A 144,179-nucleotide genomic window follows, 5' to 3' on the forward strand; every position below is an offset into this window, starting at 1 on the left:
TATTCTTTATGTGTGTATGTGTTCGTTTTTGCTTATATATCGTGTACGTACATGTATATGTGAATGTGTTGACTGCGTGTATCTACATTGTTCTTCTTATCGTTAACGACCGTAGAATACGTTTCTACAACATAATGCAATTAGTGTGTGTTATTAAATACATTTTAGAATTTGATACTCTCGTCAAGACAGTCCGTCGCGCGATACCTCGTCGTACTTTCGTTCTTCTTCCTTCGGTCGTCCATGAGCACGATCACTGTATCCGATCTTCGGCCGTTGAATTCCGCATCTTTTACATTCGCGGTCGTTCGCCATCCGATCGAAGACGTTCCGCACGGCTCCGGTTTGGTATACTCTTGGAACAACTCGTTTATTTTTCTTCGCTGTATGTAACGCGGGTTGGAGAGCTCCGATTCGAAGGGGTTTCGAAGTTTTCAAGCGGTTTACGAACGTAGAAACGTGCCAAATCTCGGAAGATTCTGGCAGCTACGCGAACGAAATTGCAAACTTGCGTAATACGAAGCGGGACATGCTTTCTCGTTGATCAAACCCGAGAACAGAAATACACCGTTCTCGCCGAATACGCTCGCGTATATTTACGCCCGACGCCTGCTAATATTGTTCGAGGTTTCAAAGTGTGAATCGTTTCCTCTTGGAAAATAGTGCGAGAAGTTTCGTTGGTGTTTCGTGCAACTTGTACCGAAATACTGGAATCCATTGTATATACAACTTTCTCAATATCATCCTCGACTTTTCCATTTATATTTTTCTCAATGAAAAATATAGTATACCATGTTAAGTGTATCAAATTGGCTGGACCTTTCGTTTTATTATTTAATCAATAGATCAACAATTTTTCGTTTGAAAAACGTTTATCGACTCGACGTATGGTTCGACCGTCACGCCATACGTGACGCTGGATCATAAAAAGTTAATTTGCTTAAAGAATGCAAGCTGTCCTGGAGAATAAACTCGGTCGTACTCGCGACGGCGTTAAAGCAGATCCATTAAGATCGTAAAAATGATTTACACCCGCTGGAACCTCGAACGATATAAACTGCAAAAAAGCGAGGTCATGAAAGTCTCAAGAATCTCGTTCGCTAATAAACACACACAGCATGGTATGAAAGCAACGGGAGGCTAAATTAAATTATAAATATTCGATAGTTGTTCGAGTCCAACGTAAACCATCTTATTAATATCCATCGATCCAAGTTCACATGTTTGTTATTTTATTTTTCTTTTTTTTTTTTCCATCTGTTTTAATATGCTACGAGCAACGTTAAAACGAAATGTTCACATTAACATCGGTGTTTCGCTTAAAAACCGAGATTTGAGCAACGAGTTACTCCGAACGTATGTATCTCTTTCGATTCAATTCTTCTCCGTCACTTTCTTTCTTTTTCTCTACTTTGTAATTTTCCTAAATCAAAAAGGTTGGCTGCCAAATCAATTCGTATGTTTGTACGTGTAGTCAGACACGCCCAATCGTATATATTCGTAACGCGGCGGTGTTAATTTTATTTTGAGCAGGATGATACAAATTGTTTTGTTCTTTTGTTCGGCTACGAAACCTAAGGGAACGGATACAGGTTACAAAACACGTTGAACACGGTTTATCCGTTCGAAGATACATCGCTATATTCGAGTTGATCGAAATGTTCGTCGTGTTTCGCGAGATCGTTGAGCTTGCGCGCGTTTCGTCCCGTGCGTCGACGCGAACAGCAAAGCGGCGGTGCAACGAACCGCGGATCGTTCGTCGTGAAATCGAACTGGGTGCAACGAAAATACAACGGGAGAAACGTTGCTCCGAGTATTCTCCTGCTATCGATCGATCGTCGAACCGAAAATAGGTCTCGAGGAGTTTAACACCCGTTCAGACAGATTTTCCAATTCCTTAGTCGCTTAGTGCTTGTTTTTCTCTAATTCCTTTGTTTCGTCGACTGGTTTATTATTTTTATTTTCCCCCCCCCATTCATCGCCACGATTGACTAAAACGTATATTGCAATATGAAGTTGGCAGTTTTCGTTACAATGCGATTTGAACTCACATGGTCTTGTCGTGTGCACGCCCGTGGCTTGATTTCTTCTTCATTTACGATATCGGTGCATCGACGAGGACGACCATCGACCACGATATCGAATCGTGCCGACGAAAAAAACCTTCGTTCCACTTGGTCGATCTATCGTAGAAAATACTTTACGCTCTCGATAGGAACATTTTCTTCTTTCTGTGTGCATATTCCGTAGAGTATCCTCGAACAATGAGAAACAAGATGAAGAGCGAGATTCTTTGCGTTCTGCCGTTACACGCGAATAAACAACGTTGATTCAAAAAGAAAATCTCTGCACACCGAAGCGTACGCCGATCGAGGAGTTTCGTTTTGAGCAATTATGCGTTTCCCGAACTTCGTGATAGGGCTCAAGGATGCTCGAACGATCGTAGAAAATCGAGTAATTGATTTGGTTCTATTTTGGAATCGTTAGCGGTAGAATCGTTTCGATCCTGCACGTTCGTTCGATATCTCAACGAATTTCTCTGGGGTAGACGTGAAAAATCGCGAAAATCGTAAACTAATTCGAACATCGTGGTCGTACGGTCGTCTACGTTGTTTGGTGCACGATTCTCGATCGATTCGTCGATTTTGGAAAATACTCTCGCTCGCCGCGTATCAATCATTCGCTACGTTTTCTTTTTTCTTTTTTTATTTGAAATACTTAAATACTCTCTCTCTCTCTCTCTTTCTCTCTCTCTTTCTCTTTGTCTTCCTTCCTCTCACACTAATTTAACAACATTTTTTCCAGTTAATCACTCACTACCGAACGAACGAACGAATGTACGTACTCACTTCGGTCCCCCGACGTGCCTCCAGTCTACTTCTTCTGCTTTTTTTTTTCTCCCTATACTTTAAAAGTGATTTACCTAAATATGTGCGAACAGTCACATTCTCGTGTGCACTACATTTGCGTATATATATTTATATATATATAATATGTATATATATATGTATATATATATAATATGTATATATTATTCCGCAGTAGGTACTCTTTGTTTTTTTTTCTTTAACGAATACAATCGCTCTGTATAAAACTCGTATTTACAAGATGATCGATTTGTATAGTATTAATAGGTTTCTTCTCTTTCTCCCTATTTTCATTATTTTTCTCTTTTTTTTTTTTTAACGTTTTGGTTTCATCCTTTCTTTTTCATTTGTTTCGTCTCGTTTAAATGCCGAGATGCCTGCGCGCGCGTCGATGCTGCTCACCGGTAATTAAACGATATCGTTTCATTTCGGCAATATAATTACGTGGTAATATTTATATCTATATATATACGTAGGTGACCGTCGGTAACGCGAGTCTTCACCTTTTCTCTTATTCATTTTCTTTTCTTCATTTTTTTTTTTTGTTCTTTTGTCTTTTATCCTGCCAGAGGACAGAGATCGTCGTAAATTTCTTATTTTTCATCCTTAAAACGTTTATGTATATAATATATATATATTAGTATAATAGTATCAATAATAATAATAATAATAATAATAACAATAATAATAATAATAATAATAATAATAATAATAATAATAGTAATAATAATAATCATAGCAATAATAATAATTGACCGTGGTCGGTTCGGAGGAACTGGCGCGCGATTTTCAAGGCACGTTTTAACACGTGCGTCAGCTTGTTCGTAATGACGTTATATCGCGGATTAAGAATTTCTTTCTCCTTTTTTCAACTGTTTTTCTCTGTTTTCTCACGCGTGGCGTCGTCGGGGAAGAGAAACGTTAAGAAAGTTCCAAGCGTTATCGTTTCGACACTTTGTCGCGAATCGACGTTTGTTCGCTTGCCAATCGTTATCCAATCGTGTTTTCGACGTAACCTGGTGTTTCGAGGGTGCTCGAGATCTAAACGGTGAGAGAAACATTCCTCGAATGAACTTTCGAAAATATAGATTATATATATATTTATATATGTTTGTGTACGTAGATGTGTGTGCGTGTGTCTAGGTGTGTGAATATATACGTACGAGGTATGAGTTACATCTTATATGAGATTTCTCTATCTTTTTCCGCTTGGAACGTATCTATTGCGTTTCCGCCTTCGCGCGCGTTTACTTTCCGCCGAAACGTATCGAATAAGCTTATATATATATATATATATGTATATATATATACACGCACACGTAATCATTTCGCGCAGAAATGGACAGGAAATGTTCGAGTGTACACGATTGCGATCTGTCCGTGATTCATCGAATCGGTCTACCGACTTTTCTGTATCATTACAGTTTCGTTTCCTCGGTGTTCTGTTCGTGCACTTGGATTATTATCTAATTTGTAGTTCATGGCGGCAGAAATAAAATGGAGAAAAAGATGAGAAAAACGAAACGATTTATCGAGAATGGTCTTTTCCTTCGTTCTATCGGTATAATTCGCTTGTAGCTTAGCCTAACTACCTATTACAGTTCGCTCGCTACGGAAGAGCTCCTTACCCTCGTCACCTTCGTGGACGTGCCAGTTCCTCGTGTACACGCGCACACACGGCTTCATAGATTCAACGTAAACAATAGGCACACGTATATAACGTACATACGTACAAACACGTGGGTATGCATGAATGCATACGTGATATACGTATGAATAAATGCATATAGACACTGTAGAATATATCACAACGATAAAACGCTAGTTCCTTTTCCCTTTCTTTTTCGCTATAATAGAGACTCCAAGTAGATAACAGATGTACAATTATATATAAATTGCGTAATAATGCTTCCGTTGGGGCGGACGTGGAAGTATCGTCGATATTACTTACAATTATCATCATAATACGTGCAGAACGAAGAGACGAACGAGGGTTAAGAATGTTAATTTACGTCCCGTCCCACCTCGCTGCCAGAATCGATTGACCCTTTTGCCTTCATCTTCTTTGGGTGCGTATCACCGCTTCGACTATCGTTTTCTCGCCCGATCGACACAGATCGAAAGAGCGTCGCCCCTTCAACGGTGTATCGTTCGATCATTCGACGTAATAACAAGCAAACGCGTGATGCAACGCGCCGATAACAACGACGGTGGTGGCGAGGTTAATCAAGGGGCATTCGTTCTCTCGTAAGTTGCACGGGTTTTTGGAGGGTGGTGGAACGGGACGGCCAAACACGAACTTCCCTCGGCCACTTCTTCCGTATATTCGAGGGGGATGGCGACCAAGGAGATCCTCGAGCAAGATTACCTACTTTTATAAAGAATTCTCGCAGAGTACCAAGGCAAGAAGCTCCTTATTAAATGCACAATGAGCAAGAGCGTCTGGCAAACGGACTGTTTGGCGATTGTAGAGAAGAGCGGCGGAGAGCGCTCGGGAAAAAGAAGGAAACGGAGAGATCGAGAGACAGACGCGAAAGACAGGAAAAGAATTTGAGCGAAAGAGAGGCAGGCATGGACAGTGAGAAGGAGAGAGAAGAATAGAGGGTGGTGGGCGGGTTGGGCGTGTCAGCTGGTCGATATCCTGAATGGCAAGCTTCCACGACCCAGTCTGCAGCCAGCAAACCACGTTGGAAGAGACAGAAGAGACAGAGAGAAAGAGGGACGAGGGATGAAATGAAAAGGAGAGACAGGAAAGCAGAAGTGTGTTACATGTACGTACGTACGTATGCGTATATGCACTTGGGGAATCAAGATGATTCTCGTTCGTGTGTGCGACTCTGGCGTTCGTGGATGTGGTAAGGTCCGTGTCCGTGAACGCGCGCGGTCGCACACAGTGAGTAGGAGAGATGGTGGATGGAAAAATGCGAGCATACAGCATGGAGTATCCAAAAGACGGAAGTAGAACGGCATACAATTGGCGTTAATTAACTCGGCAAAAACGTACCGACGGAACAGCTACCGGGGAAGACCAAGGGCCTCTCCACGGAAGGACCGCGCCGCGGTGTACATGTGTTCGACGGTAAAACTAATCCACGCGCGAGGATAAATGCGATCGCTGCTCGTTTTCTCGGATGTGCTTTATGCACGGCGTCGCACGAACCATCGCGACACCGTTCTTCGCTTACAATTTCGTTTGTCGTTTTGCTCGATAGAACGTCACAAGTATTTCGAATGGGAAACAAGAGCGTTTACGTTGCGTTTACGGTTACGGTTGGGAATAACTCGTTGCAGAGTGACGCGCGACTAAGAAGAACCATTAAAAGAAGGACGATTCAAAGGAGATCTTTTTTACTCTTTTCTCTTTTCTGTTTCCTCGAGATTCTCGCGTCGCTCTCTCGCTTCTCTTCCCTTCTGTCCTCTCTACCGTATTCTTCAGCGAGGACGTATTTTAAATCGTTTTCGCGAAAGCGTTTCTCTACGCCTGCGTGCCACTAAACAGAAAAAAGCTGTTTGATTTCGTTTGATCGCGGTGCGCTTCTCTTTTTCTTTTCGTGTTCCGTTTCAACGCTAAAACGACGGGAGGAAAAAAGCTTACTCCGCAGCCTGGAGCGGCTCGCGTTCAATTTGCGGACTCCTCCTTGGCTGGCCTCTCCCAACCTCGTGTTTTGCAATTTCGCGAAAAATTGGAATAACTCTTACGTCCGACCTAATCGTACGTTCTGGGAGTAGATCTCTACGTATAACAGTTTTTTTTTCGCGGCTACGTAGTAGTACGAGCTAAAAAGTTACTCCCCGTTGAGCCACGTACACGAACACGTACAGGGTTGCGCGCCGCGACGATTCCACGGAAGTTACACGATTCCGAGGGAGGATCGCGATCATAGAAGTGACGGAAATATAAAAGTCGCTTCGTCCGACGAGTTCTATAAATGGTAAAAAAGTGGTATAAAATGAAACGGACACACATAACGTTCGTGGCAATAAAAAAGACATTCGAGAAAACAGCTCTACCTCGAAATGATGCGACTCGCGTTGAAATTGTTGCTCGCTCCGCTCGTCGATCCGGCCGCGTCCATCGGGATGCTTTGCGATTCGTCGCGATCGATCTTTCTTCTGACTCGATACAGACGAAGGATCGATCGTATTTCATCGCGAGGACGCTTCTCGAGGATCCGTTACCTCGTGTGTTGTCGACGCGCGGATAGTCGTGTACGTGTGTCTGCACGTAATTACCTAATGTGCATGCGCGTACGTACGTAACGCATTTACGCGGCACATGCACACGTATGTCTCCTTACATACGTAGATACTTAAAACGTACTTACTTAACGGATTAAGTCGCACCAGTCCCCGGTAGTGAACCGTTTTTTGTCTTCGTTCGAAACAAAAACCTTTTCTCCTCCACTCTTTATTCTTTCGTGCACGTGCGCTGGCGCTCGTAGAGTAACACACACGCACGCACGCACGCATGTACGCATGTACGCATGTACGCATGCACGCACGCATGTACGCATGCACGCACGCACGCACGTACACACGCACGCACGTACATACGCACGTTCATATATACACATGTATAGGCACGCATGCAGACACACACGAAGGCACGCACTTGTACACGTAGGACAGTGGCGCGCGCGCACACACACAGTCACGCGGTCTCGCACACGCAGATTCACGCGATTCTTCGTCGTTCTGCTCAATCACATGTACACTCGAGCGCCATTCGAGCGACGATCGTTGAATTCTCGATCGACTCGTTCTTAGAATTTCTCGTTTTCCATCGGCCTCGTCTCGATTTGTCGATCTCGAACTGACGGGCTTTTATTTTGTGTTTTCCCTTACGTTTAGTTAATTTTTTTTTACTATGTATATATATATATATATATTTATTTATATGTATGTATATATGTATGTATATAATGGTGGCTAAATTGACAAGTGTTTATATCGAAGGTATTCTCTTCTTCTTTTTTAAAGACCTAGGTACCTAGACTGGCAATGTTTAAGGTATGCACGCTCGTGGATTCGCAGTTTTAGTTTTTGAATTTGTTTTCTTTACTGTTCTCCGTTTTTCTATTTCGTTCGCATCTTTCTTTTTTTTTTTTTTTTTGGTTTTCGTTCTCTGCCAGCGATGGCAAGTTTTCCACTTTCAATCTTTCGCGTATGGTGGATAATATACGCTCGCGTCGTCGTCGCGATTAAACATGGGAACGAGAGTCAGCGATGGGTCGCGTAAAATCGAAGATCACGTCGCAGGCGCAGGGAGATTTACGATCAGCGCGCTACGATTGGAATGTCACGAAGTAGTCACAGCGCGTTTTAGTCGTCCGACCGGTCTGACCAGCGGCTGTCTCTATCTCTTACTCGATCGAAGCACAGAGGCGCCCGGCTCGTTTGTTACCTCTTCGTCGACGTCTTTGGTCTGGACACTTTCCATTTCACATCGAAACAGTGTTCGCGGTCAAGTTAGCCATTAACAATCGCTAACCTCGATCTCTATACGTTTCCTTAGTCGTTCTCGCATCGAACTTCTTCGTTCTTCTTTTTCTAGTTCTATTCGTCGATCCAGGATGCCAATGCCGATCTAGCTTGTACAGTTTATCTATCTCCCTTCGTATCGAGCTAATCACAACGTTATTTTTAGTCCGTCGCACTCTTTGGACTTTTAGTCCTGGCGGGACATTGATTTTTTTTTTCAATATTTTTAGACCTATTTCGTAGTTCCTTCTGCGAATCGACTTTATCCCCTGTTGCCAATACTTTCGTATCTGTCTTTGACCGCACGTTTCGTCCATCGTACACGCGCGATCGTCGCGTTCTCTTCGTTTATTTCGCCTCCTCGAGAAGCACCAGATCGTCCGCCACGACGTCGCTGATGTGCAGGTAGATGATCCAGTACATCAGGTTGAAACAGACGAAACATACAGGAAACACGATGCGGGAATATTTATCGATATCCGATGGCGTCATACCTGACAAGAAAAATTCGTCTATGCGTTAAATTGTTTTAACGGACAAATCATATACATGTATGTTCGTATTATGTATATTTTTTTTCTTAAAGAAAGCGATTATCGTGGTGTACAGATGTAAATATATTTTTCTATTAATACATTGGTGTCTTACTTCTTGCCGGAGAATAATTTTACCATTGACTGTCGGTGGGAAAAGGCTTGAATAGAGTTAATTTACAACTATGAAACATTCTTCTATGTAATTCGCTATGCAATTGTTCAAATCTGGTTTTAAGGATTTTCTATTAAGGATTATCGATTATTACTGCCAATTCAGCTTAAAAATAGAAAAAAATTTAAGAATAGGTAACCTAACCCCAACCCAGGGAATCAGATATTTTAACTTCGCTTCCTTTTTAATGCCTTTTTAATGCCTCGTAAAAGGAGTACGAAAGGAAAATCTCGATATAAGCCGATAATTTGAGAGATAGAGAATATTTGGTCGTACCGTAGAGCTTGCTGATATCCTTGCCAGGATGAATAAGATGTTGCGGCGCCGGCGCTACCTCCTCATCGGCTCGTCCGTTTATGGTATTTTCGAGCGTTCCGCCTTTGCTGTGTGCCTTCGGGTCGTGCACCTTGAACCGCACCTCCTGGACAACACGGGACCACTTACAAGAGACACGGCAGTTCGGCGTGGGGTGTCCTTTTTCGAGGAGAACCCCTTACTTTGGTAGATTGGCATGCGACATCGAGGATGGACAAACGCGAGTTCTACTATATTTTATTCTTTCTCTCCCGTAATTTCACATTCTACAGTGACTCATAAAATTATTTGCATACTTGTAGAAATCTTTTGCGAATACATTACGTGTATTCATAATACGAAACATTCTTAGATTTCATTAGCATTGTAACGAGACCCGACTATCATGATTATATTGACAATGTTTGAAACAAATCTGAAAATATATATAGAAATTGCAAAATATTCGGTACAACTATGTATTGAGTACATTTACACATTTGCACGATTACAAATATATAGTATATGTATATTTCGCAGAGATTATAGAAGTATTTAAACAGACAATTATCCATTATATTAATAAATCGTAATATTCAATCGGATCACATTTAACACTTAATATACGATTAAAATGGCTATTTACGTAGTGGATTAATTTTTGTTTAGATATATGTGTACGACTAAATATCTTATAATTCTTACGTATATTTTCAGTTTGGTTTTACATTCTGACAGTATAATCATGACAGTCGAGTCTTATTATACAGCTAAGTTTTAAGATACTTTATATACTATATATATATGTCGGAGATGAAAGGAAAACCGAAGCCTTTCCTTGGAAATTTTGGGAACATCCTCTAGTACTCTAGCCTAGATTTTATCATAGCTGTAATTGTGCGAGATTTGAGATAGCGAGATTGGGCTCGAGGTGACAATTGGTCGCCGAACGTAGTCACGGTCACGGGATGGACGTTTTGCCTAACGGAGGTCTGGGGTGGTTGTATGGTTTTTCCGAGAAATGTGGTTGTGGCGGCATGCGGTCTCGGGAGCGGGTCTAGCCTCGTGTGATGTTGCCTCGGAGGTGCCGATATAATGGGACGTACATCGTATTAATAATCAAACTCCAGGCAGAAACTGCCTAGCAACGGCGTTTGGAACTTTCTCGATGCTTCCAACGAGTATATATCAAAGTTCAGGCAGAAACTGCCTAGCAACGGCGTTTGGAACCTTCTCGATGCTTCCAAGCGAGTATAGAAAACAAATGCAATCGTAGCGAGAAAAATCTCCACGAGGCTGGCATTCGTGCGATTGCCATGGAGAGTGACACATCGAGCATTTCAACGATCGTATTTTGAGCCTAGAATTAGTCTACGCTTAGTGAAGAGCTATCTCGTTGACCGTGGATTCGTTCGAACCCAAGAACATTGTTAATAGCGTTCATTAAACTTATTATTCGTAAAACATACTATTCATCAAACTTATTATTCGTTAAATTTTGTAGTAGTCTTGTATATACGTGTAAATATAATCTCGGCTTTGTAAAACAATGGCTAATTCACGTGAAGAGTTGTTACGCGCCCAAAATTCTAACCATAACCCGACATATATATATATATATTATATAGTGTTCACATAACACATACAGTCTACATATACGCAAAAGTTTTTCATGGCAAATATCGAAATACTTTCACGAGTCACTGTAGATCGCAAATCTATCAAGCGACTCACCTGACTTTAAGATCTACGCGACTTCTTTATTTCCCACCGTTCATTTACGTTCAATCTGTGGCTCGAAGTGTAATGGAATTCTAGCGGACGTACGAAGCGGTTTCTGCGTTAATGCAAGCTTCGTGTCCGCGTTTAATCACGTTTGAAAGTAGAAAACAGAGAGAAAGACATCGGGGCAACGTCGTTGTGCTTTTATCTATGTGTCATTTTCATTAACGCCCCTCGCTCCTTTTCTCTTGGCCGCGTGCTATTTTTTTTTTCTTTTCCGAAGCTGCAAAACCGGCCGATGAAATGAGCCGTGCGACACGAAGCGTTCTTGTTTATATCGCGCGCGGTGCGGTCCGCACGGCGTGTCAAAGAGCGAGTAATTAATCCAGTTCAAAATTAATTAAACTGCCTTATCCTGGCGACATTTTACGCGCGATACCGCAATGCAATCCATCCGACGGCACCGCCTTCTTTCCAGTCTTCTTTCTGTCTGTCGTTTCTCCCCTGGCCTTTCCCTCCTCCCGCGTTCCCTTTAATATTTTTCGTTCTCGTTTCACAATCCCCGAGATTAAAAGAAAATTTATAGTGCATCGCATGTCCGAACACGAACCGCCACCATCGACCGGCGTAACACGACCGAATGGGAATTCTTTTCACAGAACCTTTTAGCTTTTGACCTTTCGCGGTTCACTCGTTTTTCGAACGACAAAAAAATATTTCGTTTTTTCGTCCCTCTGTTTTTCATGTTGGTGCGCGGCGAGGATCGAACCTCTGGTTATCGCGAACAAACTATACGGTTGATCCTCGTGGTCGAAAGTGTCGTGTCATGACGTTAAAACTTGAAACTTGCGAAAAAGTAGCGAAAATAATTGATGGTATACGATGATAAAAAGGCAATGCTGGACTAGGAAAAGTAACGTGGCAGCACTAACATGATCGCTAGCAATAATAACGCTATTCTACTGCGCAGCTAGAAATTGCTTCTTTTTTCAATTCGATCAATTCGATCGAACTATTTACATGGCTAAAGGTATGGAATGTCGACAGCAACAGAAACATTCTAATCGGAAAGAAAGATGAATGGGGCGCGACAGATTGGTCGATGTTACACTCACAGTTTGCTTAGGCGCGTGATCTCCGTGATCACCAGGTACTCCAGGTGGTCCTGGATTCTCCCTCGCTGTCTTCATACTTTCTGCGATTTTTTGGAACCGATTCTTTCTCATTTGAATCCTCTTTGCCATATAACCCACTGTCGCGTATTCTGCAAAGACAGAGATCCCATACAAATAATAAAACAAGATACATATATATATATATACAACTGCTGAGAGAACTTGTACGCTAGAGAATTTCCCTTTGTTACGGAGAAATCGTGACGCGGTATAAAATTTCCCAGATACGAAGATTAAGATAAACGATATAGAACGGACAATATTTGTACATACGTATTATAGAAGAGCACGTAAGAAGAGTACTCACCGAGCAACGAGGCAAACACCATGACGAAACACGTTCCTAGGTAAACGTCGATGGACTTGACATAGGAGATTTTCGGTAACGCCGCGTTCGTCGATGACATAAGGGTGGTCATGGTGAGCACAGTGGTTACTCCGAGGGCCACCCGAGCGGGGGTCGCATTACGGTTCAGCCAAAAGCTCACCCACGAGATAATGACGATCAAGCCCGAAGGAATGTAGATTTGAATCAGGTAGTAGCCCATCGACCGTACGAACTGGATCTCGCAGGCCAGCCGCGAATAATTTCCTACGATGAAAAGATCGACAGTTAGGATAGGGGGACGGAGAGGCGCCATGAAATGTCTCTTTCTATTCTTTAGTTGTCGTTACTTTTTTCATGTCTCTCTTTCACTCTGGCCCCTTTTCATTTTTATACTTCCCTTCTCTATTTAGAATCGATATCTCTCTCTTTCTCTTTTCGTTTTCCCCTTTGCCCTCTTTACGATGCATATCGACTACGAAAGGCAAGGAGAGACGTTCTTCCCTTCCCTCTTGTCTTTCTTTCTCTTCTTTTTCTCTCCATCTCGTCGTTCCCCTTCGTTACGTCAGACAGATACGCGTCGCAAGATGTTAAGCAAAGTTTTCGCGGTGTTGATAGATCTGTTGCGTGTGCTCGAGAATACAAGAGGATGTCGCGTGTGCTCGAGGAAAAGAGGTTTATGCGGGGTCGGCAGCGAGGCGGAAAAGACGGAACGAGGAATCGGCGTGGATAGAAAATCGAGTTGTTGCCTCGCTGCTTCTTTTCACCCAGCGAATTCCCGTCGGTTTATAGCCCTTCTCGCTTTACGTCTTCTCCGTTACGAATCGCAAGAAGAATCAACGACGTTCACTGGAGGAAAATGGGATTTGCTCGGAAGGTCTGATTGCTGCTCGGATCCCACGGTTATGAGCTCAGTCGTTAGCTCCGAGCAGATGGAACTTCAAAGAAGGGATACTACGCGAAAGAGAGTAACGATGACGTGTCTTGCGGTGAGATTACTCGCGTGATGCGTCGGTACCGACGCGAACGACGATTGCACCGCTTGTCTTCCGACCAAAGGATATTAACTCGAGACTTAATGAAGAAGCACAGTTTCGACACGAGACTCATCGGAAGATCGTTACTGACGTAAAAAACTTTATCGAGGTATCTTCTCGTTGATACTTTCGACATGTGATTGTTACATTACACCGTATCAGAAACATATTCTATACTTCTGTACGTGATGCAAATGTAACGATCGAACCGTACGTTCAGATACTGGCAATTATTAGGAATAATTGAAATCACTGGAAATTTACCGGAAATAATCGAAATCGTTAGGCATCATGAGGAATAATAAAATTTACTGACATTCACTGGCAATCGTTAGGAATAAATCATCGGGGATCGTTAGAAATAATCGGGACCGTTTGGATTTGTTAAGAATACACGATAGAAATCTCTAGGAATGATTTGTAACAGTAGAAATCACTAGAAATCGCTGTACGTAAAATACGTAAAATCTCTAGGAATCGCAACGACGATGAAAAGCAACGACGAAACGAGCCTAAGGATTTCACACCCAGCTACGTGGCGTATCTGCATAGAGGGCCGTAGATCGCGAGAAAGAGAGAGATATCGGTCGATCGATCGACGATTGATCAACGTCGAGTAACGTTGCTGCGAGCGACATCGTGGTTGCGGACATCGGATAGCGCAAACGTGTCTCTCCACCTTACCCATACCGTTAAAAGCGAGGGTTGAATTATTAATTTTTTTTTTTTTTTGGTTGTTGGTGGGGGTGGGGTTCTATTCATACGTTACCGGTAGTTAGACTAATCTCCATGGCTCGTTGACGATGACCAAGGACCTTGAACTGAGGCAGGGAGACCTCGTTGCTGACACCGACGCTGTTCGGGCCCTCGTTCCACTTGTACCGGATGTCCCTCATCGTGTATCCGACTGAAAAAATAGAGAGACCCCCCGCGGTTGGTACGTACCTTCGCGGAAGCCCTCAAACGCGTTTCAGCTCCGAGGGGGCCTCCACTTACCTCGCACCCCCGTCAAAACCCCAACAAGTCCGCTCTCTTTATTTCCCTCTCTTTCTTATTACACACACGTGTTTGATTAACGTTTAATTTTTCTCTATTTGTTTCTCTTTCAATCTGTGCGTGTTTCGCTTTATTCGTTCCATTCTTTTCTCTTTGTTCTATTCTCCGTTCTTTCCTCTATCTATCTGTCCCATCCATTCGTTCTTATTCTTTGCCTTTCTCACGAGAGAACCATTTAACGGGGGGACAATAAAGATCGAACACGAGCGCAGGAGGACGTGCAAGCGGAATTTATTAGCTGTTCGTTTGTTTGTTCATTTTCTTTGGTGTAGTGGTCTCGTAGTTGATTCGTGCGATCTTTTCGATCGACGGAGACGATCGAGAAAAAAAGATGACGGTAATGTCGTACGGTTCTTTTTTTCTTTGGATTTCGCTGAGAGCCCGTCGTGTCGGTTTGATTTGATGTTGTGGATGATTGTCGGAAGTTGACTCGGTATTATTTTCTTCTTTCGAATCACGGTATCGAGATAGTTACCATACGGTATAGTTACCATAGAAAAACTGACGATAAGATCGTACGATCGATCGTAAGTGAAATAAGTACGTCGTCCACTTCCGACCCGTGATAGAGGATTAAGTCGGAAACGATGGATTCGTATGAACTGGGAGAGTTCGTCTTCGTCCTTTGTTCCGTGGATTTAAAGATCGATGAAGTCGATTGATTAGTCGATCGGTCGGTTGGTCGAATGAGTTAGCCCCGGGGACGGTTTCGTCCTAACGGGTAAGCTCTTCCTTGATCGGAACGATCGATTGTGTTCGCGATAGAAGGCGAAACGGTGATCGGTGCATATCGGTGCGAGTCAATAAACAGGAAAAGAAAAGAAAAGAAAAGAAATTATACATTGAAAACAAAGAAAAGAAAATGTTAAAATATATACATGTACAAGAAAACTAAGAATTATAAAAAGGAAAGAAAAGAACGCTTCACACATATCGTACTGTATATAACGGTGTGTACACGCGTGTGACAATTATGTTACAATAAGTCAATAATTATTTAATCATCTGCGCGAGCCTTTTGGACGAAGTTCAGAAGGAAGAACTAATAAGAGGGGGATATCTACCTGTAGATAGGTGTATGGTTGAATGTCGTTGCCTGTGACCGAGCACGCGAAACTGCGGTAGTTCCACCTCGTTCGAGATGCCGACCGACTGTAGGCCGGCGTTCCATTTGTACCGAATATCGCGCATTGTGTATCCAACTGCCGGGAGAACAAGAACACAAATATCTTCGCTCTAACATACAATAATTAGACACTCAAGTTTTGTGTAGTAGGTATTAAGAGGACTTTTCAGGAGAGCAGAGGTGTCACAAGGTTAAACTGGGCAAGTTGGGTGATAGAGGGTAAGGACGTAGATAGAAGCAAAACATTGTATCTAGCACCCTAAACCGCTTCTACACGGCGTCTATCGCTATATTTACATTATCCATTATCCAACGATTTTGTACAATTTTATCTCTCTCGTTCTATTCTATTCTACGTAGGTATAGATCGGCTTAAGGTGCGTTTCAGCGCTGCAAAAATCGTTGGCATAATCGAGCTAGGCGTTGAAATAATCGTCGGCCGGAGTGACTGAGTCAATTCGGCCGATTATCAAACGCGATCGAAAACGACAATACTTTGAACCGTAGCGCGTGTGCAGCGTTTATAATCGTCTCTTATGGACGTAGAAAAAGTCCTCCGTATGCAGCATCGTCCGCTTTTTAATCGTCGTCGAGTTCTCGTAAACTCTTGCGTTTATCCGTCGATGCTATCGTTTCGGCGATTTACTTTCCATACGTCCATAATCCTTCTCGCAAAAATCCTTTCGAGTATGGTACGAGCTATCGAGGCCACGAGGAACGAGTTGTATCTCTCGAAAATAATAACCGAACTATAGACGAATGTCTATGTTGGAATAATTTATCGAACGCGGGGACAGATTGTGCGTTTTAATCACGCTGACACAAAACGTATCCGTTCGCGATCGACGGCGAATTTTCCGCGATCGATCGGAATTCGCACCTATTTATGTTCCTCTAATTCCTCGGCGCGGCCTCGAGCGTGCACATACCGGCCCGAGAAACATTCCTCCGTAACTGAATCTTAGGTGATTACGATCGTTACACCGCATTCCAGGCACCAAAGTGGCATTCCATCGCGGCGTCGGCCACATTGCGCGAACATCGGCGAAACGTGGATTAAGCGATCTACGACCGAGTATTCGAGATTAACTGCTTTTGTTTTTGGAACACGGAAATACTATCGCCGTTCTCCGTTCCGTTTGCTCATTTTCGGCCGGTAAATGCCTCTCTGTAATTCCGCCTGGCGAATGCTTTGCCGCTCGGCAGATTTATCTGTACAATGTTCGCGACTCTGGCGTGTGTCGATTGCCAGCCTGATTCCGATGTTTTCCGATGCACGAGCTAGCCTCGTTAACATTCGACCGGCTGCCCTCAGCAAGAAACCGTGTAATTTAATTGTCGCAAGAGTTTCGCTAATTTTAAACTATCGATCTTTTATTCGCGTCTTCCTTCTCCCCCCTTTTTCCTCTACCTGGTTAAAACGATTTACTGGTTTCTCCTATTTACGTCGTCTTTTCATCTCGTTTCCGCTTTATGAAAACGAAATTCCCATTCGTCGTTTTTATTTTTTCAAACATTTCTCCTCCGCACTTTTGCTCTAATTTTCTCATATTTCACGTACCCGTCAACGCGTCCGATAAAAAGCGTAAAATATACATCATATACTACAAAATATATCGTATTTTACAAAACGTAAAACGTTTACATTATTTCTCTACATTTTAACGAGACGTTAATCGGTATAAAATATAGTTACTACTCTCTATGTCCATCCATATCCGGAAAAAATGTTTTTCATAAACGTTAAAAGAATATTCTGTTCGCCGATGTTCGCCGCATATAGCAATATAGCGTACATTATAAATGTAGCAATACGCGTAAACCGATTACAAATGGACAGGTTACGTCTTTTTTCTTTTTCTTCTCTAAAAAAAAAAAAAAATTTTCCTGGATTGGGGCAACGTTAAGCATTACTGGGTTGAAGGGGTGCGGAGGGGAAGAAGGGGAGGTCAGAGTGACTGGCGAAATACCGTAAGAAAAGGAGGGTTGCGGCAACATTAGCAAAGAGAACCGTATAGGATCGTAGTGGTGGTACCAAGTTTAGGTTATATAAGACGATAAGTGGAAAGTGTATAAAGTAGATATGGAGAAGCGAAGAAAAAAAGTTTCGTGCCTCGGCATGCGGTGGTTGTGCGGGATTTGGAAAATACGTGGGTGGACTTGGCGGATAGGCGCGCGCGCGCGCGCGTTCCCTTCGCGCATATACACACACAAAATATACATACACGCACACACATGTATACATGCATCAGCATATACAATCGCATGCTTCGTGCCACGTAATTTTGTACGTCATGCCCGATGCCGCATGCTTTGTGCTTTACCAGTGACACGAATTCTGAACACGGAATTTAACTTCTTTTTACTCCCGTTGGAATGGTCGTTTGCAATATTCGCGTTCGCAAAGTATGCTATTATCGGATCCCATTTAGCCTGGATCGAATTCGGTCGATCAATTTTTTTACTTTAACGATCGCCCGTACCCGCCGCGGTAACTATTTCTTTTGAAACGAGACGAGCGAATTATTCAAATCGCGATAGCCATACTAGCGAAATGTATCGTTCAAAGTAAAAGATTTAAATCGAATTTTTATCTGTTTGAACTTTTTCAGGAACTTTGACCAAGTTTTATATTTCATTGTGGATAATTCGTAGAATTAAAAAGAGATAGATCAAGATCCGTTGCAACGATATTCAATTGAATTTCAGGGAGATAGTCGTTTTACTACGATCTCGTGGAAAAAAATATTTACATTCTAAATGCTTCGCTTAAGCAACGAGAACCGATCGTTCTCTGGTGAATACGCGTTAGATTATCCACCAAAACCCAAAGCGGCACATTCAACGGATCGTTAAAGGCACGCACAAGTATAAATAACAGGAAGCAAAAACTCGATGCCGACTAAAGTTGCGCAGTCGAAAATTCGGTCCTGGGTTAAGAGAGCGGAACAAAATATTTTCGTGCCAAAGGCATGCCGACTTTCATCTAGGACGAAGTATCATCAAACTACGGTTCTATAAGTATGATTAATAGCATACGCAAAAGTGGCCGGGGGAATTGGGTACCAGTTTTTGGAATATTAACAAAATAAGAGAAAATCGGTTTTCCAAGGTCGATATATCGTAACTAGATATTCGAAAAAATGAATATGTATAGGCATACCGAGAACGGGGCCACGGCACGTCACGTCGTGGCTAAAATGCTGCAGTCGTTTCGTTCTTACATGCGCTGGGCTAGATGCACAATGCGTTTTAATTCGGTCGCACCGTAGTCGACACGTCGTTTTCTGTGTTTAGCCTCCTTCGGGGCTGGCCGTCGTCGGCCCTTTACTACGTCCCCGGACACGAGGCTCAGTGCTATATGTCGGAGGCTTTTTAGAGGGGGCCGGGGGCTTGGTTTTGTGATAGTGATGGTCAAGTGGTGGTGGTGGTTTTGTGACAGTGGCAAAGTGGTGACTTTTAGTGTGTATTCATGTAGCACACGTTCGTAAAGACATTTCGTCGTCGGAGCCAAAGTTATAATATGTTTTGATCGTTTTGTTCGAAAAATTGTCTGATATATACAGCTGTGCGTGTGCTCTATGGTTTTCTCAATTTTTGTGCGATTTCTCCGTCGTTTGATATCATTTTTTTTTCTATTTACTTTTTCGCATCTTTTTTTTTTTGTTTTCGACTTTTTACATCGATATCTTTGAATACCTCCGTTCTGAGTCGATATTCTCTGCGCGTATTCCCGATCGAGCAGAAACTCGACACGGCAGCGAGACATTCGCTGTATGCGGTTGCGGAGAAATTACACTAAAGTTTGCTAAGACCGACGTGATAGTTCACAATTGTGGTAAATTGGTACAGTGGAGACCCTTCGGAGGATGCTCGTAAATACGTTTTACGGTTATGTACGGTTATGTCACGCAGATTGCGATCGAAGATGCGGAAACTCGTACTCGTCCTCGAATTATTCTCGACGAGGATAATCTCTTTACATTTTCAACTTTTTTTTCTCTTTTCGATATGTACTTTTTACTCTTTAAATGTTTACCCTTTTTTTTTTTTACGTCTACAAACCACCACGAAATGCGTCTGCCCTTGCTGCGTAAACGTCGGTCAGCTCGATATCCACCAACGGTGGATCAACGGTTGACCGTACTTCTGCGTGATCGAGCTCACTACCTGTCGTTTGGAGTTACTGCAAATTGCACGTCCGCTTTCGTCGACGATGGCAACATCGTGTAACGCCGAAACGCGATTATATTGGAAAACGCGGTAGTACAATAACGTTAATGCGCCACGTAGCAGGCCAAACATCACAAACTGGTTCGATAACAAAGGCCGTCGTTTATTTTTTCACTCGGGCTCGCAAATGAATTCTCGGGCTTGACCAAGTTTGTCGTTGATGACCTATGCCGGCTCGATAAATCGCGACAATAACGAGTGGGCGTGTTACATCGACCGATAACGGGATTAAAAATAACGATGCCAATGAATCGCGTTTGAAAAAATTTAATTAATATCCTTCCTCCGTGTCCATTCAGCGTAGGGCTACGATGGATTCGTTATTTTCCACGAATCAAAATAGTTACGGTGAAAATATTACGTAACTCGTTAAATACGAGTAACGACGATCCTGAATTTTCGGGGTAACGGAGAGTACATTTCGATCGATAATTAAGCGAGCATTGTTTTAATTAGACCGAATTAAAACGTGGATTTGGTCGGACGAATAAAGTTGTATTAATTAAAATAAATTACGCGAGAACATTAGCGACCGATGGAAATACTCTGGAAACGAGTAGCGTTGAAAGTCATCGAACAATTTTCTGTAATTACTCGTCGTTTATAGTTAGATTGGAATCTATTCGCGTTGCGTTTGCACGCATTTCCTCCATTACGGTATTACTAAGAGCGCGCTTTTATATCGTTTTCCAGGAAGTGGAATGTTTGCCGAATGTTCCGAGCTGGCTGGGATCGACGATTGATGCTTCGTCCATTTACGTAAGTAGTATCAGCCTTGATATTAATCGTTATTAATTACCATTTCGTGAGGAAGCGGAATGAGCGGTAGGTGGGAATGGCGCATGGGCCGCGACAGATCGGAACAGAAATACTTTTAACGACAGTAATAATTTCGCCGGGGACGAAGCTGCAGCAATTAAGGACGACGGCACGATCCGGCTTTCTACTCCGCGAAACTAATCAACGAACTTGGTCAAGTTACTTTGATATCTCGAGCGTCCGACTTCCGGCGGCCTTTCGTCGTATCCTGCAAACGACTGAGTTTTAATATAGATCTCTTAGCCGGAACGAGTTAGGCCGAAACTTTTTCCATTGTCCCCGTATAGATTACCAATCTCCGCTAGACTTCTGGTATAATCAAAGGCACCGGATGCGTTTCACGACTCCTTTTTGTTTCTTTTTTTTCTTTTTTTTTTTCCTTGTTTCTCCTCGTTTCAACCCTTATACAATCGTCGGCCAGAATCGTTACGCGAAACGATCGTTGTAATTTAGCTGGTTGGTTACCAGGTGCGTTCGTTTTATCATTTATTTGCTTATCCGACCATCGATAATACATATTGTATCGTTATCGAGAACCGAGGCGAATAGCTGGCTACTGGATTATACAGTACAATTACCGAACTTATTGATACAGGGGCAATGATTTAATGGCTGCTAAATGATCAGACTGCTGGGCCGATTATCGTTAACGAGTTAATAACTTGTTTACGATAAATATTTCTAACGAGGCGGCGGTTTGCCCACTTTTCGACCATCACCGATTTTCGAAGGCTAATTAATCGTTTTTCACCGCGAGCTAGCCCTCTCTCTAACGAGATACGATGCTTCGATCGAAGTGGAACGAGAAAAATTCGTTCGTTCGAATTGATTCGCTGTTAGAATGATTGAAAGAAACCCTTCGATCGAATAGAGGAAAGAGAGAGAGAGAGAGAGAGAGAGAGAGAGAGAGAGGGTGAGCATCCGGGCATCCTCTTTCGGTTTTCACACACCCAATAATCGCGTGCAATTTGCAGCAGTGATAATCGGCGCGAGCTCGTGATAATACGCACACGCTCACAGGCCATTCGCGCGTTTATACATACACACAAAGAGGAATTCGCAGCCGCACATCTACACCCACGCAAGGTGGTTGGGTTAGCTCTCCCGTACGTGCCACCGTACACTGGTGTGTTACCAGGGGCGTTAGCTTGTTTCTCGCTTTGCGAGACCTTTCGTTCTCTATGCGTTCTCGTAACACTATTAGCAGCCTAAACGTAGCGGCACGTCTAATCGAGCCGTGTGTCGTCGACTCGTTTTCGTGCTGAAGTCAACGTCAGGGTTGATTGCGTATACAGCGGGCGACCCGATCGAGACGGCCGTCTCGGCTATTGCGGACACGCTTCTCGTCAAGGTGCTCTTGTTGTTCGCACACTGTGCCTCGTTGCCGAGCCACACGCGTGATTCGACTCGAAACGATCGAAATAGGCGAACCTTGCAACTATTCCAGAATCCTGATCTGTTCAAAAGGCAGTTAATTACGTCCAATCCTGTGTAACGCATTCAACGTGCAAGACGCGAACGTACGTACGATCATCGGAATTCTATAGTTTCTTGCGAACGATGCTTGGATAAATGGATACGCGTTATAGAAAAATTGATTTTCACCAGGGACTCCTTTCGATTTTATGTGCCCCGTTGAACGCGTTAAGACAAATTTTCGGATAAAAGTTTTCTCGAGGATATCCATCGAGCGATTCGATCGACTATTAAACTCTGAAACATCATCCCCTTCGGTGTAAAGTTTCTTTACGTTGTTTTTTTCTTTTTCCTCTTCTTTTCTTGTCTCTTTTGTTCGATTCGCCCATCATTGGAATTTTCCAACGAAAGCACGCGTCTGCCTCGGCAAGTTCACGATGTCACGTAGGTAAAACAGTCATCGTGAATGGTATAGAAAACCCAATAAGAGTGAGCGAGAGCGGGTGAGTGAGCGAGTGAGTGAGTGGACCGAGTGAATGAAAGTGATCCACGACGATGCCGCGGATCGTGTGACTGATTCGTGTTAGTGAGCGTGTAAAGTGGCGAGTGATGGACAGACAGACAGACAGATAGATAGATAGCTAGAGAGGAGAAGACAGAGTAGAAAAAGGAATAGAAGAGATTATCATGGATTCGGGGAAAGGGTGGGAGGAGGAAAGAGAAAGAGAGAGAGAGAGAGAGCGGGGGAGGTCGCGTTGAAGGGGGTGGGCTGTAAGGTGTCGGGTAACGAGATTTCGTATGAGCGTGTAAAAGTAGAACATACGAGATTCCCTTAGGTTTCGTTTTTTTCATAATCTGTTCTTTTTCCTGTTACGTTTGACGCAAATGTACACGACAGAAGCGTCTTTCTGAGCTTATCTGAAAAAGGGTTTGAAAGCGATGTACAGTTGAGTCGCGTTTAATCAACGGCAATCGACTCCCTTGATCCGATTCAAAACGTCTTTTAACTTCAACTTCATCGCGATAAAATGTTTTTAACTTTCATCGAAACCGAGTATATAACGAGTGGAAATTAGCAAGCGGAATTTAGATATTAAGCGTTCAGAACGATTTTTTAAATAAACAGGTAACGTCGATTGCCGTTCGCAAGATCGACACTGTTAATGCTCCGATGATAAATTCGAATCGTATGTTTCCATGTAACGTATGTAGCGTGTCTGTGTGACAGTGGACAGAGGCGAGGGTGTCGAACTTTTCTGAGATCGTCACTTCGGTTCAGTTATGTATGCATTTATACACGCGCACGTGCGTACTTACAGCTCTCGATCTCGATATGGCAGAGTTGCCGGTCCATCGGAAAGTATTGCAGATTCATTGGACACGATGCCGTGATCGTTAAACTGTAACAAACGCAAACATTACTTTCAATCTATGGAACGTGATAAACGAAAATTACGATCAAACGTTTGCTCGACATTAAAAATTCATACATCGATATCGTTGCTAGAGGACCAACTTCAAAGAAGCTAGAAGAAATTTGTACAAATCTCTCGTACTATTGCCAATTTCAAGCAACGGTTATCGTTATAATATTCGTTCAACCATAGAGAATCTATGCCCAAATATACACATCGATATCCATTCCGATCAATTTCTCCTGGTGTTTTTCGCTTTTCCGCCTACGTTCAGTCGGCCTTGTGTTTCTAGATCCGGAAGGCAATGTAATATAAAGCAACGAAAGGGTGCGCACGGGAAAGTTAGGTATGCATGGATCGCGTGAATATAGCAGCGCCGTTAATACCAGAACACTTGACGTTGTTTTAGAGGGGAATGGATATGGGGGATAATACGACGTAGTGTCGAAGGAAGAAGGGGATGGAAACGATGACGACCGATCCTCGGAAGAAAATTTGTCGTCGTTGGTACGACTGCTTTCTCCAATGTTTAGACGGTTCTTGAATGGAACGGGATATCGAAACGGGGTTAAAATCGCGTCTGAACGTGGCAGTTTTATCGCGGGCTCCTCCTCACGCTAGAAAATATATTCCATTACTCGAAAAGTCTTCTTCGTTTAGGGGTTCGCCGACTTTTGCCGACGTCGTGCTACGAAATACTGCTGCGTCTTGTGTTCAGAGAGATTGCAGGATACTTTGTCGAGGATACTTTTCAACGATTTTAATTACAAATTAAAGCTGGTATTAACATCGAAATCGTCTTTTTATCAGACTTGATCCTCTGCACACTGAGAATTTTACACGCGATATAGCAATTTGAACATACTTTTGGAGTGAAGTTTTTCAGACTAAAAATTTCGTTTTGAGAAAGGCAAAGTTGCAGGTGAACTCTCTTCCAATTTTTGTTTATATGTCAAAACAAATTTTCACGTCGTTAATCCTTTTAGGACAGAATTCTTTTGCAGCCTGTGGAAAAAATTGCATTCTCTTAATTGATTCTCTTAGAAGCCAAATCGATCCACTTCTTGTTAATTAATTAATTTCGTTACAAAAGCACGCGATTAATATTCAATTCTCAAGAAACAAATAATTTCCTACCTTCGTTACAAACAGGTGACACGAATAATTCTAAGATACATTTAAGCAACAGCGTTTGTAAAATCATTGTATTCTTTTATTTCTGATTTTATGGAGTCGGTCGATGTGGCTTCAATTATTAATAGCAGAATCAGGTCTTTTCAAAGAAAAAATGAAGAAGACATAACAACCTAAAACTTGTGATTAGTTTTGTCGAAAATAAATACATCTATCGTTTATTTAACCGATAGCTTATTAAGATACAATGTACAATTAATCGTGAACGGATTAACGTTTCACTACAGACACCAAATAATTGCAAAGGATAAAATATTTATCCTTGCTTCTTTTCTATAACTTCTAATAGTATAATAGTTCTAATAGTAACTTATAGATGAGAATATTCTTATTTTCTAATTAGAAATGAAATAATCGTTGTCACTCACCGTATACTACGTGTAATGCTTCCCGAATGATGAATACGAATGAACTCGTTGCTGGTGGTAGCGATGTGAAAGTACGACTGCTTCTCGTTGACGAAGAACGTGTCGGGTACCCAAATGTTCTTGATGAACTCCGAGCCGACGCTGAGCGTCTCGACGCCCGCTCGTTTCTTGAACGCCAGCCGCGGGTCCGTCCAGAATTGCCGGAAGTAAAAATCCAGCGTGAAGTCCTGGCATGAGACACACATACACACGCGAGTGCTTTCATTAGAGTCGTAAATAATCGTGGTGCGATACGACACGCGAGAACGAGCGTGGAAGAACGTAAAAGTAAGTAATTCCGTGGTCGAATTTCGGATCGTAAAACGCCGCGAGAATCGTATTTTCGATCGACACGATCGTCTGGGAACTACAATGGACGCCAAAGAATCGGGTCCGAACAATGCAACGTGACACGTTCGTACAGACTAACAGCATTTACGCGACAATGCCTTCGTTAAAAATAACATAGTTTCGCCGGATACGTGAGGAAGAGAGCGAATGCAAACCGATATCGCGACGGGATAACGCGGAGCCTTCTATCTGACGCGTCTCTCATCCCACTTTATACGAATAAATAGATTTGCATCGATTAAATTCTCTGATTTATTTGATACGTTGCACGTTCGAAACATGCGGTTTATCTGTCGACGAATACGAGAACCCTGTTCGTATTGTCATTAAAACGCATCTACGCGAATATCTATGAACGTATCGCGAAAAGAAATATTCGTCATTCTATTTGACGAGAGAACGCGATTATCTTACACGTTATTCCTCGTTTTTCTCGCGTGTATCGTATTCTCTTTGTTTGTTTGCGAGGCGGGGCAGTTTGTGACGGAAGGAAGATTCAGCGTCTTTCCACGGGGATGGAGACATCGCGAGAAAGACAAACGGAAAGTAAGAGAGATACGGTTGTACGCGAAATTGACGGAGGGTTCAAACGGTTAGGGGAAACAGCGAGACGTAACACGGAGAAACGAAAACGTGAAGCGGCGCGATCGTAGGAGACAGGGGTTCGAGCGATCGATCGATGGGAGAGGAAACGCAGAACTGAGATCGGGAACGTCGACAGGTAGCTGGAAACTCTCGTCGATTGTTGCTGACGACTTCTCTGTACCGGGTACCACGTGTCGTGGTTATCGTAACGCGCTAAATCGCCTACTTGAACACTCGCGTAACCTTATCGAGACTCTCCTTCAGTGTTTTGTTCTGATCTCAGGTTGCTAGCTAAGGCAAGCCAAGACACCAGTCTTTCGTGAAACTTGTCGCAAGTTGTCCCACGAAAATTTTTAATGTCATACGTTTTAAGTTTGCAATCGAGATTAAATTATTTTTATTTTCTCTCTATCACGAAGCTATAGTTTCGTATTCGATAGTTGATGTTATATTTGTCGATGGTATTAACCAACGTATATTTATGTACAACTTCTGCACAAATGCATCGAATCCAGAGAGCGGTTAAAACATCGCATAAAATTGAACGATTTTCACTCGCAACAAATGATTTCACGGCTTGGTTATTCGAGTTCAAGTGAACGGAAGATCGTGAAACGCTCAATCAAAAATTTTACGCATGACGAAGAAATCGGGACGCGATTGAATGGGCGCGATTTTATGTGAAGCGGTTCGCAGAGTGAATAGATTTAATATTTAAAGGTACGGCCGTTTTAATAGACGGCCGTCGAACGTAAATACCGTAATTTAAGGGCACCAGGAATAGATTCTCACGGAAAGGAGTTACGCGTCTTGAAATATTCAAGGTTCTTCCGTTAAACTTTGATTACTTGGTTCGATTCATCGGGCGAAAAGAAGAGAAAAAAAGAAGTGATTTCGCGCGAGTCCATCGTGAATTCATCAAACGTTGTAGCGTGCTATTCCTCGTATATTTCCACTTACGAGGCGAGTAATTTGTTCCAAGAAGAAAGTTTAAGTGCGAATAGTTGGAGCGTAATCAACCGATTCCGATGGCTAGATTTATTATTCGAGATCAAAGTTTCTCGATTAGTCTATTATTATTGAGATGTAATTACAAGGGAACACATTTAAACACGGTTAAAGTTTCACCATTTAACGAAGACGCTATTAAAAGTTCACTTATTAAAGACAAGTAAGGCGTATATCGATCGTGCTATAAATCACATTTGCATCCCGTTTAGTAAGTTAAAAGTCTTCCAGTGATTTTAGAATTTTGAAGGAATAAAGATTGTTGAAAATCAAATATTCCGAGATTCTTAAAACACAAGAAACGCGAATCTGCTGAAACAAAAAGCTTCTGTTTTTAATTTTAACGATTTAAATACAATGGCGGACAAAAGGGAAGTTTAACATTAGTGCACTATGAATTTTAATAAACCTTATGCTAAACGTCTTTCACCACATATTATATTTATTCGTTGCTCTCATTAATACGAACTCATTTTGTATACACGCACAAATTACGGTGCCTTTTTATATTTCTTATTTTGTAAACTTTCTTTTGTCCGCCACTGTATAGCAGGTCTTTTTTAATAATTTGAGATCTTTGAGCGTGAACAGTCAATTACTGGTTACATGTCGTACTCTGTTCCTGAAATTTCGACACTTATTTCGAAGTTTCGACGATAAGATAATTCTATAGAAATGGAAATTATACAGGTTGAAGCCGAGCTGTATCGCTCGGTATACGGTTCACTCGCATCCGATCTCTGTCGACGTGGTCGATCTCAGTTGGGGAGTTCCACGACGCGAGGGTAATTCGTGTGTACACGCGAAAGCGGTAAGGTGCATGGACCGTGTATATGGTGATTATATGTATTCCATATATAGACTATTATTACTTGGGCAACACTACTAGTACGTGCAAGCATGCTACGAAACGCTATCGAAGCAACATGCATTGCCTATTCCGTACTTGCGAAGAGAGAATCTTAAGTCTAATTATAAATACTTATGTCTAATCGAACTTCGAACTTGATAACAGTAGCAACGATATGCAGCAGGATCTGAAAGTTGTTGGAACTTTAGTGTGAAATTTGATTAATTCTATCATTTTGTTTCAACACTCGGTCCAATATAACGATCATCTTCGAAATATGATATATCCTTGAGATCGATTAGATTCTTACTCGTAACGGATACAACGAAATTCTGATCAACTTCTGGATCAGTATATCAATACTTATGTTGAATTATTTTCGTGTCGAAAATTTTCCTTCGTTAAATCGTCAGTTGCCGAAGCGCACCAAAAATGCCGTACACAATTGAGCGTGGAATGAAACATCTTTCACGTGCGTTTGCGCCATACACTTTGCACGTGAGATCATAATCGCATGTTGCATAAACACGGTGTTCCGATTATGTAGTCCAGTTTGTTCGAGGCGATGTTTCCGTTATTTCGCTCGACGCGTTTATACGCGTGCAATGCACGCGTGTAGACACCATTCTACTTTATTTCGTAATTGGTTCGTTTGTGAGGATGTGAAAACGACTTTTATGCGTGCACGAAAAAATTGTCGGGAAAGTTTTGATTTAGGATACGAGTTCAGTGACAGAGGAAGAGGAAAAAAATTGCGGGATCGTGCAACCGATAAAATAACAATTGTCGCCATAAATTCGTAGGTTCGCGTTCTCTTGTCCCGTTGTACACTTTATCGAGAAGTTTACGACTATTACAAACGTTGCACTGAAATTTTCGCAACCGTTATAGGTGTGAAATTTTGTTGGAAGAGAGGAGAGAATGAGAAAGAGAGAGATAGAGGATAGATAGATAGGTAGATAGGCAGATAGGTAGATAGATAGAAAGATAGAGAGATATATAGATAGATAGATAGATAGAGGAAGAGAGAGGAAGAGAGAGAGAGAGAGAGAGAGAGAAATTCAGGAAACTTTAGGAACGAACTTGGACATTTTACAGCTCCAATAACGGCTGACGTTCACTCTAGCTATGTTGGAAAGATTTCAACCCGAGGCGACGCTTACCGCCGTCATCGACGCTGTATACGTTGCCGCGATATTTTTGTGACGTTTTCAAGCGCGGAAAGTTTTATGCCGGATAAATGTGCGGATTTATGCTATTGCGATGCTTGGATACCGCTTCAAGGATGGAGTTGGGAGACGAAAATAATAAAAATGGAATAAATAGAGAAGTCCATTCCACCGTACTGTTTCGTTTGATGTTAGTCGAACGACCCTGTCTATCGAGCATGGAAGCTTTACTTTTTCCTACTTATTTACTTACTTACCAAGTCAACGAACTAAATCACCTTTTTCACTTTCTAAACTAATACTATGCACGCATACAATATAAAATTAAAACTTAGTACATAGTCATCGTCATCATTTATAACGTATTAAATATAAATCGTAACTTTCCAAACGATAGAACAACGTATCGATATTAGATTATCTTACGGAACAGCGAACCGTGATGTAAATACGAGAAAATTTTCAATGAACAATATGTATGCAATGTTTAACATGTAAACAACTTTTTGCAATTGTATACACGAGGTTTTTCTCATTTCCGTGGAAATTGGCTCCTTGAAGTGGTGCTCGATGGCAACAACGTATTCTACGTTTCGATATCTGACATCGTCTACTTTTCAACGAGTCTTCAGTTTCAGATGATATTGCGTCTTTCGCGATTGAACGCGCGCAAAGTTGCTGGTTGTTATATTAATTGGGTATTGTCTACCTAGTGGTCATAAGTAGTTTCTGATGCGAACGCGAATCCGTGAATGCAAGTTTAATTAAAGTGGGCTCGAAAGTAACTCCGTTGTAATGTGGTGTTGATGTCACTTCGGGCGGAAGTTGTCATGGCAGCGAGCTTTGCTTCGTTTGGCGTTCCTCCAGGCGCAGTGCAGTCGTGTCGTGATGCGCACTGGACGTCTAATTTGTCGTATTATGCATTTTGACGCTCGTTACCCATCGATTTTACGAATCTTCGAACCGTTTAACTGTTCCTCCTAAAGTTATCGAACGACGTGTGCGGGAAATGTATCTTCCGCGTATTCTTCAAGACCTCGTTGATCCTGTCCGACCGCGATACGTCTACAAGAAATATTTCCTTCTCGACTGGCACAGTGGTATATAATTCGGAATCACGTTCTTCGAGTAGCATCGTAACGATGCAAAGAACGTCGGTCGCGCTTTGTCGAGTGTTTCTAAGGACACTTCGCAACTTTTCCTTGGCAAGAGAAGAGAGTTCGCGGGCAGGCAAGTAGCGCAGGTAAGCGTTTGCCTACGAACATCGAGATAGAAAAGAAGGACAAGAACGAGGAGTACGAAACAACTAGCGGCTATGTAACGATGCTGTTACATACATAGAAAGAAGCAGTTTCAAAAGCAGAAGCTTGCAAGCGAATCGAAATTGAAGAAAAAAGAAAAGAGACGAAGAAAAGAACGGAAAAAAGAAGAGAACGAAGGAAAAACGCAACAGCAGAGTGTGTGCGACGAATGATGGAAGGCAAGAGAGGCTCGTACGAGAACACTGGTTGGCTCAACGTGTATTTCACATTGTGCTTTCTGCGCCTCGACGAGTGGCCAGTCTGTGTGTACGCGTGCACATAATCTCGATGCGATACACCTGCGTGGATATTAACATGTGCACGTGTATGATTGTACAAGCGCACGCACACACATACTTGAATATTAATAATAATTAGAATGTGTACGGCATCATAGTGATTCATAGCTACCAGAAGCGTACTGCACACACTGACAATGATACAGCTCAATATAGGTGTCGTATTATATCCATAATATAATATAAATATATATATGTGAAATATATATATATGTATAGATATCTATAGACACATTATTTCGTATAGTCTCGATTCGTAGTCGCAACGTTGCACAAGCTATATACTCTTTTCTTATTTTTTTTTTTTTGATATTCTATGCGTTCGTCGGCTGGCCAGAAGGAAGCAGGAATTCAGGAACATGGTGTTTCTCGTTCGATTGTTTCACGGACTCTCTCTTTTGCCACTATTTCCGCTCCTCTTTGCGTGTCTCCGTCGTGGTACCCGAGACGTCCGTCTGACAAACGCTATGTCCAGAATCTACGAGAGTAAAGGGCGAGGAAAGAAGGAGCCTTCGTGCAGCATCGTTCGGCGCGAAATTTCTCACTGATGCGCCTACAACGGGTGAGAAATGTAAAGGAGGGAAAATTGATAGGAAAATTGGCTACTTTGGTAGTTCTTCGACGAGTTTCCGAAGAGGGGATAAGTTTCCGATTAGACGATCACCGACGATGGACTGCACTCCTTGCTTAAATTGGTACGAAGGAAGACTCGAGAACGGAAGAACCGACGGATAAGGGGAAAGAGGGTCGGGCAAAGAGGAATATACAGTGAAGGCTCGCCAACGGGTATAAAAATCGCGAGTCACGTCCCAGGTGACAGTGTCGACTTGATTTGGTTTCCGCACAGGGCTCAACACCTGGGGTCCAGTCTCGTACATTCAGCTCCAAACTCGCATTCTGGATCACGATCGAGCGTCGATGATCTCTTTTTGATGATTTATGAGTTCGTTGGACAAACCGGGAGATTATATGGTCCGCAACTTGCAAAACTTTGTTCTTCGCTTTTCCGTAGTATTTGTCATTTGTCCATAAGTCACGACTAAACAAAACTGCCAAAAAATATAATCCACAAATTGAAGCTTCGATATCGATCGATAAAGATGGAAAAAAGTATGGAGCCTGAAACTGTGGCGGACGCAAATGGATCCAGTTTCGTGCCAGTTTGAAACTGATTGCAGACACCGGAACAGATACCTTTTGAATACTACAGGAGTATACGCAATACACAATACGTTATATGATTACGCTATGTACGTATCTTAAATATTGAGAAAGAAAATATATATATAGATATATATACCATACGTAACGCTGTATACACGCTTATATACGTATACATCTAGAAATTGCAAAAATACGTGTAAGTCTACGCGTATATATGCGTGCCTCAACGTATGTGCGGCCTGCAGCGCTCGAATCGCGATTCGTTCGCTTTTCAACCTCGCTCAGAGCAATCGTACTTAAACTCTCGGCTTAGAGACGAGGAAAAATTCGCGAAAATTTTGATAACGTCGCGGATGTTTATTGGACGCGACGTTTTTTGCCACTCGAACGGATAACCTGCAGTATATCGTTCGTTTGCTTTTACCCTTCGATTCGTAAATCCTTTCTAAGCGATAAAACGAATTGGTAGAAAACGATATTGCGCGAGAGAACCGTAAAAAGCGTTAGAGCAGATTGGCGTGTATAGTGGAACGTATTTTTCTGACTTTTTTGTCCGAGGGTGCTATATGTTTCCCATTGTTCGCGGCTGGTTTTCGTTGCTGATCGAGCTCTCGTCGCTGATTCGAGCACTGCGGGTAGGGCCATGCAACAAGAACATCGCAAATCGAATTAAACGAGTCAACCATAAACCATAAACGAAGTAGACAAGAATATATCTTGCGAAGACTGTGGAACGTAGCAAGGTTCCCTTGTAACAGTTCAGCCAACCAAACAGCTGTGACGAGCTATAAAAACGTAGGTTAGTAGGCCATCCGTGTAGGGTGTGTGAGTGTGTGTACGTATGTTTTTATACGTATGTATGTATGGTATGTATCTCTCCTTTTCTCTATGTGTGTCTCTGTTTCGTGTGAGTGGTAGACAGTATATGCATCTGTATGCAAATGTGTACGTGTACGTGCCAATATGCCCCTTGCTGCCAACATAAATATCGCGAGCCGCGATGTCTATGTGTCTCTTGGTGCACGTTTCTCCAGTCACCCGTCGAGAATTCCTCGAGATTTCGATGCGTGTATGAAATACTTCGGTTTACGCTTCTGTGTACGCGAACAGAGACGTATAGATACACGTGTATATGCGCCGCGACCGATCTCATTCTATACGACGAACTTTACGCGACATCGGTCCCAATCGGTGAACACTTAGATTTCGCGACCGGATTCGAACAATGCTAACGAACGATGAATATTCACGGACGAATATTTATTAATCCGTCTCGCGTTGTCCCGTGTTGTTCTTTCGTTGAATTTCACGTGGAACGCGAGCGTATTGATATTTGCGCGAGAACGTTTGTACACACGTACACACACGCGGATCGGATAATCGTGAAACAAACAATCGGAAACAAGCGGCATAGTTGGATGAACGACGCGCTCGAAAAGCCGGTTCGTTCGGACGACGCGTTTGGTATCGCGTGGTTCGATACGATCGATCGACCCCGATTGATCGTTTGCGTGGACGAACGATCGATGGATCGTATCGTATGTGCGACGATTCAATTCGCCGCGATCGCTCTCACGGTGAATAGTCGAGTTTTCCATGAACAGTGTGAAAGAAAAGGGGGTACACGCGTCGGTACACGCACGAACGAAGAGGAAGGGTCAGAAAGAAATGAACGAACGGTTGTCGATGTGAGTTCTGTATGAGTTTGAGAATGCAAACTGTACCATCAACACTTCGGACACGGAGCTGATGCTGAGGACATACATGGTGACGCCAACCTCCACTGGTGGACCTGCAATCAACAAAACCATCCGGCCTTGGTCGCTCTGATTATCCGCTAGTTTCTAAGTTACCGTACATGTGACAGGTACATTGTACGTAGATAACGGTTAAGTTCGTGTGTTACCCCTGATTCACGGAAGATGAAAAAAGCGAATAGAACAGATTCGTTTGATGCTCAAAGTAGAGACATTCCCTTTAGAACAGAATAGAATAATCGTTGAATATTATTTACAAAGATTCGAACGATATTTGACTATAGATACGATAATATTAAATGCTCTAGGACAAACGTTAGCGCGAAAAAATCGCGAATTAGGGGTACAATGCAAGCGTACAAGTCGAAGAGAGCTCGCACCCTGCACGGAACCAAATCAACAGCACTCGTCGGCCACGTTGTTTTCCAAGCTAGAAGAATTATTCACACACACTTGACTCGTTATATATATATAATCCTTATTATATATATATATACACACCCATCACAGTCACGTGTTTAAGCAAGGTGACTTTACCCTTGCTCGACTATCGTCTTTTGTTTCTTTCATTTCCTTTTATACTCTTTTGTCACTTCTCTTTTCTTTTTTTGTTTTTGTTTTATTCTCGTTACTCTTTCCTTTTATACATTTTCCGTTTCTTGTTTTGCGGTGTTGTTAACCGAGTCACTCTAATTATATCGCGCCAGCTATACGCGTGTCTCTACTTCGTATATCTTGAACGTATCCGGTACTGTTTTTATCTCCGGTTGTTTTCTTTCTTTCTCTTTTTGTCTCCATCGTTTTAATCCTGTCGTTTACCTGTCCATCCCCCCGAGCGATATGTCGATTCCTTCTCATTATAGACCTTCAAAGTTCGTTATTTAACTGTTTTCCAGTTATAACTCTATCGTTCGTCTCTTTCCTTTCGCTTCCTGTCTCTTTTACTCGTCTTTCACCCTCGAGTTAAGAAACGAACGATACTCGTAAACATTCGCTGTCATTGTCACTGCGATCGTTGATCCCGGACGAATCTTAGTCGCGTGTAATTGTAATAGCTATATATTATCTCTTTGCATCTCTTTCCTCTTATTCTTTTTGTCTTTTCTCTTAACTTATTTTTTGCTTTGACAAATCAGCTATCGGACGGACGTGTGGACGTCGTTCGAGACGTGGAAAAATCGGGGTCTTTCGTGTTTGAGAACGAACGTGTGATACGTGCGGTGTCAGACACAGGGGGTGAAGGTAGAAAGTGTGATAGTGAACGGTGGTGATGGGCGGGGTTTTCGGGGGGTGGGCGGGCGGGCGGCGGCGGCGGCGGCTGGGGGCAAAAGGGGGCAACAGGGGTTTAATCGGGTGGAATAAAATATAGAATAATAATAATTGTAAGTGGTGGCAGGCGGGCAGCCCATCTTAGCAACCGCGGCATAGCAGCTAGCGTCTAAAAAATGGTCTAAACGGGACGGTTCGTGCGTATGTAATATATTTATATATATATAATATATATATATCCAAAATTGAACAAGATACTATTCTTCTACATAGAGAGGAAACAAAAGTGTTCGTTCGTATTTTTTTTTTGTCATTTCCTTACAAGAGCAGACCACGCTTCAGATAGCTTAAAGGCTAAAAAAGTAACAAGCAGGAGACAGTGAGTAATAACTTGGTCTACACTCGGAAAAACGTAAGATCAGAACGATTCAGGCCGTTTAGAATGTGTATATATGTATGCAAAAAACAGTATAGTATTGATAAATTGGTCACCAGAGATTCGACGAGAAGGAGAAGAGTGAAAAAAAAAGATAGAACGTTCTGTGCCTTCTAGAAACTATGCGTGTAATACAGATACAAACCATCCAACCGGACTACGATTCACGGTCCCAGACTACTAGGTATCACGAGCCGACTTCTATCTACGATTACGAATTCGATCCTTTTATTTTTTTCTGAGTGTAGCCTACTTGGTGATTGCGAGCACTTTCATCGTTTCACACACGCGAAATAGTACTTTGTCCATTTTTGGTTCGGTGTTTCTGTCGTGTTTCTATTCGTGACTTCTTGCCACGAGAGTGTTTCGTGTATTTCGTGTGTCGGCGTGTTCCATGCACGCGCACAATTATTCTAACATTAACACGAGTCGCTACTATGGTAACCAGGCTGACTTAATGCATAGTATCAAGCTGATCACACCTCTTGACCATAAAGAAAGGTTAGGTTCGCCTCGTCATTAACGAAGTTGCGGTGGTAAGCCATGGCCGTAGCTCGAATCGTTTACCTGTACTACTTGATTCTATTTATCGCCTACATTATTCTGCTTGGGTTGTACTTGTTTGCATTAATCGTAAAAATCAGAATATGGCTGGATTGTTTAAACATGAAAAGCTAGTTAAATTTGTATCGTACCTTGTTTACTTTGGTACTGCAATTCGAACCGGACGAACGAGAATGATACTCGATTGTTTGCAAACTGGGGAAAACGCAACAATTCTGCCGTTATGTATTTTAGTTTCTCCGTATGATAAAATCAACACGCGTCTCGGTGTATGGAACAAATGAATTAAAAAAAAAAAAATAGAAAAAATTCGGGAAAGTAAATAACGGTTAAAAAAAAGGACGAACGTAAGCTTAACAACTATCTGCCAGGTTCTGCTTGGCAAACTTAATAAAAAGAATATGCAAGAAAAAATCCTATTTGGAAGCAGAAATATTTATTTCGATAAAAGAAGCGGAAAGTTAATTTTAATTTTTTCGTAGAAATCGATTCACCTATCGTTCTATATATCGTACAAAGGAGAACTTTCGTGCCGATGCAAATTAAACAAAACGACCTCGACGTTTGTAATTAGAATTTCTTAGCGTCGATTGGCGTTTCGGTGCATCGTGTCAAGGAATTGGACATCGAGCCGGTTGGAAGACGCGCTTGAACAGCGATCGTCTGATCGTAATCGTGTTACACGATTGTCGCGGCGGTTCCAGGCGTTCTCACGAAACGTAGAGTAGATCAAAGGAGCACACAGCTCGAGGCGATGCGGTTCTGTGCACGGCAACCGAACTAATTTCATCGACAGAGCGCCAATCGGCCTTCGACACGTACGAACGAGCGAGCGGTTGAGCGAACGAATGGGCGACGGATGGTTCGCCCTATTCGAGACCTCGGGGACTCGACTCCTCCTTTTCTCTCTGCGATAGAACCAGATTAAACCTACGAATTTCCTCTGGTCGGACTGCAATTAATCGATTATCTCTTGCACGTCTCGCAGCTTGATCGATCACGGCTACGACGTTATTGCACGATAGGGCGATTTCCAATCGGAGAACCAATCCGGAAAATTGTATTTAAAACTTCGAAGCGCGGCTCGATCTTCGTCTTTCGATATTCGCAGGAATATTCCGGGCCGTTTCGAATCATCGAGGTATTTCCAGGTTGCACGAACACGTAAAAGAAAGATGTGAGCAGAGAGTATGGTCGAACCTTTTGGTGAACGTTATGCCAGCGACAAGGAAACGAAAGACGGAGAGTTTCAGGGAGAATCTATGCATTCCTGTGCGCGTGCATGCATCCAATGTAAGTGTTTGCGAGTGTGCATTCGTATGTCCGTTGTTTCGTGTTACGTTTCAAAGAGCAATTCCTTTTATTCTGTGGCGGTGTGTTCGTATTCATATACGTGGCTGTTTATTCGTTTCGTGTATCTGTGCATCGTGTGTCGGTATATGTACATGAAAGATCGTGGCTGTAACGATTGACGGCAATCGTCGTTTCAAATACACGGGCACTAAAAAGAGAAGTGGTTGCTCGGGCAAATGGGGTGGGGGATGTTTTAATCGAACGATCGAAATGATTAGTAATCGATTTTCAGCGTTAATGACTGAGTAAGACCTAGAGGTATAGTACCATTTTCACTTCGGATAGCGAGCTGATACTCAAGACGTACATGGTGACGCCCACCTCGACAGGAGGACCTGAAATCGAAGGTTAGTCAGACTGAGTCGGCCGTTTCCGGCCGCGGACAAGTTACACGATGGGGTGACTATGGCTTTTTTTTTTGTTCACTGATCGTTAAGTTATTATTCTTATCATTCTCGTTACAGTATCTAAATACGTATGTATGTATGGTATACTTTTTTTTGGCTTTTTCTTTTTTTTTTTCGTTTCATTTCGTGAATAATTTTTTTTACTGTGAGTGTGGAATGTCATGGGTATTGAGTGGTATCGCTACGTCGGATGGATCGCTGAAAGTGGTAATTACTCTCGATTAGAGGACCACCAGGATCATCGTTTCTCGATACGTGTGCTTGGTTATCTCTTTAGAGCTTCGTTGATACTCTGGACGCGATGCTGAAACGTTGATCGAATTTCCATGTCTTTTATGGCCGGAATAGTAGCTTTCAAAGAGAAAGAACCTATTGATTGAACGGCTCGATTGTTAGCCCTGTCCTCTTACAAACATAAGATCTAACCGATTCTTTCTCTTTTTACGCCTAAAAATTGCCCCAGCTAAAACTTTCCGGAAACATCAAATATTCTTTCTACGCGTTTCTCGATATCATTCTCGTTCCACGTTACGGTTTACGGGGTAAACTTCGCGGAGAAATTCGCGAGATTCGATTCAAACTTTGACAGTTTAACGCGGAGGTAATAATTTAATATATACGTATATTTAGTATCCAAATATCGAAATGAACGAAATTGTTCGAGTATTATCGCAGATGTGTAAGTTGAAGTCTGAGCATCGAGTGATTTTACGAAGAGGACGTAAGAATTTCATTAGAATTGTGGAAGACGGTGGTTGTTGGAAAAGTTTGAGGGAACGAAGTGAAAAATAAGAGTCGGGAAGGTTGGCCAAGGGAGAGAAACACGAGGGCAGGCATTTTCGCGATAAAGTTGACTCGTAAACAACGGCTCTGCCAGCGGCATCGTGCGCTGCTTCGATATATCTTCATTTCCATTTCTGGGATGTTTTTAAAACCCTATAGCCAGTGAACGTCCCATATGGGACACATATTTCACAATGACGGGTCGGCGTACACGTTGCAAAACGCAACGAACGTACGTGGTATCAGGTTAATTGAAATGCGTTGGTATGGCTTACCCTTCCAAGCCAATCGCCCATGAGAACGTGTTTAAAAAAAGAAAAAAAAAAAAAACAAGAGACAGATGGAAAAAATGCAAACACGACAGACATCGGTGGAAACGAATTTTCAACGAAAAATATCAACCTCGCCGTTCTACACGCTTTGCTTTATTTTATTATCTGGAACCCTTTTACAATTATATTTGAATACGCGACGTTTTCTTCATAGGAAGGATAATTTCTTTGCATTTCTTCAAATAATTTTACTCTAACAACAACAAATGATATCTACCAGGATAGCGTAAAAATTAATTCTTCCATTCTCTGGATAAATTTTTTACTTTAATTTTATTCTAACAAGAAACAAATTTATCTAGCAAATATCAATAAAAGATCTTGTCTTAGCGTAAAAATGTATTTCTTCCTTTTTTACGCGAGTCTCAAGATTTATTTTCGAAATTGTTTTCACTCGACAATGAGATCTAGTTTTCTCTACGTCTTTAAGAGTTTCTCCATTGTCGGTCCTCTTTCAAACAATAGAGAATTTACTTTAGAGTATGATATTGCTATCCTTGACAGTATATATCCTATCGTAGCCTATCTTATTGCCTATCTGTATTCGTTATCGCCCCTAAATCGTCAGTATTCGGTATCAGCCTCTCCACGTCTCAATATCCTGCCCTTATTAAGTCTCTTTGAAACCGAGTATTCCCGTAGCCGATACACAGTTTCGTCGAAGATGCTCGCGTCGCAACATTGTTACAGCTAACAACGAATCTTTACGTCCTCCATCGATCAGTGGTTTAACGAACACCCAAGGGCGCATCGTTGCACCAGAGTCCTTGAACTATATTGAATTACGTAGCCACCCATCGATCGAATTGTTTGCTCGCTAATATACGCGAGCCTCGTAGCGACGTTCGAGAAAGCCAAGCAAGAATGACGAAAAAAGAAAAAGACGCAGACATATATCCACACATCGTGTTTCCTCGTCACGTGCTTTGTCATTTTTACGTAAACTTTGACCGGAATGAAAGAGAATCGTATGCTGGAAATTTAACCGTGCTACGGAGAATATCGAATGAAGACCGGTTACTCGAAAACAGCCACGGGGATGTCTATTTATTCCATGTTGGATGCAAGATATCCCGTTTGCCTGTCCGTAATGTCCGAGAAAAAGCTGTAGCCATTTAAATTTTAAATGTTAAAACCTCGTATTCCATGGACCCAGTAAATCCAGACTGTCTGGAAGGCTCGAGCCGCTTCCATCCAGCCGCGCAGAGATCGACGATTCGGCTCGGCTCGGCCGCGGGAAACCGATACGATTCGAGACGTCCACGGGAAACCGATACGGTTCGAGACGACCACGGGCTTTGGCGAACGCGCTAAAAATAAGGGGGGCTATTGAAAATTCTCTTCGGGATTTATAGGCATTTTTGCCAGAGCAGCGATAAATTCGAAACGCGTGAATGTAATGCATTCTATCGGACGCGAAATATCGAAGCGACCCACGACGAGAAAAAGCGAACGAGACGAGCCTCGAATGAAATTCCGCGATCGGTCTCTTATTTACGACGCGTGTTTGCCATTTGGCTCCGCGCACAGATCAATCTGCGACGTTTGTCGCATTTTTATATTTCTTTCTCTTCTTCCTGTTCCCTTGGGTAATTTACTGGGAATACATTCGTCGAATATTCAACGGGAGAATCGGGGATCTCGAAGGGGGCCTGTGCGCGGTTCTAAAAGTAGCCCAAGAAAATCGATCGTCTCGAGGCAAAACAAGAGAACCGATAGGGAGCTGTTTCACGGAGTAATTCGCGCGGTCGGCACACTTTTCGGAGTCTGCAATTCTCCGGCATTGTCTCCCGCGGGAAAAGAGCAAGAAACCGCAATTGTGGCATACCTCCGTGGGTCACCGTGGCTCGCGGCCAGCGTCAGGAGTCGCTCCTGGAACTGTCCCAGCACAGGATCAGCCCAGGAATGAAAATGAATGCACACGTTCCGAAGCAGTGGCGAATAAATAAAGCGTGTTGCTGTTTACTGTTTTCTCCTGCTCTGGACACGTTCGCGGGTTAAAACGTACCGAAATTTTCCGCCAGAATTCCCTCCGACTATCTCGTTAGTCGCGATTTCGCCGCCAAGACCTTTTTTCTTTCTCGTACGACGACGCGGACCCTAAATTCAATTCTCAGCTTCCAAATACTTTGCGATATTCTCGAAAAATCATGGACGTGATTTGCGTGACTCGCCTCTATTTTATTAGTCTGTTTGACGAGGTATCTGTGAAGTTTTTAAATCCGATTCTCAAGTTTGAAATACCTTACGTTACTATCGAAATATGACAAAAGTAACTCGAATGGACACAGCTATATTTTACTGGCTTGTTTAGCAAACAACGTCTAAACCAACCGAGATAACCGTGAATAATTACTAGAGGCCTTAATTCTACGTGGGAACTAATTGCTTCTCGGTCGAAGCGATTTCGGTTGACCAGCGATTGCCTAACTAACTCGAGTGTTAATTGTTCGGCTGATCCGAATACCGATCGAATCACGATTCTCTTCAATATCTAACAAGAAGTTCTCTTATTTTCGATCTAATCGATCCAAGATCGATCAGCTATTTTTGAGTGACTGTCTCGAACGCTGATTAATGTCTCATTCCGAATTCTAATAGAATGAATCTCAACTTGCCTAATCTAAGATTCGGGTTTAACGAATTATCTATAGAATCGCGCGATAAATCATCTTCGTTTACATATCTATGGAAACTTTTCATATATTTCTCGAGTGTGACACGTGGTGACGGGATTACCACGAGGAGGATCGCGAGACCGAAGCGGAAATTCGAGAACGGACCGCAGCGGTATATAGTGACAGAGAGATGACGGCCGACTGACGGAATGAATGTTGAAATTGTAATCGAAGGTGAAGAACTGTGTGGCGGAACGTGGCTGGAGTAGAGAGATGCCGTTAACGGTAACCCGTGGCAACCCGTGCCGCGTCCCAGCATCGATCCAAGTTTTATCGAAGCGCTCCAGCCCCGCCCTGCCTCTATGGAGCTGGCCGAAAATTCGACTTTATCGCGGGAATTGAAAACGGCGGATTCGGTTTATGGGGCTCGAACGCCACCGATTCCATTCACTTCCAACGTAAACAAATTTCACCTATCGGTTTCTTGGACGCCAGCTGGCATCCCCTGTCTCGGCGATGGGTTTACCAAACCGAGTAACTTTCTTTTAGAACGATTTACATTCACGGCAAGTCGATAGAGACGTATTTTTCTTCGCTTGTTAATCTTTTCGTTACTTAATTAATTTGATCCTGTTCTTTTCGAATTTTCTATCGCAATTTCGCTCTTTTTTTAACAAACGGAAAGACATCTAATGTTTGCGAAGAAGCTTTAACATAAAACTGAAACGATAAAGTTAGTAGCAGTTCGTTCTCATTTTTTCATCTCTTGAAAGATGTTTAAACGATAAGAAACTACGATCGAGTTAAAAATAATCCCGATGTAGCTACCATGAATGTTAGTGTGTAATTTTTAAAGCGAGATTTTCCAACGATAGTCTTCGTACGATCATTTCGATATTTAGAAAGGCGAAAGCATTGTTCACGGATGGAATGAAACTAATCTATAACCGCATGATTAATTCCTGATACTGTTCCTGATAATATTCCATTTTATAATTCTAAATACGTAGCCATAAAAATTCCGTGGAAACGAGATGATTCGATCGAATTCTAATTCACCGATACATAAAATACACCTACGATTCTTTTTGAATAAAATGTATCATTAATCTCTCTGAGAAATATCACGCTTATCAAAAGTAGCTTGCTCGAAATTGTTTATCAACGGGTCAATAAATGACTGACGTAGAGAAAGCGAACCGCGAATGGCGAATTTTTCATCCTTCCGTATTCGTATCTAGCTGAGATTTTTCATCACACGGCCAAAGTACACGCCCACCAGAGGTTTCTCCCCATTGTCCGGAATATTCTTTTCTGTATCGTCCGCGACGAAAGAGTAAACGGCGTCAAAAATATTTCCCCAAGCGTTTCTCTATCCCTTCCGTGTTGTCGTCGTGCTTTTATCCCTTTGTCACGTACCGATCAACGTCTCCGGACGGTGTTCGTTCGTTATCACGGCGTTTTCACGGAGTTGGTTGGTTCGCGCGCGCTCGCGTTTCAATCGTTAAAATCGTGCCTCTCTTATTTCGAGGGCCGATTCTCGATCTTGGTCGATTTTAACTTTATTCCTTCGCCGCTCGTTTTTCCCCTCTCCCTTCGCGACATCTGCGTGTTCGTGTGGTTCGTTATGAAAGCCACGTTTCAGCATCGCTATCTAGCCACTTTCATCGCGAATTTCATTCCATTTGGATCCAAGCACACGTTGCAATCTTCGTTCGATGTTCGCAGCGAACCAAGCGCAAGTTTCGTAATTCGTCGCGTCTTGAAAGCATCGAGCTTCTCGTTCGAACTTTCGAACATTCTTTTTATATAGTAAGAGAGACGCGTAATATATTAATTTTCAATGGCGATACTTTGTTCGCTGCGGAACAAACTCTCGGTACGCCCAGTCCGTGCAACGACTATCAGAAATGCGACGATTAAGCAGGTATATGCGAAAGTAATCGAACATCGTAGGCAAAACCTGATTTCTCTATGGATGGTTGTTAGGTTCGTTAGTCGGGGCAACGATAATTAGTCTGGCGGCAGCGTTAGTCGCGTCGGTTGTCGTTCCAGTGATTGCGGTTTTGCGCACGATATATCGACGCTACCACAGAGAGTGGTCGAATGATCAGACTATCGATAGGCAGGAGAGAAAAAAAAAAGACGTCGTATCCTCTACTCACCTCCGTAGTTCGGCCTTACTCTTTTATCGTAACTGACGGAGAACGAGTCCAATATCGCGGAGATGTTGACGTCATTCAGCATACTGCCACCGCCGGTTCTGCAATATAAAGAGGATAACGATTTTGAGAAAACTTGCGCCACCGGCACACCGGTAAAGTAGTTCTAGAGCGGTATGAAACTGGTGGCACGAGACCAGCGTATACAACACAGGCCGGCGAATACTTTTAATATGACTGACGTGCCGCGAGTTACGATACAGAAGGGGAATGGGTACAAAGTCTGATGTTTAAGCCACGTTGAGGATATTAAAGTTTCATCCGCTATGGTGAAGTTTAAAAAAGAATTTTAGAGCCCTCTGTACGCGTACTTTCCGCGCGTACTGCGTTTTAATTATGAAAGAGCGATGCGACTATAAATTTAGGACAGCAACTTCTTTTTTTCTTTCGTATTTCTTTCTTCCTCGTACACGGTGAAACGAGCGTCCCGAGTAGCTCGAGTTGTTTATTTTTTGTTACCTTCCCCCTGCTCCTACTTTCTTTTCTTTTTTTTTTTTTTGCTCCTTTTCTCTTATAAACGCTCGAATTTTTATGCATCAACGAGCAACTGTTTAGTCCGCCAACCGCATCTGTATATAACGTTAAACAGAATTGTGTGTCAAAGAAACGAGCGTGCGGTGGCTGATTCTCGTGGATCAACCGCGCTTGCCCGGTTAAACGAAAAATATGCTTTTGACGCTTACAAGCGGCTAACGCGTTTAAATGGCCAATGACGCGAAACGGCAAGAGATAATTATATTTCAGAGTCGATGCGCAAAACGGAGTTTGTCAATGAAATATTCTCTCTGCTCTATATTTTGTTCGATCACATGATCCATACGCGTACTCGTACATTGTCCTATTTTTCTTTCCTACTTTTATAATATTGAAAGAAGAAGGTTAAAGGACATTGGTATTCTTAATCCCTTTAAAATTCACGATATCCATTAAATGTTACATTACGCTCTTACATACTAACCTAATTAATACGAGAAAGAAATTCAATTCAATTTTAATTCCGGCGATTAAATTTCTGCCGTACGGTACTTCCATTTTCTTCCAATAATTATTTTCAAAGGCATACAAAAAAGAAAGACAGAAAACAGATACCTCTTTAATATCCAACGCTTAATAGCTTTTTAATATCCGAGGTTTCTCCAATAGCGGGTAATTTATCGTTCCCCTCTTATCTTACGTTTCCCAGAGATTTCCTCCGAGTGGAGAGACATTGTAACGGTTTGTGTAACGTAGTCGTGCACGATGGAACTTATACGTTAGCTTAGACACGTAAAATGCAGAACGTCTGGGTTTGACTTAACGGGTCAGCAGATATGGGCTCGATGAGCCAATCAATCGGTTTCGAATCAACGAATTCCATCGAAGATACTCCGCTTTAACGAAAGAAAAAGGAAAAAAAGAAAAAACAAAAGAAAGGAAAATAAAGGGAAACTTACGCTATTCTTACAAAAAATGTTTTAGTACCGTTGGAGATCGAAATCCGTAATTAGACGTTTGGTTTGATCATTCGATAGAGATCGTTCAACGGCCACTGAAACGATATCGTTTTAGCCGTTTCGCTATGTGGTTGTGATCTTTGCCGAGGTGTGGAAGGTAGCTCGATCGAGATACGCGCTGGAATAAATGACCGTACGCGTGATAAAGTTAACTTACTGATGCGACAATAGTGGGCGGTACCGAGGCTTTGCGCGGGCTTCAATTATCACAGATCAGTTCGGTGGTATCGTGGAAATTCGAGCGACCTTCCTTTCACTGTTAATCGATGCCTTGCTCCCGATTGCAGTTTGCGTAGTTACCGTATTTGTAGATCGAATGCCTCTAGAATTCGACATTCTACGTCTATGTCTATCTTATTAGGTCGTTCGAAAAGCGTCTTTCTTTTACAGACACGTCTTTTACAACGACGCATCTTTATACAAACGTGAAATCTAATCTGTCGAACGTTGCGATCTTTATTTTGATAGAACAAAATGGATCATACGTAATTGGATAAAATAATATAAAATGTGCACCCACTATTTCCTTATAAAACGAAAGAAGCTTTCCGGACGACCCAATATATCGTCTTATATTCTTTTATCTGTTAATCTACTAAGGACCAACGTTGCGTCAACGCGACATTTCAGTTTCAATTCTTGTTCCACTGAAACCATTGTTCTTGACTTTATCGTTATGGGAACGTAGATTATGGATTCTGAATGATAAACTGTTCTTTTTTAGATCATCGAAACTTCTTCTTGTATTATTTATTTCCTCTTGGATCTGTAACTTATGTGTCAGAATTCTGCAAGGTATTTATTATCCTATATATATCTACGTTTTTTAATAATATTTCTCCAATGCAATTTTTACATATTACTCCACCGTTTGATCTTTAACGTTAGAACTATCAGAGTAGTCAAAATCACTGATCGGTAATCTTTCATAGAAATTTTATAGACGTGTCACGGTAGTAACGAGCATTGATTATTATTGAATGAACTTTTGTAAAGTACGTACATGGACAAAGATTTGTTCTCTGATTTGTATTATGTATCCGTCCATGTACTTTTCATATTGTTTTCTTTAATATCAAAATTACAGTTTAATCACGTATAGTTCTAATGTTAGTAGCGAATTAATCTCGCGAATTTTGTATAGTTAGTTTTGATTCGTTTCATCGCATAAGCGATTTTATATATCGATAAGTATCGGTGACATATCGACTGTAAGTGTAGAAAGTTTAAAGGAGCGGCTGAGAATGAAAGTCGAAGGACTCTGATTGATTCGACGATTGCGGGAATTTTGGAAGTTTCGAGAGTTCTGGCGATTCCGGAAGTTTCACGAGGCATTCTAGCGTTTTAGAGATCCTCGATGTCTCTAAGGAACACAGGAGTTCCAACGGTTATAAACGCGTCACTGAGTTCCACTGCTTTTAACAGTTTAGGAAATAGTACTTCGATTACACTTGCGGTTTTCGAGATAGCCAAGTCCTAGGGATTCGAGAAGATTTAGAAGATTTTACATATCTCTGGAATTTCTCGTTCGGAGGTTTCTCGAATTTTACAATTTTTCAACGCTTGACACACGACGAATCTTTGAAATCCCTGGACTTTAGCATATTCGTAAGATCTTTCTATCTTTTGGAAACTACAGAACACCGAAAGTTCATGAACCAGAATTATCGAAATTCTGTGAAATTCTCCGAACTTAATGTTTTCGGTATTTCCAAAATCTCTCGATAGTTCTGAATTCGTCAATGCTTGTAATATCCTCTGAAACCTTTGGGATCAACTTGTCAGGATGGCCAGAGTTATGGTAATCTCTTGAAATCTTTAAAACCCTCGAATTCTCTCAGACTTTCGAACCTGCTAAAACTTCAAAAAAACTCCGTAGGTTCTTTCCAAATTTCTGAATCTCCCTTCCCACATTTTTATCTACATTTCACATTCGTACGCACTATTCACGCTAGGTCCTCTAAAATTATATTTCAACGTTCCATGAAATATTTCCATCGTCATGCAAACTCGTCAACTCCAATAACGTTTCTTTGATCGTACGCGTTGAGTAAATTTCATGAAAATCGTTCCAGGGTATTAGGATGTTCTTTTCATGTTCTGGCTTAGCCCGTGCGTGACAACGCTGACGATCCATCGACGGAATATCCGACTATCGTATAAAAGTGTCCTCGATGCATCATTTCCCCTGACATTCTATATGCGAGATTTTTCGATCAAACAACAGAACGGTAACCATTTTCTACATCATGGCGCGAGAGAGAAAGAGGGAAAAGAGGGGAGAGAGAGAGAGAGAGAGAGAGAGAGAGAGAGAGAGAGAGAGAAATCAGGGTGGAACGCCGCGTGCCGGTTGGCGTTCTACTATTTTTAAAAGAGCTGGCTGACGAGTGCACCGAGCGGAAGTGCCTTTGACCGTACGTATGTACCTAGAGGAAGGGGAGCTGGACGATTTATCGAACAACTCCCAGAAGCCGCTGTGAACTAAATCTTGCGCAACGATATCTACGAAGAACTTACTAGCGGTCTGCGATAATAGGTCAGAGGTTAGGCGTATCGATTAGACGCAGATACCCGCTCTTAGAACAAGGGTGCGAATATCGCCGACGCTGTTACGAACGTGTAGATACACATTCTGCGTCAGAGTGCTGGTAGCCTCTTGTTTCGCTGGATAACACACGGGTAAAGCCTCGATTCATTTATATTAAATTACCGGGAGATGGTATAATTTCGGTACTCTCGTCAGAGCGTTGTTGCGTCCCTACTAATGAACACCTCGCGCGCAGAGAATACAAATACGTGATAATCGTTTGGCGATCGTATCCGGCGAAAGGATCGTGGATTCTCATAATGCACGTATATAATCGTTGTTCATCGTCGCCAGACGTTTAAAAGGATCGAAATTACGCGTAATTTCCTCCCGTTAGTATCGGCATTATAGAGAAAAGAAGGAAAAGAAATGGAAATAAAAAAAAGAAAAGGGAAGAAATATCGCCGGTGGAGAAACAGTACGCTGGAGGCGACGTTAATTGCACAGAAAGTGCCAAAGTGCCGTAAACTTCGAAGCACGGTAAATTCCGGCGGATTAAATGCGCTACGGAGTTCGCGGCGCGGAGTCACGTGTGATTAATTCGCCTGCGCGCCGCCGGGAAGTTTCTCTTTATATAAAACGTGGTCGTGGCACAAGTATTTCACTGATGCGCATGGCGAAGGAGCGGTACGAATTTATTTAAATTTTAGCCGGCGAGTCTTTGACGGATGGTTTTCAGCTTAGGCAGCCTCTTTTTTCCTACGGCGTTCTCGCTTCAGAGGAGACACCGCCTACAGGTCCCTTTAATCAACTTCGACTCGAGCGATCCATAGTCTCTCGTTGTTAGCGGAGACAGGAAAAGGGCAGAGTGTCCTCGGCGGATGACATTTTCGATCGCTTGAAATATTCGGGAAGACCTCCGTCGGGATGAGCGACTGGTCTCATCCGGGGAGACCAAAGCGTGTTCCTTGCCGCGCATGAAACGCGTACAGGCCTGGCAAGCAGCCTTTTGCGAACTCCCTTCAGAAATGTCACTCGGTCGGCCATCTTTTCCTTGCCGCCAACGTCCCTCGCTTTTTTGAACAATTATTCGCGCTCGTTTATCGCGAGCGTCTTAGCGTTTACTTCAGCTGTTTCGCGCGTTCGTGCCATCGATGCATCCTGAATCGTTTGAAGATATTTTTGTCGTATCGTTGAGACGAAGAGTTTCTAAGACCAAAGGTTTGTTATACAAATGACATTATATGGTAAAAAAGAAGTCGAAAATATAGAATAAAAATTTAAAAAATTAAAAAAATAACGTCAATCGAGACAACGATCTACAGTGAGATCCGTTATAACGAGACGCGATAAAGTGCACGCGTACCGAGCGGAAATTCAAAGTGGATTTTCTCGAAAACAAAGCCTCGAACGAAAAATTTTTATTCTATATTTTCGACTTCTTTTTTCGCGTAGAATCACCCCCTTTCCGTTTGCACCACCAGTTACCGATCACCCTGTATAAATAACGCAATGAGTGACGCAAATTTGAAAAAAATACAAATTAATGGTAATTTCTTAAATGTCGTGTGTACCTTCATTTGTAACGAAATTCTATGTTGTAGTAGATCTCAATGATGTCGGAAATGATATAAAGATCCTGTCATTTTTGAGATGTATTGCACCAAGTCGGTGTTATAATTAAACTTTCGCAAGAATTTCAGTGATGTATACGTAGACATTACAATTTCAATAGACACTGTAGGTTTAAAAAGTTATCACGCTTTAAAATATATTCCAAATTACAATTTTGGAAATTTTCTTTACTGCACGATACTAATTTATTAATTTCCAATTTTAAAAACGACGTGTCTGTATCCATTTAATATACTACATACGGCACTTATTCGAGTATTTCGTTCACCGCGTTAATAATTTTTCTTGTAAAAGAAGGAGAAAGAAGTTCAAATAAGAAAGTTACCCGTGTCAATGTCAATCTAGGAGGCGTCGGACCGTGAACGGCGAGGTTAGTCGATGATCTGACATTTTGCAAGGTATGATACTGTCGGCGGGTGTCAGAGCATCTGCGCGTGGATAGCGCCTGTGTACACGTCGTGGGTTCCAAATGCGTCGTAGCCACATAACAGAAATGCCACGGGAAACAGATAGAGAAGTTATAAGAACGAAATCGCTATATGTCTTAGATGAAAGCAGGAGAAGTTATGATCGAATATCATTCGTTTCCGTTTTCGATGAAATGGAGTAACAAAGCTACCAACGAATGTCTTCATATCGCCCATTTTTATCATCTTGGCTCACCTCAAAGCGAGGTCTGAAATCTTATAGAAATAGAAATCAAAATTCATGTGACTTTTGGACACTAGCAGTTAGTCACTTCGTTGTTAGTATCAATAAAATAATAGTGTTTCATAATTATTATTGGTAACAAGCTCGGTAAGAAAACGAGTAAATCGACGAATTAGAAATCGACGTAAGATTGTTAGACTAACTATGAAATGTATTCGTCCACGGTGCCTATTAATACATTGTATTAGTATCGTTACACGATAAGAACTTAAATTTGTTGAGCTCGTGATTTTATAATTCGATCCAACGTAATTAGAATCTGAGAATCATGACGATTCAAATTCAACTAACTCGGACGCGTAGGATCTATCCAAAATCACCAGAATCCAAAGATCGCGATTTAATGAACCTAACAGTATGTTAGCCCGATCCGTGATGAATCTAACCACGTAACGACAGGTAACGAATCCAGAATCATCTCAATCTAGACTAGTATGGTATCAATTGTATATGTTGTATTTAGGATGATCTCAGCTAGATCCGCCATCTCGAGAGTGATTTGAACTCTATCTGTTTGATTTGATTCAATAGCAATTCAATCGAACGCGATCCGATGCGAGATTTTCAAGGGCCGTGGTAATTCTAATCAGGTTCTATGAATTCAGTATGATCCTAGGTGGGTCTGGCAAGTTGAAGCTAACGCAGATCCTATCCCGATCTATTAGGTTGGAAATAACTTCAGCTGCAATAATTCCAGTAATTCCGGAGGAATTCTCGAGTTCCGGGTAGCGTTATTCGAGTTTCATGATTTCGTGGTTGTACCAGTCATGCCCTATCAGCTTAAAATGGTATCTACCGGATATCGCGGTTTCACAATTATGTTCCTTCAAAGTGCGTAGGTCGTTTCAATTGGAAGTAAAGGTATGCATCGAATTGTGGTTTTCTAAGTATCGAAAAAATGTCGGGCTTTCAGTTTCAATGTTTTTCTCTTCTCAAACGCAGTGCTTTTTTTCTCTTTCCGTGTACTTTCGACTAGTCGCGCTATTTCTTATTTCGTTTTCCGTCTGGTTGCAGTCGTTCTCATTTTGCTTTCTTTTTCTTTGGTTTCGAATCCCTTGCGTTAACTTACGTTTTTCTTTTATTCGTGGAATACTTTTCCAGAACTTGCACGTTGCGACAGCTTTATCTTCCATTCGTTGTTCCTTCCGGGTTTCCCTTTGCTTGCCAAGAAACAGGATGAAAAAGGAAGGAGATCAAGAGCGGCCGCAAAACATATAGCATACGTGGCTAGCAGTGTATCCAACAGTTTCTTTCTACTCGATCGTTCTACGAAATCCCCCCATACCTCTTCTCGATTTGATTTGTGCTCGGCCTGGTACAACCAGCTTTATCGTCCAAGACAGTAAAATGCACAGCCTCTCGTGGCCGATTTCTTTCGTACGTTCGCCCCGCGATACCCTCCTTTAACTTCTGTTTAATACCATAATTTTTGAGGGGGAAATTTCTGCGCAATCCATTTTCCCGACCACGCCGCGCGTATCTCGATAAAACGACTCCGCTTTAACGACCCATGCGTCTTACAGGCGACATATACCATGCTTTTTTATTTTCTTATTACTTAAATACAACTACCTTTTTTATTCTCTTGAAATACTCTGCTTGCCGATGGAAGACAAGTGTTTCCCATTTTCACTTTGTCGACGTACAATAAGGTAGGGTTATTTGAGTCGGAAGGACATTTGAACGAAGCCAAGTCCTTACCTTGTAATTTATTAAATTCGATTGCGAACGAGTTTTAGGCGACTTATATTTGAAAACAGATTATTCGACCTGTTGTTAGTGGCGCGATAAACAGTGAGATATATCGTGTACTTACTTTGGACAGTTCTTCTTCTACGAGAATATGACTTTTACTCGTCAAAAGGAAATTGTTCGTTGAATGTTAATATTCTCATTGTCAGTTAATATCGTCATCGTGTAATTGTCATACTTCGGTACCGCGTATATATTACTTTATTTCAAAATCTTCTTTTCTTGTTTGTTTCGTTAGATTTTATATATCGTCTTATTGATATTGTCTTTCGTTGTACCTACAATACGCGATATTTTCTCGTTCTTTCTTTATTACGTTACCTTTCGGAAACCAACTCCACTTACTGTTAATTCCCTAATTTCATTAGAAAAGTACACGATTAACTTTCATTTCTCAAGAACAAAAAAATGGTACGCTCGTATAAGTTGATTTATTTCAAGAAGTACACATAAGTACCAGCGAATGGCAAGATAAATGTAAAAAGCAATGTTCGTAACATCATCGCGTTCCCGTACTTTTCGATCCTGGCTTCTGAACTTTCCTCATATACAACAAATTTGATTACTCTGTGGAAAGTTCAAGATTGAATTTTAAGTTGTTGAAGTTCCTGCGACTCGAATAATCCTCGCTGTATTTTAATCAATGGTCTTTGTTTATCCGCCTGTTCAATTACATCACCGTGGTAGAACGCCGAACAATCGTCGTTGCAAGTTTCGGCAACACCTACAAGTTGCGCAAGTGTTGCTGCACGGCCGAAGCCCCGCGGCCTTTGTCAAGATCTCTTCTCGCAATTAACAAGTTATCGGCGGCTACAAGACGTCGTCTGTTGGTCCTTCCAGCTATCGATCATCGTCTCGCCTAGGATTCTCCGGTTCTCCGTTCTTCTCGTCTTCGCCAATTCTTTCCACTCTCCCCTTTTCCCATCCTCTCCGACCATCGTCGTCCCTTCTCTTTATTCCTTTGCCAAACAGCCAACGTCACCGCGTATCGGTTATGAATTATTCATGATAAGCGAGCCGACGTGGGCACGAACGAAAAACCGGGTTATATTCTGGTCACCGGACGCTGTACATAACCGAGAGAAGAGGCGTGTGTGCGCGAACGAAAACGCTTTGCAGTGTGATTTACGCTAATTTCGGCACCGATTTACACGCTCGACCACAGCCAGGAAGCCGGTAAGTGCGCGGACGCATCCTTCCGGCCAGTGTCGCGTGTGCGCTTTTTATCGCCGCTCCGCCAACAAATTTCCCACCGTCGCCCTTCTCTCTCAGTTTGCCCCCCATATTTCTCTGTCCGGTTGTACGAGTCAGAATTAGTTCGCCGTTACCTCATGCTAATGAACGCGAGTGCTGATTAAATTTCTATCTTTTGCCCGTCGGTTAATATTCCTGGCAGCGAGCATGGCGCAAAAAGGGACGAGGGTGTAGCGCGCGGTAGAAGCATTGGCTGAGCGCGTGTTTTATTTACAAGCTCTTAGCGAATTCATTGCTGCGGCTGTTTGCTAGGTTTTACGAGAACCGACGGAAATGTTCTGTATTTTTAGCGGGACTCGAGAAATTGTTGAAACGACGTATCTCGAATGTCGGTCCTTTCTCTAGTGTCTTGCGTCATGTTTATTCTACCATTGCAACTAACAACGATTATAGTCTGGTTCTTTTTATGGATAATTTCTTATGCAAAGTTGATAGGATTGTTGTGTATAAAAATGTTTTAGAAGCGAAGTACGTTCGGAAGTGTCTGTTTTGCAGGAAAAATTTTCTAAACGACGCTGCACATTTTTCCGTTCACACGTTCGAATTGTACGACGAAACCGATTCGATCGCAGTTTAAGAATACACAAAGATATACAATGTCGTGTAAAGATTGGAAGATGGGTGTTATTTAGGAGAGAAGATATTTGCAAAGATTCTCTTTACGCGAAAGATGCTTCACCTCACCCACTGTGCGATGAATATTCGTTTGAAACATTTTCTTGTTCAATCGCTGCAACCAAATCGGACATCGTGGCAACAAATTCATACCGCGCCCTATATATAAATTCAGTATACTTTTACCTGAAAATGTCATCTAATCCACTGTTTTATCAACAACATCGAGAACTCTGTTTACCACGGCTGCACAGATAATCATTTTTAAATCTAGACTGTTTCTGGCAAACTGTTTTTTACGCAACATCCTCGTAGATATTCACGATTTTCCAGCGATGGAATAAATCGAAATATTCCCCGGCTGTTATGCGTATACACACGTTGGTCGTTTCTCAACGTCCGCGGCTGGTCTCCCCATCAACCCCCTGTTCTGTCCCTCTGCCTCTGCCTCTCCCCGTTGCCACATAATTATCAGACGACGCTTTCATTGACGTCGTGCGGTGCTATTTTCACGCGGCGACCGGTAATAAATAACGCGCGTAATGGGATCGGAAAAACGTGTTCACGGATGGTCGTGCAGATAGCGAAGAGAGAGAGAGAGAGAGAGAGAGAGAGAGAGAAACAGCCTGTGAAAAAATTCGAAATGGAGCCGGTTGCCGATACAAGCAGTTGGATTTGAACACGTCCGGATACATTTAACGTTGGAACGCGTCATCCATCGTTAAATCCATTTGTCACTGTCCAAATGAGCACGGTGTCCTCCTACCTCTTTTCGTGCTCGCGAATCCTTTCATCCTTCGTCGCTTTCGACGGCATCGGTGCGCGAAAATCTCACATAACGTTCACGAGGGATCGATCATGTACGAGGGATTAACCGCGTGCGCCAAAGGAAAACGTTTTTTGTGCGTTAAAAAATGTGTAAACGATGGTTCCAGAGTTTTAAGAATTCCTCTTTTTTCCTTAGCTTTCCGCTTATCCTTAGTTTGTTTGCAAAAGGCCTTTTCTCGTTTAGTTACAGACGACGAGTTTAATTTTTGGTAAGTTTAGAGGCTTGCAAAATTCGTAATTTTAATTTCCAAGTAATTTTTTATCATGACACGGACGGCGGGAAGTTTTGTATTTGATAAACAGAAGAAGATAGTTTGGAAGTTTTGAGAATGTTCTTATTTTTTACTTGTTATTAATTTACTCTTCGTAAAGCGAGTAGATATTTTCCTGTTCAGTTATGACTGGCGAGTTTAAGGTTTAACGTTCGGCGAATTTAAGAGTCTCTAAAGTTCATCGTATCGAAGGATATTTGACATTAACGCTGTCTTTATGGATTTAAGCGTTCGCGATGGAAAATTTTGTTTTTCCATAGAAACGTAGGATGTCGGTATTAAGGCACTAAAGTGGCTTAAAAAAGTGACTGAAGCGAGCGATGGTTGAAACAAAGATATATTTTTCACCGGTTACCTGGTAATGAAACTATATTTAATACGCTGTTACCTCGTTTACCACGTATTTATGGGCCCCGGTATAAAAAAAGGTAATCCTCCAATGGTTTTGAAGTAGCGTAAAAAGCATCGTGACTAATTTTGAGGAACAAAAGTATGTACGACAGCTTCATACATAAATGCTCGCGATGTATTAAACCTCGTAACAAACGAATATTTGAATTTTCGAAACTTTTGTTAAAATCATCGAGCCCGTTTTAACAAGAGTTCGCTGATCGTAAGATTTCAAGAGCCACAGATTTCCTCGAGATTTGCTCGAAACGACTCGAAATCTTCGTCTACATTTCGTTGTACGTAAAATCTTCGCGTTCGATGACGCGACCATTTTTAACGTTTCCAAAGATTCCATAAGAGAGTGGAGCATTGTTTCCTGTTAAACGATGCGTTCAACAATACTCTCGGCTATTTCCGTTGATTTTTAATCGAACGGAAGACAATTGGCCGAAAGTCGGAGATGTAGAAAGCTGTTTGGAATATCGCCAAAGCGGTTCCGTGGCCGTTTTAAAATTCAATTAAAACGGTTACTGTTCCCCTGGAACGCATCACTTCCTGTACACATTCGGCGTTATTCGTTTTAATAAAGGCGCCCGGTGAATTACTCGCGTTGTCGGCCAACCAAGATTGGATCCCGCGGTAATTAAACGCCGAATGTGAACCGGTCCCGCGTAAGGTGTATAATACACCTCTCTCGCTGAACGTCGCGCGGAAGTATAATTAATGCACGTAGTAATACGTTTATTCCGACCATTTTCAACTGCCTTTCCGTCGGTACCCGTCATTTGTGCTTCCCGTTTGAATACATTAGGATAATCCTGAATTGCAGATGAACGGTTGAGAGGGTTAATCCAGAGTTATACGAATATGATACGCTCTGTGCTCCGTAAATCGTAACCAACTAAAATCGAGTTAGGGATACCGTGTTCTAGGAACGATTTATCTTCACATCGGTGAGCTACGTGTATATATTTCAATTTGTTACAACAAATTTTCACGCTACGTCACGTTTTCAACGAATAAATCTCTCTATCCCCACCTATTCAACTACGAAACAACGGTGTGCGATTACGAATTCAAGCCCCGTATCTCGGCTCCGTCGAATTAACGATACAACGAAACAGATGCTCGAACCTGGTTCGAAAATCCGGCCGCGTTTTCAGCGCGAATCCAACGTCGAGTTGACACTTTGACGCAGAAATGTATTACACCCAAGGGGTGGGGGGAGGAGGAGGAAGACGAGGGAATGTTACGGTGCGGGGGGGTTGCAGCCCGAGTTCGGGGCCGAGCGCGGCTTTCGATTTTTCCGGAGGAAATTAAGAGAGCGAAGATAAATGGAAAACCGTTCGCAAAACGGTTTACGTCATAGTTCGGTAGTTAGGATAGAAAAAGGGGGGAGAGGGTGAGAAGAGGCAAGGGGAATGCAGCATCCAGCAAAGCTTATCGACGCATCTGTGTGAGACTGTGTGCGCGAATTTGACGTCACCGGCCGCCCCTCTCGCCCTCGCTCCCTTTTCTCTACCCCGTCGGTGTGACGCCCTCTATGTGGGTTATGACGATAGCAGGGGATACGCGCTCGGTTAACCCCTTGGCTGTGTACGTATTTGGTTCAAGCTTGCGAAAACAGCCGCGTGCACGATGCGAAGGCATCCCCTGGCCAACTTTGCACGCGCATAAATACAGGCACACCGTTACAAGGATAGACACACGCGCTGCCTTCAACGCCCGTGTGCGTTAATTTCCCGCGCTCCTCCCTCGGCTATTTCTTTTTTCTTTTTTCGTGTCCGTTCTCTTTCCATTCGTCCCTCTTGCAGCCTATTCTCTTTTCGCCCAGCCAGAGATCACTGATTCTCCGCGAATCGTGATTTCACCGTGAAACAACGTGAAACTTTGGAAAAGCGGGCGCGAACGACGGTGGAAAGTTTCCCAACCCATAGGCTGTGTTCGCGCGTTTCGACAAAAGCCAGACGGCTGCCTCTCGACATAACGAATTAGAGAAATTTTAACATGGCTCGACGAGCAAGCTCGTTTTTTAAACGAGTTCACGCGGATCGTGAAATTTTTCACCCATTCTTTGCCCTTTCTTCTTATCTCGTTTCGAAGCGATGTTGTCAAGGTGGTCTGTAATTAAAGAACGTTGATTCGAGTAATTTAAATGCAACCGGAGGTGCGAGCTTCCGTTACTTTGAAAGACGTAGCGAAATGCGACACAGAAAACGGATCAAGGAAAATTCCTTGATCCACTCGACGTTTATCGTTTGTGAGCGAAGAAATCGTGGCATTGGCGCGTGGGCGTTCACGACAGAAGAGAAATCGGACGACAGCGAGAGAGGCTGGATTCAGTTCTGGATCAATGAAAAACTTAATCTATTTGTTTCGCATGCGTCTAAATTTGTCTGTGTTCCTTTGTGTGATTGTTTGTGGGCTGAAGCGAACGGTAGGTAGCGCTCGGTTAATCTTCCTTTCATCCGTGTTTCTTGTTTCAGGTCGGCTTAAGGAGAGGACCATCGCAGTGTGAGAGCGTCGTCGCTTTCCAGGCAACCACGTCCGGTATTTAGGTAAGCGACACTGTTGCGGGCGTCGACGGACGATAAGAAAGACGGAGAAGCCCTATTAGACGAGCGACCCTGGCGGCGCTTAAGTCGCTATCAGTCTTGTCTGTGTTCTCGTTTCATCCCCTCTTTTTGTCCTCGGCCATTATCGTTTGACTTCAAATTAACCCGAAAAAATAACATTTTCCAGTGGCGTCCCGTTGTGCGCCATCGTTTTCACTGAAAGACGGAACGTTTCAACGGAGGAAAACATTCGAAACGTGCTTTCCGCGCGAAAGTTCGCGTGTTTGGTTTGTAAATATGGGCGGAACGTCGACAGAGAAAAGGCGAGAAAGAGCTTTCGAAACGGATTTTGCCGTCGTGGCGTTTCTTTAACTCGTTCGACGATACTTTCAGAATGTTCAGCTGGTGCTGTGCTTGACGTTATAGTTCATGGAATCGAACATCTGCCTCGAGTTACGTGTTGCAGTGTTAATGAACGCTTGAAACGACACTTCGAGCGCTTTATAGGTTTTTACCGACTCTCTTATTTGAAATTTTGATATTCTATAGATATAGATTTGAGACAAATGTTCTAGAGAGATCTGTTAAAATGTAGCGGTATTGGATATATTTTCCGAACTTTTAGTTTCGCGTATATTACGATTAATATTACGTTTAGTTGAATCGAACGTTTGTTCCGACTTACGCATTGAAATGTTAACGAACGCTTGTTCGATCAACATTTCAAGCATTTTCGGAATATAAAAGAAGTAAAAATTCATTCGTTTTACAATTTGTATATTTGTAAATAATTGAAGAAATCTAAAGAAGCATTCTACGAGGATTTCTAAAAAATTCACGAGCGAATACGTTGGTACTGCAGATGTTTTCTGTATTCTTAATTTCCGTTATAGATCATCGAATCCAACGTTCGAGTTTAAATGTCAATAACCACTTGAGCTCGAATTTCCAGCACTTTAAGAACTAATTCCTTAAAATTCTTTCATTTCAAAATTGATAATTTATTAAATACGAGAATCGGAGAGAAAAGATCGTAAGAAGAATTTGGGAAAAATTTGCAAACGAAATTACCACAGGTTTCTAAGTTGTTTCTTCTCAGAATATCCGCGAATCTTAAGATCTCTGATAAAGCCAGCCGCAACGGAGCCTCGGGATTATTTCCCTAAAGGGCACGGTTTAGATCCGGAAGCTTCTAATAGATTCAATTGCAAACACCTGGCCCGTGAAAGTCTCAAGAATCTCATTTAGGTATTGGGTTTGCCGCAGGGATATTCTTGGGTTTCTTATTAGGAAAGTGGAAGCATCGCTCTAACAACACCAAACAAGTTTTTTAATTATTGAAATACATATAGCGAGTCGTACTTCAGCAATTTTTTTCATCGTGAAACGCTGTTTTTAACGAAGAATCCGCAAGAATTATCTAACAACCCTACTATCATTTCCAAAGAATCTTCGCTCATTAAGCCATTGAAATCTCTGCCGTGCCACTCCTTTCTCGAAATCTTCTTCTACATTTAAACCAGAAACCACTTCTACCAAACTAACTCGTATGTCAGCGAAATTAGGAACGTTCTTTGCTACAAGAATCCCGTTTTATACTGCGTAAAACCACGAGGATAGCATCCGTTAGAGAAATCCAGGGCGAAAAAAATCCCGGAGCATCCCCTTGAACGAATCTCTCGACGTTGGACGATCGCTCGATCTCAATTTTGTTTCGCGTGAATTCGTCGGTTGTGTCCAGCCATACTAACGGTCCTGCTCGTCCGCATAGAAGGACGAACGACGGGGTTGTATACGTCAAACGATTGCCGCGATGTAACGAAGACGAGGACCAGAATGAGAACGAGGGCGAGGGTGAGGGCGAGGGTGAGACACGGCTCATTAAACGTCGACCTCCTCCCTCGGCAAACGGACCGACGGTACAAGAGCTACACGCTGGAAATTGTTGTGCAAATACGACTACATTTATCCTGCAGCCTCTTGGCAAGCGCATATATTATTCAACGAGGAATACTGCGCCTTTCTCGTTCTCCCCGTTCAATCTTATCCCCGCGCGCGCTTCGTTTATTTTATTCTCCTTGTTTTGCATGGGCGTTTTAGACGACGAGCAGAGAGTCGAAAATCTCGACTCGAAGTCTCGAGAGTCTCTGGCCTGCTTACACCGTAGCAGCGACGTTGGCAACGTCTTTCACGTTGGATCGTTTCAGGATCATGGTTCCAGATACGATCACGCGCATACGGGTCGACCGACTTACGTGTTTTACGATGGAATCCACAGGACGCTGGTTTGGCGCGTGATAAACGCGCGCGCATGCTATCAAACATAAAATTAAGATCGCGGAAAACGGGACGCGTTTGAGTACTCGCATGTACTCGCTTTGTCCCCCTCTTGCACGATGCGTCGTTCTTTTTCTACGGGATTTGCGTTAATCCTGCACTCTCAGACTTGGTTGCGCCATTCTATCTTACACACGTTAGATCTTCTTTTAACTTGCTATTTTCCCGAAACTCCTCTTTGTTTCTTTCTATTCGAAATACGATTGTAAATTGCGAAGTTTCTCGATTTATTATCGATTCTCTTTGTTGTTGACGAAACGAACGAAACGGATCGCAAGTTTTACACCTGAGCGAACGAGTTGGCTCGAAATCGAAATCGTACGCGATTACAAGCTCGTCAATGGGGATGACAGCCGGCTCTTTATCGCCATTCGTCGCACTCTTGACCGTGGCCGTGTTCGCAGTGATGGACGTAAATAACGAGACTGCGCCAGTCCACATGAATAAGAGAGATCGCAGATACGCAACGAGACAACAAAGACACTGTTCTTGTTGTCCTTATTGCTACTCGTTGGCCTTTTTAGCCGTCACGCGTTTCACGATCACGAACGCGAACGATTAACCAAGATCGAAGATACAACGGTCGTCGACAATGACTACAACAACAAGAACGACTGCCACGACGACAACGACACGCGGAGCCGAGCCGGTTCGTCGGGAACTAACTTCTCATTGTCTTTATTGCAACTCCATGGTCGGCTTATCTGCGGAACACGCGATGTTCCCAAGAACTCTCGTAGATAAGAAGTTTTTCGTTCAAAACAGCAAAGAACATCTTCGTCGTGTTATTGCTATGATCATCGTTACGGCTGCTGCTTAAAAAAACTCGCATTGTCCGCGGAATACGGCAAAGAAAAAAAAGTCTCCCTTATGGTTGAACCATTTTCGGTAGACACGTAATTGTCATAGTTTGCCCTCAGCACGTTCCTTCGTCCTTCTCTTCGTTCTATGCGCAAAGTTTTCTTTTATTAATCTCTCTTGTCTCTTTATGCCCTCCGAATCCTGTACTCCCGTTGATTTTCGATTCAATGGCGTGTCGATACTTTTATCATCGTACAAAAGCTTTCTCCGTTTCGATATTTATCGGAATATCCCTTGAAATTAAATTTCTCTTGGAACATCGTGAAAGTGGTGGAAATTCCGTTACGTCGAAGCTAGAGGCCAACGAGAAAGGATCTGCGGGGATCGAGAACGCGCGAAGAAAGTCGCCGGACGAATTTCAAGGAATAACTCTTCTATATCGTGGTGGTGGCGGTGGCGGGGGCGTAGGAACCATCGGGGGTAGGTTTTCTCATAAAAGTTTCTCGGCCGAGTCGACGGCGCCGTCTCGTATTTCGCTGCAAGTAAATTCTCGTTGTCCTTATTACGATTCGTGGTCGGCTTATCCAAGGAGCACGCGATGTGCCTGGGAATTTAGATAAGCATCCCTTGGCCTAGACCGTACGAACGTCGGAATCGGAACTTGTACACGACTTCCACCTCTCTTCTGAAACCTTCTCCGCATCGTTTCTCAGCCAGGTCGACTCGTTTAAAGACGGCTATTAGACGGTGGGCCAAGGAACGGCTACCATGTATTTCTCGGGGTAGCTTTAAAAATGCATAGCTACCACCTGCGGGGACGGCGTACGTGTCGTTCGACGATGAACTTAGTCGTTTTTCTGCGTTAAACGCGAATTACTATGTTGGAGACTTACGTTGGTCGTAGGATGTAGCCCGCCGTGCGAATCGGTTTATAAACACGTCTGTTACTGATCCAATTTTCGTTATCTAAGTAACGTTATATAAGTAGCAATGCAACGAAATTCAATATTTACTTATAAATTCGAACGAAAATGAAGTATCCAAAATTCACTTCATAGAAAGATTCATTTCGTAGAATAGTACTCTTAAGATGTAAATGATCCATTCTTATCATACTTATGCATTCGATGTTCATCAGCTGGTTTTGAAGCTCAGTATCAAAACTTTGATATTTCAATGAATCGAACTGCTTCCAATTGGTAATCGAATGGCGACAGTCAGAAACTTTTATCGAATTCTTGCAAGAAATTTGAGAAAATTACACCGAGTTACGGATAACGAACAGAATTCCCATAAATGTTAATCTCAGTTTAAAAATAATAGAGAGAAGCGATTCTAAATAAATGGTATATTTCTGGCAAGTGCTTCTAAACCGGTGTTCGATTTTGCCTGAAGGTATTTATCGGCGGCTTGAATTTGTTGTGCTTCGATTCCGATGTTTCTAAAACTACTGCTCCTCTTTTGGAAACGTTTGAAATATCTTGCGCCTTGTTAGCTTTTAAGCAAACTTATACAACTGAACAAGTTGTTGGAAAGTGTTGAGAACTGTGAATCTTAATCGCCGAAATAAATGTATAGGAACACTTGGATTACACTTAGAATTGATATCAAAATAGTTTCAGATTTATTTGATATGTGATTTACAAGATATTCGTCGATACACATTTGCACGCGTCTCAGAACTCTCTTTGTCTCAGTATCTTCTTTATCACACTACCAACCGAACAGTTGCATTCTTCTGTTTTACGAGACGCACATACCCCCCACACACTCATACTCATATATGTGTGTCACTACTACGCGGCTAATCTAGTGTAGTCATATCTCAATAGAAAGCAATGGCTAAATATCGCTATTGAGATATGTATAATTTTGCGTGCTAGACTAGATTGGCCGCGTAGTAGTGACACACGTATGTGAATATGAGTGTGTGGAAGTATGTGTGCGTCTCAAAAGTAGATGAATGTAACTGTTCCGTTGGCAGTGTGGTATGGAAGATGGTGAGACAAAGAAAGTGCTGAGAGTGCAAATGTATATCGACGAAGATCCTAGAAATCGTTTATTAAATAAATCTAAAACTATTTTAATATGAATTCTAAGCGTAACGTTCGTGTTCCTTTACTTTTATTTCGGCAATTAAGATTCACAATTCTCAGCAATCGCGAACAAAAAAAAAATGAAGATGGCACATAGAAAATAACAAAACTTCTGTTTCGTTCAATTTCGAAATGGAAATGGTAAATTTGTATATTTTAACTATAAGAGAAGAGTACAAATAACAGAAAAGTACTCGGATCTGTGTCACATGCAGTGTACGTGTTGAAGCTACTAAAGGTCGCTTCTATGGCTCGTATAATTAACCAAGATCGATGATACCGAAGACGCGAGGCGACCAGCAATATCGGTTCGATGAAACAATCTTTGATGATCGACGCTCCGATGTGGCGGGAACAGTGGGCCAGTTTGCTTTTCCGCCTTTGCTCGCCGCAAAGTTTGTTTGCTTTACGTAGGATGGAAAGAGTAATTATCGTTCTCGCGAAGATTCAACAATCTGTTCCGTTCCTTTTCTCTGGAGCTGTTTGGAAATGACACCTGGCGAACGCTTCTGTTACCAATCATGCAAATATCTTGAATTCAATGGTCCTCCCTTAGATTCTCTTAATTCAATATTTTTCACGCGTATAGCGGGAAAAATCTTTCTATATAGTTCAGTTCACGCTTCTGATCAATTGACGGTGATTTAAATATAAAAATGCGATAGTGTCTTGCAATTTCATATTTTTATAAACGTAACTAATGAAATGAAGTCTAAATAGAGATATGTTTCGTCTAGCAAATACCAGGTACTTTATTTCCAAAACATATTCCTGTTCGCGAAACAGCAACGAATCGTTTTCGTCGCGACAATTGGCATTAACATCGCCAGTAGCAGGACATACGTTGCAGCCATAAAGAAATGTAGCGATGCAGAACGAAAGCGTCTTCCTTATCGCTCGACATTTTAACGATAACACAAAATGTATCTTGCTTTACTGTACGTTTCATAGACTGAACACCGGCATAGACGTATCGCCCCGTCTAATAGACTACGCTTACGCTTCTATGAAGCGACGACTCGTAAATAGTGGGCCATAACTTCGTTGATTCCTATAAAACTACCTGTCTAAATCGAAGTCAATTTCACCTGTGTGAAACGAACGCGAAAGAGGTACATTCCGGGCGTTCACAGCGATAACAACGCGGACAAGAAAGATCGTTAGAGTGTCGACTAACCAACGTCGGGTCGCGACTCGACGCAACAACGATGACGGGTGCAACGAGCACGCTGCAGGGCGTTTACCATTATCTAATGGACATGCCAGTCGAATGCAACGAGCCGTTATTCTTACGTCTTACGCTGGTTCCTCGTAGCCAGCAGGGCGTAGCTCCGTTATTAAAGTCCAACCTCGTTCACAGCTTGGAGACTATAACCGGCTAGATTAGCCGGCCGCCCGTTTCTTACGTTAGAAATGCCGGTCGACCGGGTTTATACAGTCGTTTACGCGTTTCACGCTGCTCCAAGGAAGCTAGATGAAACGCTATAAATCCAGGTTGTATCGTTTCACGCTTGGAAAGCTTAAAATGCTTTTTCCTTTTTACGATGACAGGCATCGTTGCATGCCTCGATGCTTCTTGATCATTTTCGCCGTTGAAGTTATGTTTCCAGTCTGTAATTTACAGACATAACGGGCTTGATGTAGTCAACAAGGGTGGAGAACGTTAGGTTCGTTTTGTAATTGTGTTGCGACGTGGATTTATGAGTAGTTCAGACGATGTATGGTTGAGTGAAACATCGCGCAACTTGTGTCACGTTTTTGATGGCTTCGTTTGTAGCATTCGTCTTCGAGTTCTTTGAGTCATCGTCTGACGTCTGGATCAGTTCCCTCTGATTTCCTTATTCCACGAACGATAGGAAAGAGACGAAGAAAAATTGCATTTTATTTAGATACGGCAGTCGGTATTTGTCGGTATTTTTAATTACCACATCCTGTGTCTTAAAAATAACGATCAGCGAATTGTGTGTTTGGAAACACGAAGGAAGGAATAATCTTATTATCAGCGACTGACTGTTTGTAAATCTTTCGTGATAATAATTCGTAACGCTCAATATACCGAGGAGTTTAGTTTATCTCGAGGGGAATACCCGACTTTGAAAGAACTGGCCGTATTTTTGAAATATCCTCGCCTTGAAATATCACGAATCGCAGTTGTTTAAAAGTTTGTTCGACAGGCATTAATCAGTTATCTGGCGGAGCATCTGCAAACAAAGCTGTAAATACTAAACGCACGGCAAGCAGAATTTTATCAACGGCCGTGAGAACCAGGGTGCCGACTAACGATAAGTCTGGTCGATCGGTCCGTAGTTGTAATTATAGCGTGATTTAATGGTGTTGGAGATGCGCGGCCGAGCTTAGAAGAAGCGGGATAAAGGCGGACAACTGTTATCGACGATAATGACGTATGGGTCTTCGTAAAATAGAGCGTGCACGCGAAATCACGATGATTTTGACGGGAATTGGTAAAGCGTGAGCTCGCGATCGATAAGCAATAAGCAGTAAATCGGGACTGCGCCTCTCTTGCAGCATGCAAATCATCCGAGGGCCTCTAATAAGTGGCTGCATAGCTAGAAAGGAGAAATTGCGCGATTTCGACCCGACGCGGGATTATGCATCGTATATACGTGCTACTGTAATCTTGGCAAATAACATTTTTCATTTCGGCTTCGGTTTTTGCCCGAAGAAATGCAGCTGTGGCACGCTATCATTTTTTCCCCTTCGCTCCGTTTTCTCCGATTCTCTCTGTCGATAATATCGTTTCCAAGTTTTTCATTTCCTACGATCGTTCTTTAATGGCAACTTTACCAGTTCTTGTTGCTACGTTGTTACGGTGGTAATTGGACTGTGAATTTTTATGCAAATTCGTATTTTTCTGTGTACGGTCGAACAAACTAAAGCCGAAGATTTGTACCGTTAAGTACCATAAACACCCCATTGGCGTATTACAGTCAAAGGTTTTCTCGCATAGCAATTTACCAGCTAAAAATATCAGTGAATTAGAAAGAATTGAATTAGAACAAGTTCTTTTCTAAAAGAGAATGATCAATTCTCTTTTAGATTTACGTATGTCATTAATAATATTAGATTGTATAAGAGACCACAGCGTTCTATCTTAAATATTTCATACATTTTTGTATGTCACGTGTATATTTTTAAAATCTGCGATCTAACGATAAATCATACGTCGATTACGAAGGTAATAAAATAATTACGAACAATATCGTATTGTCAGGAAACGATTCGATTTTTCAGCGTAGTTCACGCAGTTTTAAAAATATTTCATACAACGATGTAGTATATAATACTAAAGATTGCGTATAATGACCTGTTAGAGAATTTCCAAGTTTCTGTTATATCGCAGCTAGCCGCGTGTTTCCACGAACAGAACACGGTCGTTCCGTGTAATACTTAATTAACTAATACACACGTTGTTTCTTCGCCCGCGTGAATGAATATTAATTAACGAACGTTCCTCGGTTATTTGTGGAACACGGCTACACAACCACAGCCGCCGATGCATCGATGCACAGTGTTCGTTCGCAGCGTCGCGTCGTCGAAACCCGTCTTACAAAGTTCGAACGATTTGCGAACTGCAGTTCCACGCGAATGGCGTACCAAGACCTTGTCATAAAGTTACGCTTTATCGTGTTTCCCCTGACATGAACGCGGCTTACTTCGATCTGCCAATCACGAGTTCGGCTCCTGGAAACGCGAAGCTACCCGCGTTCGTGCCAGGATGTACAAAATGAAATCGACTCGAACGATCGTTCAGCCTTGCCTTCGTTTTCAAGCGCTGGACGAACAGCCAAACTTCCATCGTTTCTTCTCAAATTAGTTCCATTCTTTTTGATACGATATCAGACTAGAAAGAACGCCATCGTTCTTATTACGTTTTGCTAAAATATTCAAATGTCGTTAATTCGTTCGTACTCGATACTGTGCGCTATTTAATTCAGACAAATTATCAATTAAATACAGTTTAATAATACACGAGATAGGTAAGCGATCGTCAATTAAATCGATTGCATAAATGACGAATACGTTACAACTTTGATTATCCGAACCAATCGTGACACAATTGCGTTTTCATACGAGGAAAGACCATTTGCTTCGAACTATTTTATAAATATCGTTTCGCGAAGAGAAACAAAAACTGTTGGATAAAAATTGTGATAATTTATTTCGCTTTCTATGCTCGTTTTCTAATTTTTCTTATAGAGGACCATTTGCAAATTTCTCGCTAATCGATGTTCCGATAATCGACCGTTCTGACTCTGATAATCGACGTATTACCGTATATTTGCTTTCTTTAAAACTATTTTTAATTTTAGTGCGTTATGATTTTCGTGCAAAAGAAATCCTTGAAAATCGACAAAAGAGGATAATTTTCCCATGGTCTAAAAAAAAAATTTCAATTTCGAAGGAGTTAACGCAAGAAAATACTCGAAGAAGTAACAAAAGAGAATTATAAAACGACTTGATCGCGAAGTAGCGCGAAAGCTTCGTTCTATAGTGACATGGAAACGTTTGTAATTTATTTCTGTCGTTCCCGATAGGGCAGGTCAAGTGTAGAGAAGAAAAGGCAAAGCGGTGTGTATCAGGCCACTTCCGATAAGCATAGCCCTGCAATTGCCAGCAGCTTACCTATATGGTTGTTCTAACACGCAATGAAGATCTGCGTTCACGATAACGGCCACTTTAGATTCGCTTTTGCCTATTCCTTCTCTATTCAGCTATCCTCCATTCGTTATATTACACATCGACAGTGCCATCATGCGGTCTTAATTTCGCCATAGGAACATTGTCAGTCTATGTCCATTCGGTCCTTAACGTTGATCTCTTTAGGTTATAGCGTATAACACTAACGGCCGTGTATAATTCGTGTGTATCACGTTACATTTCCATAGTGGCACATAAATTTTTTTTATTTCTGGAATACGTGCCACTAGAATTCCAACACGTTCTAGAAACTTGTAGAAGGTTATTTTACACCCTGAAATACTTTTTCCACACCTTTTTCCTGTAAAACCTTTACTTTCCCGCGTGTTCTGATTTTTTCTACTTTTTTCTTTTTTACGGTGTCGCTTATTATTTTCATTGCCAGTATTTTTTCCCCTTTATTTTCCTTTTCTAATGTTTCTTCGTCGCTATAAAAACAGCATAGTGAAACATAATTTCAGCAGTAAAAATTGTTGAAATTTTTTTCCCGATGCCCTTGTCATGTCCGCTTTATCGTCGGAATTCTTCTTTCTTCAGAGGGTTGGTGTTCCATCTTGTTAGAACTCCTACTATCCCTTCTGCGGTAAGATTGCTTCCCTGTTTTTATACAAGTCCCAATTTCATCATGGTAGAGTGTACCATAAGAAGCTATTGCCGACGTGAAACCCCCAGAGTGATAGATTATTTCCTACCACTAATTCGGGATAGCTGTTGTTCGCGGAAGTAGTTAGAGCTGGAAGGGAATCCCCAAAAACGTCGACAGTAGTTAGGTAGTCGTATAGGCCGACTTGGAACGGAATTCGAGAGAACGACCACTGATGACAGTGTGGGCGAACACTGTCTGTCGTAGGTATTCGATCAAGAGGCGTTTTTTATTTTTGGAGTCGTTTCAAATATTCTAGCATTTGTAAGGATTGAAAGAAGATTTATTAGATTTATTAAGGTTAATTAGAATCGTGAGAAATATGCAGTTTTATCCATTATTTCGTACAGTCTGACGATCGATGCTTCTCTTCTCATCTCTCCTGACAAGTCGATTAATTTTCAATAACGCACACATGAAAGAACGCTTTTTATGAACACTTTAATGAACGCGTACATCAATTGACGTTCTATGCGAAACAATCGCATTGGAATGTGTAAATACGATACAGAGGCATTTCAAATGTTCGATATGTAAATCGGATAATATTAAGTAAACGATGTAAAAATAACATCGTGATTAATTTTCATCAAACATCGTTGTAATGCAACGGTAAAGAATTAATTGCAAATCCTAGTTCACGATCGATCATCGTACGTATGTAAACGATGTTTATGTAAATTGTCTCATTTTTTAACGATACAACAAACGCTGGTAGGTAGAAAAAATATAGCGAAATCATAAAATCATCTAGCAGTATGTACGTTGTGCATATGTTTAATCGTTTCAGTGAGTAAATTGACAGATGATTGATTGATCGCGAAGATTATAGCCGAAAATTTCAGCGAGGGATGCAGGAAGTACATTTAGCCTAAGCTCGTTTATATCGAAAGGGACGGAATACCGTAATCGGCTCTGCGTTACTGCATTAATCAGTATCACTAGTTGATACTTTAATTTACAATTCCATTATGTCAAGGTGATTCAATTTTGGATGATTTCTGTCCACTGTAGAATGGCGATTCTTGTCTGAATATTGTCTTGCGCGGATATATCTAGAATGAAATTAATTCTTTTTCATCAGATACGCGGACATACTCATTCTTCTTCCTTGCATATTAAAGTACCGTGTTTCATTCTGTCGCTATGAATATTACAATACCATAACTCTTTCCCACCATCTGTTCGCTATTATCCTTTTATTATTTCATACATCAACTAAATTCACGCACGCACGCATAATCATGATTCTAAGATAGAATTCTAAATTATTTCTCGTAATATATACTTGTTCCTTATCTTTCGTTCGCGTTTATAACAATCTTCTAGCTCGTAAGGCACGTATGCTCAAGTTATCAAGTTATCTTTCAATTTATCTTGTTCCAAAGTCATAATTTAGACCGGAGAAGAATCTTTTTCTTATTCATTGTACCGGATAATTTCGCTTTAACCAGGATCTTCCTTTTCTCGAAATTAAGGTCCACATTAATAAACAATACGCTCGCTACTTTCTATCCTCGAAGATTACCTTCTCCTGCACAGTGACGTATTTTTCGTGTCATATACCTTAAAATGGGCATACTGTACGAATCTCTTCCGGTCTATTCACTCGCTTTGATAATTACACCTTGATTAAAATTTCCCTCCTCTTCCAACGAATATATCACGTATCTACTATATCACAGTATGTATTCGTGTAAATATGAGAAATTTCTATCTCTAAGATACTAATATTATTCGTGACAAAAGTTAATAGATTCTATACCGTGGCTACAAAAGCTATGCGCACATGCCCTTATTTCTCTATTCCCTATTTTAATGAAGAGCTTCTTTATCAGATTCTACGTTTCAATTCCACAGCGTCGAATCTGTACATTCGTATGAAAGCACTGTTAAATGATACGAAATTTAATTTACTATAATATAAGATTTGATTAATTACCGCGTAAATATTATAACAAACGCAATGATGTGCACACGCTTTTCGTAGTCGCTCTATGTAACCGCGATATTTTCCCGATAGAAAGTAAACGTTAATATTACAAAAAAAAAATACCAGAACTATATAATTTTTAGTAAGATAATCCCATTCGTTTTTTTGGACTGACTCGACGGTATTAGTGTTAAATGGTTAATGCCGAAATTCTAGAACAGCGGCAAATTAACCCTATCGTCGTCACCGATCGAAAACGTTGCTTAAAATTCGGTCTCGTTTTACCGGTGGGCAAAATCGGCTGGGTACGAGTAATTACAGGCGAAATCCTGAGTTTTGCCTTTATAATCGGCAGCTTGGTAATCCTCGTCCAATCGTTGAGCATCGATCAAGGAGCGTCGGCCGAACTGGTGGCCGCTGGAAATCGCGCATAGGAATTGCGATCGACGCGGCTGGTAATGCACTTTCCGATAATGCTGCCGCCGATGTAATCGCGCACCTCGTGCTTCCGTCTACTACGGCTACCAACACGGACCACTGTGTGCACCGGTTGTTGTTCGTCGATGTGTCGGGATAGAGCAGGAGAGAAACAGAAAGAGAGAGAGAGAGAGGGAGTGAGAAATGAGAAAGAGACAGAATGGATCCTCTCCAACGTGCAGAAGCGACCGGCTGCCGGATTACTTTGATTTCACTGTTCCTAGCTGCCGTCCGTGCGAACTCGTTCTCCGGTTAGCTGACGTGGATGAGGAATTAACCGCGTTACACAAGCCTCGGACAGTCGATGAAAATGGCTTTTAGTTACCGGCCCGGATTTTACTTCTCTCTTACCCTGGCCGTTGCTCGTTAGTGTTTAGCAATTTTCCAACGATATTTGATGGATTTTTTTTTATGGACGACATTTATTTTGTGATGGTTGTATGACCGAGAACGATTTGGATTTGTTCTTGTACCCTGGAGAATTTGTATTCGTTTTTGTTAGGATTTTTGTTTATTTTCAGCGGAGTTTTTGATGCAGGTTTAAATGAAACAGATGCGAATTTTTGTTTCGACTGATTAGCAAAAGAACATAGTTATTTTTATATTTTGGAAAGATTTAGTTTTGTTTTGTCTTTTTTTTTTTGGAGAAGCGTTCGTTTAGTTGTCGGGAACTTTTTCATAGAAGTTTATTTAAGGATAGATTTACCGTTTGGTTTAGAATTATTTTCGTATCTTGCAGGTATTTGGGTCCATTTTTACTGAAAGGATGTTTCCCCAATTTTAGGGGATGTTTTGGTAGACATTTGACAGTTTCGATTCGAATAGACTCGATATTTCGGTTTAACCAATTAGACAACTTGTCTTACCTAAATTTTCAAGTACTTAAATTCTACTTAGTAATTGTATTAGTGAATCTAAAGGTCGTGAAAAAGACTTTGTGATACTAAGATCAATTCTGCGATCTTTCGCTCTTGGTGACATATTTCTTATTGATTATTCTTGAATTGGTGACAATTATTGGTGACATATTTCTTATTGATTATTCTTAAACTTCGCTTAAGATTCAAGAAAAGTAAATTACGTTTTGTACAATGATTTCATACTTCATACGTTTGTAAATTATAACAAATTAATTGCATGCAATTTTAGTCAAGAATTAGCACATAAACGTATAACTGTTCTCTACCTTTAACCTCATATTTCTTCAAATTGTTTGAACCATTTAATCCATGAGTTTGAATAACTTGCACGTTAGAGTTAGTTATATAAATAGGTATCTTTCATTGGTCGTAATTGATTACTCGGGAAGATTAGGCATAGGAGGGAACGTTAGGGACATTAAATATTTAGATCGATGAACAGCAACACAGAAGTGCAAAGTATGTTGACACAGCATGATCGCATCGACTTGCTGCTTGTAGTTATTCGCGTAATGTATGAAGCGTTATCGTGCAAATTTAAGTGCAGATATAGTATGACAGTTGCGCAGGATCATAAGTTCCGTCTCACATACAGAAACGAATTTCAACATTGTTCGTGCGGATTTTCGTTCGAATTATCGCTCTCAATTAGTACGAATTAACGACAATTTTCTCCGTTATTACTTCCATATACTTCCATATTATTTTCAACGATCGCATCGTTCTATCCCAAGTCGAAACGTCAAGGATTGTCGATTCTCTTAATTAACTCGAACGAACGAAATTTCATCGTGAAAATTATTGTATATTTATATGTAATTTAATGCGGAACTGGAAACATGCAAAAACCTGTTTAAATGTTATTTATTATTTTTGCCATATAAGGCATACACTGTTTAAATAACCAGCTAAATTGTTATGAAAACTTTGTATTTCGCTCGATTGCAAGAAGTAAGCTAAAACAATTAGTATTATATTTACTATCTTTAGACGAAATGTAGAGAGCGTAGCTGTAAAATTTTATGACAAATTTCCAGAAGTTAATTGACTAACAACGATTATCTTCCTTGGCTAGCCGTAATTGGCTAGAATAGGACTTCGCATACGCGTTAAAATCAGTTTCCTTAACCCGTGAATAGAAAATTCAACAAAGTACTCTCGAAAAATTGGATGTTTTTTTACCATTTTAACGAACGGTTTATATCGTAATGAGCGTCTGAATTGCTTGTGATTACATCCCTTAATTCTTGCGTTATTTCTTCACAATTCTTAGAAAGAGATTAAAAACGTATTCGGATCACCAGCATGTCTTTTAAGCACCTCATTAGGGTAGACGTATGTGGCAAAGAAAAGCAATTCGTACGAAGGTAAATACGCTAGACAAAAGATAAAAATACGATATCAAATCGTAGAGAAAACCAGAAAATTGTTCCACGATTTGATATCGTATTCTTATCTTTTGTTTAGCGTAGTCATCTTACGAATTGTTTTCCATTGCCACATATGTCGACCCTAATGGGGTGTTAAAAGACATAATAATAATAATGATGATATATATATATCTTCAAGAACAAAATCTACGGTGAATGGTTAATTCGCGACGCACACGAATACAGGATTTCGCGAATACTCTCGGGGCCATCTCAGCGGCAACGTGCAAAAACTACCGATTCCCGGATTAATCCAGGACGTGTCCGACACGAAGCTCGGCTATCCAACGAGACTAGACGAGGAATTAACAACGTTACGCAAAACTCGAGGAGAACGAGCTTCGGCCGGACACAGATTTCATCCGAGTTTCATGAAGTTGGTAATTTAATGGCCGAAACTTTCGAATTATCCGACGCATCTAAATCTCCGCGTTTCGTCATATACATATCTGCTTCCATACCTCCTTCATCGAGAATCGTCGGAAACGTTTATCCGATTTTTATAACGCTTTTTTATGGTATTAAATGCTTTCGTTTATCGCTGGAATCTGAAGATATTTCGAGTGCTTGGATATCCACTCCATTGAGATTCGAGTATTCGATAAGTTCTTACTATTTGGATACAGTAGAGAACTCCGTCTATCTAAACTCTATTTATTGGAGCGAAATTTTCGTTAATGCTCGATTAGCAGAACTCTTGCTGTTTGGATTCACTTATCTGCACGCGACCTCTTATTACATGTACGGAAGAAAAATAATAGGTAATGAGGAAAATTGATGAGCTATTATGTACGTACTATATTATGAACTCTAATTATACATATAAGCTGCTTATCCTTCGACAAGTTTCGGCAAATAGTTTTACTATATTCGAGATTTTATACAGTGGCCCCAAAAGTATTTATACATAGCCTTGTTTTCCAACGAAGCGTTTTTACGAAGTTCTACTTTGATTTTGCTTCCACGTCAAATTTTTCTAAGATTTAATGCGATTGGATGCAAATAATTAATACATAGATGCTATAATGAATACAATGGTGCGCAAATACTTTCTGTAGCGACTGTATATGTGTATACCGATCTTCAATTTGAAGCTGATTTAACAGGACCAAAAAACAAACGAGTTAGAGTACAAGTGAGCCCCGTACAACGCTAAATTCGTAAAAGGTGAAACGTATAGCGGCTGCAAAAAGTATTGGCACCAACGTTGTATCTATTGCAGCGTTTACAGAATAATTAATCAAGTTCAAGTATATGAAGCTTCGTATCATTTGGTAGTACTTCCACGTGGTTACAAGATTTAATATTATGAAAATGGAATGCGAAGTCCGATGAAAGAACGTTTCAATGGAAAATGAGAATATTTACAAATACTTTTATCGATCACCGTATCTGCCGCTTTATAGGTGATTCTACTGGTTGAGGTTATTAGATGTATGGACAGGGGAACGGGAGTCGTAAATTCCCGTTACGATTATAATAATCGACACCACGAGTTGATCGATCCCCTGATTTTCGTTAAGATAATAGGGGTGGTTAAGATAGTATAACGCTGCGATTAACAGGGTTATAAGCTTTATTTTTCCAACACTTATGAGGTACACTGTTGAGTATGTATACGTTAAGTAAATGATTGATTTAAGGAGAGTAACCCGTTAATGAGTTGTTGACTATTCTAACGTTGTAGAATAAGTAATGTACAGTGACGATGCTGTGTCGGAGGAAAGCTAGCGATGGGTGTGTCTAGCGCACGAGACCATCGGATTTGTTCATGACATTTTTGGTCAGGAAAGTGAGGGCAGTATACATTGCTTCTGATTGGATAAACGAAGGTTGGTGGACTAAGAAGGGGACCTTAGCTAGCAAGTTACTGGGACTTATGATGGGTCCTTAAGACTATCGAGGGTACGCAGTAAGGATGAGAGGACATCTGGTTCCCGTCTGGCCCCCGGTGTATGGCCTTGTCTAGGTAGAGTGTCGCCCCACGTAACAGCGCGGATAAATTGTAAAGTAGAAAATATATTTTAATACAGAAGTGTAAGTACAAGTAGGAATATAATTTGAGCTGGTCCCGATCCGCACGCTATAGCAGTGTTACCTTATAACTGAAAACCCCGAAGCCATCGTCGCCTGTCTACTGTCTATGGTCTGCCTTCGTCCCAGTCTATTGTCTATACGCTGTCGATAGCTTCGGTGCTTGAGAAAACTAAAAAGACCAGATGTAGAGTTTTCTTAGAAGTGGAGTGTAGAGTTTTCTTAGGAGACCACTTCGACACTACTGTATTTGGATATCCAGGAAGTAAGAGGCGTATTTGGAATCGCTATGTCGTTAGAATGGACTGCCGATGTTGCGTGTTAATTAAAGCACAGTTCGCGGGTCGAAAGGAAAATTTACAATGAAAGGTTCACGTGCGCGCGATAACGCGGCCACAATAGCAGATAAGAAGAGTAAGGTCTGCGTGCCGGTGCCTTGCCATTTCTATTCAAGGTGCACCAGTCGATTCGATGGTATACGCAATCTCGTGGCGAAATGTAACGCGGTCAATCGAAGGAAAGCATCGGGTCGAAGGGCAACCGATCAGGCGAACGCTGTGTAAGCAAGCACGTTACAATGCACGCGGATTCGCTTAATTTCCACCTGAAGTCGATGAGATGAGATATATCTGATTCGTACGATGATTGAACAAGTGGGTTAAATACGCGTTTACTTTATTTTAAATCTATTGAAAGCATTTTTTTATTGTTTCAAAAGGGGACAGGGTTTTTATATAATCGAGGAAATTAAATATTCAAAGATTATTTAATTATAACAAAATAGAGATGAAAGAATTTAATATTATCTCAGATATACTAGAAATATAGTGATTGCTCGTGCAGACGATGGTGGAATTTTTTTGTAGAGCAAGTGTACAATCTCGATTTGTTTTTTTTTCAATTCGGTGGAAACTGTTTGCAGTCGTCCACATACTCGATTTTGCTTTTTTGTAGTGTAGCTTTAAAAATTCGTATTGAAAGGTTAGCGACAAACAATATGCAATTTCTTATCGAAAACTGTAAAATCTATATTTTTAGAGCTTCGTTATCGAAAATAACTTGAGATTAGAAAAATTTCTCTTTTCATAATTTCCTATCATTTATTGCCCGATTGATTTGCAGTTCTGGAACCCTGTATATACTGCAAATTTGTAACAAGAAGTGGTCAACGAATTATTTCCAAGTTCTTAGTAAATTTCACCATTGGCACAATTTCGACGGGTTTGTATCGAAATTATAGAAGGCTCGCGCTACGTATTATCGCACGATATTTCGATGCAATAATGCGGTTAGTTTTGATTATATCGCGCCAATCATGGGTTAATTTGTGCGTGAAAACACGCGAAAATACTCGCATAGAATCGCAGCAAAAGTATATGTAAACTTGGAAACGCGTACTCGGCAACACGGTATTTTAATTAACGGTTAATTCGCCAAGTTTAGCGATTGCCCGATCGTTAAACGCAATTGATGTCTTCGGTCACATTGCTCATTATAATGAACATCAATTTTGACGGCTGTTTATTCGTGTAATTTGCAAGACACGATATACCACCCTCCTCTTTTCACCCTCAACCCCACTGGTTGTTAACGGGTCGTTCTCGTGTTCGTTTATAATGAACATTGCTTCCCAGTCGGCCGAAAACAGTGCGCTCCAATTAAACGGGGACATTTTCGAAGTAGCTGCCAGTGTACAGCTGAAAATTAGCCGCAACCAAACGGCCCACGCGACAGTCAATGGATTAAATAACGTGACATTAAATTTCATTTGCGATTGAATTTTATGGATGGTCTATTTCGGGATGTCGATCTTCCTTTTTGGCTAAAATTCGTCGTTTCGATCGCGTAAACACGATCATTCGGCATTTCACAATTTTTCATACGTTTCAGTCGCACAATAGATCGGAAAGCTTCTAAAACGAGCACGACGGTATTCTTAAATGAGGTTCCGCGGACAAGTGGGTCATCGAGTCTAAAATCCATTTTGCGTTTCATAATGAGGTCTCAAAGGTCTGGGCCAAAGGCTCGGTTTATCTTTAAGGTTACAGGTTTCTCTCTCGAGGGCTGTACGGATTTAAGTTCCACCGTTAAGCCCGTAATCACTCCGACCACGCTCTGAATTCTTTCAATTCGCTGTCGTCGAGCATCACGCCTCTGGGACTCTCGTCGTCCCTGGTCTTATTCGAAATTCTATATCTTTCGAATCTTCGCGAATGTACCTGTAACATTTTGTATTCGCGTTCGATCTACGCGTATCCATATCTACACGTATCTACACGTGTATATAAAAATCAATCCCTTTAACGTGTTGCAATGTCGTTTCAGTCGCGTTCGCGTGCTTTCATCGGACCGTTCCATTCCGCGTGTTTCAAGGTTTCGCTCGTGCGTCCTCTGGTCGTCCGATTGGCGGAACGCGACGCCAAAACAAATCGTTTCCCTCGTTTTTCCCTTTCGCCATGACCGTTCGATCCCGACGCGGGAAACGCGTTGCTCGAAAGAGAAGGAAGGCGAAACGGAAAAGCACAGGTTGCGCATTGACGCAAGACGTTGGAGAAGGGAAGTCGAAGAAAATGACGTGGTCGCGTGTGTGTAAGTTGCACGGTCTTAAAGGTAGGGAGAAGGGGCAAGAGGGGGTGCACCGATATCAAAGCGTTACCCGTTATATATCGGATTAGTGCTATTTTTATTCAAGGTATGCAGCGGCGGTGGCGACGGCAGCAACGTTGCTAGGGCTCGATAAGAGCGTAGGTATAGCAGTTAATTATATCAGTGCCCCATTAGCGTGCCACTATACCACGAGATTGCGATGGCTTTTTATACACTCTGTGCAAGGGTTTGCCGTTGCCGCGCGCGCGTCCTCCCTCTTTCTCTTTCTCTCTTTCTTGCTCTCCTCCCTCTTTCTCTTTCCGTATGTGTTCTTGCCTTTTTTTTCCACCTGGCTATACAGCAGAGAAGCGGCGAGCGCGAGCGCAGCCGCCGCCACCGCCGCGCCGCCTTGGTCCGCGCGCAGCCCTCTGCGTAAATACGGGCCAGTAATTACGTTGCTGCAGGGAAATTACCAGTTACCGGGTTGCCGTTGAGTTTTATCCAATTAGGGGATTGCTTCGACCACCGTCAGACCAACCGTCTCGGTAATGCTCGGCCGAAAAGGAGGGCCTCTCGTGCTCTCCCCTTTCCCCCTTTCTTCTTCTGTCTCCAATTTATTCGACAGGATGTTCTTTAGCTCGCAGCAGGCTGGCGCTTTTTTCGGTCAGACGGCGACAAAAAATTACTCGAAACGCGGACGGTTTTTTCACCGGCGCTTAATTATCGCGCTGGAACCGGCGGTTTTTCGGGAAAATTTCGACTTTTTTTTTGCTTTTTACAAAAGAAGATCATCACTGTAAAGATCGAGCTCGTTCTTTGTAAAACGAAAGGTTGGCGTAGTTAGAATCAAGATATGAACGGCGTGAATGAAATTTCATAGGACGGCGAGGTCTCGTTGAATGGAAACTCGTGGAACACGAGCGCGTCGTGTCGATCGAGCCACGAGGGACGAAGAACGAGAAACGTCAGGTGTAGAATACATTGTCATTTCGTTAACAGCGACGGTTTCGTAGCTGGAAAAAAGTCGTAGAGCGCGTTCCATAGGCAAGGGAACGAGTGACCCTGACATAGACGTAATCGATTTCGCGAAGTTAGCCGTGTCGCTGCCGAGTATCGTGTGTCTAGTCAATGACGCTTCCAGTTGCACCGTTCGATTCATTATTATATTTATAGCGTGTTCCAGTGATCAGTGTCTCAGGGTTGAATGCAGTCCGTCCAGGAAACGGTAAAGAAAAACCAAGTGGAAAAAAGCAAGAGACAATACCGGCTGCGCTGGAGGACGATCGATCGATAAGCAGATCATAATTTATCAGCCGCGTCATCGGCTTCCGATTAATTAACGGGTCAGTTTGAGAAATTCTTTTTCGCTAAACGTATCCATCTTTTCAGAGACGGATTCCATCTATTTTCAAATACAAACGATTACACGAAGAGAACCATCAACCTCGATCTTTCAAACAGTCATCAGGACAAACATTATCGGCGAGGAATTTATGGGACTATTCCTGCATTTCTCTATTTCGTACAGTCTGTACATAGAATTTGTATATATATATAAGCTCGCAAAAACGCTTATTTTACGAATATATATTATCTGCGATGTATGAAACATTTTGAAATTTTATTAACGCTGTCGCGAAACTCGAATGTCAGGATCGTGTCGGTAAAATTTGCGATAAATCCGGAAATGTATATAGAAATTACAACATTTAATACAAGTATATACGTCACAACGATGACAAAAGTATTTAAACAATCAATCATTCGTTACATTAACGAATCTTGATATTCAGTAGGGCCGTGTTTAACATTTACAATGCGCTTAAAATGGCTATTCATGCTGCTTACTAATTCTTTTTTACTAAATATATGTTTACGATTAATATCTTGCAATCTCTATATACATTTTTAAAATGAATTTCCAATTTTATCAATATAACGACACACCTGTCACGTTACAGTGCTGATGAAATTTTAGTTTGAAAATTTAGTTTTATATAATATGTACGACATGAACATACGAGTATTTTATGATAAGTATTCAAATACTCGTGCACGTACGAAGAGTTCGTAGTCTTGTTTCTTCGTTGCTTGGAGTATTTTCAGACGAAGTAAATGGAAAGGTGGCGCCAAGGAGACACAAATCGCGCGACTTGCCCTTTTGATACCGCCAAAAAGTACGACGGCTCTCGTTGTTCCACCATTTCGCCTAACTTTCAAGCTGGGCCTCGCTCGCGCCTAGCCGCGCCATGGAAGCATTACCTTAATGCGACCCAGAAAGCTCTTTTATTACACTCGTACTCAGGCGCACACATTACGTTGGCCGAATGCTCGGGTACACGCACACGCTCAATCGCGTACATATGCCCTGCTGCTTCTGATCCTATTGCTATGCTGAATCGAAAAAAAAGAAAAAAAAAAAGAAAAAGAAGAAGCATAGTTCTGCCACTTTTTAGTCGGTGAACGCCGTTTTTTTTTTTTTTGGAACTCTAATGTTTTTCATCGTGATTAATCCTTTTCTGCTCCCGATCCCTTAGTACGTTTCACGAAAATAATTAGTCTTTTTTCTTTTTGGAAGGATTATCGCGATCGGGATGTGTAGACGATGGTTGATAATCGTTAACGATGTTTTTAGGAGTCTTTAATATTTTCCAAAATTTGGTCACGGACCATTTTATAACTGGGAAGCGCGGTAGTGGCTCGCTTAAATTCCAACAGAGTGGTTTCATATAAATTCAAATGGCTCGACGCGAAATGTAACGCTCGGTGTAACTTTAATCTATTGACAAAAACGGTGAATGACTACAGCCAGAGCCAGCGAGAAGCACTGGCTTTCTCATTCGTTCTTGTTACATCTATTCTTTTTCTTATCAAGGAACTCGAGTATATTTTTAGAACAAAGTAGCTATGTTATAGATAAAAATCGTTCCACGATTTACACGATGCTAACATTTACAGTGTAGTATCCTGATTTAGTGAACTCAATTAAGGTCAATTAAATGAACATTGTAGTAAAATTAGCTGTGCGAAAATGGAAGTACAGTTTGACTTATGAATAATAAATTTTCATATAAAAAGCAATTTTGATGTAAGATTGACAAAGCTAAGTGATATTTCGTTAAACGTGGAAATGTATAAAATGTAATGGAACGCGAAGTGTACGATAAATAAGGTTTAAAAGTTGCTTGTCCTCGGTGTTGCAATTATTTAGAAGAATAGCCATTTTAGCAGTGGCGGCGAACGGACGATCAAGGACGTAGATGTTAGTCGCCGAGGGTGATGTCCTCGCCATTGATTGGCAGCCCTGGCCGCGCTCTCGTCAAGGTTCTTCTACTCGGATATATGTATAGCTTTGGTTGCGGATTACGTTGAAAACCGACTTCGATTACCTTTTATTTTCTGTGAAATGGTTCGCGATGCGATTTAGGCAGTTCTTCGTCAAATCTATGATTAATAAAATATCCTATCTATGTAGTAAATTAGCATACTAATCGAATAATACACGTAAGCCATGATCGACTCGAGTAAGCCTTGATTGACTACACGGAACAATTGTAACGTAGATTACCAAGAAGAGTAAGCCATTCTACGCAATAATTTTATTCTTTATATAGCCCGTGAAAATAATTATTCTATGTGCATGAAGATATTCCGGATAATGTTTGAAGAAATTAAAAAAATGATCGGTAGATAAGGAGTTTATGTGTTTAATTTAAGAATAAACTCACAATCGGATATGTATAGAAGCAGAAAAATAGTTTCGTAAGAGAATAACGAATAAAAATTGTCGAAGCTTGTTGTATACGTCTATTACACCGTGTTTATGGAATAATATCTTTGATGAATGAAAATATAGAGATTACGCGAAGTCAGAAGGTCGATAATAGATTTCGAAAGTCTGAAGAAAGTTGCCGCTGTTTCCATCTCTGATCGGTGTGTCCTTATTCAACCGTTTGACGTTTCCTTCGAAACGTCGCGTCGTTTCATTTCCCAGCTATCGGTATCGCTGTCGTCATCGGGACAGACGTTGCAATGGACATTGTATCGAGATCTCGACCGCGAGGTGTGCTCGCGAATCGATCTATTACAGCTTACCTTTCTACGATAACTGCGTTAACCAGTTTTTTCTCCCTCCTGCCCTTTCACAACAAGAAATTCAATCTTCAGGCTGGTCGATAGAATCAAATTACAAACACTACATCTAGCGTCATTCTTTAAACTGTATCCACCTTATACGTCCACTCTGAACGTTCCAAACGATGGTCAAGTTTCATTCAATTCAATTTGTAATATCATTTTTCAAACAGCTATCGTTCATACACCCTACTACCTCTTTTTTTTTTTAACTATTCGTTCCTAACGTTCGATATTTCCCCTCCGTCGATCTTTCTTCGTTCCATCATCGTCGCTTTTTCATTTTCTCCCCAACCAGCCTAATCATATTCATCATCAACGCTGATCACCGCGATCGAAAAACCCGCGTCCTCACTCGACATCGAGTGAGACAACGACTCGCCCTATCCCTCGCTAGGTTCGCCCAGCAAAGAAACGGCGCGCATCCGGCGTTCTCGATAATCGACTGGCGTGTACCGAATAATGAACGTTTCATCGAGGTCACGATCTTCGGGAGCGACGTTAGAAGCAGTGTCGGCACTTCGCATCGCCTTCCATACTCTCTCTCTCTCTCTCTCTCTCTCTCTTCCTGTTCTCCTCTTTCCCTTCCTATGCTTTTTACCCCTCTACCTCTCTAGGTTTCTAATCGGGAAATAAAAGCGGGGAAAACGGACCGTACGAAAAGAGGCGTTTCTCGATTGGATCCGACGATCGATCGTTCGTCGACGATACCGAACATTCCCGCGTGCGACTGCGAATTATAGGCATGGGCCGTGTGCACGGCTCGACTGACCGAGTTTGCGTTGGTGTTGGAGGTCCCATTGATTTCCTGGCCCATGTCAAGGCTGCACGCGAGGAACCCCCGTTCGCCTCCGACCACCCACAACCTCCGTCAACCCCCTTCGACCTCCTGCGACCGCCAACCCCACCCTCGTCGCGGCCAGCAGCCCGCGACCAACGTTTCACTTCATGCCGACTCTCTGTTCCTTTCTTCCCCTCTTCTTTCCTCTTCCTCGACCCCGTGTCGTCTCTCTGCGTCCGCCAGGAACGAATGCACCGTATGCACTCGTTCCGTCTGCGACGAACGTACTTATCTGCAGCCAGACGTCGTTGTTTCCGAGCGATTTTCGCTGCCGTGAACATCGCGTCATAAGAAGTTCGTTTTCAGGGGTTGATAATATTACCGGCTTTGATTTAGAGTATAGTTAGTCGACGATGAAGTTTTAAATAGCCGAGGTGATTATCGTAGAGTGGCTTTGGTTTAACGCGTTTACTACATACGTCAGGGATACTGGTTGACGCATAATTTCGCGTTTGATACCGATTCGTATGCGGAATGCAAATGAAAAATTATGAAAGTTGGAGAAAAAAGTTTGTAGAATAATTCGCTCGAAGGACGTATGTTAAGTTTTTCGATGGAGAAACAGATTTTGTATGAAAATTATTAGTTAATGTACGAGGCGTGCGGAGAAAGGTGGCACAAGTTATTTTAATTTGAGAAAAGATCGTGGCTGAAGTTTCGTACGTATCGAAATATTAAAACACTTTGTTACACGCGTTAAAACCTTGAAAATTCATAGCAAAATTCTGTAGACAAACTTTGCATGCGATTATTTTATCCCCTGCTTATCTCGTTTTTTGCAAAAAAAAAAAGAAGAAATCCATTTCCAGTGAGTTTCTCGTATGAAGTAGATAATGAAAATGCGACCGACAATGGACGCGTTAAAAGAGCATAAATAGTTTGGGATAAACGAAGAGAACAATTTTGTTATTAACGGTTAAACTTAGAAGCTTACTTTAACTTCATATCCTTACACTTTGCTCTCTACCGACGACTGAGATTAAACGTATTAAAATATATGCATTATTCTCTCGACTCAAGGAAACGATTCCAATTAACATAAAAGGGAAACGTAGAATTCTGCGTTATAATATTTTCATCGAGCATAGCTATAACACCGTGTCTCGACATTGCGTTGCAATTACTTAGAAACTGTAACAAACTGCGTGTCGTTTCCAGTTCACGACTGAATCGCGAGTAAGCAGAGATCGAGACTCGCAGGGTGACTGTTAAACAGTTCGGCTAATTTCTCGACCTGTAAATGCCGCAGAACCACCGCATTAACTTGAAAATAATACGAAAAGTATGGACATCGTCACGACATGGTTGCTGGTTTGCTTGCGGGAGAGAACGACCGCATATTAATCGTGACACCCGGCGTTGTGCACGAATTTACGAGCTCGAGGGTCGCGAAACGAAAATTCAGAAGCGGTCGGGAAAGTCTTTGAATCGCGTGACCACTCGACCCTCCATTGTACCTTGTACTTAACTCGGCTGTTAACAACTCTGACCGATACGTTTCGCGGTTTTTATATAATTCGCGCTGCGGTAAAGTCGATCGTGTCGACTTCTCGTGGCGAGAGAGAGTTTTTCAAGAACGAGCGGGCGGTCTCGTGTTTCGAAAGTTAAGGTTTCGAGAGCGTGTTCTCGTGTATTAGAGACACAACATGCAGCCGGTACACCGAGTGTATACGCTTTGCTGTAGACGCGAGAGAGTTCCTAAGGGAGATCAGTGTACGATGGCCGGAAGTTTTAGAAAGAACAGAGTGCGAGGCGAAAGTTTTAGAAGCGAAGTGGGAGTACTTGCGAAGATTAGGGCGGGAGATTTTGTTATTGGTGCATCAAGAGGATAGTTTTCGTTTGAGCTTTCGTTTGCCGATAATTAGACCACGGATGTTCATACGTTTATAAAACTTACGGAATATGAAGATCACAGGGAAATGTCAAACGCGATAATTCTCATCTTTTATCTTTTACGATATTTTGTTTTTTGATAGTAATTTTTAATCCAACCGTGTATTACCAGATAATACCAATTCTATTCGATTTGTTTATGCAATTCGTTTGGAAAATCATACGCAAGAAATATCGGTTTTTTAAAGTATTTATTATTTCATCTTGGATATTATTAGGTTTCCTTTGGTTTTACAAGGAAATAATAGACGCACAATGTTTTTTGTTTTATATTACTTTATTGAATTATGCACGAACGTAATAATAGAAATATCACGAAATAGATCATACCTAATTCAATAAAATAATGTAAAATAGAAATTGTTCATCTATTATCACCCATTATGGTATTTTGTTTGATTTTTTGCAAAACTTTATGATTTTATCTATCGCCAAAACGATATCTTTAGGTCCAATAGATTGTTCTCATTTTCTATTGTATTATATTAAAATATATCCTTTTAACTACTAGATAACACGAAGCTCAGGAAATCAACAGAATTATACTTATCAAATATTTTCCCTGTAATCATCGTATGTAAAGATATACAAAATATCTAAAATAACTTGTAGCAGGTCTTCGCGTATATGAACTATATCTACGTGAACGAAATTTTAGTAAATGTCTGATTAAACGAACTCCTCCTGCTGGTCGAAGCTACCAATCTGAACGTGAATTTTTATCGTAATATCTACATAAACAAGAAATCATAGATAAAAATCAGAATAAGCGAGCTGCCATTACACGAACAATACAAATTATTTATATACAAATTACTTGTTCCTCGACAATTTTATATAAACGGAGCTCTATCGTATTTTATAATATTTAGCGAAACAAATTTCCATTTAAATTGCATTTCTTTAGACGTGTTCATAAAAACACGAATTTGCAAAAAATCTGTAGTCCACTGACTATAGGATTCAGGTTAAAAGTTATTGAAAAATTCCTTATAATTTTGCCAATTGATCACTCGAGGCGACAACTTGGTAACTGACAGTGAGAAAGTTTTGTTTTTGTCTAGGTACTTCGCATATTGATACTTCGTCGATGGTAGTTCAGAAAGATAAAGTGGAACGACAAACTTTGTTCAAAGGTTCGCGGTAATAACATATAACGTATTAATAACAATATATTGAACGAAAAGGTGATTGCAAATTGGACGAATGTACGGAGAAATGAAATTCACTTGATTATCCTTAATTTCCACGATTGCCACAAGTACCAACGATCCTGTTGAGAGCTAGTAGAATGATAGGCTCGCTGGAAATGAATACGAAACCTCATTACGTTAGAAGGATGAGGACTAGGAACTATTGAATAATTAAGTAAAGCTGGAAAGACGTTATGTTCGAATCGGATGGCGGATGGAATGATTAGCATCGATCTCTAGCGATGATTTCCTGGAGATCCTCGCCTCGTGGAATATGTAATTTGCGGCGGCAGTGGTATAGGCCAACGCGTAGTCAGACCTAGGTCGGATTCGATTGAACCGCAGTACGCCGGATATTGCAGTCACTGAAGAATATTTGATTTCCACGTAACTAGGAAGGTTCGTTCATTGATCTGGATCCTGAATTCTCATGTTTTTTCCACGTCGGTTAAATCTCGAACGGTGTTACCTCTCTCCCTGGTGTTCTAACCGTGAATTTTTATCTCCAGTCGTATTTGCATTATAATCTTTTGGTTCGTATACGAATAAAGGGAATATCCAGGTTAAGAATCGTCTACCTCGACAAACCTTATGTATTAATTCGAAGCCGAGAAACGTTGGTTATCGATAAAAAGTAGCAGCTATTCAGTCAGCAAAATGTAACGGATACCTGTGAGCATAATCCGTAAGCGGGGTAATAATAAGCGAGTTGCGCGTTACCCTCGCGTTCACCGCTATTGTTTTATAACCATAATTAACAGAGTCTAAATAAATGAAGTCGGAGGGTTAATAACGCGCATTGTAAACGGCGCATTCAGCAACTCGGCTTTTCACCGACGTACACGAGTGTCGTTTGGTCGCTTCTAATTAATTCTTCAAACGGTTCTTGCACAATACGAAGGTCGGTCGCAATATTTGCAAGTGTTTCCATTGTTTTCGCCCCATCCCATTCCATCTCTATCGTTCTCGTTCGCATGTTTCGTCCATTTTTTTTTTTTGTAGCGATTCTTCCGAGTTCCTTTCCCCCGCCCCTTCCATGAAAAGCATTATCGCATCAAGCCAAACGGAAATTTCACGATAATCGCGGCTCGTGTATGACGGCCGGAAATCATTAAAAGCCCAACCCCAGGCGGCTCTGTGTATAGTTTCATCAATCATCTCTCGTAAGCGCGCATTAATAATCGTTTACTATTAAATATGCATTCGTTTGTCGTCCGGTCAGTTCTTCTCACCCCCCACAATGTTCCCTCTTCGCGCCAACTTTCTCTCCCGTGTGTTTCAATTCTCATTCGATATTAATCGTCGCGTTACTAGAAACTTTGTTTCTTCGGTGCTTTGATTTGTTTCTCTTTTTCAAGCTCGGTTCTTATCGAGATGGTCGATATTTTGCGTTCGATAGCGTCGATAGAACACCGTGAAGTTATTACGGTTCATTAATTTGGTCCTAGGTCTCGCGCTCCATATATATACACTGGGCCGCGTTTCAGTTATTTCAAACAGAACGATTAACAGGTAATCGTCTAGTCAATTAGTCGGCGAGATTTAAACGCGTTTGCACACCGCGTTTTAAATGTTTTAAAAGCGACAGCTATTGGTCGATCTACATGACGCGGCCGTGTTATCCCACGTGAATTATCAAATTTGCGCGGATTTCCCGAGAGTTGCAATATCGCAATCGAATCGTATCCATTAGTGTCGTTGATAATTAACAACAGCCCACTGATTTTCAGTTGTTGGCTAGAGACTGTATACGCTCGAAAATACCCTGCGTACTGCTTCGATTTCTGTTTGCCATTGTTTTATTGCCACGCGTAATTATGCGAATTTTTAATCAACGGTTTGACAATGCCTGCTCTCTTTATTTTTCATCTTTATTTTTACTGCGTCGTGTACGTTTCGAGAGCTTTAAAAACACAACTCGCTACTTTTCCTCGTCTTTGTTTAAGCGAAGATACCTTACGCTCGCTAAACATTTTCTTTGTGAATGTCGACTAGTAAATTTACTCCTCGTAAATTGCTACGTATAATTGTTTGAACTCGCGAATAATTATCCGTACTTCTAATTACATCTTGATGTGCATAGCTAAGCAGCTGCTCAAAAGGCGTGAGAGAGAACTCGAACCGTTAAACTTACCTATACTGTTTCTCAACATTCTTAACACCGTGCTAATTGTCGTTATTTTATGATGAAAAGATACCATTAATTCAAAGAATATCGTAGAATATAATTGACAACAAGAACAATAATGCAATACCTGAACGATATCATTAAGCTGTACATATGATATATCCGATATTCTTAAACAAATTTTGTACAGTTTTTCTTTTTTCAATGAATATTTTCATTTATGTATACGTTTTGTATATTATTATGAAGTTTGCCATTGTCTTTTCTTTTCTACGATTCTTATAAACGTTACGTATATCGTCTAGAGCTTAGTGAAAAATAAATTCCCGTATTTCATACGTTGCAACTTAATACATTTATCTCACAGCTGAATAAATGACAAACTCCGCAATTACTGCATTCGAGCGTAAAAATACTCGACAAAACAAAATGCCATAGATAATCCAAAATTTCGAGGAAAATCTTAATAAATGATATTTCTAACGCTATTACTCTTTTACGACTTGAATTTGTAGGGCTGATTAGTGTGGCTTCTGAACAGTTTAAAGTTAGAAAAGAAATAAGAGAAATGTCTATATCTACTATCTAACGAAACGGTAAAAAAAGTATTTCAAAGAATGTCTCTAGCAAATAGCTTAAGCAATTTACAAGTACGTGGTTCGCCGAGTCCAGGAAGTATCGCAGAATTACAAAGTCGAGGCTTGCGAGGCTTCGCGCAGAGGCCAGGCTTGGGAACCCGCGCCACGAAATTGGGATTTCTTTTCAGGAGTTATGCTCTTCAACCGTCATTCATTGTGTCTACCAAAAAAAAAAAAAGGGAAGAAAAAAAAGAGGGGAACAGAGATAAAAAAGGAGGGAAAAAGGGAGGAAAAGTGGAAGGAGAGAAAAAAAAACGCGAGGCAGCTGTGTAACTATATAGAAGCACAGGGGGAGAAAGGAGAATCAGTTTCGTCGGATCGTCGTCGCAAAGTGCGCGCGTTTTACGCTTCCGCGAAAAGTGGGTCAGACCAAGCCGAATGACTTGGCACGTTTTCTCTCGTTTCCGTGGTAGACGATTCTGCCGGCTTTCACGGCAAAAACACGACCATTCGCGACCGCACGAGTATCCGTAGCGTTTTCAATTCCTGTTAGTCCTGCAGCACGCGCCCTTCCGCCCACGAGATTCGCTTTCACGGAACCGTCCAGGGGAAAGATGACGCGCCGCGGTTAACGACATCGTCATTATACGTCGCGAGCGGTGCTCCAAGATCACAGACCTTCTGATCTTTCTTCGACACTTCTCTTCTCTGGAGTCCCGCTTTGTCGCGACCATTCGGAGCAACCGCGGTCTTTACGGATGCTAGCTCGTTTCACGAGAATCTTTCGTTTTTTCGAGCGTTCAATTTAACCATCGTTTATATTCTTCCTCTCACTGTTCCATCGATTTTTACACAATTTTTTAAATTAAAGCAACGTTACAGGATTTATATACGTCTAGACGTATGTATATTTCATGATCATAAATTTTTGACACGAGTATAATACAGTAGATTTCGTTCAGATGAAAAGAAGACGCGAAGGAAAACGCTGAAAACAGCGACCTCAAATGTCAAAGAGGAAAAGGAGCGAAAGATAGAGATAGATAGATAGATAGATAGATAGAGGAAGAGAGAGAAAGAGACTGAGAAAGGGAGGGAGAAAACGAACGTCCGCTTAGCCCGAAGCCCCGTGCCGCTCGAAGAAACGTTGTTTCATATTCCTTGTGTACGTGGAACCCATTTCAGACCCGTTTCAATCATGAAATCGGGGACGTACTACTCGACTGTGGAAGAACGGTGGCTGTCCGCCCTTATAGATCTACGACCGGCATACTCACGAAGCCGGGCTTGGACCATGAAAGAGAAGAAGAAAACGTCAATGAAGATGGTGGCAAGAGTACGATTCCGGGTCGAGCTTGGTCCGGGTGACCGAAAAAAGGGAGAATAAGACACGGGGGCGTGAGCTGTAGCCGGATAAAAATAGAATCATCGATGTGGAGGAAACGATGCAAGGAAGATAGAAAGAAAAGAAACGTTCTCCTCGATAAGAAAAAGAGGGTTGATATGTGTCGGTGGACCAGGAATCGGTTGGCGGTGGGTCGAAGAGAGTGGTGGTAACGACAGCGGTGCGAGAGGGTGGCAACGTAGGAGGATTTGGAGCTCTGCCACGTCGGGAGCACCCTCTTGCTCGAGAGCTCTACTGCGATCACCGATACCACACTACAGAACGTCCGCGGTTGGTACTCTTAGGGGTTTGGAGGAGGCTACAGAGAGGCACGGCCCTCGAGGAGAAAACAGGTGGAACGACCCGAGCTGTGAGCTTGCTGGAAGAGCGTAAATATTGATAATCCCTTCGACTATACCTAACTACCCTCTTCCCATCCTCTTCCTGGATTAGATCGTAGTCTCGGCCAAAATTGTTGCGAGCGGCCCACGGACCGCCTTCCTCGCTAAGGTTAATATCGTTGCGGATTGAACGAGGATTTTGTTGATACGATTTTCTGTAAACAGTTCGATGCGCTACGTATACACGATGGAAATAGGATTGCAACGTAATTAGATGAGCGCCGTTTCGTTGGATAAAGCCATGTCTTTCCCTTCGAGGCTTTAGTTTTCTTCCTGAGAAATTTCGACGTTTCTTTAAAGGGTATCGTTTCCTATCTGTCCGACCTTTTTCCGTTCTGTAATTTTTCTCTCTGACGTAATGTTTGTATTACGGATCCTTTGGATTCAATTCCGGAATCGGATAAAGCCTCGTAAATCAAAAATTATACTAAGTATTAGATAACGTTTGCGCTTGAACGTTAACTCGCTCCTTTGTAATGCGTATTATATAACTAGAATCCTTGATTCAGTGTTACTGTTCATAGCAGCGTTCGTTCTTTATCGGTAGTGTTACTGTTATTCTACGGTAAAATTAATTTGCCTCTTCCATCAAACGACATCGAGTCGATTAATCACATCTTTTTTATTCTCTTTTATCTCTTGAGATTTCAGACTTATAACCTACATTCTCTATTCGTAACAACAATTTATGAACAATACCTCTCACCGAGGAAAATTGAGAAAAAAGTGACCTCGCTGTAAAACCGCGTCACTATCGATGATGGTGCATTTTGAAAACTATCTCTATTATTGTAATCGATTAAACTGTCACTGGAGCGGCGGTTGATAAGTAAACGTGTTAAACATTGTCGGAAAATAGCGCTCGATATCAGGCGCTCGGGTTACAGAAACGTTTGCGGATTACACATATACGAGGCAACTGGATCGCGCGTTAATGCGAGAAGGGATGAGCCGGTACAACTAATTTCAGCTTCGCCATTGTTCTCACGGTGCTGCTGTCACTCTCGAGACACTGGCTGTGTACCGACTAAACCTTCCTGCGTCGCACACACACGATCGTGTATTTATTAACCAAATGTATATTCCATTCGGTTATTAAACGTTATAAAGCCAGCATGTTTGCCTTTACGAGACCTTTGATCCTATACAATCCCCTCTCTCGTTCCCTTTCTAGCGTTACACCGTACAAATTTAGCAATTTTGTTTCCGATATTATCAGTTTCTGATAATTATCAAGTAACAAATTCTTTAGTCGTGTGTTTGTGATTTGTAAAATTACTTTGTTTGGCTTTTTATGAATTGAGAGTCGTGGTAGAATCGTTCAAGTAGTATAGGCAAATAAATGTCGAGTCAGAGAGAGGCACAGAAAGTCGAAAGATGAACTTTAGGAAAGATACATAGGAGATAAACGATCGGGAGAAATTTTTCGCGTTGAAACAGAGGAGGCACGTTTAAGACGGAGAACTAAACGTAGCCTAATTAGAGAGCAGCTGCTACGATCGGACGACGCAATAATTGCTCGACGAATGAATTTTTGAACGTAACAGCGAACGCGTCGCGACTATTAAAGCGCGAGACGACGACAAGGCGTCTTGAAGTCACGAGGGGTGGCGTCATTGTGATCATTGAAAGAGCGTGTGCGCCCGGCTGGTGTGTCGTATGTCTGGGCATGCAACGTAGCCTGCATGTTTCCGCTCATTTACATGCAATCACGAACGTACATCCAGACACCGGAGAAGGCTGTACACTGTACAATCTCGCAGCTCCGTATTGTCGACGGTACCGTGTCAAAGATAGATGTTTCGCGTATACACGCTTGCACGTGGACTTGAAATCGTATGTAGAATCAGATGGTCGAAAATGCGATCGCAACGTAACGCGCGCGTAACTCAAACGAGGTGATTGTTTTTCTCGCCCTTCTATCGTGCCCATTATAGCCGTTTATCGACCAATTTCGCGTGCCTCGATGGGTGTGCATGCACGGCTCACCGCAGGCGAAACACGTAATCGAGATATAGGATTATGGATCATTAATTAAATCCTTGCACCTAGCTCGCGCCGTAGAATCAGCTGCAAGTCTATCGATTGCCAGCGTGTGGTATTCTAGGCACATTAGGCTTCGTCGATTAACTTCGACTCGGCGTCCGTTCGAGGTCACGACAAGAGAGAGAATTATTCTCGGAGAGTTTGTCGGAGACTCGAGTTCGTGAGTTCGCCTAATGTGAGCGCGTGACTGTCTCACCGCGGAGGTGGGTGTACATCAACTTCGAGCGGAACACAGCGTAAAGTTCAAAGAGACCTTCGCATACACGCGGCAAGTCCGCCAACAGTTTCAGCGTCTATCGATTTAGACGTGCTCGGCTACGTTTCTACCCTCGCAAATTACGCGTCTTTACTTTTGGTGGCCTGACATCACGTCCGGGTTTTCAGATTACGCACGGATACCGGTGCATTTACCGATCTTACGCGATTACACGTTCTATTTGGCTGCCTCGTTCGAGCAGCGAGACGCGTCGCTGTTAGAAATAGAATCACGTTGGATGGTAAGACCATCTGATCGACTAGAACCTTTCTTTCTTAGGCGATTCGACGATTACTTACTTCGCGATCGCGTCGTTTGCGATAACATCGGATTAACCTCGAAGGAAACGGAAACATCGAGCGAGGAGTAAAAAGACAGGGAAGAAACTGTACTTACGCGGCTTGCGCGAACGGAGCACGATGCGTGGCGGGCAGCAACGCGACCGTGGCCGCGAGGAGGGCGAAGCTCCAGGAGGCGGCGTGGAAGGACATCGTATTATCCGTGGAACAAGACGGGATGTCCACGTTCCAGGAGAAGCACGGCGCGTTGCCGTTCACGATGACGACGAGGACAACGACAAGGACGTCGACGAGGACGTCAGCGGATGTCCTGAGGCGTTGTTACCTGGCGCGTTGACCCGGCGCCTCTCTGCGTGCCGTCCGCGTCTCACCCTCCCTCCTTCCTCCTCCTCCCACCCTACCTCCCACCCACCCGCCCCGCCCTCCTACCTCCGTCTTGCTCTCTCCGTCCGCTTTTCGCTCTCTCCGTTTTCCTCGTACTTTTTCCTCTTTATTCACGGTTCAGCCTGGTCTGCTTAGTAAAGTCAGCTACTACTTGAATTTCACCCAGATGTCTTGGCTTCACTGACACTCGCGTTAGACGTTTCCTCGGAAACACTGTGTATCGCAGCTCGAAATCCAATCACCTCACACGATCTCTTGCTCGCGACCGAGCCTCGAGAGACCGGTGCTCCTCGAGCTCTCGCGCGGAGAGTAGTAGTCTCTCTCCTCTTTGTCACTCGCCACTAGATCACAACGAGATCTTTCCTTTCCTACTTTCTCCAACGTATATAACAACTTTCCTCTCTCTTTTTCTTTCCCTCGATCTGTATCGTTCTCTTTTCGTTTCGAAGCTTCGCAGACTACGTGCGATTATCGTGTACCCGTGTCACACCAGCGTTCGTTATCTTTGTGGCTCACTGATTTAACGCATACATAGTCCCCGGGTCGATTTCCACGATATTATTAACACGCCTTCTATTTCCAACCCTGCGACGCAGGTTTCACGAGCACGATGCTTTCCTCTGTTCACTAAATCGCGCGATGCTCCGGCGCGAGCTTTCCTTCCAAACGCACTGCTTTTTACTTCCGCGAGCGTTCTCTCCTTTGACGGCTGACACCTTCTGGTTCAATTTTGTCGGCGAGACGAGACGAGCCTCTCGTTCCTCCGTTTTCGTTCACCTGGGGAAGAAGGACGAGGACCAACGTTATCTGGGGAACAGGGAACGATCAAGGGGCTTGTGTGGTGGAGGAGGGAGATAGCGGCGAGATCCTCTTCGAAGAGAACCCTCTCTTCCGTTCTTTTCGTCCTACAAGCACGGAGCCGCCTGATCGTAGAAGATGTCCTGCCGCAGGCTCCGCTTCCTAGGGATCCTTCCTTCCACGATGGACATTCTTCTCTCTTCTCCACTCTCCTCGCTCTCGTTCGCTCTCGCACTCTCGCTCGCTCGCTCGCTCTCGCACTCTCTCTCGCTCTTCTCACGGGGACACTCGGTCAGCACCCGCGCTACACCGCTACGCGCTCGGGAGTGGCGGCTCTCGCGTCTAGCCCGGCCGTACCAGCGCGCAAGCGCTCTTCCTTCCTCTCTTCCTGCCTGCTTCCCTGCCTATCTCTGCCTGACTGCCTGTTTCGCCTGCCTGCTTGCTTTGCCTACCTGCTTTGCCTGTCAGCCTGCCTTACCTGCCTGCCTGCTTGTTCCCCTGCTTACCTTGCCTTGCTCTTTCGTCCCTGATTAGTCCTCCCGTATCTGGCTGCTTCGAAACCACCAAGGATGCTTTTCACCTCCGTCGACTACTTTCCTGACTGTCTATTTCACTTCAAGCTTCTTTCCTGCGAGCGTATTTTCCTCTCGTTGGAATTTACCCGTGGTTTTCTTTGATTCGCTGTTTCAAGGCTTCGTAATGGACGACAACGAGAATAATTCTTTATTTCCTTTCGTTTCCTTTCGTCCCCCTCGATTCGTGTTCTTTCTTTCCTCGGTTGTCGAGAATCGGACGTTTAGCCCGCGGTCTTGAACTACTGACTCCATTCTATACAGTTTCGCTCGCTTTCGAGATTCGTGGAATGTTTTAGTTATACCGGTTCCTACGCGATAAATGTTTACTTTGTCGTTCTTTTTCCAGGGCATGGAAAATTTTGATTCTTTCGGTACAAACCGAAATTATCCGCTCTCATAAATTAGTCGTCCCTTTTGCGCCTGGCCAGATCAAGACACTTACCGATTATTCTTTCTTGTAATTTCCTATTTCACCTGAATTTATGGATTCTTAACCACTTGTGTCAACGATATGGAAAGATAAGAAACATTCTTCTTCCAATTGTATCTAAAATTTACGTCTATTATATATACCAGCATTTGAGAATCTTTCGTTCCAACAAAGGAAGTTGTTCCGTGTTTAATTTTGAACTTTGCATATCTGCCGGTTGCCTGTACAGAGAACGTGGCTGGCCGAGGTTCATTCAGCGCGTGTATCGCTAAACACCGGTTTACGTCACAAAGACGAAATACACAGGCCGACAAAAGGGAAAGAACGTATGTACATATGCACGTGCACACGTTCGCGTAAGAAAATCCGCGCCTCTCTTGCGTGCTGGCTAGTGAAGCAGAGTAATTGGAATCGTCGCAGGCCGACCAGATGCACATTCTTTCCGACCGCGTGATTCTGAATCGAAAGCACTCTTTTTCCTTCTTTCTATGCTTGCGGGACAAACATTGAATACGCAGTGCAAACGCGCGTCTGCGCGTGCACACCTGCGTACTCAAACCGACCACGCAAATCGTCAGGTATCCCGTTCGAAACCTTTCGATGCAATTGCTCGTGAAAGCCCGTCTTTGTGGATGCCCGATTCGTCGAAAGCTTTTTCCTCTTTTTCAATTTTTCTTCCTCTATATTTTTCCCCATTTTTTATTTTATTTCCTATATCGAGATATACGCACAATGTGCGTTCTTCGTGGCATTTCTTTATCGATGGTGTCTGACCCTGTTTCGATTATCGAATAGCGCCGAGTTGCTAATTTTTGTTTGTTCCCCCAATCGAAGGTTTAAAAGCGCAGCTCTTTTTCGAATATATTTTTCGATTTCAAAAGGATATCGTTGGTGTAGCTCTGGTTTTGTTCCTTGCGTACAATAGAATGGCGAGGATAAAACGAGGGAGTATACGGGGCAAGTTTTATTGGCCTCTTTCTACCGCAGAGCGTGCTACTGCTGAAAACGGGATGCGACACACGATGCTGCCTTAAGATTTCGTATAGGAATGTCTGAATACACCGCGAACGCGTGGCCTGTAACGTAGTCTGAATTTTAGGGTGATGTTAGTACGGCATTGGTTTTCGATGTCTCGTGCCCGGTATACACAGTTCATAAAAATGTAGAAATAAGGGCGCGGAAATCTTGTCGCGACGAAACACGTGACTTTCGAAATCTAAAGAGTTACGATCGATTTCTTCCTACAAGATTAACTCATCGTTTTCGTCGTCTTCCATTTACTTTTTTATTCCCAAGTTATATCAATTTTGTAACCACAATAAACAAAAATTTGAATAAAACGAGAGATTCGTTTTCGACGTTACATGTTCCAAAAAAAAAAGGAAAAAAGTGAAAAAACAAAGATTCTCCGCATATTAAATTATTCGATCCATCAAAATTGTATTTTATTTTCCATTACATCGTGTCACGGAGCGTAAGGTAGCATCAAATGAGTCGTCTACTATGGCCATGAAAGTAAACGAACCACCACCAAGCGTAGTTAGCAATCTATCAGGTTAAGCACATCTATATGTATGTAGGAGCCTCGACAGAGAGCGTTCGAGCTTTGAGGGACACTTTTCCGTGCTTGCCATTGATTACAAAGGAGGATGCCAGCATACACGATAACGACATACACGATGTGGACACCGAAACAAGAATTTCAGTTGCGATTTTAACAGGAAGGGTGCTTGGTATCGGTAGTGTTCGCGAATTAACCGAGCGCAAGGTTTCGCCCGGTGCATTCGCACGGCTGAATGTGCAGGAAGTGAGCCGCGAATGAGAGAGAGGTCAGAGGGCGAGCGTTGGTTGTCCGAACGAGGACAGAGACAGAGGGGAACAGAGTCGATATTACGGTTCTCGAACTATTGCTCGCGCAAAAGTTCGTTCGACGGTTTAACGGTGGCATTTCGCGGTAACTCGAGAACCCATTGTCGAATCTTCGTTGCATATCGACGGGATCGATCCCTGCCGCGATCCTCGAAACTGGAATACCTTTTCAAGGGCTCTTCCTCTATCCTTCTTTGTATTCGTCTCTCTGTTTCCATCGGTCTGGTTACCTCTTTCTGTTACTTTCGCGCGTTTAATGAATTCGGTCAGTGAAACTTTGGCGAACCGTTGGTCAATTTTTACTCGAAAGCCGGTATTGTTACGAACACACAGACAAAACTGACGAAATATCATGCGAAGCACCACACGTGTTGCGTTACAAATATTGCGTTTGACACGCGTGTAATCGAGTTTTCCATTCGATCGAATCACGCCGGGAGCAAGCGGTCATTTCGAAACCGATACCGTGGGATGTTCCGGTGAAACGAATCGGTCAAGAGGTTGATCAACGGGTTGAATAGAGAACGAGAGAATATTCGAAAGTATCTTTGGGTGGTCTCGAACGATCGTCGACCTTCTCCGATGTATATTGGCCACGGCGAGTTATTACGAGTCGGCGGCGATTTTATTTCGCATGGATGCGAGTTCGCGGATCTGAAAAGCTTCTATCACGAGTCGCTTGAACCGCTTAATACGTACAAAGAATATTTTTCCCCTGCATCAGCCGCCTCTCTTGCTCACATTTCTGTACGTCATCGATATGGTCGGTCGTTGTCTGCTCCGAGTCACTCGGTTAGCCACGCTATTTTGATATTTTCTAAGAAGCGCTCGGTCTAATTTCAGCCACCTGATTCAACGTTCTTTCCCACCCCTTTCGCTAGCCGCCGTCTCACTGCCACCGTTCGCCGTTCACTGAAGTCTACTTTAATTTCCTTCAACGTTTTGTTTCTCTTTCATAAACGCGGATTATAGCAGGGGAAACGCTTTTGTATCTCGTCGTGCTCGCGTCTCGGTACATATTTACCCGTGGCGGGTCGACTCGGAATATAATTGCGATCGTCGTGAAGGAGAAGCTTTGGCAGAAACTTGGAGCGTGTAAGGGTAGAGAAGAAAAAGATGAAGGAGGTGGAGGGTACGGATGTTGGGAGGGTAGAGAGGCAAACGACGAGGAAAAGAAGAAGGAAGAAAAGGAGCTTGCAGAGCGGCAGTCGAATTTCCGGGGATGAAAATAATCCTCGAGTGTCCCGGCGGGGTCTCGGTAAATTCCTCGATTCATCGAATTCGTAGGACTCGCCTTCCTCACCCCCGTCCGATCGGATCTTTCTTTCGTGGCAGCTTCGTTTCCGGGTGTACATTTAAAACTCGATAGAATTGAGGAAAAAAGAAAAGAAGGAGGAGGAAAAAGAAGTAGAAGAAAGGGAAGAAGAGAGAGATTTCGTTCGACGTTGGTTAAGATTCTTCCTCTATTTGATCTCACGAGTAGAGAGAAGGGGATGGAAGGAAGCGGAAAAAGGACGAAACGGCGCGGTTCTCTGCACGGAAGGATTCCGACCAGCGTCTGTCGTCGAACGATAGAAAAATATTTGAGGACGGCGTCGAGAGGACGCGGCTCGATAAATTTCTTTATTCCAGCAGTTTGGAAAATTGGATTTTATTCGAAATAAAGATCCGCTCCGGTGCTTATCGGGGCCGGACGGATAGAAACGGTATCGAAATGTAAAGCTCCAGAGACACGCGATCGATCACCCCTCTTCCCCGCGCTCTACATTCTCATTCGGACACGTTTGACAGGAGCGTCTGCTCCTGTCGGCCGACAGGCCACGTCCACCACGTTATTTCCTTCTTAACGCGTCCACGGGGATGCCAGCTAATTAAAAGGTAGAACAGCAGCCTCTATCCGCGTTAATAACCGTATCTAGCGTGTACGTCGCGCAACCTCCAGCGCGTTCCATTTAAAATTGAACCTGTACAGCGAACCTCACGGACCAACTGTGTCGAGGCTTAACACGACGCGTGTTCCTCGCGAACACGTGTATACGAAATATCTCTTCTTTTCCTTTTTTCTTTTCTTTACGATCTTCACGCGCAGCGTGTATACACACGCGTCTATATATGCGTGTCTCTGTTTAAAGGTATAGAAAGCGTGGTCGAGAAGATGCTCGTTAACTGCGGAAAATTGATTTGATGGGAGAAAAGTACCGAAAGAAAGCCAGAATCGAGCGTGGACGCGCGGTTGTTTTAATTAAGGACGCGGCGTTTCGTGGCGAGACGCCTCATTGTGGAGTCATTCGACGCGATCGTACTGCTGTAGGCGGGCCGAGCTGATACTGTCTTCGTCGTTGACCTCGTTGTCTCGGCCGATTACCTTAATCGCAGACAAAAATTATGGACAAAGATTTCTAATTAGCGGTGCGCACTGCGCGACGTCGTTCCTTTTGTCGACCAGTGCTCGTAACAAGCGGGACGGAATGAAACACGGAGTATCAAATATAAAATACCGCCTCTAATTAAGAGACTAACGTTTAATTAAAAGAAGAGAGGCTGCTGCGTCTTAGACGATCGTGCATCTCGAGTAAATTGGAGGTAGTCACGACGAGTCGTGAAACTCGTACACGTTCTTTGTTCGCGTACAACATTGACGTTACCATCGCGATTCTAAAGTTAATCGGCTTTTAAGCCATTCCAGTGGATTTATCTTTTTACATATTTTTCACCAATTTGTTTTCCGACATAACGTTCTATTCGATCATCAGGAGGATTCCGCCGCGATCAAAGGCACCTCTTTAATCAGTCTCCGATTCTCCTTCTGCCAGAAACGCGTAGCTCGTCAAAAGAAATATCTGAAAGGTCCATAAACTTGGCACAGGGCAGTTCTTCCGAGACACTCCCATCGACATTCTGGAAAGGGTTTCAATCGTCGAGTCTGACCAATCGACACGCGGCACCCCAGCTTCGATAGCGTTTCCATGTAGAGTCAGGCTTGGAGCGCGATCCCTTGTTCGTCAGATTTTCGTCAATCGCCAATAGCCGCGCTACCTGACGAATAATCCACCGAGAGCTTCCCATTTGCTCACCTGCCCGCATCCGTAACACGCGTCTCTGTCCACATTCGTGTACGCACACGTGCACGAACGCCAGCGTGCGGATCTGGACCAACGTATATTGTACTTATACTTATTTAAATATATTTCTATTACACGTTCACTCACGCGTTGTTCTAGCGGATAACCTCAACACGGTCCAAGCTGCTTATAGAGCAACTAAAATTTTTTTGTTAGTGTTAGTGTTAGTGCTTAGTGCTTAGTGTTAGTGCTTAGTGCTTAGTGCTTAGTGCTTAGTGCTTAGTGCCTAGTGTTAGTGTTAGTGTTAGTGTTAGTGTTAGTGTTAGTGTTAGTGTTAGTGCTTAGTGTTAGTGTTAGTGTTAGTGTTAGTGTTAGTGTTAGTGTTAGTGTTAGTGTTAGTGTTAGTGCTTAGTGCTTAGTGCTTAGTGCTTAGTGCTTAGTGCTTAGTGCTTAGTGCTTAGTGCTTAGTGCTTAGTGCTTAGTGCTTAGTGTTAGCGTTAGTGCTTAGTGCTTAGTGCTTAGTGTTAGCGTTAGTGTTAGTGTTAGTACTTAGTACCTAGTGCTTTAGTACTTCAGTGCGTTAGTGCTTTAGTGCTATAGTACTTATCACTTTGGTACCTTAGTACTTTAGTACCTTAGTACTTTGGTACTTAGTACTTGGTACTTAGTACTAAGTACTAAGTAGTAAGTAAGTAGTATTACTAAGCACTAAGCACTAAGAAAAGCCTAAAGATCAGGGCAAAATTATTTTCGATCTAGAAACGATCGTCGAGTTGACGTGCTCGTCAATACGGACGTGTATATTGTACGTGTCATTGTACTTGAGGTGGCGGGTGCACGAAAGCGCGGAACATGTTCTTTCCTCGAACCTTCGTCTTACACTCGCACTCGTGAATTCCGCTTCGGCATTCATCACAAAGCGACACGTGCAAGTACTACTTTCACGCCCTTTCTGTCTTTTCCTCTACCGGTTTGTTTGTTTCTCTATTTGCCTGTCTGCTTCTCCGATTTCCACCCCTGTCTTTCGTATCTACGTTGTCGAGCTGAGATTTCCACGCGTCACCAGCAAACGCGTGTAATTTTGCGAGTTATAAACGCGTCGAGTTCGTCCTTCAGTGTTTTACGGTGAATCTACGCGCTTTGCTCCCTTTCGTTTTACCTACTTGTGTTTCCTACGGTTTCGTTTTTATCGATTATTTAATTGTAATCGACTATGATTTATGTCGGAAGAGTATGGCTGAGGTGAATGCTTCGCACGATGTATTTTTTGGATATTTTCATAGTAGAGGATAAGGGAACTTACGCAAGCGTCGGTTTACGTTGTCTGTGCATACTCGAAAACAGAATAATTTTGCTTACTCTCGATACGTATCTCCTGACCGGTGCATTTGTCTTCTAACAATGTTATTTATACATACGGAGTGTGATTTCATTCGCGATCTGGAACAACTCGCGACATTACGACTGGATCTATCTTTTCGTACTTGTACATGTGTAAAAAGTACGTGTTTCGATGTAATCGTATCGCGGGTTGTTATACCGAGAAACGTTTCAAGGCACATTAAGCAGTGTTCGATATTTATCTCTGTTTCGTGTTAATATCAACGAAACGTCACGTTCGCTCATTTTGGTTACGATAATATTCATATGTCCGTGCATTTGCCGGTGGCATAAATTAAACTTTCGTCACACGTCCAAAATTGTCACGAGGTTAACGACAGAACCGAAATAAATTGCCACATATTAAGAGCATTTGCCTCTAGCCCTGGCCTTAGGGTATCGAGGATAGAGAGAAAAAGGGAGAGAAAGCGCGCGCGAGAGAGAGAGAGAATCCCTCGTAAGTAGCATAGGTCAGTGGTCAGGCTCACGCGTTATTTTCATCCCCCCTAATGGCCCAGCTGGGGTACAGTTGTTTCGATTATAACCACGTCGTTCCAACCGTCACTCTGAAACACAAACACAACCTCGGAATTCTCACGAAATAATTAATTCGTGGCCAGAATGTTTCGTTTACTTTTATCTTTTATATCGTCCGCTAGTTTCTCAGAACTCGAAACGTTGGCTTATTTGGGGCATAATCTATACTTTTGTTTGAAAAATACGATGACGAAATAAATAGCATGCCGAGGATATCTTTGGTCTCCTAGACCACATATTTTGTTCAAAGAGAATTAACACGCTTTACGATCGTTTTTAAATTTTACAATACTATTGATTTTATATTCATTATCGTTGCTTTGAAATATTCATGCAAAAATTTGTTACCAGCGTAGGCCACCCTTTGAAAAATTCAGTAACGTAAATAACTCGATGAAAATAGAAAGTGAAATTGGAGTTACAGGAACAATGAAACGTGTTAGCAGAACATTGCGCCTATAATAGCATTTACATACGAATTAATTAAGTTCAAGTATATTAAATTTCCCATGGTTTAATAGTACGTTCACGTAACTATAAAATGTCACATTATACTAAATGAAATGCATGGAATTTCATTGGAAAATAAAACTACGTGGCACATTTGTAGCCGCTGTAAATGTTTCTTAATAATTATCTCCCTCATTCTCGCCCTAGAAAGTGAAATACCCCCGAAGCAAAAAACAACGCCTCTCGTATTTCTTGCCACGATTGCTCCTCCTTCAACCTGAGCCCCTTAAATCACCGAACACCATCCGGCACACCGCGTACACACGTTCGTCCCAAATCATCCGTGCGCCTCCCAAACAAACCGAATTACTAAATCAAATTAACGCGACCGATCGAACGTATCAGTAAACCCTCTGGATTTGGCCAACCGTCCTTCTCTCCCTGCAAACCCCAGCCTCGAGATCTACGATCCAGCCTCTCGTCCAAGCAAACCGCCCCTTTCGTATTAGCGACGTTTTGGCGAATGTGCGTGACCGGGCGTGAACGGTACGTACATATGCACGCAGAATTCCTGGCCCTGGTCGAATTTCTCTGATGACGTTATCATTATAGCCGGTAGCGTGGCCGTTATTAACGGAGCGGCAGCCGACGCGGAGGAACGACGCGGACGGGGGGCGCTTGCGCGAGAGATCAAAACCAGCGGGTTCTCTGTCGCCTGGGATGATGGCTCGTGGCCCGTCTATTGATCTTGGCCAACGTTGCGCGCCGGAACGAGGCGCGCTCTCTCCTCGTCGCCGTACACGCCAGCGTTGCTCGCCTCGTCCCGCCTCGGCTCGACTCCGCTCGCTGCTCTCTACGGACCGCACCGGCCCGAAATGATACACCGACCACGGAGACTAAGTTGAATTGCCCGTACGCGGAAGTCTTCTCGCTGGACGATGCGTTCTTCGCTAATACACTCCTCTTGCAGCTTGATGATAGCACGTTCCGAAGAATAGGAATCAGAGCAAACAAATACGTACACCATGTCGACCATAAGTACACATTGAGATATCTATGGATATTTGGCATAAATTCGCCGCTATACATTGCTTTCTTCAATTTTCATTCTCTCGTTATTTTATTAGAAATCAGTTGTTTCACTCGAAACACGTGTGTCCTATAACGTATAATATGAAGCAAAGTGAAACTTTGTTAGAGTTTTCCAGTAAATCTAACCGGTAGATGTCGTGATACTTAAAGCCGGCAGTGTATATAGATTCTCACGAGTATACGTATTTCGGTCTGCAGATATTTCATTCTTCGCAACACACATCCATCGTAATGGTGGCCTGATGCTTCATCATCCCCTTGGGTTTGCTTCCTTTCTTTCCTCTTCGTTTTGTTCTGAGTGCTTTAAGAAAGATGCGAGCTTAAGAGAAGCAAAGAAGGACTTAGTTGTTTTATTGTTAGTACAATAGATTGAAGTGTATTTTCGAACGAGATTAAGTCTTTGAGTTTTTCATGGGATTGATACCATTCCTCCTGTATCATTCTGCTATTTTTTTTTTTAAAGTGAGGGTTGGGTCGATTACACAGAGGCGTGGATTGTTGGTATTTGCATGGGATTTTTTCGGCTCGAGCGGTGGTTTGGTTTGGGGTTTATTGTAGGCTAGCGTTTGACACCGAGTATTTTTGGTTCGTTAAGCAGTTTTTCTACACTCGTAACTGCGGTTGGGTAAGGCGTCGAGTTTGTAAGGATGATTACCGTGATTTGCGGCGCCGTCTGTTTCTTGTATAACATCCTCTCTGTCGTTTTCTTTGGAACTGTCGTAGTTGAATCTAAATTTATTTTTGCTCATTTGTATAATCTTTAAGATGGTGGCCCTCGCTCGTCGCTAAAAACATATGTAGCAAAACATCTTGTCCAATTATCTTTTTTCATACATCTGGTAGCACTCATAATTCTTCGATACACTTTGTATTATTTACTTGGTTTCTGCCACAAAAGCCAAGTAAAGATTCCTTACTTTTGTTAACACATACAGTTTCTTATTGGAGTAATAAAAATTGTTTTGATTGTATTATCGATTAGAAATTGTACGTGTATTAAATTTAAATTATTCAAGAAATGTGCATCGACTATCCATGTTGCTTGAATAATTATGAGCGGTGGTGGTATACATATTCTCTAACTTGATCTCTACTATTCTGGACTCTAAGCCTCTTATTGGCAAGACCTTTGGTAGACTCACGATGAAATGCATTTCTTTTCTTTTCCTTTTCTTTCATCTATCTTACTTTTCTTACCTTCTTTCAATTAACAGCACCACAAGCATTTTACAGTTAAGAAAATCTTCGTGATAAATTTTCGTTGAAACGAATATCGTCGAATTTCAATTCGCATCGGAACGATCAGAGTTCCTTATCGATTATCGATTTCCCCAATTTTCGGCTATCGTGCTTTGCTTATCGATGCCGATAGTTGAAATCGAAACGCGATCGCTCCGATGTTTTGTCCCTTCTCGTTTCGTCCGAAATTCCGAATCCACAGCAAACTTTGAAACGTATCTGTCATTTTGACTCGGATCTGGGTTCGGTATCGTCCCACCGATAGCTAGATCGTTCATGTACAATTGCTATCCTTCGTTTCATGGTCCCTAACTTGACTTCGTAATATCACGCGACACGGTTCACCGGCGTTTCGAGGCGTCTCTGGTTCTCCAGGAATCCGTGTTCCTCATAAATAAGATTGTCCAATTTAACTCCGCGAAGGCACCGGAATAATCGTGAATCACTAATTAAAGCGCTTTATTGAAACTGTAGAAATAATTCAACGTCGAGTGTCTAACATCAAGAATGGTTTCAATTAAATTTATTCTCCATTCGTTCTATTTAACAAAAATTCAACAGAAACCGTATTTTTACATTTTACGCTGCGTTTCTCGCATTTGTCTTTTATTTTACATCTTCGCACCGTGTTATTTCATCTGTGTTTCTTTTCGCTTCTGTGCTCCTTTGTCTCGATTTATTTACGTTCCACTTTATTCTCCGATATTTATTATCCTCTATATTTATTCTATATTCCTTTCTTTCTATTTACCAAACGTTCTGCCGCCAGAAATTTTTCAAGTTTTTCAATCGATACTCGCCAGTTTATGACTCCCTGACGCTTATGAGCCGTGAAATGAGTAATACGTTGGAGAAACGCGAACATATAATAAATTTTCAGGGCCGTATAGAAAAGGAGCGCGATATTTCGCGGGACGCGCGACGTAGCGTTTCCTTTTTGCGATTTCCTAATCCACGCGGTTTCATTTGTTTCAGCCGACGCGGTTCGTGATTATTTCCCGCGATAAATTGTTATTACAGCCACCATGCACGAGGGTTGCTCGCTCGAAAGACGGTGGTTGCTGTCTACTCGAGGAAGAGAAGTTCGGCTGTGTTCGCGTTTTCCTGGATAGCAAAATCCTTGTAATGACCGGAAGTCTTATCGTTTACCGCGAACACGAAGTTGGATAAAATCGGTGGCAGTCAGACGTAGTCGAGATCCTATCTAGATCCTACCTGTGTAGGTGCAGACCTTGTCGTCGTTCTATTATCCATTATGCAAACAACCGATAAATGAGTAGATAACGCATTCGTATTCGTTCTACAACATATTTGGAAGGATGAATTTTTCAGAATAAATGCGTTTGTTAAGCACGTTGACCTATCGAGGATCAAACGATGAATTAATGCGCAAAAATTGCGAGAAATCGATATTGTTGAGAAATATAAATAATTGTCACAAGATAGGCGCGGAAACCGTAGTAGGACGATAATCTATAAAATTCAGAAGAATAACAAAAATTTCTTTGGTTCAAAAAACATAGTCTCTCTCTTTCTCTCTATTTTCAAGCGAGCTATTGGAATTTTCTTTCACAACCATGACGTTAAATAACAGCGTTTAATGATAAAAGCCGAGCGAAAGAAATTGCAAATGACAATATGTTAATCGAGTAATTCATTACCGCTGTATTTATCTTTCACTTCCTTCGTTAAAATCGAAAATAATTTACTCTGTCGCAATTTCGAACGACTTTTTCTGCTTAATCCTCGGCACACGCTCTCCTGGGATGATTGTTTAAGTATTAAACAGTTACAGAGAGATTAAATGAATCCTCCTAGTGGGAAGCTTACGGACTTGTGTTTTATGCAGTATTTATTGCTGGCAACTACCATCAGTATTTACTACAGTCATGGGACTACTTAAGAATTAATGCCACCTTAAGAAGGATAGAGAAATTAGAATGCACCATCGAGTCGCTAATTCACCTTGATGTCTGAAATTTGCAACTCGGTTACTTTGCGTACAATCGTTGGCAACTCCTTCATTTTTAAAGGGACAGCGAGCGAATAAGGCGGCAACGTGATTCTTCTTTCTTTCTTGGTCCCTTCCTGTTCGTATACCTTTGAAAGAAAAACGAATAAACGCGGAATAGAAAGAGGGGACGTTGTATAGGATGAAAAATTCAGCCGCGACAAACTCCGCATTAAACTAACGCCACCGTTGCTAGTATTCTTCTCCGTAAACCAACAGCATCTCGAAGCTTCTTTCCAAATTATCTCACTTAAAAAAGACACTTTACGATAATAACGCTCGTGTTACGTTCCACGCTTTAAACAACGGATAAAGTCCGCCGCCTCCTTCCCTTCCCTCGTTGAAACTCGTACATTACGACGATAATGTAACGTAACGCGTGTATGTCCAAAAAAACAGTAAAAAAGAAGAAAAAGAAAGACAGGAAAAGTAGGAAGAAAAACAAACGAGAAAAAAAAGGAGAAGAAAACAGTGTTTACACCGCTTTATTCTTTCCTGACTGGCATTTAATGGCCGCACAGGCGCCAGGTTACATCCTAATTTGCCGGGCGCGCTAAACTCGCGGCAGAGAAAACGCGGAAAACTGGCTGGCGTTTTATCGGAGGAAAGACGAGTATCCGGCTACATCTACATGCTAAGGAAAGCCTCTGGACGCGCCTAGAGCGGAAGTATTCAGCACAGAGAATGCAACAGGCAACGACAAGGCCTGGTCGAGCGAGTATATAGCTATATAGCGGTCGGTCGGACGGTCGGCCGATCGGCACCTGGCTCGAATCGCAGCGATGATTTTCCAGCCTCCTAGCCCATCCCCTTTTCGTTTGCTTTTCTTTCCCCAGGGCGTGGCGCTCAACAGGCTTGGCATCCAGCCAACTTTCTGCTTTTCTCTCCTTCCCCTCTCCTTCCTTTTCTCTGTGTTCTTTCTTTCACTCTGTCCGTCTTCCTCTCCTTCCGTTTTCCTTCTTCCGAGTCGGTACAACAACGGAGCGGAAAAAAGGATGAAAGAGCTAAGGGTGCATCAACACTATCATCGACCATCTTCTGCGTAAATGTATGTACGTATATATACACGTGCCTATACAGGGTGACCAAACAGTCGAAAACGTAGGACAAAGGTTTTGCGTATAAGGCTTCGCGTCGAAGAAAGACGATTTGAAGAATCTACTCGGTACACGTGTACTCTGTTTCCACGCGACGAATCTCTGTTAAAGATGTTTATTAAATAAGAGGTATATTTTACGGATAACAGGTTTGTCGAAGAATTAAAGGTTTCTATTTTCTATTTTCTGTTTCTATTTTCGAAGAATTAAGAGATACAAATAGTATACTACAGGGGTTGTATAACTTAAGAGACACAATTGTGTGCAATATCGTGTTTGATATCTTGAATAGTTTTTATTTAAAAAATTTTTTAAATTCGTTTTAAAAAGCGATACATATTTATTTATAAAATCATCCAAATCAAGCACAATAAAAAAGCTAGATTGGTAGAAAGTATAATAAATAATAAGCAATGATAAGAAACAAATAAAATAAAAAATACAGAAATAGAAGTGTATTAAATTGAAACTTGAAATAAGTATACGCGTGCCGAATAGATTTCCGAAACGCTTTTTCTCGACAACCAAGTCTCACATACAAAAATAATTATTTTACGTTTTCCATCCATCTTTTCACGAAGAATCACCCCTACCTTAGCTGTATCACCAGTTACCAGGCACCCTGTATATAGCAAGCACTATATCACGTTACATACGCGTTAGGTATACGTTACATGGACACGAACAGAGCCGGATTGTTGTTGCTGTTGCATCTCGTGGATCTATTGCCGGACTCTAACTCGCATCGGATACATCCGGACGTATTTATGCTCGCGTTTATAGTGCGGCTGCTCGAAGGCCGCTCGAAAGCCGCACGGCCACTAACTAACTTCCTGTTATTTGCACGGTTTACCCTCGACCGGAATTGACCTCGAGTCGCGGCGTCGAATGCGATTAAAGTTAGCGCGGCGCGCACCCTAAATACCAGAGGGTGGCCGAGAAAATTTCGTTCGACAGGCCAGGGAAATGTGTTACTCGTGTTCTCAACGAGGATCGAGGAACGGCGATTGTTTCTTTTCGCTGATGGTAACGAGATACGTTTACCGAGGTTATCTTACAAATTGCAAGTAGCCGGTATTAACGACTACAATAGAAGTTATCGGGAAATCGGTCTCGCGACTCCGAGGTCTCGCCTCTCGAGTTTCACAACTCCAAGCTTACTGGTATTGCGTTTCAGTACTCGTTGATATTGGATACTTGATTTAAGCATCTTTAATGGTGGTTTTCATGATTTTGAAACATCAGATATCAGCCACATTGAGTTGCTTCGATTTAGTTCGCAATACAGGGTCGTACAATTGGCTATATACATATGACCGATAGAGAATCATCGATCACAGCTTATTATTGTATGAAATTTATTATATCTTCCGAAGCCGTGAAAACGTATCACGAGGAAAATTATAAGTTATTAGAAGTGTGTAAAATTAGGGGAGTTAATTTATAAATTCATGAATTATACAGCTACAAGGACGATACTTGTAAGAATTGAGAAACATCTGATTCAATTCAAATTCTCAAAATCTTGACAAAATACTGCCGCAATTTTTAGCTCGCCATATGTATGTATAACAGTACTCGTTTAAATTCCAATGAATTGGGAGCTTGCATTGTAATTTTTGCGATACAGACAGCGATTTTGTTCCAGGAATACTCTTAAGTTCCTGGACAAGAAAAACGAATAAATCTACATAATCAGAACAGACTAGAAAGACACAATTATTTCTCGCCTATTCTCGTTATAACTATCGTCCTTGTCAATCGCTTTGGTAGTGCGCTACACTAAGCTCGTTATGCTAATATTCGCGAAGCAATTTTTATCTATATCATATAGCGATTTTCTTCTAGGAATATTTCTAAGCTCCTGGACAAGGACACACGATAAATCTAGCGAGAACGAACAAAAAAGTCACGATATTTCTCGTCCAATCTCGCTATATCTATTCATTGTTTTCGCCAATAGCTTTATGTTATACTAAGCTCGAGGCGCTGACAATGAGTTAGCGAGGCGCGGCGAAGCTAGGTCGTTCGAATTTAGGTGAAATTCTATTGGAATTTAAGCGAATACCAGTGAACCGAGTTTCATTAACAGCGAACTTTCATTTAAACTACTATTTGAGTACGTGTATCGTTTAAGTATAGGATTAGTATTTACATTAATACAAGAGTCGACTGTTGTAATCCTAATATCGTCGGTTTCGATTATCTCTAGCTATAACTCGTTTAATAGAGTTAGTGTTATCACGGAACCAACAGTTTTGGCTAAAACCATTCGAGACTCGAGGGATCGAGCAGGATCGCCACAAACTCAATCCACTCCGTTGGTATAATTTTAAACTCGAGAAGTTAGATTCGAACGATTTTAGTCCGAAAGGATCCCTAAAGCGACGTCACAAATATTCAATGAGAACGAAAATCTTGAACAGTCCCGAAGGACTCGAGTCTTGAAAATTTCACTCACGATAGAGTTGCAACGGTCTCTAACTTGTGGGTCGTTCGATGTCTAGAGTAATTCTAGTGGAGTAAGGTCCGGTTAACGTCATCTTGGGATCAATGGGTTTCCCTGAAGTCGTCTTAAGGTTATAGAGCTTGATTAGAGTCCGCTAAGATTTGCAGGATCTCGGTTATCGTAAGTTCGACTTTACAGACTTAATCGGTGCAGTCTCGTGCAATTTATTCTTTGCCTCTTCTTCTCACGTGAATTTGGTTTAGATTAGTTTCTCGAATTATTTCGATTAGGTTTGGCTTTCTTTCTTTTGCATTTAGAATCACGTTGCACGTTGGAATTGAATCGCGGTGTAACTTTATCTGTACTTTGAGGGAGACTGCAAGGCACTATCGTGCCGTATCCTATTGAGATTTCCTAACGCTGAGCCTCAGGTTAGGGTTCACGATTTAACGATTATCTCAGCAAGAACTTCGTCGCCTAAATCAATGCTAGGTAATTCCAATCTTAATATTAGAATAAAACGATGTTCCTTTGTTGTCCATCTTATATTCTAATAATATTACAAAATTTAACTCTATGGATATCTAAATATCGGTATTTCTAAAAGAGTAGTAAACCTGTCCTCTAAACCTATCGGAGCTGAGTATCCGTTGTGCTAAAAAGTGTTCTTTTTATCATTTACTAACGACAAATGTGCGTAGTTTCTTTTGGTTTTGTGGAGAGGACAATAATGCACCGAAACAAACAAAAGGCTAATTTATACTTAGCAATGTCCAGCATGAAAACTGTCTTTTTCATTTATAAAGTGTTCTTTGGTAAACTTACAAATTTTCAAGTCCATACGGCCCGTACTTGTATTTATTTTTTTCTTTACTCTCTCTTTCTACTCGAATGATATTTATTTTATCGCAAATGCTTGTCATAAACGTCCTTTTGAACAAGCGTAACCATTGATACTTGCAGCAGGAATTTTCTTCGAGAAAAGGTAACACTTTCCTCGTTACCGTTGGGAATCTGGTTTCTATTCGGAGTTGTAACGCGTGCTTCTGCAAGGGGTTGTGGGATTCACGAAACGTCCAGTCGCAATTGGCGCCAGCTTATCGGTCGTCTTATCGCGATTCCTTATCGACAAGTGCTCGCTCGACAGGTAGCGTGCTTCTTGCCGCGCCACTTCAAAGTCCTCCTCGATGTAACTATCGGAAATGGATACTTGCAATTCTCTAGACAATCGAGATTTTGCTCGATTATCGCGTATAATTCATTCCCCCGGCTCTTGGATAAGCGAGAGGGGATGGAGTTCGACAGGAGAAGGAAGTTGATAACAGGAAATTGAAAACCAGATAGCAATTTCCGACCTTTTTCTCAAAGCTCAATTAAGAAATCTAGCTTGCAGCAGGGAAAAACGCTTGCTAACGAGCTCTACGATGCTGAACTCATGGAAAATAATTGCAAGGTGGAAAGTTTAACTCGTGGCCGTTCAGATGGTTTACTCTTCTACTTTTATTCGGCAATCCAAACTGTGCAGATTATTGGGTAGATGTTAGCGCGAACGATTAGATATCCGATAAAGTATTTCGAATATTTGAAAGTAATTTTCGCGTTACCGCGCGTGTTTCAGAATATTTAACGAATCAAGTTGAAGTAGAGTTTCGATATATTTAACAGTACGAAAATACACTTAGAAGCAGCGGTGGACGTAAAGTTTGATCGACACATCGCCTGTATCAGTTATAATAAATACCAGTTATCTTGTTTAGCTGTTAATCATAATGAAATTAATTTTTTAGAGTAACAGTCTTATCCCTATCTATGAGATTATTTTAGTCAAATACAAAAGCATGGGATGGTTTGTACGAATCGATAGTGTAATAATGATCATGACGTTATTCATGTTTATAAATACGTCGAGTAGCTTTGTAAACTGAAAACTTACAGCCAGTACACGCGTACCGGATAGGCCTTCAAAATTGTTTTTCTCGCAAATGGAGTTCGATATCATATCCAAAAACGTTATTCTACGCTTTCGATTCAGATTTATACGAGGAATCATTGCTTCGCTTGTTAAGATGTTCTGTATATCATAGCAATGTATACCTATGCAGCGCTTTCAGTAGTATAACCGTGCATAAGTAAGACGTAGTATCCCCAGTCGTTGATTTCTCTATCGTAACGTTTGAAATATCGATATTCTTGCGTTTTACCTTGCAAGTTCTTTAACCGTATTGAATTCACGAATGGGAAAATATAAAAATGTATCTTCTTTCGATAACGCAACAACAAAATAAAAACGCATCTCGTTTACCACCTGTGCGATAAATATTTAATCCTAAGAATTAACTCTTACCTCGAAAAACCGTCGTACGATCGCAACTTCTCCTTTAGATTTACTACCCCGGTACGAATCACATACGTTGTTCAACACGGAAGTAGCGCAAAGCGCGAGAAGTACGGCGCGGATGGTGCAAGGACTCACCCGAGAAGCTGCGAAAAGGAACGTAGTGCCGTTCAGAGAAGTCGGAGAAATGGATTGCTCGAAAAAGTATCGAAGGTGGTTAGTGATAGATCGCGGAGGACCGGCGAGAAGGGTAGGGCATGAGTGCTGGGGTGGCTTCAGAAAACGCGGAAACTCGTTAGAAGGATTTCACGCCGGAACGAGGCCGCGCGCGACGGCGCAAAGTATCGAGCTATCGATTTCACGGCTCGGCGGCTCGTCCGATAAGGTAACCCACCCCCTTGTCCCGCATCTACCTTTCGTTTCGCGTCCCTCTTACCCCCTTTCCTCCTTCTCTTCTGTCCCCCCTCTCCAGCATTTCGTCTTCAACCATTCGACCTTCGTTTGCTCGAACGATCTTAACCGTTTCAGCGATCGCTAAGCGAACTGAACTGGTCGATCAGCAACCGGCGGCGTTCGAGAGTCTCTGATACAGACTAAAAGAAGTTTGGCAAGAGGGTTGCTAAAATTTATTGTCGAAATCTGACCTTAATAGACCAGTGTAGCAACATGCATAATTAATGTATCGAAAATTCATGAAATGCGCTCTGTGTGTGGTACGTAATCGTTCGAAGTGATAGAAGGAGGAAAGGACGAGAGAGAGAGAGAGAGAGAGGTAATTGCGGGTATTAAATGGAAAGTATTGGTAAGTGATCATTATTAGAGGTAAGTTGCGCGAGAGTGGAGAGAAGGAAGCAGTTGGTCGAACGATAATTAAATAGAGAGAAATGCGATAACGAATGCTGGATCGATCGATCGATCGAACGAAGACAATTACTCAGACCGATCGAGCCCGGTCTTTCAGTTTAAGAATCTTCTTTTTGCTTCTTTTTCTTCTATCGTTCGATACCGTAGACGACCGGGTAGATCTACTTTTAGCTGCAGCCGACAGCGATTCGACGATGCTTATCGCGTGATATCCGTGCACGAAACTCGTCAAAACGTATTCGTGTTGCTCGTGTCGCGACGCTTTGCACAGAGGGCTAGAGAGAGCGTTTTAAGCTTCTTACCTGTCGCGAAGTTAGCTTCCACGAAAATGCCATCGGATTACCTTGCGGCCGTGTACGTACACGAACAACCGCCCCGCGTATTGTAACCGGCAGGCAACTAAATTCTGTACGGTGAAATTCCGCCTCCGCGGGACACGTTACATTCTATACCTTCAATGGGATTTAATCAAGGTATTAGCGCGTTACGTCGTCTTGCGTATTTCGCTTGGGACAGAGCTGACAGGGATGGAATCATTCGCGTATATCTTTCGATACACGTATAAATTGTCCTATATATATGTTATAGATTGTTACTGTTCGATAGGGAGGGTCGAATTTAGCTGTCCCGTTATTCGTTGTTACGTTAATCGTACGATCGTGACGTTGCGCACGATATTTCAGAGACGTTTCGGTTTATATAAATTCAGTATGTAAATCGAACGCTGTGTTTGATCGTTCATCGAAATCGCGATATTTCGTGATCGTTTTGTTCGTCCATCACGTTCTCTTTCTCTTTCTTTCCTCTTTTAATTTAATACTCAGGCAATTGTACGATTTAACCTGATACCGCGATAAAATGTGCGCTACTCATGGCGGCCGGGGAAAAAGGGGGTTCAGCAATTTCTCATCGCGACGGGAAAAAAAGGCCGACTTGCTCGAATAATAATCGCACGCTTGAATTTATTTTATTTATCTTTATTGCTACGGTCGGAACGAGGCGGCAATAAAAACTATCCGGTTCGCGCGAGTTCATCGTTCACCTCGGTCTATGTGATATCAAAACATCCATGTAACTACCTTTTGTTATTGCGAAGACTTGCCTCGTTCCAAATAAAAGCTACCGTATATTTGTTTTTTTTTTTTTTGTTTTTTCGAGCTCGCGAACTGTCAAAAACCTGAATTACACACGGTGTTTTCCAGCGAGTGTATAAAACTTCGAGAGGTTGTTTAGGAGGTAATTTGGCGTAAAAAATATTATACGAATGTAGACCTTATCCTTGATTGGCTGTTGTAGACGAAAATTCTACCGCTGCCACGATAAAATTGCAAAGCTGACGCAAGGAGAATATTAAGAGACCGTGGCAAGACACGAGAACGTGAAGTGATATTTCAACTTCAATTAATTCATCTGCTGTCTGTTCGATTATTTTCTAAGTATTATTTCGTATCGAAATTGTAACTCGATAGGATCGAGTGAGAGTAAGAAAAAATTAAACCATTGAAATTCGTAAGAACTAAGGACGGTATCGGTATTATGACAATAGTTTATATAGAATGATTCGAAAATATCTCGTAAAGTATTTTAAATTTGTTTAAAGATTGTAGAAATAGTGTTCTAATGATGTTTCAATTTCGTGACAGGTACATAGGTGCTAAGTTAGTTACTATACTAGTTTTGTAAGTCTAATCGTTGAAAAAATTAAAAAACCGATTTTTTATACGATATTGATACATTAAGAAATTTACTAAGAAGTTGACATAGTTCAAACTCAACATATACAGTAGGTATAAGAGTTTTATTAAAGTTAATGAACGTTCTTTTAAACGGAAGAGTACATTGTACACATAGTTGGGGATTCGAAAAGACATATCTAAACTCGATTCAAAAGTCAAAAACAAAATTCAATCTTCTTTACCTATCAGAGATAGGTTGCTCGTTTAGAATTAATATTTTAGTTCCGTGAAATATTGCAAGTTTAAAATAGTGAATACACCTTGTATTATTATGAACTGAATCATTACCCTAATTATTATCTTTTATACGCAGGCACATATGTATAATTCCCTGCACTATTATGGACTGTATCATTACCCTAATTATTTTTTATACATAAAATATCCTCGCGAACTGAAACTTAAGAAGAAATTCCCTTCTGTAAGACCTCGAAAAGTTAAATTCCTCTTCTTTCTATACATTTTTTCCTATCTTTTAAATCTGTTACATTATAAGATTCAAGAAGTTGTTGAAATTTATCGTTGAAAACCGTAGAAATCTATCAGCACCACGGATACCAAAACCTTTTTGAATAATTGAGATAACAGTATTGCACAAGTTACAAGTTCTCGGTACTAAGAAATTCACTTACTGGCAAGTTTGTTGATGAAATAAATAAAGTTTTAGGAGCAAATTTTACAAATTATAAGGGCTGATGAATATTCTATTTGACTTTGAAATTGATCTGCAATTTAATTTCGAATCGTAAAATTGTACCAGAGAAGTATACAAGGTGGTTGGTAACTGGCGGTACAAGCGGAAAGGGGGTGATTCTACGCGAAAAAAGAAGTCGAAAATATAGAATAAAAATTTTTCGTTTGAGGCTTTGTTTTCGAGAAAATCCACTTTGAATTTTCGCTCGGTACGCGTGCACTTTATCGCGTCTCGTTATAACGGATCTCATTGTAGATCGTTGTCTCGATGGAAAAATTAAAAAAAAAATAAAAAAAAAATATTTCTTCTTCTTTTTTCTTACTTCTTATTTCGCTTAGAATCACCTCCTTTCCGCTTGTACCATCGGTTACCAACCACCCTGTATAACTTACGATATATAATTCGCCAATGATATCAGTCGTAAATAATTGCTCGGAGATACCTAAAAATTTGTTTGTCAAATTTGCATAAATTTCGAGTAGTTTCAACGTGAATATAATCGCTGAGCGTCGAGTCCTGTTATCCCGTGCGGTGGTATGCGAAGAAGTAGCAACGGATTGACGAGCACGTGCACAGTGTACACACACGTAAGAAACGTACGCGCCTAACCGCTGCGTGGTGCAGTGCGACGTGGCATCGCGTGACTCTCATTTTCCATTTGACTTCTATCCGTCGCACGTACGTACTCAGTTACGTTATTTCATTGGCGTTCCTCGTCCCAAGCCGTTGGAGTTCTCTTGAACCCCGCGCGCCGCCCTTTCCGCTTTGGCACACCTCCCTCATGGTGTTGTGCATGCCACTTTCTTCTCTTTTTTTCTTCTGCCGTCGCGTTTGCTCGTACTCAACTTTTGGTTGTTGCTTGAAAAGAAAATGCCGCGACGCCAGAGTGTGCTACGAGAGACTCGTGGGGATTTGCTTAATTGTTGGTTAAAATCCTCCACCGACGACCAACACGTTTCGTACTACCGTAAGCTACCGATGACCCACAGCGGTTAAGTTAAGAAGCGAAGCTTTTATTACACTGAAAAAGATGTTCGTAGACTGTAGGGTAGATTTCAAAGAAATAGAAAATTTTTAATATCAAATAGGATTTTTTGTTAATTAAATATTTACAATACCGTTCAGAAATATGTGGATATTTAATCATTTTGGACAGAATGTAATTTATTAGTATTGGTTATAAAATGATGTGTAAGTAAGGTAGATGTATAAGAAAGATCAAAGTATCAAGAATTTTTTAATATTAATATCGTTTTTTTGCTAACGAAATATTCACAGTATCGTTCAGAAATATCTGGATATTTCATTATTTTTTTACACAGCGTAGTTTATCGTTATTGATGATAAAATTATGTATAAGGTAGACGCAAAGGGAGATCAAGGTACCAGGAATTTTTTTAATATTGCTATCATCCCTCGCTAATGAAATATTTACATTACCGTTCGGAAATATGTCGATAGTTAATTATTTTTCAGAGAGTCGAACTTATTACTATCGATTATGAAATTACGGGTAAAACAATTGTTACAACGTAGTATAGTGGAGTAGTAGGATAAAAGGTATATTAGATACAATAGGATATTATGACGTGGTAAAATTAATATTTAAACGCCGATGCGTAATAGTAAAATTGGTGTCCATGGTTTCTGACATAAAATTGTTTCATCATTGGAATTATTTTATTACTTGAGTAGCTCTTTATCTTCAGATTATTTTATTTCTAAATTATAAATCAAATAAAGAAGATTTGTTTTAACTCGTAGAAAGATATGTAGTTGTCTTAAATTCAAATAACCATATTTAAAACCATAGATTTTTTAATGGACGACTTGTATTTATAATCTGTTCGTTCAATAAAAGCCTAGTATTTCTTTTAATCGTTAATTTGTACATTTTGTTGAATTCGTACATTGTTACAAAGAAATCGATCACAGTATTCGGACACTTATACGTGAAAATATAATTGTTTCACTCGAAGCTGAATCGCTGGGGAAATATTTATTTTCCTTGAAACAGAAATTGTTAATCGCACGTTAATTAACACGTTACACCATTCTCGTTTGGAAAATCGCTGTTTTATTAGAAATGGGAGCGGTGTGGCATGGGTGTGTCACTAGGAACGTGTCGTAACGAAGCTATTACACTTTATGGCTTTTCTTCCGATTGTTTGCTCTCTTTTCTGCTGTGCAAGTAGAATCACGGGAAATCTGTGTTCAATATGACTGCTGGGGGATTATGATTGGTTTAATCGATTTGCCAGAGGTAAACTATACAAAGAAGAAGATCGGCATTTCTTTATGAAGTACCTGACGAAGAAATTAGTTATCCATGTAGGGCTAATTATTTCGAAAAATGACAACTAACATTTAACGATTGTAACAACGCGGCGTGTGTCTTGTGTTATCGACGATTGTTACTAAATTGCATGCAACGCGAATGAAATTCTCAAGTTTGCGTCTAATCAGCAGGTAATCAGCAGAACTTTCCCTGTGTCGACTCGGATAAGTTTTCCAGTTTAAGAGACTCCGAATCCAAGAAACTTTTCAGATTATCCAAGATACCATACCGGAATCGATCTAACTCTGTCTATGTAGTAGAACTCATTCTAAATTTACCGCCGGCGCAATTCTTCGATATTTTTACCTCTGAACTTTTAACAACAAACTATTTTTCTTGGACTGTACTTCGTAGGAAATTAAACTCCGACCGCTCGTTACCGCAATTTTTTAATCGGGAACCTATTAGTCTGATTCCACTTCGATATTCATAATTAAGTTTTGTTCTTCTTCTCTAAGGCAAATATTTCTCACGTATCCTGCCGGTTATCTAGCTTTTGATATAACAATCTCGGAGAATTTCAATCTTTGGACCAACGGGAAACTTTCGACCTCAATTCTATTCCAAAGCAATCTCCACGACATAGAAATATACATTTTCACTCATCCTCAATTTAAATATCCTGTGCTTTCTATGAACATTTTCAGATTGGTTTCAAATTCGACCGATATAACAGTCGTGACTCGTTACAGTGCCAATGAAAGTTCAAAATATTTTATACAATGTGCACAATATGGACAATCTTTTATGAAGATACTTTTCAGATACTTTCGTCAGCCACTGTATTTATTTAACACATTTTACACAAACGATTTCCCATTTTCAGATACGTGCATCGTTCGTTTCTTTAACTTAACCAACTACCTGCTACAATTATTAAGTAGAACTACCTTCTGATTTCATGCGCTATGAAAAAATTCTGATACGCTAGGGGCACGAAAAAAGTTTCGGTACCACTGTACCAACTATTTACTACAGGGCGAGTTCGAATGCTGACAATCTACAGAGCAAGCACTATCGTCATTTACAAGCAAAATTGACGCATTTGCTGTAAAGGTGAGATTACGAACCTCAGACAGAACCGCGAAAATACTGGGAAAGATGTACGACACGAGTCGAATCGAAACGGCCTCGTCACGAGGAAAAGGTAGCGCCGCGGAGGATACTTAGGAGCAGGTTTACGGCACATACGTTGCATTATATAGGAGGACGCGGCGTACATGGCCGTGGAACGCGGCGACACTGCACTGCAGTAAAGTGCATCCTAAGCCTAGCGCATCTGTGACCACTCTCGGGGTCGCAGTGCCCGCTCCTGGTATTTATTATTCAGCCGGTGCAACGTGGCGCCGACCTGCGACTACTTTCCGCTGCTCCCGTCAACGAGCCACTCCGGGATTTTTCGATGGGACCGTCTGTTTTCCTACGTCTCTGCTGCGTTTTCCCTTCGTCGCGTCGCGATTCTGTATCACAACCGTGATACTCGTCGTTCACTTTTATGGCAATCGTGGCTCGCGTCCCCTCGTCTCGACTCTGAATCGGTTATCGAATCTCCTGCGACGTCGTTGAAATCGCAACGCTCGACACACACGTGAGGATTTTTCAACCAGATGAGATTTTCCTCACCTCGTGCGCTTGGATTTCCCTCGTTTTCCAAGCTACGTTTCAAAGTTTATTTTCCGTCCGATATTTTCTTGGGTTCTTGTGTCGCATAAGGTTATTTCATATGTATGACGGTTTTTTCTATATATATTTATATTCATATACGTTAAATGCAAATGTTAACCTGAAAGCGTGAAATCCGTTAAAATTTGATACGAATAGAGGAAAATAGCTTTATTAAGGATCTGTACCGGCAATGTTAGCCTTAACCAGTTATAATTTATTATTAATTTCATGTTATTCGTGATTTTAGAAACAATCAAATAAAAGATTTAATAGGCAATATTTTTATTTATAATGACTTTAATTCTTCGTTAAACTTATATAAATTATTTTTGGATTTTAAATTATCAAGAATAAATTAATTGATATAAAACTCAATGATACATTAAAGTGTGAGTTTTAACTGCAAGGGAAATAAATATCTATATAAATGTCGGTAATTAATGATTGATGAACTAAATTCCTTTTTCTCTATTCCGTTGTTTAAAATTGGATTCTTAGAAAATCCACGTTAATTATACGACGATCTAATATTCAACTTCACAATTCAGACCCGATGCTATTTTGGTTTGTAACTGTTGAAATGTTTCCTGTTTCGTTTATTCCTCGTCTACCTACTATACTCGTACAAAATATATAGCAACATTGCAACGATGGAATTCCAAATATTCAACTATAATTGAAACGTCTGTGCTCTTTTACTTCAACAAAAGTTTGGATACTTTTATTGTAACTGGATCAAAGATCCAATCAAATATCTGGCGAACGAAAGTAAACTGAGAATTCAGCTCACAATATCCTCCGGTTGATCAGGTTTACAAACGCAAGCTGAGACATAGAAGGGACGCAGTTAACTAACTGGTACTCGATTGGGGAAATCGAGCTTCCTGCACCATACGCGAAGCCCACGATATTCGGTGGATTGGCTTTCCCGATAATAGGTACATAATATACCTGCTGGGTATTCCAGCGCGAATGCACCGAATTGATTTAAGCTTCCTCCGCGTTTTCCTTCCTTCTCATTTATCCCCCACGGCCACCCTTTCGAATCTAGGCAACAGCGGTTTAGTTCGATCCCATAGCTGCAGGCGACTTTCTAGAGTCAATCGAAACTTTGGGGTTTTGTTCGACGTATACGCAGGTTTGCGTATTATCACGGTATCCAAAGATTGAAGATCCTATTCCTAACATTATACAAGATTTCAGCTACTACGACGATAGGAGTAGATAGACGTAAGAAATATAATATTGTTGTGAGATCGAAACACCAATGTAGAATTATAGCAGACATTTTATGGATATAATAATAATATATCTGTAATGTAATATATAATATTAATAAAATGTAATGTATGTACATATACTACTTAGTTATGTAAAACATTTTGGAACTTTAATAGCTGTCTAATGAGATTATCAGGATTATGTTGTTAAAGTCAGAGACAAATCTGAAGATATACGTAAAAGTTAGAAGACATAATATGTCTGTAATGTAATATATAATATTAATAAAATGTAATATAATATAATATAATGTTTGTAGATATACTACTTAGTTATGAAAAACATTTTGAAACTTTGATAGTTGTCTAATGGGATTATCAGGATTATGTTGTTAAAGTCAGAGACAAATCTGAAGATATACGTAAAAGTTAGAAGACATAATATGTCTGTAATATAATATATAATATTAATAAAATGTAATGTATGTAGATATACTACTTAGTTATGAAAAATATTTTGAAACTTTATTAGCTGTCTAATAGGATTATCAGGATTATGTTGTTAAAGTCAGAGACAAATCTGAAGATATACGTAAAAGTTAGAAGACATAATATGTCTGTAATGTAATATATAATATTAATAAAATGTAATATAATATAATATAATGTTTGTAGATATACTACTTAGTTATGAAAAACATTTTGAAACTTTGATAGTTGTCTAATGGGATTATCAGGATTATGTTGTTAAAGTCAGAGACAAATCTGAAGATATACGTAAAAGTTAGAAGACATAATATGTCTGTAATATAATATATAATATTAATAAAATGTAATGTATGTAGATATACTACTTAGTTATGAAAAATATTTTGAAACTTTATTAGCTGTCTAATAGGATTATCAGGATTATGTTGTTAAAGTCAGAGACAAATCTGAAGATATACGTAAAAGTTAGAAAACATTTATAGAGTATATACATTCGTAAAAGTCACAAAAGTATACTCTACGACATGAATAATCATCTCTGTAGAGATATAATAATGACAATAGATCTTTGTAAAGTGGCAATAAATATTCTGTTACTTTTATGTACATTTTCAAATTTGTTCGTACACCAACGTGCCTGCGCACTATTTGCCTAATGTCAAGGTAGTAAAAATGTTGTGCAGTCGTGATACTGTGTAAAATTAAAAGGTCTTATGAAAAATTATGTTTTGTGAAGATCAAATGTTCAACAAAACATGTCGTCTATTTTATAAAATTGATATGGTAAGCTCTCTTTTGAATAATAAAACAAGCAAATTAAAACAGAAAGCGTTCCTGCTATGTGCTTCAACAAGAATGTAATTTTCATAACTAGTAATTAGTAGCAAGTACATACAAATATTTCTAAGAGGACGTGGAAGCTGCTAATCAATCCCAAATCCAGAATGTCATCAAAGTTCCATAACTCCTGTATTTTATTATATAGGTCCCTTGCCTCTATTGTGTCACCATCTTGCTCTAACGACTCTAACATAGCGTCTTAGAGTCCCATGACTCCATTATCTCGTTATTTGAGTCCCATGACATTAATGTATCATGGCACGAACCCCTAATGTTAGAATACCAATATTCGAGTTTTAAGATTTTAATATGTCGTTACTTGGGTTTCATGATTCTGGTGTCTTATTAATTCGGCATGATAATTTCAAAATAATTCCATTCAGATTCCGAAATTTCACCCAAGTCATAAATTCTTCGCGTTGACACCAACAGAGTGATACCAACACGGTTCAAGTTCCAATAAAACTCAACGAATCTAAGTTTTACCTAGCGAGGTCTGACTCGGATGTTGTCACAACAATTTTAGAAGTTCGCGTTAACGTAATCGTGCTAATGTAGATTTTCGTATTATTCGTATGAGTCATTTCCCTACATTCTGTACGTGCTATGTGCATTTATGTATCCGTCTGTTTCATGGCTAATTATTTTAATTTATACTCGCGTGCACTCAAACATGCATGCATGTTTAAAGAACGCGTATTCCGTAATACGAGTAGTATACATCGCGTCGCCTATTATTATGCAGATTATGGTTTATTCTTGCGCGTTATATTTTACTTACCAAGAAATTTTATCAGTTCCTGTCATCATCTGCTCATTTATGTTTACACCTTTCTAGCGGCGTTTCAAAGTTTTCGATTATCCGAAAGTTGAAACAATTGACGGAGGAATGTTTGAAGTATTCTTAGCTTGGCGTCTCTAGGAAGTTTGATCTTTTCTCTCGCCAGGAAAAATAAAGAAAGTTTCTTAAGCCTTGACCCGTCATTGCACATACACCGTTCTTCTGTTTTGAAGAGCTACAGCAGAAAAAGCCTTCTGACGTAAAATTAATTAAAACTTCGTTAACGGTTGACGCATATCCTTCTGGGAGGTTTGCGTGGAAAATCCTCGTCGTCTACACGCGAATCCGGTTTGTCGAATGAAAAGGAACATTACTGATTTATGCCTTTTGATTCGTTACGGTTATGCTTTTCCGTGTTCCAGCAAAGAACGCTGATGATAATCTCGAAAGTCCTTGAGACGGTGACAGAAGCGAAACCTTTTCGCCATTTCGGCTTAACAACTCTAACTATCCGTTGGAACTGCGGTCGTTGTTAAATTAAACTCTTTGGTGCAACTTACGGAGGTTCTTGGCAAACCATTCAATTATTTCTCCTTAGTTCGCTTTCTCTGTATCAAGAGATATGCTATAAATTTGCGTTTATGGTATTTTTAAGACATTCGATGATATCCTATCATGTTTCGTTGTTTGTTATATTTATAGAAAACGTTAAAATTTCACGATCTCTTTACGGAACGTTCGTCACATATCAGCTCCGTATGATTATTTAATTTTGTAACACTTCGTAAGGACTCGTATCTTCGATCCAACGACGTATAACTCAACGCAATGAGCTGGAACGATGCCATTTTACCGCACAATTTCGCGTAGCACGAGAGAAATGGAAACGCGAGAGTTCGCACGATTATTTACTCGCCTAATAGCCGTCACCAAATAGGAATATTAAGAAGCGTGTGGTCGTGTACGTAATATCTAGACATTTCTCTTGCGCTGACCTGTACTTTGCCTTGATCGTCGTTGAATATTACATTATAATATTATTTTACGTTCTTTGAACATTATATTGTCATATTATTTTATCTTTTATGAATTTCTGATTAATTTCCTGATTAATTTCCTGATTAATTTCATTCCCATCGATAATCGTTTTTCATATTTAGTTGGCAGTTAAATCCTCGATTGTAAATTTAATAAACGATTTCAAGAGCAACAAACTTTCAGCTAAAACAGCTACTATGCAAGTTTGCGTACCAACATCAACTCTTCATCTAATGCAATAATAACTCGCTGATCTAGTAGCTCCACTTCGGTTGCGCTGCACTCCCAAAATCTCGTTACACATCATACAGAGCTCCCTTAAATTTCATTACAGTTTATGTACACAGTGCGTGTTTACATCGCGTATCTATCTTTCCGACAACTTCACGCGCGCAACTAGAAATCATTTCAGCGTATATTCTCACCGAGATTGATCTTTTATCCTTGTGGTAGGATGCATTGCATTATTTGAGTTGAACGAATCTTAAACACAGCATAGAGCTCATTGGGAATGCTTCTACAAAATTATTTAACATAACTCTTTATAAAAGAAGCGATCGAATTTTACAAAATGGATAAATATATGTGTATAATTTGAACAGATATTAGGAGAATATTTTTGAATAAATGGAAATTATTTTGGGGAATAATATCATGTATTGTAAGTGGAAAAGGAACGAAAGAAAACATTGTTTTGTTATATAAACCGAAAAATATAAGAGCTGTCCACAAGATCTATTTATCTTATTCCTGTCTCTTGTAGGATATAAAACATATTCGAGAAAGAAATGTACCAGTATAGAGAAATCATTGGATACAAAATAATGACAATACAGGTTATATTGAATTTTTCTGATCAAACTACAGAAGCATAGTCTATAAATAAAAATAAGAAAAAGGTAAATATTTACTTATAACTTTATAGTAAGATTTTATGCATGTATAATATCGTTTTTATTTTCACTTGTAAATTGTGCTCCTATAGTTTACGTAGGAAAACTGAAATCGCTGTAATCAAATTATGCACAGCTGTAACTAGTTGAATATAAATTAGATAGGGTAAAATATCAAGTATCAGCCAGTTTAAAGTATTAACGTCTGACAGATATCGGTTTAGCAACTCAATGCTTTTAATCAAAACGCATAATAAACGCTCATCGGTTCGAATAAATCTGGTCGGCCACGGTTCCGCTACAATCATCTCCGAAATTCCTCCTACGGTATACGTTCTTCACCGTGAAATCGACTTATCTCGGATATCTAACGACCATTCGGCATGTATTTCCGAGAATTTAGGCGAATATATAATCGACATATCGATGTAATGAAAATGGGGACCGGGCGTGCGTATAATTAATTAATACTCGATAGCTGGTACCTCGAAACCTCACGGTTAATTATCGCCGCCACCATAATTCCGGTGCTTAACCCTTGCGAGCTCCTAACATGGGATAAGATGGCCTTGGAGCGGGCCACTTCACCGCCATTACGATTGATCGATTCTGTTAATGGAGTATCAGACACCGGCAAGCATAATTCTGTTAATTGCGAGCACATCGGTTACGTGTGTTCATTTCGACGCGTCGACTTTACCGGGTACATTAATTAATCACGTTACAACCGCCTGGATAGCTTAGCCACCAACGGACTTTATCGTATTTAATGTGCGATGGAGGGCTCGCAAAATTTATGGGGTTTAATGTTTGATTAATTTCTCGGACGACGTTCGTTCCTTCGTTCGGTTCGTTCATTGGCAAGCAGCTCGTAAGATCGCTGCTGAATTTCACAAGCCTATTAATTAACGATCACCCTCGATTCCCAAAGCCTCTCTCACTCTCGGTTTTGCGTTAATCACGTTGATAAGCTGCTTTAGATCGTGTTGACTCTAATCCTGACGGTCGGATACGTTGTTACACATGGAAAGGATATAGTGCGGGACGAGAAAGTGGTAGCGATGTATAGTTTTTGGAAATGTATAGAAGGTGGTTAAGAGATGATGATATCGTGTTATGTTAATTATGGGCAGTATCGTTTCGTAGAAGATAATCAGAAAATTGGAAATTGCGTTTAATCCTACAAAGAGAATAGGACAAGCTTGTTATATAATTGCACGTTGCATTGGTAGATTTATACTACCTACTTGAAATTGAAATTGCTCTCAATAACTTTTCAATTGTTTCATTTATGCTACTTAACAATTAAAGCATTTATAAACGGCCATTAAGAGTTGTAAATCTTATACGTCTGATACTGATAGATTCGAGCTACTTAAAGCAGTACCGTCCGACGTCGCTATACTTGTACTACTTAGAACTTACATTTTACTGCTTGACCATACAATTACTTAAACTAGACGATTTGAAATTAACTCAAACATACGATTTTATATTTGTTGATACATATATTTTCTAGCGAATTGACTTCAAGTATTTGCCTAGCATATACTTATCTATGTCTACTTATCTCGTGTCTAAGTTTGTACTTAACATATTGAGCAATGGGAAATATTCAATAGCATAGTACTAATACTCGCACAAGAAAAATTCATTACTTCAGAACGATTAAAAATGTTTTCCATTTTGCTGAACTCCTAATTGTGTTCTTCGTTTTTACGAACACAATTTTGCGATGACAGTTTCTTTAAAATGCACGGTCGATTTTATGTAATCTCAGTCCATATGCAAAATTCGAGCGCAGTGAAATCAAATATTTAAGTTCGATTTTTTCATAAACACTGCCTCGCATCAAAAAATGTTATTCCATATTTTTCAATCTCAGTTTTCACGTAAATCCATCCGTTTCTGATCGCACCATCGGTTACGGGATAATCTCTACATTTCTACGGTCGACAAACGACCGGCAAAGCTTCATCGGCGAATAGACAGAAACGGAAATGGACGTGGTTACAGCGAGTAGGTGCACACGTGGGTATCACGAGCGTTCGTTACATCGTCAGGCGGCTCGTGACGACTTTTCCGTCGAGGCGTTAACGCACAGCACAACGTGTTACCTTCGTAAGTATAATACCGCTTATTCATGCCTCCTTGGCGTCGCTGAATCGGCGACGTTACGTGGCGTTGCGCGCGCGACCTCCGCACACGTACACGTGGCCGCGTGACGGTGAATGCGAAAACGCGCGAGCTGGTCCTTCTCTTCATTCATGTGTCCTCGAGTGTCGGGATCCTTATGTATACAGGCATGCTTTTCAGCGACGGATTTAATTTAGATTCGCGTCCAGGCCGGCACGACGCCGACGAGGAAAGGCAAGTGAAACGAAACGCGGGAAAAAGAAAATTAGGCTGCGGCCTAATGACGTGACAAACCATCGCCCTTTGAATATGTCCCGTCGCAGGTATTTCTTAATGAGTATCTCGTCTACTCACTTTTCGAATCCTCTCTTTTACTCCTGTCTCTTTCTCTCTCTCCTCGCGGTTACTTTTTTACATCTTCTTTCTAACTTTTCATAGCCCCGTGAAATCGTTTTATCGTCGACTCGGGTTCGTTCCGATCTCGACACCGAGAGCTTTTCGTTTTTGAGACATTTGGAATTGTTCTGAGACGACTTTTCTTCGTCGAGTATTTTTTGGAAGAGAACGACTAGGTTTATTGGGTGTAATTCGTTGGGTTTAATTATTTATTAACGAACAAATCTATTTTATGGCAATGAAAAGAAAACGTTACGTAGATTGTGGAATGCTAAATTATCGATTGTAAACCGACTAAAGTTAAACTGACTTTATGCAGAAGTGAGTCGTAATAAGTAGAATGTTTGGAAAGAAATACACAAGAAGTATACGAAATAGAGTAAAACACGCGTTATTAATATTTAGTACGCGAAACAAATCTCTATCTAGGTTGCATTTTTTAAATTGTGTTAACAAAGATACGATTAGTCTAATATAATATAAGAAATAATACAGTATAATCCCGTTTATATGAACTCCGTTTATTTGAGTGGAATTTTCGTCTTTGGTACTTATTTGAACGTAAATTCCTTTTATATGAACTGGAATTGTGTAAATTATCTCTCATCAAATTCATATAAACGGAGTTTTACCGTAATTGTAATGGGTGACATGGGTAACATGATTGATATACAGTGAGTGACTGTCCTTTTTTTACTACATCATCCCTGTTGGATCGGCAGATTAAAAAATATCTTTGGTCTTAATGGGTCGCAATTTCAATATCCTTTCTCAACGATAATTTCTCCAAAGTAATTTTTTAATAATTTGTTTAATATATCTCGTTGAATAATAAAATAAGTGTATATTTCTTAGGTTTCCTATAATTTTCATTTTGTCTTATCTTTTTCCTTCTTTTTCTTTTTTGACACACGATAGTTTGTATTGAGAGTTGTTTCCAACCTGGTACGAAATTTATTTTCCTTTCCCATTCAAATGTTGTATTTAATGGTCCGTGCTTGATATAACCAGACGTCACGAGAATGAGGAAAGCCATACTAAACGAAAGTTAATTGGTTTCACTTAATTAAGAAAATATTATCAAATTAATATTTTCGAGTTCCTACTCTTTTTTTCAACTGACGCGTCACCTCGAGTGCTGGCGGTTAAATTGAAAATTGTGTCGTGGAAATTGCATAGATCTCGAAAGATATCGCTCTAATTGAAAAATCAGTTCAATTGGCCTTTGTGGAGCCGCTTGTGTCCGGTATCGAGCGACAGAAAACAACATCGAAGAAAGAAAATAAAAAAGTGGAAAAATGGAAAAGTAGTATCACTTCGCTGCTAACAAAGAGAACTATGGTAAATTACGCCATTCACCCCGTGCACACAGGATTTTCATTTCCTCTCGGGTAACTAGTCTCTCGTCGTCATCTCCATCGATGAAACTTTATATTAAGCGATCATATCGATAAAAGTAATTATAAATAAAGCTTGTTACAGAAATAACTTCGGCACGGTTTACTCGTTGTCGAATTAATAACTTGTCAATCCAATAAATTGAGGGAGAAAAAGAGAGCCACAGGGCGATAGAAGAGCGAGGGGAGGATGATGTTAAGCGTTTATTAAATCAATTCGGGGCCAGAAAACGCGGAACACCGGGGCGCAGGATCGCATTACGAAGAAAATATATTTTCCTCCGCAGCGTCACTGCGCCAACCTATCAGGGTCGCGAGGCGGTGCAAGGTGGTAATTGCCAATTAACTGTAATTAATTCATTGAGCCAAGTGGCAGTGATCAAGCCAACCATATCTCCGTCCCCGGGAACTGGTCCTAACGATCCAGGATCGGTTTCCGGCCAATCGAATGCCGAGGAAACACGATTTGACAAATTTAAAGCGGCCCGTTTATCAATTTACATATTTCAGCGACCATTTAAGACGGCGTTCTCATCGATCCAATTTCGGACGCCTGCACGAGACGTTGTAAACTTTATTTTCCACCTTAATCGCTTTGATGCGATTCAGGTCGTGGTTCGTTTATTATTTCTATTACAATAGACGATCTTCTTGGTAAAATTTGGCGATAGAATCGACAAGCTTTCTAAAAAAAGAGACCTGTAAATTTATGGCAAATAGAAAGTATTCGAAAATTCGTAGACATCTTTTATAGAATTGCGTTATGTGTGTTATACAGAAAATTTTGGACTTTTATTGGTACTGTAATGGGACTCGACTGTTACGATTAATCGTTCGATCGTGTAAAATTGTTTCGTTATTGACTATTTTTATTAGTTATTTTATGTATGCTTTGGTCCGGTTCCAAATAAAATACAGCAGGTTATGCCTTGAAGATCGTCTCTGTTTTATATTCGCTCGAATTTTCAGCTTATATATCGAATACAGCTTATAATGCAACAACAACTTTTGTTTCCCGTAGGGGTGAATGTTCGGCGAAAGCGTGGGTGCGAATAACAAGTGCCTGGAATAAAAGATCGCGTAGGTTCGGGTTTTCTATTCCAGATGAATTGTGTAGGCGAAGTCAGTGAATTGGAGGAATAAACGTGATTTTATACACACTGAACGAGAAATGGGAATAATTTTTGGAATGTCCCGTAATTAAAGCAGCTGACTGCTCTTTGATTTTCCGTGCAATAATTTCTTGCTTTTTTTCTTCTACGTTCTCAATGAAACTATTTAAGTTCACCAAGAGTTGTATAACATGTGCAACGTATAAACGAACGAATATTTCACGTCGATATTCAATTTCCCGTGTTAACTCGAAGAAGAATAACCAAAAATTTCAAATTCTCTCTCTACTTGTTCCGCGTTAAAATTTTCTCGAAATTTTCTTTTGTCGATCGATCAATCATGTCGCGGCCATTGTTCACCCGCAGAGAAATAGTCGCCCCGTTTCGGCGATCGTGGACTATATTTAACGAGCCGGAGATCGGAAGCACGCGAATAAGAAGACGCTGGGCGCGAACGATTCAAAGTATCGTTAGAGAAGTGGAAGATCGAAGTGGCAGCATTTTCTTGCCAGTTTTTGCTGCTCACAATGGGACACGCCAGGAAATAGGATCTACGTGTCTCGTAACCCAGTTTCGCGGATCATTTTGCTTTTGCACGAAAAGTCGATTGTCTCTCTTTCACGGCGTTCGTCTCTCGATACTTCTGTTGTTTTTTCCGCCTTTTGAACCCCAGAACGGAAGAATCGTCCCAGTCGTTCAATCGAGACGATTAACGATTACAATGCGATCAGTCGACCGACGTATTTATCGCAACACAGTTTCGTTTTCGATACGAGGCGAGAATATAATTCTTCCTCATCCCCGAGGAAAGTGGTTATTCATTCGAAGTTTCCATTTGACACCCCGTTTCTAATTGGTCCGGAGAATACCTGGCTGCGAGTTCCGGAAGGACCTTTGTCTGGTTGGCGCAGAGGCAGAAAAGAAAGACACGGAAAATGGAATGCGCGGATACATCTCGCCTCCGTCTATTTTTCTCGCTTTTCTTTCGCGTTTCCTCGCCCCCTTTTTCTCTCTTTTCATTCCCACCGACCTTTCTCTCTGCGCCGTTTCCTCTGTCCTTCTTCGTCGTTTCTTTCATCGTCCACGTCCTTTCTTTTCTCGTTTGAAACTAAAGCTGGCGGGACAGGCGCTTGAAAATCGCAAATTGCACTCGGTGCCCCGATCCTTCAGAATTGAAAGCAAATATTTTGAAAAAAATCGTCGCGCCTCAGGGCTGTTAAACGCCATCGGAACGTTCTTCCCTGTTTTCACCAATTTTTTACTCTATCCTTACCTGTTTTTCTTTCATTCCTCTTCCCTTTCCCGGCCATGGCTCCTTCCTTAACGAGATAACTGCACCAGCAAGTGACGTTCGCCGTTCAGCGAAATCGTCCCTTTTTGAGCACCGCTCGCTTTTCCAGTGTTCACCTGGTAATATTTTAATACCAGAGTTGACGAAAGAGGAAGTTTCATGGAAATGAGCGTGAGTAATTCTGACTAAGAAATAAGAGACGACGCTGGATCTCTCGCCTTTTAAAGTTAATTTGTTGACCTTTTCTAAAATGTATCTCACGTAAGCTATTGAGTTTTTATGAAACGGATTTTCGTTAAAGTAGCGTGATAACGATAACGTGATTGTAAATGTAATTTCTTTAATTAAATACGATCGACGACATAATTATAGTAGCTTTACAAATATAATAGAAATCAATAGAATAACTCTCAAATGTTGATAAAATGTTGATAAAACGAAAGTAACGACAAGATTTCTTTTACTCTACTTTTCTGTGATTTGTTTCGGTTGCACGTGTAGTAATCTGTTCGTGTCTTCTTGAGTTCAACGAGAATCGATTTTTATTTTCGGAGCTACTTTGTTTTCGCGCGTTTCTTACTGTTTACCGACGCTCGAAAGCTCGAAGCACATATCACTGTCACTTATTGTTAAAAATTCATAAGATCTTTTTGCTCACCCTCTGAGACCAGAGAATTTATGATCTACACACTTTTCTTGCATATATGTTGATATGGGACAAGGGAAAAAGCTCGTTTGCATATAATCCATTATATGAGTACGAGTACGTGAAATTTTATTTTGACGTCTCGCTAATGTTTACACGATGTTCATACGATTTGTATGATTCTGAGAAAACCATATTATTTTTTTTATTTTAAGCAAACGTATACTACAGGAGAAATATCCGATCAATGGCAAACAAAATAATACTATTTTTATAAAAAGTTTCTATACAATACAGTTAATCGTTTGACGTTCAAACATCTTCATAAATGATCCTATAGAATGTGATATACGAGTTCGAGGAATATGAGGTTCAAATAATGATCATTTATCAAATCAAACATCACGTTACACCAAAATAATCTTGTACTGTTTTAAACAGAATTTATCATATTCTAAGAAGATATCATGTTCGGCTGGAAGCTTGCATTCCATCATAAGCTTCGTTAATACAAATTGGTTAATTCAAATCTTCAATCTTTCGCGATCTACTTACTAGACAGGACGATATTTGAAACATAAACATGATTATGCATTGTAGTAATCTATATCACACGCATACGGTTCTATACTCTGTATGAATATTTATATCTCTCTATCGTACTTACGATATCTCAAGAATTAAGAAAGAACATTTTTTTAATGAAATTCAAATATTAAGAATTACCAGACGAATTACTATACTGTTCCTAGAATTACTATGCAAATTTTGTCAGTCGTCATCCCTTTTCGAATTCTTAAATTACTCTGTTTTTATTACTTCTACTACTTTATATTCCGCCACTTTTTAATCTTCCTGCTATAATTATTCGCGAATCATAAGAAAATACAGAAAACCACGAACTAGCAGAATTCGTCTCAAGCCAATGTTTGATCGTCTTCGACCACGACCATCGCACCTCGTATCTTAGCCGAAATAAAGTTTCACGTTGCACAGGTGGAAGCACGGTTGTCAGGCAGCCGTGGCGTGGCCACGTTCTTCGCTTTTAGTAGGACGTCCATCCTGTCGCGCGGTTTCCAGAATTTTTCTGGTTGGCCGTGAATCGGTTTTAACCCCCTCCCCCTCCACCCTCCTTCTCTCACGACGATCGAGCGAGCCGAATGCAGAGGACCACACACGTACGTATGTACGTAAGTAGGTATCTCTGCTATGAAGAGCGACCGGGTCGAGTTGGCCAGGATGGCAGCCATGTAAATAGGCCAGCGGCATAATTTATACCCGTCATGCCTAGGAACGGGAGAGCTGGCGCGGGTCTGCTGGGATCCAAACTGTCGGCCGAAAAGCTGCAGAACACGCACGGCTTGTCGGATCACGACTAACACGCTCTCCGTACTTTTTATTCGGTCCCCACGCTATCCACTCTTGCCCTGCCCCTCTCTGTTCTCTCCTCTCTCCTGACAAGAATTCATCCGCGCCTCTTCTCCGTGTCTCTGCGTTTTACCGCCAGCTACTCGAGCATGGTTTTTTTATCGCAACGTTTCCCCATTCACCATGCCACCGCCGCTGTCGATGATACCGAAGAGAATATTTTTTCTCCCGGAGAAACATATCGGGCTCTGCTCGAGAGCACTCGTCCTTGTACTATGGTTTTTGCTTCGCTCCCTTTTTCTTTGTGTCACTGTATGAACGGTTCCCAACGGTTGAAGAGTCCCTTCTTGTTCCTGCTGGATCTACGAGCCAGAGGTTCTGAATCGTCGACCCAAGCATCGTCTCTATTCACTTACGGTATCAACTGAATCATCGATTTTCCCCGATGTTTTTTCCTGTCGCGAAAAGAACCCCGCTGAAGGAGGCAGGGGGTGCGCCCGCTAACGAGGGGTAATTAGAATCGACGACAAAACCGTGGCACGCAGTTAGAACAGTTTGTAATGGAGATTAATCGATCTTGGGGGCGACCGCCGCGCTATGATTCCCGCGAAGGCACCCTCTGCTCGTTCGAGGTGCTCCATATTCGGCCGAAATTATCCTCGCCCTATGGTGCCGTCGCGAGGTGGTGGCAGAAGACCGGGGACATCGCGAAGGGGAAACTGGAAATTCAGTAAGGGTGTCGGGGGAAAAAAGAGAGCAACGCGTCGAACAACGACGCAGCGCGCTAAGTAAAGCGTACCAAAAAAAGCGCGAGTCAAAGCGAAGCAAAGCGAAGATGATGCGGCGGGAGAGGGTGGCCGGATGGGATGGGTGGGTATAGGCCACCGATAGAGTTCGGTGGAGAGAGGACACGAGGGGCTGAAAGGAGGATTGGGGGAAGAGGGTAGGAGAATAAGGTGTATCAGGGCGAGGCAACAAACGGGCCTGGCGCGGAGAGCTGGTGAAAGAGAGGGCGCCTGCGGGTAGTTCGAGGGGGTTGTAGAGAGCTATGACGTCACTAGGAGCGTCATACCGCCACCCCTTCCACCCTCGATCAATGACGCGACCTTGCCGCCCTTCTGCACCCTCCTCCGCCCTCCGCGACCCACGATTCTCCACGTTACCCCTTCGGGCTGAACTAACCCGTCCCAGTACTCAAAGGGGCGGCGGCTGTTTCTGCAACCTGGCAACCCTGTCTATATTTAGCATCCATTCCATTCCCCACCAGGGATCTCCTCTTCGCGTTTCTCTTTCCCTCTTTCTCCCTCCTGCCTGCGAATCTACTATTCCCCGCGTAGAATTCTCGACTCTTCGTATCTTCCCTTTCTCCGTTGCACTCGATCAACCCGCTTCTGCGTCCTTGTCACCCTCGTGCCGTATTCTCTCCGTTATTCCCGCGGCTTCTGCTGCGTCACAGTCTCTCTTCCACTCCGTCGCTCTTCGTTATTCTCCAGTTTCGCGCTCTCTTGCTCTCGTACCATCTCCGTTCGTTTTACGTAGCCTGAGCAGCGTGTTTCCCTCTGACGAGGCAACGATATAAACAAGCGGCCTGCGCCGGCGTCGACCACGGGAGGCGGCGGCTCGAACGACGCCCGATCAACAGACACAGCTAAAGAGAGGCCCGGGTTGCTCGTCTCCTGCATCCTCTTCCTCGTTCTAGGCCTCCACGGGATCGCTGCTTGCCGATAGAAACTCGTTGCATGAGTTCGTTTCACGAGGTCACGCGTGACTCCCTGTTCAGACGCTGACAACCAAATCTTTTGTAGAATTACTTTTCCTTTCTAGCGAGGTACGTACTTGTTGCAAAGTTGTATCTGAGAACGAAGAAGAAGAAGAAGAAGAAGATCCGTTTGTAACTGGACAGTTGGGCGCAGAGAAAGAATTTTGTTTATGGTGCTGTTGCGGGATATGCCGTAGATTTTACGACGTGGCTCTATTGAGATGTAGATAAGAGAAAGAACGATTCATCTTGAACGGTCAGACTATCGATAAACCGGCGCGATAATTCTAGATGATCGTGTCAGCTCGATAGGCGGATCTTCTAAATTTGCTGCGTAACGTTCTTGCCCTTTCCATTCAATTCCGTATACGTCCATCGAGTTCGATCTTCGTCTTTTCGCGATCGTCTAGGTTTATCTAGAGCTACTCTCTTGGTCCGCGATTTGATACATATTTTATTCTATATATGTATTGGATGATAAATATTTTGTAACTTCAGTGTTCTTGTCATTCGATAGAATTGGAAAGAAACGTTATATATTTTAAAGCAACAAGATTGAAAGATAAAATAGAAATAGACTAGAGAACAAGAATATAAATTCCTAAAATAGAGTGCGAGGGAGAATCCTTTATATGGAACAGAGTAGAAATAATAATATTTGACCCAATAAAATACCTGGAAACGGAAGACCATATTTTGAAAGGAAATAGGATTATTGTTATTTAGTATAACTAAAGGACTATGGCACAAAAGAACTCTCTTATTATATCTTATTCACAGAAGCAAGCATCGTTATCATCCATAGCATCCTACAATTCCTTTCCTTCGGACCTCTCATTACTTCCATACGATACCAACGATCCTAAATCCAACATAATTTGAACATCAACCACTGTAATTGTTTACGCATTCATGGGAAATTTATACGTGCAGAAATGCACAGAATGCACAAACACGTTTAAATATCCGAATTTCTCGTAATATCTAACGGATGAAACAATTCGCTGTTTGAATTCTATTTACTTAATTATATTCGCGAAAGTATGAAGTTGTATAAAGATCTTTGGTCGAACGATTATCTGAATACTCTGACTAAACTACGGCGTTTATGAACTTCTAGCAAACTGAGATAGACGCAAGGATGCACAGAATCCACCGAACATACAAAACTATACGAGACATCCAAGGTACAGTACTCGTTCGAAAATTTGACACACGAAAAACCTTTTTCCTTATCTAATTTCATTTCTTTTATTGTACCGAGTTAAATAATAAATTCGCTCGTCCTTCGCTAATGTATACATTTCGAAGAATATTATGGAAATTCTTTGAGGACTGCAAGAGTACATTTGTTTGTATTTTTTGATGACAGATATATATTAAAGAAAAACAGTAAAATAGACAAGTTACTCCTTGATTGCGTAAATCTTATACAATAGTAATAGGACTCGACGTTCTAAGCAAACACCCATAAACTTGTTTCTCAACTTAATATTTACAAAAATATAAATTCCCATAAGTATACGCGATCTAACCGCAACACAATCGTTTCTACAAACCGTGAAATATAAGGTGAGAATGATCGGGTCATTCCAGCCGGCGCCTACCTCAAACCACTCTTGCTACATACCAGAGCGATAAACTCGTTCCTCCGCAGCCCCACTTCCGAATTCCAACGCGCTAGGTGCCCGTAAAAATTCGACCGATTTAAATTCAAGCCCCGGCAGCTCGGCTGGCTTGGTCGTCGCGTTTTCACCAGGTAGACGAGTCGGGATCGATACGCGTTCTCCCGCTTCCGTAGGAAGTTCGTTTAAATTATCATGATTAATGTTTATCGACAAGCTCATCATAGTTGGTGTATATAATACATCTGGAGCGGCGCGTCTCGTCCTGTGATTGGCCCGCATCGATCGCGGTGCCGCTTCGTCGTTAGCATGTGAATGAGGCAGAAGCGAGTCGTTCGAATTCAGCTGCGCTCGCCATGGATAGCGGCGGAGAACACGAGCGGGAGGGAAAGGAAAGGATAGCGGGATCCATCGATCACCTGCCATTTGGCTGAAATAATTCGAATGCAAATGCGCCGCGGAACAGACGACACAGCGGGGAAGAACCTTTACGAGCACGAGTCTCGCGATGGTCATCTCTCGTTCCAGGTAAATCCAGGTCCGATAGGTGAAATTAGTACGCCGCACGTGGCCGCGGTCTCGCGTGATCTCGATTTCGAACGTTCTTTCGAGAAATTTTCCTTTTATCTCCGTCTCATCGTTATTTCGTATCTGATCTACGTGTCACGTGTTCTACTATCTGATGTTTCGGTTTCGGTGGTAAAAGAAAAGCGAGAGAGAAAGTGTGTGTGTGTGTGTGTGTGAGAGAGAGAGAGAGATAGAGAGAGAAAGAGCAGCGGCATCTTGTGTTTGTGTTCTAACGCTCCTTCTGCCAGACTTTGACGCAAATAGCTCTTCAGCGACGCTCGGTACACAGCAGGTTGGTTGCCTTTGACTGTATCGGTCGTATTAGTCTGCATTAGCTAAATTAACGTGGTACGTTCGTGGAATTGAGTATGACGGGAGATGATCGAGAGATGAGGGCTGCTGTTTACTTTGCCTTGATCACGGTGCTTGTGTACAGATTTTAGGTAATTAATGATTTACAGACGGACTGTACATGCTCCTTCATTGATTGTTACTGCGTTTACAGTTACGATTCTTTACGATTCTTTTGTTATCTTTATTGAGATATGTATAATTTTATGTGCTAGAGTAGATTAGCTGCGTAGTAGTGATACATCTATGTGAATATCAGTGTGTGGAAGTATGTGTGCGCGCGACGTCTCGAAAACAAAGGAATGTAAACGGTTCAGTCGGTTAACAGTCGGGTATGGAAGAAAGTGCTGAGACGCGTGCAAGTGTGTATCGATGAATATCTTTGAAATCGTTTAACAAATAATTATATGATTATTCTAATGTAAATTCTAAGTGTAAATTTAGTGTTCCTATACCATTATTTCGGCTATTAAGGTCCAAAATTCTCAACAATCTTTGTTCTTTTAGACGTGATCTAGATTCAGCAAATTCATCCCCGATGCTCCGTATAAGATGGACATTAAAAACGAATAGAACCGTCTGACGATAAAATAGCAGACGTGTGTTATTCTTTAGACATTATTCAAGACAGACGTCGAGTATTTAATGAGGAGAGATGAAAGCAAAACGTCTTGAACGTTTTACGGAGAATGTTTCTTTGCGAAGAAATGAGAGGTTGGAAACGATGGGAGCTTGCGGAATTTGATTATTTTTAGAAGAAAGCCTGGTAACGACACCGCGTATCGACGTTTCCCCTTTAAAAATAATTACCGACTCGAGTTAAAGGGTGAAGCGTAACACTTACACCGCGTCGTAGAAATATTTATATACTTGCCCTTGTTTCTTCGCGTCTACCATTCTGTTTACGTATTCCGCCTCAAGATACAATTTTTAAAGTCTCGTTCTACTCTTTTTCGCTGAATACCGCTTTGTACGTTGCCTGAATCGCAACAGATCCAACTTTAAAGGAACATCCTGTTATTTAATACAAGAGAGACCTTTCTAGCCTCGAGATAGTAAAAAAAAAGGGAGGAGGGAGAAAGAAAGAAGCTCTGAAAGCTGAAAACTACATCGAACAAACGTCGTTCGTTAAAAAAGTAACGCCTACTATTCCGAAAAGAGCATTGGACGTAAATATTTCCCCTTGGAAGGCCTTTCCTTTTTTTTTATCGCGTAACTAAACAGCAATTTGCCTCAATTTTCGTACTTAGTCTAATGGAGAATATTTCTTTATCGCCCGGTAAAACGGTTTTTACTTTGTACTTACCGTAAAAGCAGATTTTCTACCACTTTATTATTCATTATATGTTAATTTGTCCGGTATACCCCGTTGTTCCGCTTGGTCGTTACTTTTTATAACGTTATATACTTTCAACGCCACGTTCGTAGGCAACTTTCTATTCACGTTTTGCTCATCGAAATTTCGCATGGCGCGCGGTTTATGCGATATCCGATGATGGTAGAATGTATCTATCTTTACGTACAAAAGGGCTGAAGTGCGCGAGGATTTCTCACAACTCTCTCCATAAATCATTGTGCGCGTTTCCGCACTGCGCTGGGACAATTTGCAATAACCGAATATTTAGCTGCTTCATAAACCGTGGCCAATCGCGTAAAAAATAAATTCCTATCGGGGAAAATCTTTATTCTCCAAACTGTCCAATTTTTCAGATTATATTCACAACTTTCAATCAATTTTTTCTTTTCTACGTTTTGTCCCGTTTTCAATTATTTTTATATTCTCGTGTTTGTAATTTTGTTCGTAATAAAGGAGACAATTTCGCCTACAGATTGAAATATAAATTACCAATTAATGATTCACTTACCTGTGACGCAATTGGGTAGGGGTCGGATCGAATCACATAGCAGGTTACATTTAAATAAACGATCCTGTATTGTGACAAATTTGATTGGTATACAACGGTTTACAAGGGAATCGATCGTATCATGCCACGGAATGGTACGGGAGATGACGAAGGATACTCGAATCGAAGGTACAAGCGTAATTCTTATGCAGCGATCGGTGAAAGCGCAAACTGGAAGACGCTATTTTATTTCTTATTTCTCTTTATTTTTCCCTCATAATTTTGCTTGTTCGTTCTCATGTTTCGTTTTGAAATTCGTTCGACTTTCGTCGCGTGATCTCCCTCCACATTTTTTTCTACGTAACTGCTCTTTTTTCGAACGAGTTTCGAGTTTCGCTTTTATTCTCTCCGGCCTCTTTGCGCGCTTCCTTCTTTTACAGCTGGTAACGCATCGTCTGATCGGATACTGGGATATTCTACTGGATTTTCATAAATACTATTCACCAAATGTTCGTTTTCATCGCTTTCGATCAACGATATCGAACATTTCTATGCATCCAACTAATTCAAAAAATCCATTATATGTTTATTACTCGAAAAAATTACGCAAATTTTCTTATTTATTCTACGCGAATATGGAAGCATTTACAGTCATTCAATGTAAGATGTTATAAGAATTATTTCAAATATAAAAAGATAAACAGAGAAAGAAGGATGAATAAAGAAATAGAGATCTTGTCTGACCATGCGTTGACCTATTCTACTGAATCTCCGCAAATACTTCCAAAATAACTCTGCTTTTGCCAGTTTCGGCTGTTCTCGTCAAACATAACATTGAAAGAACGTCAGTCACTATGAAATTTTTTTGGAAAAACTATCCTCTTCCATGTTATATTTACAAGATTAGAAATTCCTTCGTACGATGGAAAAATCACGTTGCTGATCTTTTCGGAGGAGAACAATATTTACAACCATCCGTCGTAGAATATCCCGAAAGTTTTTCAAGCTTTATCTTCTTCTTCTTCTTTTTCATTTCGATAATTCTACGTAGAAAAAAAAGGAAAAGCGTAAAAGGTGAACAGGAAGAACAGGTGAAAACAGGTGAGTTGTTTCGTAACGACGCCGGGACGGTATACGGGGACTGTTACATTGTTCATTTTTATTTTCGTTCCGCTTCGTATCGGTGAGTTTGTCGAGGGATAGAAAAAGTGACGACGAACATCAACATGAAAACGTTAACGACCACAACGACGGAGGAAACAAAAATACCGTCGCTTTTATATTTGAATTTGGCGCCATGCTACTATCAAGAATAAGTTACTCCGGCGATTCGGATTCATTCCATTTCCAACGTCCATTTAAATATCTGACTTCCCTCGAATCGTTCGTAACTTTATCCTTTTTGTAAAGACGTATATAACGCCTGTCCTGCAAATTGTACATTGATCAAATGGATCACGCTGGGTAAAGTCGTGAGAACGTGCGGCCTTCGATCAAGATGACTCGAGTTTCTCTTCCGCACCGTTCTGATGCTCCGATAAATGCATCACCGTGTTCATCGTGTGTTACCATCGTTACGTTAACGGCTTAATACCCGATATACGCATTATCTATCGTTATTTAAACCGCTGATAGATAACAATTAGTCGTAATAAGAAAATCTGGCGATATGATAGGTAGATCGATCTCGTCGCTGCCACGTATAAAACTTGCTCGACTGTCGGCTCGATTCTCGTTTCTCTTTCCTTTCTTTTTTTTTTAATGGATCTATGGGGAATCGTGAAATAGAAAAAATTCGTGGTGGAAGAAACGAAGAGTCACCAAGGTTCACGAACAATTGACGAGTATTCTTTTTTTCTTTCGTTCTTCGATAATCGTCGGTTTATGGCAGTTTGTTTCGGTAAATAAATGTGAACCGAAGTTTCTCGGCGGGATAGTTAGAGTGCGTTCCAGAAAAATAGTTTTATACGTCGCAACATGCAATTTTGCTCCGCGACCTCTCTCCCTTTGTTCAGTTCAGTGCTACGATGATACTCGAGTAACAATCGACGCTTGTTTGACACAGTTTGATTCTGATTTTTAATTTTGATTTAGATCGATCAAAACGGTTTAAAAACGCTCCAGGCGGCCTGCACTTTACATTTCAACGTGGACAGAGCTCGAGCTTTTGATTTTTACTTTATACTACTGGCGTATTATTTTCTCGCTAGTCGCAATATTTTGAACGTCTTGAGAAGTATTTTTCGAGGAAGCAGTGTCCTTTGATTTTGTTAATCTCCGCTTCGAAAAGAGGAATATCCATAATTTTAAAAGGGTATCTATATCACCTTTAAAAAAATATGTACATGCGCGTTTTTGCTTTTTCGCTCTTGATACACCTTTAGAATCGTGGAATTTATCGTATTAATATAAAAGAGTATCAACGAAACAGAACTCTCGAACACAGTGTTTTATATAGCAAATTGCTTGAAAATTTCCAATTACAAAAACTGTTTATTCGATTTAAAAGAAGCACGCGTGTTTCAAACAGAAAATTCATTTTCGATGAATATTTCCAAGAAATAATATCCAAACGATTCAAACATTTTCACTAATAGAGCATCGTTCTTTTTACGTATTCTGTTCTCCTCTCGTGTTCTCTTCTTGACCAACGATATATGTATATATTTCAAGTTTGTTTTATACCTTGCGTCAGGGGTCTTCCTCTACCCCAGCCTCTTCTTTCGTAACAGCGTAGCACTGGACGTTATCGTTATCGGGAGAGATATCGTCTTTTGGCACGAAAAACCTTGGCCGTAAACGTCGTTCTTCGAGCCAGATCACGGCGATCCGACAACGCAAGGAAACCTGTTCGTTTTGCGGCGTGAAAACGGGGCCTGAAAACGGCAGCGTGTGTAAAAAGTCTGTGTCCATCGACAAAAGGAAAATTGTCCTTCGTCCTCTCTCGGCTCGGATCGGCGCGAACTGGCAGTGATAGGTACTTAATAATGCGTTTACACGATTATCGTTTAATCCTATGTTCTGCACATACGCTTTCATCACGCATTCTCTGACACATTTTCTCCTACGCTTTCATCTCACATCTCTCGATAAACGTCTATACGTATGTATATTTATATTTATATTTGTATATATATATATATTTATATTTATATATATATTATTTATCACACACGCAGTACCCACGCATCGATGTGATTATACACCGTTCTCGTCAGTTAAAAAACGCATCGCGGCTCCAGTGTTGTTTCTTTTTCTTTTCTTCCTCTCTTCTCCTTTTTTTTTTTTTTTTTTTTTTATTTCTTTCCTTTCTTTATTTCTTTACGCAACGAATTATCCATTCTCGCGAGATCCACAAAATAGTTTGCACCGGTGTACAACGATCTGTAACGAACAGTAATCCGTAATAAAAACTTAGCTGTCGCGATAATAGTAATCAGAATAATGATAATAATAATAGTAGTGTTACGCCACGGTCGACCTGTATTCTCTGTTTCCACACAGTTTTCTCAAACTTCTTCAGTTTCTTTCTTCCCTTTTATTCTTCTTCCTTCTTTTTCGTTCGATGTCTGCCAGAATTTCATCCGCAGTCACTTCTTTCAGAATTCTCCTCGTTTCATCGTTCCTCCAGCAAGTTCTTTCGTTCTCTCGGTCGACCCGCGTATCTTCCCTCGCGAAATATAATGTATACATATACGTACGTGCACGCGTTCGTGTCTCGCGTGTATACAGGGCTTTCTCACGGAAATGGCAGTTGAGTGTGTTAGTTCGAGTTGCTGGTTGCACATGCACCCACCCCAGGACCATCGAATTCTACTATCGAATTTCGCGACCTGTTCTCGTCGCCGGTAGCCGGTCGTACGCGTTGTCCTTCTCCTCTTTTCTCTACACCATTTGATTCGTCTCGTTCGATTCGATTACAACGTAATATATACAATGTACAAACACGGCTGTCCACGAAGATTCCTGTCGCAAAACCATCATTCGTCTCGTCTAACAGAAACAAATATGGATACCAAGAATCTTCGTCGATCAGTCGTGACACACGGCTCCTCTGCGTTCCCCTCGAGCGATTCCTCGGACTCGTTTAGTTCCTGTTCGCAAGAACGAATCATTCCGAAAGGACTCGGTACACGTCATCGACGATCTCAAATCACGTGTGTGTATGTGTGTGTGTGTGTGTGTGTGTGTGTGGCAGTACGATTCGAGGAACTTGAACAAACAGACGAGTCGTTCTCGTGATCGACGCTCGAAATTCCAACTCCTTCGAGCTTCTCTGGAACACGGAACTAACAACGATCGAGGGATACGCTCGAGAAATCGAGCGTCGCGGATATTCGATTTGCGGCAAACGCGTTGCTCGGGATTATTGGATCTTTGGATCTTTGTGCCAGGCTGTCGGACGATCGAAATTTTAACGATCTATGACCAGCCTACGGGACAGGAGAGCTTCTGTGCTCGTACTGTGATTTATTTCCTTGTTTTCGTTTTTACGTGATGTATTCGGGTTTGTATTC

The 144,179-nt window shown here is 41.4% G+C and overlaps 1 protein-coding gene across 9 annotated transcripts; it reads right to left on the bottom strand.

Moving 5' to 3' along the window:
- Positions 1–7,963: 7,963 nt before the first annotated feature.
- LOC117209730 (gamma-aminobutyric acid receptor subunit beta) lies at positions 7,964–94,434 on the bottom strand. Of its 9 annotated transcripts, none has more exons than XM_033452070.1 (10): positions 93,002–94,434; positions 43,687–43,784; positions 33,727–33,794; positions 25,237–25,463; positions 23,577–23,659; positions 15,730–15,867; positions 12,555–12,839; positions 12,188–12,336; positions 9,333–9,477; positions 7,964–8,842 (listed from the first exon to the last, which is right to left on the bottom strand). In XM_033452070.1, exons 1-10 carry the CDS (start codon positions 93,094–93,096, stop codon positions 8,697–8,699), a joined length of 1,434 nt encoding a protein of 477 aa, XP_033307961.1. In that variant the 5' UTR covers positions 93,097–94,434; the 3' UTR covers positions 7,964–8,696. The 9 variants fall into 9 exon arrangements, with proteins under 9 accessions (XP_033307961.1, XP_033307959.1, XP_033307964.1 ...); XM_033452068.1 differs by having other exon boundaries at positions 9,333–9,495; XM_033452073.1 differs by lacking the exon at positions 33,727–33,794 and adding an exon at positions 37,649–37,716 and having other exon boundaries at positions 9,333–9,474; positions 93,002–94,433.
- Positions 94,435–144,179: the final 49,745 nt, after the last annotated feature.

The sequence above is a fragment of the Bombus bifarius genome, unplaced genomic scaffold (genome assembly GCF_011952205.1).
Source record: "Bombus bifarius isolate JDL3187 unplaced genomic scaffold, Bbif_JDL3187 scf7180000008193, whole genome shotgun sequence".
NCBI classification, from domain to species: domain Eukaryota; kingdom Metazoa; phylum Arthropoda; class Insecta; order Hymenoptera; family Apidae; genus Bombus; species Bombus bifarius.

Bases quoted from the DNA above. Each gene is read 5' to 3' on its own strand.
- LOC117209730 (XM_033452068.1), bottom strand. From the start codon at position 93,096: ATGTCCTTCCACGCCGCCTCCTGGAGCTTCGCCCTCCTCGCGGCCACG. The intron at 15,868-23,576 runs GTAAGTACGCAC...TTCTCCCGGCAG, and splicing joins CCATATCGAGATCGAGAGCT to TTGGATACACAATGCGCGAT. The intron at 12,840-15,729 runs GTAGATATCCCC...TTTTCATCGTAG, and splicing joins AACCATACACCTATCTACAG to GAAATTATTCGCGGCTGGCC.